At 42.4% G+C, this 123,123-nt stretch overlaps 2 protein-coding genes and 2 long non-coding RNA genes across 20 annotated transcripts; 3 read left to right on the top strand and 1 right to left on the bottom strand.

The window, feature by feature from the left end:
• Window positions 1-10,270: 10,270 nt before the first annotated feature.
• On the bottom strand, window positions 10,271-27,315 carry LINS1 (lines homolog 1). 11 transcript variants are annotated; one of them, XM_037394918.1, is made up of 8 exons: window positions 27,231-27,315; window positions 24,248-26,798; window positions 22,593-23,131; window positions 22,410-22,499; window positions 21,027-21,168; window positions 20,167-20,757; window positions 16,728-16,908; window positions 10,271-15,595 (listed from the first exon to the last, which is right to left on the bottom strand). In XM_037394918.1, exons 3-8 carry the CDS (start codon window positions 23,004-23,006, stop codon window positions 14,698-14,700), a joined length of 2,316 nt encoding a protein of 771 aa, XP_037250815.1. In that variant the 5' UTR covers window positions 23,007-23,131; window positions 24,248-26,798; window positions 27,231-27,315; the 3' UTR covers window positions 10,271-14,697. The 11 variants fall into 11 exon arrangements, with proteins under 11 accessions (XP_037250815.1, XP_037250822.1, XP_037250821.1 ...); XM_037394925.1 differs by having other exon boundaries at window positions 24,248-24,424; XM_037394924.1 differs by lacking the exon at window positions 27,231-27,315 and adding an exon at window positions 27,127-27,179 and having other exon boundaries at window positions 24,248-24,424.
• A 219-nt stretch (window positions 27,316-27,534) lies between these two features.
• ASB7 (ankyrin repeat and SOCS box containing 7) lies at window positions 27,535-58,184 on the top strand. Of its 4 annotated transcripts, none has more exons than XM_037395157.1 (7): window positions 27,535-27,666; window positions 28,526-28,622; window positions 34,174-34,272; window positions 37,384-37,644; window positions 44,713-45,318; window positions 53,584-53,683; window positions 55,500-55,646. In XM_037395157.1, exons 4-7 carry the CDS (start codon window positions 37,434-37,436, stop codon window positions 55,534-55,536), a joined length of 954 nt encoding a protein of 317 aa, XP_037251054.1. In that variant the 5' UTR covers window positions 27,535-27,666; window positions 28,526-28,622; window positions 34,174-34,272; window positions 37,384-37,433; the 3' UTR covers window positions 55,537-55,646. The 4 variants fall into 4 exon arrangements, with proteins under 4 accessions (XP_037251054.1, XP_037251053.1, XP_037251051.1 ...); XM_037395154.1 differs by lacking the exon at window positions 53,584-53,683 and adding an exon at window positions 33,081-33,296 and having other exon boundaries at window positions 27,541-27,666; window positions 55,500-58,184; XM_037395153.1 differs by lacking the exon at window positions 53,584-53,683 and having other exon boundaries at window positions 27,541-27,666; window positions 55,500-58,184.
• A 42,004-nt stretch (window positions 58,185-100,188) lies between these two features.
• On the top strand, window positions 100,189-110,719 carry LOC119151752. Of its 4 annotated transcripts, XR_005105535.1 has the most exons (5): window positions 100,189-100,407; window positions 103,088-103,157; window positions 103,325-103,390; window positions 105,103-105,159; window positions 106,871-110,719. It is a non-coding gene; the product is annotated as an uncharacterized LOC119151752 (long non-coding RNA). The 4 variants fall into 4 exon arrangements; XR_005105536.1 differs by lacking the exons at window positions 105,103-105,159; window positions 106,871-110,719 and adding an exon at window positions 104,304-104,996; XR_005105534.1 differs by lacking the exons at window positions 105,103-105,159; window positions 106,871-110,719 and adding an exon at window positions 104,130-104,996.
• A 4,610-nt stretch (window positions 110,720-115,329) lies between these two features.
• Window positions 115,330-117,165, top strand: LOC119151440. Its single transcript, XR_005105420.1, has 2 exons — window positions 115,330-116,015; window positions 116,159-117,165. It is a non-coding gene; the product is annotated as an uncharacterized LOC119151440 (long non-coding RNA).
• The last annotated feature ends 5,958 nt before the right edge of the window (window positions 117,166-123,123 follow it).

Genomic DNA, 123,123 nt, shown 5'->3' with positions numbered 1-123,123 from the left:
AATTAAAATTAGTATTGGAACTCAATTACACTTTTAAAGATACATGCATTATCCCATCCCCTCTGTCAAAAAGGTTATTTCAATGCTCCTACAGCATCACCAATACTAATAATCCAGCTCTATGGTTTACTCACCATATCTACAGCAACCACAGTCCTGAATGCTTACCCTCATTATCAGCCTTCTCCACATGATGACTTGACCACTTCATTCTAAATTATTTACTTTGAATCCTTTTGACCCTGAACAATGGTTGTGCAAATTGTGAAAGAAGAGGCCAGAGGATGGAGAAAAGGAGACAGACAGAAAGCACAAAGGTCATTTGTCTCCAGCAAGCTTTGTCTGTTAGAAAAAAAACATACCTGCCATTTGCCAATCTCTCCTCCTTCCGATTACCAGCTGCCTGGGACAACTGTGGCAGAGCAACTTCTCAGAACCCTTCATCCCGCATCTGTGTCAATTCACCAGGCAGAGATTGAATGGCCAGAGAGCAAACTCTGCTTTCAGATCACATCAGGTTAAAGGCACATTGCCAGTGCCATAGGGGGGAAAATGTTCCTATTATTGTTTGCATACCACTTTTTCTGGAGAAAGGGGTTTGCTCCCACTAGGGCTATTGTTCCGGCATATTACATGTAGACCAACCTTGAGTGCTTGCACATATTTTAACTGATGTTTTCTATACTGTTTAGTTTGGGGTTTAACACAAAGATTTTTGGCAGCTTGTTAAATCCTAAGAGGTTAGGAAGGCCAGTAACCCTTCAGCCATACATCTTACACTGGGAACACCTCTTCCAAGTGTCCATAGTGTGAGTGGAGAAAGGGAAGGCATCCACCACATGTTCTCTTGTGGAGGGGACTAACAAATAGGTAGAAGTCTTTCAGCTGTCCCTTCTGCCACCCAGGGACTATGAGCAGTGATGGTGAGGTAGACAGGCATTTCCTCATACAGTGCCTGAAATCTGGGCGGGAAACAGGAGAGCCAGCTTCTTATCACTTGGGTGAGTGGAGTATTTTGCAACAGGCTCATTTTATGCTGCAGAGAACTTCACCTCTGAGAAGTGCTATGACTGCAGTCCTTGGGACCCAGGTTCATTTCCCTAGTACATCAGCTTAAAACTAGAGGACACTTAGTTTTGTCAGGAGTTCGTTACCATACAAAGGGACATGTTCCAGTATAACCACAAGTGGTGGCAACCAGTTCCAGTGCTGGGATCAGGCTGTAGATACTGGATTTCAAAGGCGGCTGATCTTTTTAGTTTGCATGAACTGTCACAAGTTGTTATTCTCCCCTCACACACACTGTTTCCAAAGAATTGGCAGTGGATGCAAAGGCCCAGCTTGTCCTGATTTGGGACCAGCTCTAACAAGAAACTTGAAAGTCTACCCAGCCTGAACCTCCTATTGCTACGAGTGCTGAGCTCAGAACTTTTTCCTTCTTACAGCTTGTAACAGCACTAAGCAAGGAGGAGTGAGAAATGCCAACAGTTGAGTGACCCACATTCTGCCCAACCTAGAGGGGAAAAAAGCCCTGCTTCTTCCCAGATTCCTATCCATACACCAGCATCACCAATATTATTTTCATTGACAAAACTGGAATCATTGCCCTTGCTCTAGAAGGGCCTAAAAGTCAGTCTAACAATAAAATAAAGATATCTTAGAAAATGGGAAAGTTACCCTGCTTCTTGAAAATTAAATACTCCAAGTAAAGAAATCTAATCAATTGCTAAGGAAGGATCTCCTCTGTAGCCTAATCTAGTTTTATACGGGCTAGTGCAAAACAGGAAAATCAGGAATGATTACCTCAGGTACTGCATCCTTTATAATTAAAGGTAACCCTACACAGCTGGGAAGTACCAGTGTGAAGTTTCTTTCAAAGCCCTGCTCCTTGAATCCTTGATTCATTAGATAAATAAAATAAAAATCACATTTTTAATACTGTTAAGCCAAAAAGGCCAAATTTTGGTTTGACAAAAGCTACGTGGCTACATTTTGAAAAACAAATTCAGGAGCTGCTTTGAAGTGGAATTTCTGGCTGCTGCAGTCTGGGGAATGAATAAAACAACAGAGCCAAAGCTTTGATTGTGCTCTCTGCACAAAAGCTCTTGCTTGCAAAAATCACATTTCCAAAATAAGAACTAAGAGAAGGTGATATCCAGGTTTGAAGGATGTGTTAGGAGTATTTCCTATCCTTATGTACTGAATAAATTAGAAAATCCAGTGGATCACTAACACAAACATGTAAGTGAAAGAAGCCTTAATTTCTCTAAGCATCTTATTAGACTGTCTACTCAGTGTGACTTCAGAGGTGTAACATGGGAAGAATGAAATCAGCAAAGAGCAAGAATAAGTTAATTCTCCCATTTCTCTCACCATTTGGTAGAACTGGTAAAACTGGTGCAATGACTATTGAGAAGAATCAAGGTATCAAGAGAGATAGCAAAGCTGTTCCAGGCTGTTCATCAACATTAAACCACAGTGGTTTAAAAGACTAAAGGAAGAACAGATCCACCACCACCAGGTTTTGTTCTTGTTTTTGCTTAAGACTAAGCAACACATGCAACAGTTAACACACAAGTTTCAGCAGCAGATTTGTGTTCTGCTAAGAACAGATAGCACATCGTTTAAAGAATCCAAACTGCAATCACCACCACGAAACAGGTAAAAAAATACAGGACCTACACTTTTAGCGACAAAGTTATGCAGTCTTTTTCCTACTGAGGATAGCAGAAGCACTAGGTAAGAGATACCGTTAAAAAAAAATATAATATCCCAATACTACAGAAAAGTGAGTTTAATAAAATCCCCCAAAGCCCACATGTACAAACCCTAACTTGTTAATGGGTTAGTATTCGTGCAAGTGTTGACAGTTGATACTGTGCCATACAGACTTCCAAATGTATAACAGCTGCTTTATACATCTTCTGGACATACTCGCAACTTGCAAGTTTGAGAAATCACAGGGTGTTACACCAGATTACCTTCTCCGCTGATAATTTTTAATGCTAAAAATTTTTTTAATCCTTAAGGCAGTAAGGGCAACCCTGACCACTGTTTTCTTGCACACAAACTCATTCATTCAGGCATCAGTTGTTTGTTGCAGGTATCTGCAGTTGGAGACATTGCTTGTTCCTACTTCTTGGCACTGCTTTCTCCATTTAATCAAGCAGTGTTTCACGCCCAATTGGTATGAAGGATTTAAACTATGTTTTGTGGGGGAAAGAACTGGATGAAGGACATTGGATTGATGCTGCCATCTCTTTGTATCTTGTCTTTACTCATCTTGTTTGTGAGAACATGATTCCAGCTAAATTCCACATAACCTAAGCCACAGTGTGAATGACATCTTACCAAGCCTACACATATAACCAGTGGCAGCACAGAATAAAAGAGCTGTTGGACTTAAGAGGCTCTTATGATGAAACACTGAAATACTCCACACACATAAAAAAGCTGAATTAAGATTGCTATGAGACCTTTAACTTCAAATTTACTCCCTAGCTTGTACAAATCTCAACTATAAACAGTTTAAGTGCGTAGTTATAGGGCAATTAGAGTATTTTACTTCTTTTACTATTCTATCACATTACCTTGTAACTCGGTTACGATATTGTACCAGGCTAAAATAGCACTTTGAATAAAACTCAATTAAGGTAGCAAGTGAGTTTTATAGTTTTCCCCTGTTCTCAGGGAGGGGAGAGGCAGCGAAGAACCAGACCCGTTTGAAATAATTCATTTTCTGGGTGAAAGTTACTATGCTCTCTCTACTTAAAGGTAAATTATTTTTGAGCAGCTAAAATAGTTTTGGCTGATCGCAGGGAGCTGAGGAAAGTGAAATACCATTCTCACACTGTACAGTTACAGTGCAAACTGTCTGCTGTTAAGCTGTAAAACCCCATAATGTTGATAAAGTTGAATAAAGACCTATGAAATAACTCAAATATCTGCAATAATTTTGAGGTAAAAAAAAATGGTTCTTTGAAAAAAAAAAAAAAAAAGCAAGCCCTAATCAAACTATGTTAATTCATAAAAAGTGTGAACAGACCTAGAGGGCCAACACCAGTTGCTTCAAGAACCTCCTAGTAACGCTTGTCAGAATGTAAGGAAGACTCTTTTAAAGTATGACGCTTTTCTTCAAATTATTACTATTGGGAAAACCTGAAGTCCAAAATAAAATGCTAAGCTACATAATGGAGATTTTACCAGAGTTGTGAGTCTTCTTGGTCGCTTATTTACGATAAGAGTTAAGGGCAGAGAAGGATAGAGCAGCATACAAGTATGCAGCAGCCAGGATAAGCACATTATTAGAAGTACAACAGTGCCACAAGACGCATGAAGACAGCAAAATAGGAAGGAACTAGAGAGGCCTTGAAGGTGCACAAGCAAAAGGTTGCTGGCTTCTCCACCTGCACAGCAGATGACTCAAGGTTTCAAACTAGCTCTTGGGAGGTAGCGAAAGGGACAGGGCTGGTGCATTTGCGCTCTGGAAAACTGTCCTATTTGCAGCTTCTGAAACAGTCTTTAGCTACCATGCACACAGTGGCTCAAGCTTGTACACTGACTTTTTAATGAGCTCTACTCCACCCTGAACCAGCAATTAAACCAAGTCTGTTGCGCTCCACTGCTCTCAGTTCTCCTCCTGTTGGTTAGCCCCTCCTTTGCAGTTTGCCCAGACACTCTCCACCCACAAAGCCAACTAGAGGAGGAGCTGGAACCTAACTGGTATTTCATCATTTCAGCCACTGTTTGGCATCCTTTTCATGTCCTGACAGATGTGAGAGAGGTATCTTCAGCTAAATGTGTACCAGCACAGCCTCAGCAGCAGCACCCCAGCTGAAGATCTGACCCAAGCTAGGAAGCTGGCTAAAAATAGGTATACATTACAAAAAGTAAGAGGGAAAAAATGAATGGAGTTCCTCCACCTGACTGTTACAGCATTACTATGAAAGAACCCTTTCTGGCAGCTTGTTTGAATGTGTTATTTATAGCACTAGAGTCTTCAACAGGTAAGTCTTATATAAAAAAAAACTCTGTGAAACTGAATCTTACAGAAAATTTTTTTCTTAGGATTTTACAAAGCAGATCTAGAACTAGCTTTTTTCAAGCATTTTAAATTTGAAGGGTTTTTTAATGCAATCATGTTTACATTATTAGCTAACATGATTTTTCCTGTTAATAAATTTTCCTCCCTTCCAGTTCAGAACGAAGTGCTGTTACAAGCACCTAACAGAATAATGATACAAGAAGCAGAGAAGCAAAACTACTACTGTAACCTGTACTACTTTTCTCGAAAATAAAAAGCAGTTGGAAGTTGGAAATAGGTTGGAATACCTAGTGGCAACATATAAAATTTCATTAACACCTATTCCACACTTTATCCAAAGATTATCATAAGAGTTATTCTAGTCTTCCCTTATGAAACGCACAATGTTAGAGAGCAGCACATACTAATGATTCAGACCATAATCTGAAGTAGGGGCGGCAGGGGGGATAACAAACCCAAACCCCAGAACAGAAATAAAGGAAAGAAAAAGAAATTCCTACCTTTACGATGTTGCAGTCAAAGAGAACATAAGCACATTAGCAGGGAAGAGGCATTACGCTCACTACTTTGACAAAGGTAAACACGCCCTATCTACAGAACTCTTTCAAATTCTTCAGAGACCCACCCAGCAAAGCTGCACTTCAAGATTTCTGACTGAAGGCAATCCTGATGTCATATGTATCTACCTGGTGAAACTCAGCAGTAGTAATGCCGCGTGCCTTCCCTTGTGCTTGTTTCAACATAGTAGATGAAGAAATGTTTGAAGTCACGTGGGAACTTGTTGCACGATGAGAATTTGTCTCAGCTTACAGTGCTCTACACACACGGGAAGATGCTGCACCTGCTGATTGTACAGAAAAGGAAACGCCAAATGCATCACTTCACATTGACATTTTTAGATGTATTATCAGATGAAGTATGGGTTTTCAAATAAAGTTGAGAAAGGTTCCTGCTCCTATTGACCAGCCTCAATCAATTACATTCATGTTTTACAGAAAGTGTGCCAGTTCCTCAGAAGATATAAAGTGGAATTTTTGAAATTCCTAAAGTAGACAGAAATACACACTGAGTGACTGTTTGGTTACAGATACTATACAAACATATACATTTTACTTAAGCCTGTGTGACTTTTTTTTTTTTAAATTTAATTCTGTGACTAAGGAATAAGGCTGAAAGTCATTCCTCAGCAGCTCTCACCAGTTTCGAATAATAAGTAACAGCTTTTAGAAGTGTTGGCATTACTTAGCATTCTGGTGGGCAGGACACCTTAATATTGTTTGAAAGGAAGGAGAGAACCTCACTGACAAGTCAGGAGCAGAGAACCTCTTATTAAGTCCTTTCCTCCTGCTTGCAGTCAGCAAACAGCAACCCATGAAATGGGAACAGACATGTCAGCGTTGAACCGAAGTTTCACCTTGCCCAGCACAGTCTCTGAAGGAAGCTAATAGCAGATTGCTACGGAAGAGTACAAGAATAGAATAAACACAAAATAGTAACTGATGATACCCTCCCAGCCTTCAGTAGTTCAGGGCTCAAACTTCCTAAACCACAGATGGTATCTATGTAAATAACGCTGGAGAGTTTCCCCCATCCCTGGCCTTAATTTCTTAATTTCTACAACTCCTTCTGATCTTATTGAAATTTTCATTATAATCCACGAGATGATGATAAAAGATGTGACCCAGGCAATATTTGGATCCTGTTCATTTATTTCCCCCACAGAGAAAAGTTTGGGTTTGTTCTTATACCTTTTTTTCCCCCTTTTTTTCTTTTTGAGGTATTGTATTTTGCAACTATTGCAAGTCTTCAGCCCTTCCATAAAACTGGGAACAGTATTCAATAAACTGATGCATCAGAGGAATATTAAACATGAAGGATTATTTCAGAAAGGTAGTGTTATGGCTTTGCTGTTGCTTTAAATTATCTCCATATTTTCCCACATCTGAACCACTAGTATGAAACAAGCAGAACATTTAGGAACACTTTGCCAATTAGGAAAGCCTAGAGCAAGCTGATTCATATATCGCTTGGCTAATACTGTGCCAGTAATGTAATAGGTAATTGGCAGAAACACCTCTTTCTTATGCCTCAATCCATGATTTCTTCACTGTTACACCAAACTGCAAAAAACACCTTTGTGTGACTGGAGCAAACGTAAGGCTGCTACAAATAATAAAATGGGAAAATATGGTTTTACATACTTTTTGAGGAGCAGTTGTTTGGTAGTACTCACCACCTACACAGGACTATTACAAGATTAAAGATACTGCATGGTAAATAATGACCTAACCATACCCTCTTGATCAAAGCTACCCACTGACCTTTCAATTATTGCTGCACTTTCATAGTATTTATCCTTCAGGTATCTTAAATTTGAATGCTGCAAGAAAACCAAACAAAAAAACCATCTTAGTCTTTATATCTGAGAAAAAAAAATAATAAAAAAAAATCTGTCACTACTCCTTACTTGCAACATAACACCTACTCAATCAGAGGACAATTAAATATAACCAGATAATGGAGACATGTATTCAAACCAAATAATTATTTCATGTATCACTGGAAATTATGTGTAAGTTTCCAGTAAAAAAAAAAACCAGAACAAAACAAGAAAAAAAAAAAGCCACCCACAAAATTCACTTCCATTTTCCAGCTAGTTAAATAAATACATTACATTACAGTGAATCCACACATTGGATGTGAGTTTTCACCTGATCTTCTAAAACTGTTACATAAGAAAGATTATAGTATTAGTTAACTTTCTCAGTAGAGAAAACCCTCTTGGCAAATCTTTGAGACTATTAAATCTTAAACTTGCAGACTCAGAGGTGTTGTGTATGATGGCAACTGCAGGGGGAAGAAGAAAAAAGAAAAAAGCGCCTATAGGTTTCTTTTGTTTTCCTTTATACAAAAATATTAAAATTCATCTAGGAAGCCAACAGATAAATGTTCTAAATATATCGCCTATTATTACCCACTCATTTTTGCTAACTGATTATCTCAATGACAGACAGTTAATCAAATCTCAGTCATATGTATACACAGAGAAAAGACAGGAATCAATTGGATCTAATAACACTAATTTGGTCTCCGAATTCTCTTTCACCACCAGTGAAACCCATCTGCCTGCCATCTGGCGTTCCTTCAAGATTAAGGTAAAAACCCTTGGTATTCTTATACTTTCTGCTCCCCAAGAATAAACAAATAGCTGAAATTAATCATTCCAAGTCACACGTTCAAGGACATCAATATCATAACTCATAATCTTGCAATCTGTAGTTTAAAAGAGAAGCTCCTCTTCTTCACATGAATTCTTATCATCCTCTAATATACCAACCTTCCCCTAAATAAAAAGGGTGAAGAAGTCCATTTACAACCTGTCAAAAAGCTTTCTCCTCAAGACCTGGGAAGTATGGACCTGACCATACCAGGAAGTATGACCTGATTTGTACTTGATACAGGGAGAGAGGTTTAATTTCTAATTAATTCTAATTACCTAATAATGCCATCTGTCATAACTGAAGACTGAGTACCTTAATGCTTGCTCTGTTCAAAATCAGGTAATACTTATTGTACATGAATGCCATTGCAGGACTAAATCAGGAATACACTCATTTTGAACACGTAGGCTGAAATCTTCAGAACACTTGTAACTTTTTAAATCATTGTTTCAGAACCTGGCTCCTGTGAATTTTAATAAGAATTAGAAAACCCAATACTCTGAGAATCTGGACCTTAATAACAAGAAGGAAGATGACAACTGAATAAAAATGGGATGTGAAGTGGTAATACTGGAAGGATAAACAGTGGAGACAAGTGAAGGAACACTAATACATTCTACTGCTGACCCAAGACGCCATCACTTCACTAAAATGCAGAGAACAGGATTATTAATAGGCTTCAAATACACCTTAGGAAAAAGGCTCCAGGAAAAGACACTGACATTACCTGGGGACTGCTTTCTAACCAATTTCTTTCACACACACTTAACAATTGAGGTATGTAAATGCTACAATTATGCTATCTCAAGTTGTTAAACTCTTGGCTGTATTTCATTTCAATACTGAACAGTGTATCAATAAGCCTCCAGGACAGCAATTAAGGATGCTCTCATATCCAGAGGCAGAGATGTATGTGTGGTTTACTGAAGAATTTATCCGGTTACAGTTTGGTCGGCATTCTTTACATAAAATCCTAGTCTGTTTGGCTTTAAATTATCCTTGATGAGATATTTTTCTTTTCCCTTGATTTAACATCAACTTGTGCATACTTGCAAAATTCACCTTTCTAATAACACTAAGGCAATTCAAATATAACTGCATAACTACATAAGGTACTTTCACTAAGTATGTTCTAACATCGCTTGAAAAGGTAAATTAGCAAAAAGAATAACTTCAGTTACTCACGTTTATAGTAAGCAATGTGTTGAAACTTGTGTGCTACTCACAAAAATCTTAGCAAAACCAACTGTATCTAAGGATTGACGTCTACAGTTCACCCTTTCCATTCCAAATACAGCACTTGCTAATTCACTCAAATAATATTCCTGTGTGCTATTACCACCTTAAGATGCAAGAGACCAACACAAAATCTTCTGCCAACACTAGATATTTAACAATTAGTCCATCCAATTCATTTAGAGCTTTTTAATTCATTTCCAACAGTCCAAATGATACAGGATTAAAAAAAGATGCCTTGTTGATCCTTGAAGCTGGAAGCACTGGTTTAACAACTGTCTGAAAACACACCTCAACAATTTGTAACACACGTACATAAGACAACACTGCAAATGTTGTTTGATTATGTTACTAGAACACTCTTAGAGCATCAATCTTGATCTACCCACAAAGAACACAAGTGCGCTTGGTGAAACTTGAAGGCAATCCTTTTGATGCTTCACAGCCAGCAATCCCCCACTGTGCATCAGCTCATAACTGAAAATGACAGAAAACACTGGCATCATACCAGTCAGTATTTTTATATTAGGCAAAGAAACACTCCTTAGAGGGACCAGTATTCTGCAGATGATGACCAAGTATCAGATTCTCTCTTGAGGAGATAATTAATTAAAAAAAAAAAAGGTTGATTTTTATATTTGCAGCATAATGGATTTTTGCCTAATTCTCACAGCAGCTGCAGTGGTGTCAGCAGAAAGAGAACACCACTTCATACAAGTTTTTCTTGAAGAATATAAATACTATGAAGGAAGCCAAGTACTGGAGGTAGGTTTCCACAAAGCATTTATTTATGTTTCAGTTAAATCCCTACATGAAATAGCTATAAGTCTGTAGTAACAAAATTACTCTAAGAGCTGACAAACTCTAGAAGGTTACATTTGAAGATAAAGCTAGCAAGCAAAAGATGAACATAATGACTGTAGAAATAAGCACACAGGATTTTGAAATTTGACAACAAATCCTTTTACATAAACAATACATGCTGTTTTGCAAAACAGGCTCCAAAATCTTATCCGTTGTTTTCTACTTAACTATTACCTCCTTCAAAGTAGCTATGGACATTTGGAAACTCTTAGAAGCTCCACAGAAAATCCTTCAGGTTTCAACACTAGCAGCAGGATCAGACGGGGCAGATCCTGTGACAACTACAATTAGCAGCTAGAACTCCAAACGTAGTTTCAGGATATGTAATACAAACCTTCCCTACAACCTTTTAAGGAGGCCAACATTCAGCAGTGCAACTTCTTTTGAGGTTGTGTGCTACTTTTTTGAACATTTCACAATTTTTTCAAATCTTCCCCCTGAAAGGGCACTGCTGACTGCAAAATTCATGTTTTGCAGCCCAGGCAAGTAGGAACCAGAAATAACTAAGGATATTGTAATTCTCCACGCAAGCTTTTTACTACAAAATACATGGTATTCCTTCCTTCCTTGCTGTATGTAAACCAGCAGCAAGCCAGCTTGTCTGTCTATTGAAGTGTCTCTGACAGTTACCAGCAATAAACTCATTTGCACAACATTTCAAAAGACAATGACTTGGAAAAGCTTAAACCCCTGAGACTTTTCTCAACCAAGTTCAGGTCCTTGCCTGCCTGAGAAAGTGATAGTAAAAAAGTCTGTCTATCATCGATCATCCACTCGGACTTGTACAATTGGCTTCTAACAAGATTTCAGAGTGAACCAGGTAGCTTAAGAGTGTTGTACAAAAAACAACAATAATTTACAAACTCATTTAGACAACTCTAAGAGAAAAACACACAGAAGTAAAATTATAATGACCGCAGCATTTTCACTCCTTCTGACTGTGAGAGGCTGTGATAATACTTGATACTGACTTCAGACACCATCTCAGATTGACTGGAAGAAGTACAAACAACGCCTATCCTGCAATGATAAACCAGGGAACAACCAAGGCTCCTTATTCCCAGCTTTATACGAGTATTTTAAATACAAAAATCCTCAAGGTTGGTTTTTATTCTTGTATTACAGGATTAAAACTCACATTACAAGTCTTAAAACTAGAATGGAAAGCAGTCATAAAAATATTGTAGAAAATCCAGTTTGAAGAACCACAAGCATGGAACCACCTGGATTCAGCTGTAATTGCAATCAAGCTCCACAAATACTCAAGTTTAAAAACATTCTTTATAAAAAGCACATCCTGTAAGCAAATTCTAGTGGTAACTGCTTACTTCATTAAAGCATAATTTATTCTATTGATGTTGAAGGTAAACTCCTCCAAACAACTGCACAGACATAAATGGAGACTGTGGACATCTCAGATAGAAAACTGTCTCCAAACAGGTCACCTGATTTGTTCTGTGTCTCGCTTTGAAACAATACAAGAAAAGTTGTTAGATATCAATATCCAAAGCTAAGGCACATCAACCTCCTAGTAATAACAGACCTACTTCCAAAGTTCTAATTTAACATTGGTGATAGGTTCTGCAGCTGAGTTAATTTGCTCTAGCAAATGAAACAACAGCTCTGCCTAAAAATTTGAGATAGTAAAAATTCAAGCCAATAAAAAAACCCAAACCAAACAACCCCCAACCACCCCACCTTATATACACACAATGGATTAAAATACAAATTCTTTTGCACGGTGTTTTCTTTTTGCTAGACTTTTTGAATACAGCCATAGTACTACTAGCTACTCATTTCATCACTCACACTCATTTTGTGTGCGATAAAAAAAAAAGTTGACTTCTATCAGTTTTACTCTATCTCAGGTCCTACAGTTCATAAATGGTAAAATATCAACACATTAAGGTATCTTGTTGCCAGATACAAACCACATTTACCCATTTTTACCACTAAAACATTCTGAGAATTAAAACAATGGCTTTCTGAGAAGTGAAACATGTGGGAATGATCACTACTAATAACCAGCCGGGCACACAATCAACTTCATGCCTGTAAGAATTAAATACAGTTGGATTGTAATTGGATTTGCTGTATTCAAAAATCAAAAATTAGGGCTCCTACACTTCTTGCTAAATTCTACACACCAAGATTGCTAAACTTTTACTTCAAAGAAGTTTTTATAGTTGTAGTAATCACTGACAGTCAAGAAGACTAGCACTTCACAAAACCAAAATTATCTCCCCATTCTACCTTTCCCACCCTCCTTATCTTAACAGTGTCTGAGAAATACTGCTGCAATTTAGATAGTTCCAGCTGGCAAATTATGGACCAAAAAATGCTGAACAATACCATGTTCAGTGAAAACAGTGAAGTTTCTCAGTTATAATAAACCAGTCAGAAAAGGCTAGACTAGAAAAGAAGTAAGGATTGCTGAAAGGATTTCACTGAAACGCAAGTACCTACCTACGTTTAAAATGGCGATCTTGAGAAACTCCTGCTCAACTGCCTTGCCAAAGGCACTTCCCTTGTTTGAACTGAAAAGTTCTCAAGTTGTTTGGAGCTGTATCTTTGAACATGCCTAGAGGCATGAGCAACTCTGCCCCTAGAGCACAACGAAGTTCAAACAGTAAAGAGAAACCAGGCATTCTTCTGCCCTGGACAACTCGGAGGTTAGTTTTTGACTAGAGGAGCTATAAGCATGCGTAGAAGTTCCATTCATTGACATTCTTACCTACTCCTAAGCACAAAAGTTATCTTGGGAAGAAACCAAAGCACAATGAACACACAGATTATTCAGGTCCCCTACATGCCAGTGAAGGGGATCACTCTTTCCTATATAACTGCCAAGTGATTACAGCTGTCAGCCTGAAAGAATAAAATTGAGGTTCAAACCTTCCTGCTTCAGCATTCATACTATTTAAGCACCTCTGGAAAGCACTATAATTTCCAGCTAAACTATCCCATATGATTCATCTAGTTTTCTTCCTCTCCCAACAGTGCTGATTCACCAGTTCAGAGCTCAAGACTAATCTAGAAGATGGCCACAGAGATCTGGGGGTCAGAGTCACCTCCTCCAGAGACTGTTGGTCTTAACTCAGCAACTGTATTAATTAACATTAAATAGCTATTTAAAAGGAAGACAGAGCTTACTTGGTTCTCAGAATAGAGCACTTACCATCAAGAGAATCCTAAAAAGAAAACTGCTTCTCACAGATCTGATGAGGTCTGATATTTTTACAGCAATCCCCATCATCAGTACTTCCCCATCACCTAACCCTTGTACAATCGTTACAAGCTGCACATTAAGCGTACCAGCTTTAGATGGCTTCCTGCTAAGTGCACACACTGGTTTGGATCCTGTTCTAAACTAACTCTCCCCAAGCAGTCTTACACACTTACCTTTTAGGTTAATCAAATAAAACATTTAAGTATAAGAAATTAAATATCCACCTTGCTGCAGACACTTAATTTCTAGTTATCTGTTTCTGATTTAACACATGTATTAATATAAAATATGTAATGGATGTGAAGAACTGTTGTAATTTCACTTCTGTATTACCTAAGCTTGATTCTAGATATAATGCTTCACTAAAATGTTATATAAATAGGCAATATATGTACTAGTCCCACATCTCCCTTTCCTTTTAATTAAAAGGAATAGACCATAAAATACTATGAAAAAGTAAATTAAATTTTCAGTGAAATAACACTGCTGTTTAAGTCAGGCAAACAGTAAAAGCTGAAAAACCTACATCCTAGGCATCAGTTAAGCAGCCAAGAAAAGTGTGGCATGGCTTATTGTGTTTGTGATAGCACATCTGAATGTCCACATAGAGGAAAGCACTAATGCAGGACACAGTACTAAAACTCCAACTAAAGTATTTTATTTAGTTCAACCTCTAAGCAGTCAAGTGTTGCACTAACACTGCAATGTCGTCCATAAACCACTACCAATCCGGCAATGACTTCATATATAGAATGACAGTAAGTAGAATTGATGATACTTTTAAGTATTGTTGATAAGCTTCCACATTAGTAATTTATTATCAAATTTTGAATACCTAACAATTAATCCTTATATACTGTACACTGACATACATACCATGAATAAGTCTAGGAGCCTAAGGTAATGCATTGTTTCACTGAATACAATTGCAGATTTTTAAGGTGTCAACCAAAACCATGCTTATCCTGTTCGAGGTTAAATACACTGAGAGGTGCAACAGGCATGAGCTTTAGAAGTCATTAATCTCAAAGAAATATTCCCTAGTATGCTAGTTAAAAAAAATAAAATAAAAAAATCAATCACTAGAACACTTCTTTGGATTATTACGGATTCATGTTATTACTGATCTTCTCAATGTGGCTAAGTAGTTTCAACAATGCAGATGGATTATACGGGAAAAGATCTCTTCTCTGCAACTTGGAAATAGCTTTTTGCAGTTCTTCCAAACATTTTGTTGATTTGTAAAGCATTATTCTTTGGGAAATGATGTTATCTGAAGACGCCATACAAGTCAGACAGGATGAGGTATTAGAATCCTTTTGTTTCAGAGGCAACACTTCAGGCTCCAGTGTATTCCATTTATCATCTGTGTAGCTACAACCAGTTTCCCTTATCCTTGTCTCACCCTCATTATTTGAAGGCACCTGCTTTGTGTTTACCAAGCACTCTTTTCCATCTGATTCTAATGCAGAGTCTTCTGAGCTGTCATAATTAACAAGACTTTGAAGAGAACCCAGCAGAGATGTACTATCAGTGCATATCAATGAGTTAGACTGCTTAGACTCTGCAATTTCATTATCACTTTGCTCTGTTGTAAACACCAAGTAATTGTGAGAAGAAGCCAAAGATAGCAGAGTCTGTGGTTCTGGTCCACAACAAGGATTTTGCAAACTCTCATCAGTCACACAGCTTTGTTTTTCTTCATGGGGTGGCCTGACAGAAAAAATTGATTGAACAGTTCTGTGTTTGCTGTCAAAATGGTTACAGACATCTACAAACTGATGCCAGTCTTTTCTAAGAAGCTTTAAGTATCTTACCAAGTACTCCAGAAAGCAAGTTTCTGATGAAATCAAAAAATCTAGTAGTACTGTGGAATCAAATGCAATTTTTTCCAGAAAAGATAAAAAGATACAGTGAGGATTACATCCACTTGCATGTATAAGGAAGTTCCAGGTTTCCTCCTCTTTTTGGCTTAAGTTAGCAGCAGCATCGTGCCGTAATCTGAAAAGTAAGTCATGAAATGGATTAAATTCAACTGAAGTTTACTTTTTTGAAAAAAAGCCAGGTATGTCCAGAAAATGGTATTCTATATCTTTTTTGATTTTGTCAAAAAACAAAAACCGAACGAGAAGGTTTTATATTAGAATGAAGAAGAAGGTAGGCAGGTGGGGCGAGGAGATCAGGCAGTTTAGGAAGCCAAAGCACATAAAGCAGGCCTTCTTAAACAGCACTCTTCCACAGGAAACATGACAGAATAAACAAAGTTACTTACAATATGAGAATTGTTGTTTTAATACTTTCATAAACCTGAACACAGATTAACTTTCAGGATGCTAAGCACATCGGAAAAGAGTGCCCTACTTTTATTTAGGTGTCTAGGAATTGTGTGTATCTAAGATACTACTTGCTGTATCTTCACATTTGAAGCTTGAGGGACCTTTTATAAATTAGGATAATGTCTCATATGGTAATTTAAACAACAGTGAAGCAGTGAATGTCCAGAACAAATTGCTGAAGAACACATTTCAGTCATTAACAATAACAGTTTTTAATCAACTAGCTAGAATTAACACGGGTCCAATCAGAGGGCTACTTTGCCAAAAGTGCCTGATTTCTTGAAGTTTAATTATAGTAACGTAGGATGGTTTGGGTTGGAAGGGACCTTGAAGACCATCTCATTCCAAACCCCCTGCCATGGGCAGGGACACCTTCCACCAAACCAGGTTGCTCAAAGCCCCATTGAGCCTGGCTTTGAACACATCCAGGGATGAGAATATGTCCCGTTCACGTCAGACTCTCAGTGTTGAAAGAAAAGAGTTTTGCCTTTTCTCTGCATCTAACCACTGTTTTAGATTGTGAAGTCAATTATTCTGAGTTACAGGATACGATAAAATATTTAATAGGAAACTGTTGCGTAACTCCCTCATTTCAATCCAAAAAACGTAATCAAATTATCAGCAAAGTGAACTGCTCTTACACCATACACTATTACATTGTCCTGAGGTTGTTTTTTTATTATTATTACAGCTATCTTTCTTTATACAGAAGTAATCACTGGAAGTGTTAAATATACCACAATAACCTCACTAAATTACAATTCTTCATAGGTCTGTCAAATAAATTGTACACTAACCTATCAATTTTTAAATAAATAAGTAATAAAGCTTTAGCAGCTTCCCACATATCATCATCTTGCTCTATGAAAATCAAGGAGAGCCATTCACAGTGATGTACAAATGGGTGAGACTGTGCAGAAGACTTCACATGACTCCTCCAGAATATCAACAGCTGGGACATGAAACTATGGAAGTCTCCTGTGTGTGGGGGGGAAAAAAAAAAGTAACCATGAATGTGCTATACATTTTTTGTTACTGAACAACATACACTTTTTATTTTTTAAATTAACAAGACATAACAGATAATAAATGCATTTATCATTCCTTAGCTCAACTGATTTACACAGCATCAAGTTTTAGAGGTTAGTTCTTGCTTCTTGGTATCAAAGAAATAAAGAAACATTTTGCAGAAAACCAAAAGCAGTTAAGTTATCTAACCCTAAATTCAATGTGAATGGCTACTCTAATAAACTCTAGATATATCAATGTTTAGATGCCAATGTTAACATAAGTAACCTGCGGAAAGTTAATTTACTCATTAGATACTGCCTGCCCCCCCCCAAGGAAGATGCAACTTAAGGACATCATTTATTCATCTAACAGCATTATTTATTTTCTTGGAGTTCAAGAAAGAATAATCAGAGGTCACCTAGAAAGTTTAGGGTACAATAGAGTGAATCCTCTCACACCTAAATTTGCAGACTACTGAAAAAGATTATACCTCCAAAAATCCAGGTGTATCAGGAAACCTACAAAAATGTAACTACACCTACACAGCTGGGATTTATACTTTCCTTTAGCTCCCCAATTACATAGCTTCACTGGTACCTCACAAACTGAAAAAAGGTAAATCGTAATCAAGTCAATACCACAGATGTAATGATCCTGTATGAGCACTCTGCTGAGATTTCATCTCAGATAGTTCTTCCCATATGAAACAGTAATACAATTGTCATGTTTCAATAGGACTGAAGCAACCCCCCTGCAGTGTGGTTCACTGTAAAAATTAACTGCAGTAAAAGAAATTACTCATGGATTATTTCAGTTTTCAAGTACATACAGGCTTAGGATAAAGGTACCTTCATGAGATGGTCTAGAATCCTTGCTGTAAGGATTAATGTAAGCAACTTTTTTCCTGCAGATCTTCATTTTTCCCCTCCCTCTAAACATGGCACTCTTGGATACAAAAAGCACCTCCAACTTTATGCCAGTTTACTGCAGCAGCTTACTCGTAAAATGTATTCATATGACAGACTAAGTCAAGAAACCTCTTCAATACTAATGGCATACTAGGTAGCATGGTGCTAAGTAGCAGTTTTTCATGTAACACAGCACACGCTCAATGTTTAAAAAACAGAAAAAAACCATAGCGAGGTATACCTTTACCCCAAAGGTACTCCTTAAGTAAGAACCCTAATGCTGCTGGAAGTACAGTATGGCTTGAAGAGCACAGTTGCATCATTTATACTGACAGCGATTACTGCTTTTGAAAAAAGTTTCCTGCAACGTGGGAATCAGTTTTACTTACCACATCATTATGTGGTTTTCCTTAATATTTAACTTTAAAATTTGCTTTTCCTCTTAGCAAATAACAGGAAAGCAAATTATCTTTGTTATTAATAGTTACTATTCAGGCTGAAATTCTTCCCTATAAATCAAAGCTATCTGGAAATTACTCTCAAAATTGAAATGAATTAAAGTTAAGCCACTGTAATTCATGGTAATAAAAAAAAAAAAAAAATGATAAGATCAAGCAGCTTCCCGGAAGGGAAGTTAGCATATTAAAGCATTCTGGTGCTTATTTTAACCACTTAATTTAATGCCACTAAAATAGAAGCACCATTCCTTTCAACTTGAAATTCCTCTTGACAGTTGGGCTATTTGAATCTAATTAAAGAACTCATTTTTGTGTTATGAATCTGGAAAAGAAAGGAGATGATTTTTCTGTGAGAAAGAGTTTTCATAGAGACATCTAAAACAGATTTAATCTACTTTTTTTCTATTCACTTGTTCTTAGACAATCTCAGTCTCTATACATTTTTCAGGAGGTGGATTGGCGAGTAAAATATTCTCTACAAATATTTTAAAAACTCTAAGAATGCAACTGGCATTCACAAATACAACATATTCCAAAATCTGGAAAAAGTGTCAGAAGCTGTCTTACAGAAGTCCATCACTCTTTTACACAGTCAGATGAATTAAAAATTTATTTTATGCTTGCTACATACCATAGGGATACAAAAGGTAAGATAACACATCTAGAACTTGTATTAAAATGCCTCAGTATGTTTGAAATGCTGTAAAATTTCATCCTTGTTTAAAAAGAAATAGGAATTATTTGTTACTTTTTGCCACATCACCAATTGGCTGACAATAAGGAACACCCATTCTCACATGTATCTGACTAGAAACACTGCTTCAGAACTGCTTTTCCATTTTTGCCATAAAGCCTGTAATCCAGGGACAGCAAGCTGCTTTGATCATAGCATTTGCACATTCACATGGCTTAGCATCAGATGTGCATCACGTGCCCCTCAGAGGTAAAAAGGCAATTGGGAAGACGGGATTCCAGGAGTGTCTCAAGCAAAAAACCTCACCCCACCACTTCATTGCAGCACAAAGACAACTACTAACTAGCTACCAGCGTGACACAGTAACGCATCTTCCCCCGTCAGGAACACAAGTTACACAGCATTCCCCTGCCATCCCACTGCCTGCCCTGTGGCATAGCCCTAGCACAAGGGACAGATCTGCTCTTCCTCCAACTTAATTGATCTGCTCAGTAGAACAAACACACTCAAGTAAGCAGGTATGAAAAGTATGCTTCACACCTACTAACTCAAAGGACTAGACCTAGAAGTCTGGGTGAAGAACACAACCACTATACTCTGCCAAGTCTCATAATTTTAATGTCTCTTCCTTTATAGCTTCATTATTTTTACCTTTTGTACCACTGCTAGTTTTGCCCTATTCCATTATTTGTCTGACAGTAATGTCTAGTAGCTTCAATCAAAACAATGGTACTTAAAGTTCTGCCTCCACATTTGAAAACAGGAGTGCATCACCTGCAGTTCCTTTTAGTTCCCCACCCTGAACAGAGTAGATGCTCATACTGTGGGCTCTCCTTTTCCAACTGGAGAAGAGCCTGTGTTCCCAAGCTGCCTCAACTATTTCAAATATTAACACATGCTCTTAACAGGAAAAGTTTTCAATCCCAAATGCAGCTGTTTCAAGTCCCCCACATCGCAGGGCTAAGGATAGGATAAAATGCATAGGGACAACTAATTAGGCAGGACACAGTGATAACAGGTTTCCTGGGTGGGTCTTCTCTTTCCTCCCTCCCACCACCACTAATTCAGCTGAATTCTATTTACTGTCTTAATGAGCTGTGACTACAAAACCTGAAAGCTTTAAAAACTCTTGCTGCTTAATGAAAAAGCTAAAAAAGACGATTACCTTTGATTTCAGCTTCTGTAGCAGAGTTCTGAAACTTGAATTCCAGTGCTTTAAGCACAACCAGACTTAAGGCTCTAAGAACAGTCTGGTCATAACCACCTTGGTTATCATCTCCAGGAACAGCTTCACTGCCTCCAAAGTAGTTGGCCTTTTCACGGAGCGGGACTTGATTAAGCCAAGTCAAATTCACAGTCTGCAGAACAGCAGTACTCAGTGCAAGCATATCCTCACATAAAGATGGGTTTTCTAAAAACAGTGATCTACTTACAGCATCTTCTCTAGAGTCAGAAAGGACACATTTTTTAAGGAGCATAATTAACTTCTTCTTGATTAAGTAGTGAACCGATGAGCTGATGAGGTTCAGGACATAAGAAACTTTCAAAAACAACACTCTCTGGCATCTGAGCAGTAGTTCTAATTGAATTCTAGAAGCCAAAAGTGCTTCAAGCAGATCTATAAAACTGATCAAATTGTTTGCAGCTTTAGAATAAGGTGAAGTATAGTGATGACTGTCAAAATGATGGAACAGAATGGAGTCATAAAATCCTTCAAGCACAGCATCAAGAGGAGCCAACAACTTCTTCAAAATACCTACAGCAAGAAGAAGGTGGTTACGGAGCTGGAGGGTAACATAGCTAAATTATCAAATAAACATAAAAAAGGTGATCGACTATTCTCAGTTTTTAAGCATGTTTAAACCACTCCATTTTTAATAGTACTTCCTTTATAGTTACTCTCTTTATAACAAAGAAAACAGGTGTTCTTTAGTCAAGTTACTTTAGATGAGATTACAAGGAACATTCCCCCCCCTAGTGGGCACTCGCGTATCGATAACACCATAAAACAAATCACTACCATACCTGCACCGGATAAAACTTCATCTTTCAGTATGTCCTTGATAATAGCTGTAAGAGTCCACAGACATTCCGCCAGCTGCGTATTCACAGGGAATCCTGAAAGAGTCTTCAAACTAAAGGTGAGCCAGGTGACATTGACCATATTCTATGAAAATTTGTTGGGGAAAGAGTATGCTTTACAATTGCTGTGCAAATTAAATCATAATACAATGACTTTAAGTTGTACATTAAAAGGATTCAAATGTAGGCATAGACAAAACAGTGGTAGAAACAATATATCTGTCCCGTGCCTTTTAAGTACATAGGTCTCTATTTACAAACATGAAGTCACATATGCATGCAATAGAAATTACCTGTATTTTCCAGAGAACCTCCTAACATCATATGACCGACCCAAAATCAGATAACACTGTAGACAGCCCACATCTGAATTCATAATTCCCATACAGCTTTGCCAGAAACATTACAAACATTTCTGAGAGAATTCTATGTTCAGAGATGGAAGCTACAGTACACATTAACCAAATACGCAGCAAGTAAAAAAACTCTCAAGTAATGGGAATATTCAAACAAGAAAATACAGAAAGGCTTTTGATTAACTTTCAATATGTTATTACCTATTCTTACCGGCTGCATCACCTGACTGATATCAACTAACTGTAAAAATATTGGTAGTTGGATTACTGGGTTTTTTGAAATAGCTGTATTGCAACCTTAAAGAGAATTATTTCTTGTCATCTACACACATTTTACCCTAAAATAGTTCCAAAAAATTTCCAGATTTTTAAATAGAAAGACATTCCTCCTCACATTATAAACTTCTGTTATACACTTGATCTTCCTTTCTACATTCCATGCCCCTCCTAACGCACCTGAAGTACTCAGAATACTCCCTACATCTCCTTCCCATCCATCACTTACGACCCAAAAACCCTGAAGACACACTTGATGGAAGAACTATCCCATAGTATTATCTTGTATGAACTTCACATTGTTCCCGATACTGGAGCTAAACACCCTTCAACCAAAGTGTGTGGCATTTGGAGGGGACCATCGGCAGAGTGCAGACGTGCCTTTCAGAAAGCTGGAGCAGAGCTGACATGCAGGTAACAGACTGAGGAAAGGAGCAGTTCTGATGCTGCTCTGTGGGTCTGCTTATGAAAGGAGCCTCTTTGGAAGTACTTTTAGGTTTTACAGTAGTCATACAGTGACTGCTTTTGTGCTATATAAACACTATAAAAACTTGGCTCTAGAGTTCAATGGAACAACTTCAAGGCACATACTCACTAAGCCACTCTTAAGCTGTAAAAAGTTATGCCATACTCACCTCTATTCACTAAGCCATTCTTTTAAGCTGTAAAAAGTAAAAAGTTATGCCATACTCACCTCTTCCTTCAGCTGGAAATACACAAGAGAGGCTAAACTTTCTGAAGCCATGTGAGATAACAGCTGATCAGAACTATCGAGCAGACAAATCTGCAGATGTAAAAAGAAAAAGTACCCAACGCATGTTCCTTTTTTTTTTTTCTCCTTTTCCCAAAATGTTTTCAGAAGTTTATAAAAGCTTACCAATTTTGAGTCAATTTTTGACTCATTCAGAAGGACAAAGATTTCACAGTACTTCTGTCTTGTATTGAATTCAATTTCCTGGGACTCTGCTTTAGCAACCATCATCTTGATCAAGGTCAACTGAAGGAGCATCACTTCTCGTGGACAGAATGAGGAGCTCATGTTTGCAAAGCTATTTGATGTATCATCTGTTGTAGGAACAACTGCATCTGACATATCAGTGTCCTGATGGATCCTAATACCACCATTAGTAGATGGCAGATGCATCCGATTACACGATTCATCTCCTTCTAGTGACTGCTCCACACACAGATTAAGTAAAGAGGTATAGTGATGGCTTTCCTTTGCTAGTGGAACACCAGCCAGTACGTCCTTATACAACTGCTGCAGAAGACAGATCTTCATTACGAACATTCAATATTCCAGAAAATGCTGTATGTCTTCACTGATTATTCATGGTCAATGCAAATCAGCTTCCAAGTTATTTTTATCCAATAAGAGAAACAGAAGCACCATTAGGCATTTCTCTTCTAAGTTACCTAGAAATAAATACTTTGCTATTACTTAACAGATAACTAGAAAGAAACAAAAGAACAACACACATTTTTAGAGTTAATATACCATTATTAAACTTATTTTGAAAATACAAATTCATTGTTTAAAAACAGCAAGAGTGATAGCTGCACAAAACTGTCCCAATGAGACATTAAAATGTATGCTGTGAAGAAGTTTACAGATCCAGTATTATTCTGCTGACACCAACATTAATTTGCTGGAACTAACAAAACCAAAAATGACTGTTACTAGGGTCTACTGCTGAAAAATATAAAGTCTTTCTCTAAACTGCTAAAACTACTAAATCCTCATTTCTTTTGGGACAGATTCCTCCAAAAACAGGCACAAAGTTTCAACAGCAAATTTTCAACTGAACTGGCAATGTTTATTGCTACGCCAAGGCTGGACGTGGCAGCACCTCTCAAAAAAACCCCAAAAATGTAAACCAAAGGACAAGTCTTGTCTTCTGCTTCACACAGCCTACAAGCTGAATCGCATGAATATACAGAAGGGGACAACTGGGCTCTTAATTTGCTAAGGAGGACCAAAGAATTCCTTTGCATCTACAAATGCAGAACTCTAATTCTGAGCACCTACATCTTGAAACCCAAAAGGGTTTTCAGATAATGCAAAGGATCAGCAATGTCACAGGCCTGGTCTCAAAGGGCCCAGTGACTGAAAAGTCTAAAATTAAAAAATACTTAAAAAACAAAGCATAAAACCTATTAAGAGCCAATAAAGATACTTAGCCATATTCAGGAAAGGTATAAAAAACCCCATCTTTATCACCATGTCCATAGAACGTATCTTTTAATCACAACACTGGAACATTCACTATAGCTTCAGAAGAAGAGCTATAGAACTCAAATCTCTCTTTAAAGTGTGAGCACCTAAGCACCCACAGTTTTCTAACCATTTTGTAAAAGGCTAGACAGGTATTGTATCTCCCCAGAAAACAAAAAGGATATACTTAAGAACAGGGTTTCTTTTTCATCTATATTAATAGCGATTCTAGTCTGTAATACTTATGTTTTTAAGCCAGTTTTAACATGTCATCTAACCAGAGCTCTTTCAATAAAAAAACCCCTCAAACTCATTACCTTGATGTACTGCGAAGTTAGTAGTGGGAGTTTTGTTGTTTATAGGAATTTTCTTTTTGCATGCTTTTTGGATCCCTTTCTTTAAGTCTGGCATAATCATCCAGGTAGACTTCCAGGTAGATTCCTGAAGCTATCTGTCCACAGTTGGCTTTTATTTAGATGTTACATTTCCTCTTCCTTAACAACGGAAGAAAACTGCTCAGTATGGTAAGAAAACAGCTGAACTGGTAAGAAACTTTAAAGATCTTCCCATCTATGAATCCGTTACACTTGCACTTATCATCAGACCAAGTATTTTAAATTATTATTGCTTTTTAGCAGAATATTAGAAAACAATGAAACTACAAAATTCAGTATATAAGACTTTTTTTAGTTTATAATCTTCGCAATTTTTAAAAACACTATCAAACATTGATAATTACACCTTCTTTTTTACAATTTGATTTTTTAACTGCAACTGAAGTATGCATTGACAAAACGGCTTCCCAAAGGTACAAAGGATTAGGGGTACACCAAGATATGGTACACACACTCCTCACTTCTTCCACCATCAGGAATTATTTCCTTCAGAAAAGAATCTAAAATTAGAGAGTAAGAAGTTGCCTGCGGGGAGTGATCTACAATTCATTCCAGTGTGGTACTTTTAAAGACACATTCAGCAATGGCTGACCTGACTACTACAAAACATGACAGTATGTTCCACACCTGTCACCTGATAGAACTAGGAACCCTTCCCCCATCCTTCCCGTATTCCACATTTTAGATGTCAAGAATATATCTGATACTGTATAGACAATAAACGTCTTCTTCATTTGCAAAATCTATCTGGAATTCTATTTGAGGTAGAAATTTATGACCCGAAGCCTTGTAAAATTTCTTCAGAAATCACTCTGAATATTTTATATAGCTATTGTTCCTATCTTTGAGTTTTATTTCCTCCTCAATGAATACCTAATAAAGTAAAATTATCTCAATACATTTACTTCTGTGTTCAAGATCTACTTGAATTATCATCCTACATGGTAAATGAAAAGCTCTCTCATGCACAAATGCATACAATACAGCAAGGCTGTTAAGGCAGAAGAGATTTAGAACTCCTCTAGGACACCCACTATGAGATTTTACCTTCACCACACGATACTAGTGGTGCTTTCCCTGATCCTACCATAATACATGTATATTATACCATTAATTTGCAGAACACTTTACAAAAACATCTTATAAAAGATATGTCTCACTCACACATGTCAACAGTTCATTAATAGAAGTCATTAAAAGGAAATTAAATGTGAGGGGGCTTACTTTGAAGAAATTTACTTCAGAGGGGGGAAACGTCAAGGCAATGACCAGAGTTGTTTCAGACACAGTAAGACAGCACAGTGAAAAGCTCAAAGCTGAAGCGTAATGAAAAGCAATCACATTCATACACAAGAAGTGACAAACTCCATCCCTCACTTGTATTATTTATTTATTAAAGTCTAAAATTCCATTAAGGTAATGCCTGACAGTGCCAGACTCCTGCATAAACAATAGGAAACAGTTCTAAAATCCTTATAGATAAGACTGAAGACAGAAAGGAACACTATACAGAAAGAAAACCAAATGAATACTTTGTTATACATTATTTTCATGACCACTTAGGCTTTAAAATCAAAATCAAAGTCACGTGGAGCTGCAAACAGAATGACAGGAGACCTGACAGAAAAGGAAACGAAGAACTGGAGATGAAAACTCAGATGGCACCTGAAGCCTGTAAGGTTTAGGGACCATCATAAACCAAGCAAGTCACATTTAAGCTGTTGCAAATGCCTCCAGAATATCCTAAATCAGACTTATAAAATATGTATATTTCTACAAGGTGGGATAATTAGCACAAAATTGTAGAAAGCATTGATTTGAGTGGACTAACATTGTTGATATTGTTTTTTTTTACTAACACAAATGGCTTACGATGACACACAATTATTCAGAGACATTAGCAAAGAGGCATGACTAGAGAAAGCTATTACCTAGTCCCCATCTTAGTCTTTCCCTGTTATCTATGTCATTAAATGCTAACCGCATGAGTAGCAACTGAGAGAAAACAATAAAAAAACCCGTATTTTCATTTAAAAAATGAATCAGATAAAGCATAACAAAACTACAGTCCATGACTTTTGGGTGTGAGTCTGAAGGTTCTCGATCTCCTCACAATGCAATGGCTGAATCATTTAAGAAAGTAAGCATACATTAGACTACTTGTACCTGCCGTAACTCTGTAGGCTCATCTCTCAATAACGAATACGCTTCCACTCAGTGCTGAAACACTGTAAACGCCTCTAAAATAATGTCATTTCCTTCCAGAGGTTGCAAACAACCTGGGCTGCGAGCTGTCCATCCCCCGTTAACCGTGACACCTAAGCGTGCCAGATGCCCCTTCCGCGCTCCCGCAGGCACCTGTAGCCACCGGAGAGGGGACGAGGCGGCCCGATCCGGCCTCGCAGGCCCCTACTGTGCCTCACACCAGCGCTTCAGAAGCGCCAGCCCCGGGTTACTGGCGGGCAGGCCAGGGCTGCCGGGGAAGGGAGATGAGAGCATGGATGTGTAACAACTGCCCCGAAACGGCCGCCCTCCCGGCCTGCAGGCCCGCTCCTCGCTCCCCTCCTCCTGAGGGCCCCGGCAGCCGCCGCAGCCCGCTCCCGCCGGCCCCAGCCTCCCGCGCCGCCGCTCCCCTCAGCTCCCCTCAGCCGGCGCGGCCCCGCATTCCTTCACCCGGCCTCAAGCCCCCTCAACACGCCTAGCCAAACCGGCCCCCCCAGCCCGCCCGCCATGACCCGGCTCCTTCCCCCCGAGGCGTGCGACCACCCCCCGGCCCGGCCCCGCCCCTCGCCCCCCCCCACCTGGAAGCTCGCGGCCCCGCTTAGTCACCCCGAGCCGCCGCGCACACGGGCCCCGCCCCGCCTCGCCGCTAGGCAACCGCTGCTAGGCAACAGCCGCCACTCACCCGCCCCCGGCAGACAGGGCGCCGTAAGGCCCAGCTCTCCTCCGTCAAAACGCCGGAACGGCCGCAACCGCCCCCTCTCCCCTCCCCGCCGCTGTCGCAAAGCCCTCCCCCTCCCTCTCGCCTTTACGGCAAGGGGGACGAGCCATGGGCGGAGCCGCCGTCAGCCCGGCTCCCAATCAAGCGTGGCGGCGACGCGCGGCTGGGGGCGGGTCCAGCGCGGCGGCAGCTGATTGGCGGCGGCGGAGGTCAGTCCCTGCCCGCTGACCCCGCAGCGAGCCGAGGGGGGCGGCTCGGTGCAAAGTGTCCCCACACGGCTCGGCCCCCTCCCGCGGCCGGCCCCGCCGCTGCCCCCGCCTCACCGCCGCCAGCGCGGGGGCGGCTGCGCACGGCCGGGCCTGCCCCCCCCCCCACGCCCCCCTCCCCCGGCGGCAGACAGGTAACGGCAGCGGGCGGCAGAGCCCCGGTTGCCCCCAGACTCCCACACCGGGTGGGGGCGGGAAGGGAAGGGGTGGGGGGGCGCGACCCCATGGCCCTCCGCGGGGCCTCCCCTCGCCGCCGCCGGGCAGCCCCTCCGGCGGGACTGGCCGCCGGCCTGCTCCGCCCCGCTGCCCCTCAGCGGGCTGTGAGGGGGCTCCCCCCCCAGCCACCTCTCCTCGTCCCCGGGAGGGGCTGCTCAGCCCCCCCGCCGCCCTTGCCCGCCCCGTTCGCGGCGCGGAGGCTGGCGGCTGCGGGCCACCCCGCCTGGCTCCCGGCCCGTGCTGCCGGGGCTGCCTGCGGCGGGGGCTCCCGGGGTGGTGGGCGGCCACGGGCCCCACCGGAGCGCGTCCCCCGCTTCCCCGGCGGCGGCCCGGCTTGCCTTCCTCGCCACCGGGCCTTGGGGCTCCGCGCCAGGGCTGGGTCAGCCCCTTATTTTTATTTATTTGTGTGCGTGTGTGCGCTTGACGGTTCCTGAAGCGTGAACTCCTGCGAGGGAGTGTTTTTATTCCCCGGCAGCTCGGCTTTCTGGGGTGCTTGCCATCCCTTTCCCCAGTACTTGCCTTCCACCCCCATTCCTGGGGGCAGCCGGCCTGGCAGGGCAGCGGTCCAGCCGGCACTATCCCTCCAGCCCTTTGGCACCCTGAGGGAGTGCCCTTCTTTCCAAGCTCAGGTCCCAACACAAGTAAATAACCCTGTCCTTCCTAATTTTCGAAGGCTTTTCCTATTTTGACCCGCTATCGCTTTGGTATTAATCGCTTTAACCTCCATTTCTCTCTTTGGTGTCATTGTGTGGCTCAAGTTCTACTTTTATTTTCCAGGTTTAAGCTGCCTTAAAGGAGAATTAAAAATTGTGACTCCAAAGAGCAATGTAAGACAGAAGAGAGAAAACAGCACTCAAAACAAAACCCCGGAAAGGTGATAATTCATGTAGACTCTCAGATTCATCTTAGACACATGCTTTGGCTGGGGTTGGGGCCTCTTGTTGTGTTTTGGACGGGTGCAGATAGGTAGTGTTAGATTTCTTTGTTCTCTTAAAACCTGCTTGCTATTGACCTTTAAAAGTTTGAAAGCTCCGAAGCCCATTTGAAGTACAGTTCCTCTTTCTTTTTGTAACACTTTGTCATATTCTAAATTTAATCTGCAAACATTACTTCGGTTGTCAATTGCTACTTAATGGGTTTTTGTGTCTCCTGATCTCAGGAATGTCACTTAAAATTACCTCACTCTGGTTCCTTAACAGGGTCACAAAACTGAAACCCTTTTCGCAAACTTATAGGTGCAACACTGGATTTGTTTCTGCTCAGATTCTAAAATCTTGAGTGGAATAGGTCATGGTGATTGCATTATGTTGGTTTAGTCGTACTTGACTTTTGCATGGGTCATTTTTTTGTAACGGAGCTGCAAAAAATGAAAGTAATTTAATTGGATGGTGTTTGTTTACAAGTACTTATTTTTGGGGTTGAGATCATAGAAGGAGATAATGCTGTTAGGTGCTTGAGGGGAAAAAGTGAAAGGAGTCATCAAAAACTGAATCCTGCTGGTAGGAGGATGGCTAGGTTTCAGGGGGAGAGCAGTTTGTCGGAAGAATTGCTTTTTTTACGTGGTAAGATGAAGAGATGGGTTCTAGAAGGAGAGGGAGTGGGGGGGTGAATGATGTCACTCAGCCTTTTTCTGCATCCTACTGTTAGCGTGCTCCAAATAATGGAGTTTCTGCGTGTTCTTTTAATGCAGCTGTCTTGAATCCATTCTAATCTGTTTCAAATGTAGATGAGCCTGTGATATTTTGGCAAATAATATCCTCTATATAGGTCTCTCTGGTCTTTATTGTGATTTCAGAGATGCCATTGACTGTACCAGAATGTTTTTCATTGTCAGCAACGAATTATTTTTTAGCATTAGTTGCAGGGGAAAGAGCAGTACCTGTTGCCAACAATCTTGGTCAAGGGTGATCCATCTATATTTTTCTAATATAGGTGTCCTTAGCATACAACGAAAAAGAGCTGCTACATGTCAAAGATTAAATAGAAAATCTTCCCATGACACAAGTGCAATGAGTTCTGAGATACAGTTTTGAAAGTACAGGGAAGAAATAGTCCATGGTTTTTTGATAGTGTGCTGCAAAACCGTGAGTAATAGTGGAACGTGTGGACGTGCCCGGTGTGATTGCAGGAGGGATTTTTATGCTAATAGGTGAGACAGATGTGCATTAGTGCAAACTTAACAGTGCAGTTATGGCACACCTGTTTCATCTGAAGTTGGTTTATTATAACACCTTCTTTACAACCCATCCGGTGCATCTAATGTCAGGGCTTGTGTTAATGTAGATACTCCAACAGGACACCTCTTGGTGTGGATAAGTCAGAAGATCTTTGGATTTATTCATGCAAGGAAATTAAGTTCTCATTTGATTTGTGAACCTCATTCCTAATGTGAAATGCCAGTGCAGCAAAGTTTGATTCAGACACAGAGACTGGAATTGAGTTCACAGGAAGCGGGGAATTAGCTGCTGGCAGAAATTTGCACATGGTCAAAACAAGGAACAGAGATCAATGATATGCTGAAGTCCTGTTCTTGATCTCTGGAAGCAGTGCAGCGTATTGCAAGTACACCTAGACCCTTAGATAAAGTTGCACATCCATATTTTCTTTTTTGTCTTCAGGCTGTATACTCATTTTTTTTGTTTTGTCTTACTGTGAATTCGCAGCCCTTAAAGGAAATGTGCCGTCTGTGAGGCTGTTTTCCATTGTTCCAGCATTTGCTTACAGAATGATACTCTCGCAGTGAAAAACTTGCTTTATTCGCTGAAGTCATCCAATGAATTTTGTCCACTTGGATTCTTTTATGCTATATTAAAAAGAAATACAGAGCAAATACAAGTCTTCCAGAGACTGTTGAATGAAGTAAACTCTATAAGCAGCACTCATTTTGTTCATCTGCTGTGCTATGAGTATTAGGGCTGAAGCGGCTGTTCTAATGTGGTTGGAACTAGCCATCGTTTTCTGCTTTTGTCATTCTATGACATACTGGTGTTTGGATTCTTTAATGATAGTAAGTCATGTTAAAATATGTAACACTTGCAACAAATCATTACTTCTAAGGTTAAGCTTTCTTCTGACTCTTACTGGTTAAACCTTAGTAACAGCACCACTGTAAGTTAGAAGAGGGTTTGTATTTTATGCTTGGTACAAGAGGACCTCCAAGCATGCCGCAGAGCACAAGCTCCCTGCGGTTTGTCAGCGCACATCTTGGAGGAGGGTTGCGGCTGTGCGAACCCTATGCAGCATTCTCTACTGGGAAATATCCGTAAGGCCTTGCTTTAGCGCTAGCATTGAGGTCCTTGATCTGGAAGGATTTGCAGTATTTTCTTCACCGGGCTCTGCCTGTGGTTAAGGTTGCCAGTGAGGATGGTAAGCAGCTGATGAGTTACCAGTGTTTTCTGAAGGTGAGGTCTCTTATTTTGCTCTTTAGTTTGCAGAACTGAAGTTACTTGAGCTGGGTGATTTCACTAATTCTCCATCAGGCCCAAAACTCGGACCTCGCAGCCTCTCTGTGAAGTGGATAATACTTGGTAAAATGATAGCTCTGTACTTCAGTTTCAGCCACCTGCAGAATGTAACAACACAACAGCTGCTTATTAGTATATAACACCACCAGTCAGCATCATACAATGTACCTGAAGCTGATGGACTTTAACTCCTTTAGTTACTTCAGTATGTCCAAGCTACGAGATGGCTTTATAGAAAGCTCTGATGAGAAGTGTGTAACTTGTAGTGACCGCTTATGAAGAGTGAAGACTTCTTTCCTTTGAAGTAGCGGTTCCTCTGTGATGTTTTGGATTCATGCACTGTTAACTCATTGCTTTCGGGCCCAGCAATTAGCATGTGTTGCTTGGTGATTTTCATCTCAGCTACTTGGATACCTTGCTTGACGTCTTTCTGGAATGTAGCATTCCAGAAAATATGTTCAGGATTATAAGGCTCTGTGAAATTTTAATATTTCACATGTTATTTACAGACTTTACGATTGTCATATGAGAACACAAATGATAACATGATTGCTTGCCTTACTGTCTTGTCTGAAGAGCTCCTGAAATAGGAAACTAAGCGACATATGAAGATCATAGTCACAGTTTCTTTGTCAAACACATATTGACCATTTTTAAAATGCCATTTGAATGAGAACACATTTAGCTTGTTTGAGTTTTGAAATGGGTGGGAGAAGTGGGTTGTGAGAATAATGAATGCTTATGTGATTATCCTTTTCTACAGGGTTTCTTTTTTCTTGTTTATTTGCTTTAAATGTCTTGGAATACTTCAACCACAGACATCTAGGACCTACACTGATCAGGTCTATACTAGATATTAAATGTCATGTGTAATGGTACGCTTTCCTTTTTGTATAGAGTTAGGCTAACATCAATAAATATGGTCCTTATTGTGCTCTTGGATGTATAGACTTGGGGCTTAGGAATCGGGTCTATCTATTACTTCATCTCAATAAGCAAAATACTGTATTATAAGGTCTTGCTCTTAGTACCAACCTTGAACTTTCTTTAATGTGAGTATATACGTATGTCGGAATTAATTTTCCACATGATGTTTGCAGTGACTTTAGTGAAGTGACACACTGATGTAGAAAAGTCTGAGATCTCTTTGACAACATGAGACATTATCAATAGATAATGTTTGCTATTTTTTTAGTGTGCTACTTTACTATAATTATTATTATTTTAAGCAAACTTTAAGTCATTGAGTAAGTGAGCTTTACTTTCACTAAATAAGACTTCTTTTTATTAAAGTTGCAGATCTTACTCTTGCCATATGCAGCTAATTTTCCTTTGGGGGGAAAAAGCTTGTTACTTTTTTAGTGGAGCAATCTGTTACCTTGTCTGTAGTCTGTGAAGTCAGTGCATTTCTAATTTGCATCAGCTAATAAAAAATGTGTGGGTTTTAAAGTGAAAATCATGCAAAAATTAAAGAAAAAAAAAAAGGTGAACCAGCGACTGATCGTCTATGCAAAAAAACAAGGCTAGAAATGTGATCAAATTAGGTCATGGCAGTGCAGTTTTGTGCAGGGCTGTGAGCATATCTGCAGACCTTGTATGTTTTATCTTGGGAAGCAAAGCTCTTGGAAAATGTGCATAAGAGGGATGAAGAGAGCTTTTTTCATCCTCCTCTTCTGAGCTATCGTTGGGAAAGCAACATTTTATATTGCATAAAGTGACGGAAATTTTAACTTAAGCTAAAAGCTGCACAGTTCATAGAATTGTTCTGGTGCAACTCATTTGCAGAAGAAACAGGTCACAGTTGGTTTTGTGTGATCTGCTATACAATGAAGTATTTAATGTTTTTATTACTTATTATATTATTGCAGTGCTCACACGTGATAAGGGGTCCTGTCATGAGAAGCTTGCAGCCAAAGTGAACAAAAGGTCAGATAGAGGTGTACAAAGGATTGATGAAATAACATGGATGCTCTCAACGGCTCTCAACAGTGCTGTGAGAAATGGTCTGTCATTGGGACTGATCCTGTTAACTGCAGATGACAAGGAAGGAGGATAAGGAGGGCAAGTCTGGAGGAGGAAACTGGGTAGGGATTGTAACTGGCATTCAGTAAACTTCGATATTAAAAAAGAGAGTTTTTATATGTGCAGAAAAGGCTGAAGATTTTTGAGGTGGTGGTAGTATTGGTTGTATTGTGAAGGTATCTGTATCTGATTGTGAAACGCAGCATGTGTTAGCCTGAATCTGTCATGTGAAGGAGAGATGACTATCTGGTGGTGCTAGAAGTCCAGTTGAAGGACATAGAAGTCAATGCTCTATGTTGTCAGGTTTTATCCTTTAGATAGGGAAGCGCAGATGGGATGGAGATGTAAAAATAAAAACAACCAAACAAAACCCACCAAAACAAAACACAAAGCCAACAAAAAACCCCCCAAAATGACCAAAGCCAAACCCACCACCAACAACAACAAATCAGGAAAAAAAACCCCAAAACCCAACCAAACAACTAAAACCCACAAAAATGAGTTGGGAGGAACTAAATGGATCCTGAAGGTTTTTCCTGGTATCTCACTCCCACAGAGTGATGTTGAGCAGTCAGGCAGAAATAGCTACTGTGTAACCTTTGCATCCATTCTTGTTCCATGGCAGGAGTAGATAAATGTAATCCTTAGAGAAAAGCTTAGACCATTTCTTCAGGGTTTACTCCAGAGAGGAAGCACATCTCTTGTTTCTCTCGTCTTCCATAAAATACCCTCTGTAGCCTTTTCCTGATCTGGCAGAAGCAAACTCTCCCCACCTCAGCCTCTGGAGGACTGTTGGATTAATGAAAGAAAACACACTTCAGGGCCTTTTCTGGCATAACTGCATTAAAATGTAGCGTTCTAGCACAGGTACAAAGTAAAAGTAAGCAAACACCTTGCTTTTACTCTTTGCAACTAATAAGGAATATCATTTTTTTTAAGGGGTAGCAGGTTGTTTGACACATATGGGCACACAAGATTATGAATAGTGAAGACAATGAAGAGTGGGACATCCATCAAAGAGTAACAACCTCTCATAAGGTAATTCAGGAACACATTGAACTTATCCTGTTGTACTTGCAAAATCAATTAAGTAGTTGTTGTTATCCTCCATTTTCATGGCACTATACAATCATTATAACCAAGAATGTATAGATGTATTCCCCTGCCCCCTGCTTCGTTTCATCTTTTTACTTGCATGGAGAAAGCCAATATGTAGCAATCCAAATGCATACTGTGTTCTGAATGAGATTGATTAGAGTTGCAAAACATTAAATATTAAATGCAAAATGGCTAACGACTTCCAGTAGTCCTCCTTTCCTTCTCCAAAGATTGATGCTGTAAATGGGGATTTGCAAACAGGAGTTTTAAATGATCTATGGAGCAGAAGTGAAAATATTTTCAGAGCTGGTGTGTACCTAGAACTATCCTGAAACCTTTAATGTTACAGTTAAGTATTATTGTAATATGAATTTCATTGCTTGCCATAGGGGTGAGATAGAAGAGTAGATATTTACAGAAACTGCACAAGTGATAAAAGGAGCCTGACTTTGTCTTCTGCTTTGTATGTTTTAGTATTTATGTACTTTAGTACTGGCTTATTTGAATAAGCTTTGCTAGTCACATGCAACATATGGGGCCAGTGCCAACTTTTTATAATGCTGCATTACAAATATACCCACCAGCTGAGAAGTGTGATATAAAGAGCTTTGCTTTTTCTTAACCAACTGTCTTCATAGATAGTTGCAGGGGGAATGCTGCTGGTCCCTTAAATCGAGAAATCCCTTTTTGCTTCATCTATTTAGACATCCTATCTCTTTCTGCAGATTTTGAGCAACTAGTTTGACCTTAATTTTCAGGATCACATGAGATCTTGCAAGTATTAGTCCTTTACAAGAAGGGACTGTAAAAATGGCAGTAGAAAGTTTCTTAACTTTTGATCAGATATGCTCAGTTTGAGGAAAAAGTTTTCATGTCTTGGTTTTTTACACATTTGGAAAGTAGGGCTAAAGAGACAAACTGATTTTTTTTTTTTTGTAAGGTTCTCCCCCTGAACTCATACTTTTTATCAGTTCAATTCTACAGCTTTTACTTGTAAATCCAAAGAAAGTTCTTGTAGTTGGAATTCCATTAATAGTCCTGTTAGTGGTGTGATCCAGAATGAAGTCAAGCTCACTGTCTTATAGGTGAGCATGTTCTGAAGTGCTAATTGGAATTTAGAAAAGAGCTTACCAAAAGCTCATTAGAGTCCACAGAAATACTTCCATTGTCATCAGATTAACCGAGTTTGATTTTTGGAATATGCTGCAAAAGCTGAACTATTGAGTTAGCAGTTGCCAGTTTGTAAATCGCCTTTTCTTCCAGGGTCGTACTATAAACCAAAACAAAGCCTGTACCCAAGTCATGTATAAACTATTGAGCTAAAAAGTCATTTTTGGTAACCCTATGTTGAAATAGTGATTGTTGCCATACATGGTAAATTGAGGCATTTACAAATGTCAGACAGGCATTTGCTGTGTGTTAATTTCCATATTTGCAATGTAAGTAGGGTCATTGTAGCCACCTGTTAATTATGACTTTATATCTCTCCAAGAAGCAGATAAATAACTTTTTTTGCAATGGGTGCAACTAGGTTATAGAAGAGTAAATAGATAGGTATGCCTTTATCTGGAAAGATGGCAGTGATTGATGTTTTCACTTTTCTCTTGTCTGTGTGTATATCTGGATCACAGGAAAACAAGTACCCAGCGGGATATGGGGAGTTGATTGCGGTGTCTTTTGAATGACCTATGAATCATAAGGATCTGGAAATTCTTATGATATTTACGTAAAAGAAGGTTTAGGTGATGATGTGGGGTTGACATCCTAATAAAACAGGGTTGCTGTAAATTAAGTTTTGCTTAAAATTAATTTTTGTCTTTAGAACTTTTCCTTGCATTTTAATCTTGATTAACTTTACAGGAGTTAAAATACATTTTTCTTTCTCTTTTTTTTATCTTCTAGTTAATATCCATTGCAACAGTTTTTGACTATTTTCTGAGACTCCTATTGTTCATCATTACCCTTCTCATGTCCTTCTTTTATTCTCTTTCTTTTGATATTCCTTTCCATTGTAGGAATATCTGTTAATGGGATATGATACACAATGTATGTGAAAATGTAAACACTTAACAGACTTTTTATACTGTGGAAGAATCCCTAAATACCTGTGGGTTTTGTGTTGTTTTTTTTTTTCTTGTCCCCAGCTGGGTAGCAAGTAGAACTACAGATGAATACTTTTCAAACAGAGCATGGCATAGAGCACTTCTTTCTATCCCAGTGTATGCTTTTTTGGTCTAGCGCTCTCACATGCTGTATCAAGGCAATTATAAATCTAATTGTTCTGGTATATGTTTTCATAGCGTTTGACATAGCTATATTAACTGTACTTACGTGTTTTCAGGTCTTTTATATTATCATCTTTGTGTTTAATTTTTGGAATGTAGAGGTTCTTTGCAGCCTGCATGTACTAATGAAGTCCACAAGCCAAAATACAGACAGTTGACTCATTTTAAAAAAAAGAAGGGGGGGGAGAGAAAGGAAAAAGAAAATTTAATTTTCAGTTTAACCATTAGTCTTACTAATATTCACGTACCGTAGGGCACAAGAAAAGATTATATTGGTAAGATGACAGTGTTTTCACTGAAGCTTAGAGGTGATACGTTTCTAGAAAAAAACCCAAAAGAATAAAAACATAGTTCACTTGCTCTAGCAATGTTGTTTCATGCAACAGCTTACAACATCTATTTAAACAGTATCTTTGGAGTTAGTGGTATGAACAGTGTTGTGATTCCAGAGATGTTGGGTTCCAGAGATATTTCGTTTTGCTTATTGGTCAGGTGCTTTGACTGTGGGCTGTTGTTTGCTGTAATTTCTGAGGAAGATGTTTGCTATTTATAATGTGGAAATGCCCTTTCCTCTTGCAGATCAATGATGTGAACCATATCGTATGATTTTGCTAGCAACAGTGAGATTGGGTTTTATCCTCTGTATAAGACAACTTTGCTCTGCATATAGCGAATAAATCTTAGCTTTTCGTTAGTGCTGATCTTTTTTCCAGATATCTCTTTCCTGTCCCAATCCTAATTTATTCAAGCTTTATATTGATTCAAGGTGACTAGTGTGACCTCATGACGCTTCTGTAAAAGCCAGATTCAGCTAGGATGTTACACCATCACTGTCGGAGAAACCCTGAACTACAGGAAGAGTTGCAGATTCAGGCTGCAGTTGCTGCTGGCGATGTTCACACCGTACGCAAGATGCTGGAGCAAGGATATTCTCCAAATGGTCGAGATGCCAATGGCTGGACCTTGCTTCATTTCTCTGCAGCAAGAGGGAAAGAGAGATGTGTCCGTGTTTTTCTTGAACATGGAGGTGAGTTGCCTAGAGAGAAAAATCTTGATACCCATCTTGGCTTTCTATCCCAATTTCCATTGTAGGGCTTTCCAGCACTCATTAGGTATCAGACTACTTCTGGGTTTCTTTTTTCTTTTCTTTTTTATTATTTTTTTACTCTTTAGAGTAGCACTTCATCTCTATTTACTTCTGATGTATACTCTGTGAATGAGGTAACAGATTAGCTTTATACCTTAATACTGTACTACTTTTTTTCTTTTTTTTTTTTCCTTTTTTTCCCCCCCCTCAGAATTGTCTAGGAATTGTCAAAAGAGAATGAATAAGCATTATGAAAACAGGGCAGAAGGACTCTTTATAAAATTCAATGCACTCACTGTAGACTTTTCTCCTCTCTTAAGGGGTATTATTAGAGGAAGGCAGGTCCTTGAACTGTAATCTTGGGGAAGTTTGTTTCATAATTCTCAAGCAAGTTAACAAGTTGCGTTAAAGGCTAAGTTTCTGTATAGGCTTTAATAGAGTCCACTGAACTTTGTGATAACATTACTCTTTGTGCAAAGACTTCGGTGTCAGCTAGTTCAGTGCTGAGTTTACACCTCTCCTGCATCGGTCCGTAGTGAAGCTTTATTTCAAGAGCTGATTGAGTTTTGTTGGTTTGTGATGTATTTGCTTGAGTGATGAAGATTACCCCTCAAATGGTGCAGTCAGGATTTCTTTTTGCTGTATCTTCTTTCAAGGACACCTAAAGGTTTAGAAATGGGTAGTTTTACAATGGAAAGACAAAATAAAAATTCTAGATGTTCTCCGCATTCTGATTAGTGCCCTTAAAGAACAGCATCCTCTATTCTAGTGCTGTTCTTATCAAATGAATGAACTAATGTTTTCAGCCGAAACCAGGACACCTAAGGAAAGTGAAATTATCTTTTTGATGCTTTAGATATCTGAGGCTGTATGGATCCCTTATGTGTGTCACAGTATTAGTCAGATATATGGATCACCCATATAATTTGATGGCATTAATAGGCTGTGGTATTTGTACAATTAGTGACATAGTTCTTAAGCGCAGTAGTGAAATACACCATTGATTTACCTACTACAGATTCTAACCATACAGCATACAGTTAGAATTTAGCAATTACAAAAAAAAAAATCTAACCATACAATATTAGCAAGCCCTCATGTCCTTATTGAAAGGGGGGGGGGGGGGGGAGGGGAGCTAGTAAACTGCACTAACAAATAACTTACATTACATTTGAGAAGTAGAATTTTATGTGGGTAATCTCAAGCCTTCAGTTTGGTAATTCAAAAATTTGAGGTCTCAAAATGCATTGGTTTTATCTCTGTAAACTTGAAGATGATCTGAAAAAACCCCACCAACAAACCCTTCTGTATTCCTGAGTATTTTTGTTGTATAGGTTTTGATATTAGCTGCTGATGCAGTGTTTTGGTTTTATTTTTGTTATTTCCTATATGATGTACCAGCTGAATCTGGTGCCTCATGAAAACTGCCTGTAATGAAACACCCTTGTTCTGGAAGCAGTATAGTGTTTAATCACCAGGACTAGAAAGTTGAGTAACAAATAGTGTGAGGGTTAGTCATCTATGGCAGCTTTCCTGTAGCTGAGCCTCACTTCAGAAAATTGGTGCTGTTTTGTGCCTTGCCTTGTTTTACCTCCAAACAGAGGCATAAAAGATAATGAGTATTTAAGACATAATAATGTCACAAATGAGCTATTAAGGAGTGAATGAGCTGACGCTTAAAAGCAGAGTTAATCATGCCTGCATCATTAGTGAGAGGTTTGTGTCTACCTTTCCTCATATAGTCTCCACCTTTCTCAAGAAGTGGATTATTTTGATGTTGGCGCTTAATCCCTGTGGACCAAAATGATATTGGGGTGAAGGAAAAAGTAATTTTCTGGTGCGAATCTTATGGTAAACAGGGTATTGAACTGACCATGTATGTTAGTAATAAAGAAGATAGTGAGAGGGAGCAGATGGAGTTCTGGAGGAAAGCGGGAACTGAGAGTGGGAAAGAAGGGGAAACTGGTGATAGTTGTCTAGAGGGATGATGAAGCTGAGCAGAACTGGAAGTATTTTCTTAGCACAGGAATGAGAAAACAACGCTGGGCTGTTGCTGAGGGTAGTGCTGAGCCTCAGATCTGCGATGCTGAGAGACTGCTGATGTAGTCTTGCATGATAGTGGGATGGAGATGGGAGTTTGGCTAATAAAGGCTGAGAAGGAATCTGGTCACTGACCTGGAAATAAAAGGTAGCTTCTTATGGGAGTCATGACCTGGCCACCTCCTGCTTTTCTGTTTTTTCTTCTCTTCCGTCATTGCTCACCAGCAAAGAAAAGAGCCAGAGGACAGCATTGTGCATGCAGATTGGCTGATTTCAGTGGAGGTGGTGGAAGAGGAGGAAGCTTTTTATTATCTGCTGAGCAAGGAGACACAGATAGATGGGGAAAATGCATAAAACCCAGTCCAGACTAAAGGATGAAACCAGCAGAAATACCAACTAGATACAGAGGTAATAGGTCAGATGATAAATACACTTTAGCAAGTGATGAAATGAGGAAAGTTAAGCAGGATCATGAATTAGTTTTCATGAAAAATAGTGAATTTGAGTTTCTTAGTGTATTTGCCTCACTTTAATAAAGGGCAGATTTTTGAAGCCAGCTCTTTCCGTAGAAACAATCTAGACTCACAAAGCTGGACAGGAAAGCAACACAAAAATAAGGAGTGTAGTTCTCAGTAATCCTGGATTTTTGCACGACAAACCCTTTTTCCCCCTTTAGTGTACTTCTTTTTTTAAAATTTATTTTCAAAATTACATATTGAGACAGACAATCCAACCCTGGACAAGAACTATTTTATTAATCCCCAACTGCCACTGTTAACGTTACAACGAACTAAAGTCTCGAAAGTGTGTAGTTGTTAGCTGCCCCTTGGTGATATCTTCTCAATAATAATTGAGCAGGACAGTTTCTGTTTACTCGTATTGAAGTAAAGAAATGATTCACTAAAGCTCCTAGAAATTGAAGGGTAACAGAAAGAAGTAGCCAAACAGATATATTTTTTATTTTTAGTCTTGACTGCAAGGTATCTATATTTTAGTACGGTCATGCAGAATCTGGGAGAAACTATAGAGAATGCCAAATGTTCATACCCCTCAGCTAGCTCATACAGTGTTTCTGTGTCTGAACAGTAATGCTTTCCTGGAGGTCTTTTGTATCAATGTTGTCCTAGAAAACTTAAAAGAGAAGCTCTATGTAGCCCTGTTTCTAAACTGTGTGGTCAGAATGAAACCCTAGTTGGGGGAATTAAGCTTGAAATAACAGAAGTCCTTTTTGAAGCCAGAAGCATTGCTTTCCTGGCTTCCCAAACTAGGTTGTGATGCTGATCTAATGAAGGTATCAAGAAAGAAGGGAAACTGTCCCACTGAGCTGTAAATTGAAACTCTAAAATATTTGACTCTTAGGAATCTATATAGCCTTTAGATTACAGTATTAGAAAATAATTTCATTAACAGTAGAGTTTAAATGACTAGCTTAGGTGCCCAACTTTTAACATGAAATAGACTAAAACAAATATTCAGTGTTGCAAATTTTCAATCTCAAGTGAGCTTGATTGCAGTAATTTGGTACCCTTGATAAGTAGTTCAAGGTTTATACTGTTGTATTATGCCTTATATTTAAGAACATTAGAAGTGACCAAATGCAGCTGCTCATGTTTCGAAGTTCTGCACTCCCCAAATCAATGGGAAGCCTGAAAAGAAATATTCGTTTGACAATCAGGATGGAGGCAAAATAAAGAAATGCTGGCAAGTGCTGGCTTCATCCCTTCCTAGTTAAATATGCTTGTACCAGGTACTTTTCTGTTTTTGAAGGTAAACTGAGAATCATTCCCAATTCATTTCTAACTTTTGTGTTGCAGGGGAGAGTTACTTTACAGCATGATACCAATACTGAAGCCTTTTAAAAAAACAAACAAAAACCCCTCACGGTAGTCCGTGTTCTTAAGACAACATCAGCTTTGTAGTGCTACTTTTCCTAACAGGTAGTGAACGGATGGAAATTGTACGCAACATAATGCAGGTCCAACTTCTGCTAAAAGCCCTTGTGAAGTTGAGAAGATTTCCAGGAGATGGCAGCAAAACATTGACTGAATAGCAACCGACGTTTTGCTCTTGTTAAAATAGTTTCCTTAATCAAGGGCAATGCTGGTACTATTAGCTCACTAGAAGGCCATCATCTTAACGAGAATTACAATATTTTTGCCATGAGATTTCGTTACCGCGTTTACTTTTGGAAGGTTAGTTGTTTGTGTTGCTTGGTTATCCAGTTGAGAGGCTTTTTTTCTATTCTTATTGAGACGCTTCTCTTATATGACTTAGTAATTTTTTTGGTTCATTTTAGCAGTCGCAAGCAATGAAATTTTGGGAGTAAGGAGGGCATGGAAAGGTACTTAAAATTGTAGGCAAAGGACACCCTTATGTTGCAAGTAAATTGTTGGGTTTGCATTGCAGCAATTCATGTAAAAATATGTATATGTGCACACACAGAAGTTGGGGCATATCTGATTGAATTTGGACTTTGCATAAATAAATTAAACAGGCTAGCAGCAGTATCCTGCACTTCAGATGGGGGTAGAAATGATTGACTTGCATGCCCTGTGCAGCATGGAAGAGAGAAGGCATAACTTGAATTTTTTTTTTTTTTTTTTACCTTTTCTTTTTTTGGTGGAAAATGGCAGTGATTGCTGCTTTCTTCTTTCCATTATGCCCATCTTTCTCCCCTAATCATGCCTCCCAGAATGTATCGTCCCTCTACATCTTAATTCTCATGCTTATGCTGCTCACTCTATTTATCACCAGCCAGGAGATAATCTAGAATAGACAGAGCAGTGCAAAGAAAGAGACCCTGGGAGCAGCAACCATCACTTTGAAATAGTATCTTTGTCTTTAATGACTTTGTGGGTTGTACTGATTCTTTGCTGTATTTTGGACATGATCACAGTGCAGGTTAGGAACCACCTACTCAGTCACTGACTTCATTTTTCTGTCAACCTGTGGGTGCTTCATCAATTACTTTAACTCAGGTTAGTATAACTTTACCGAGCACTGAAACTTCTGCTTTTCACAGAAGACTAGGAAGGCTGTCTCTACTAAGGGACTAAATTTTCCTTAATCTTTCGCTCATTATTTCTGCGTTCCTATTCTATACACTAGAGGCAGTTCTCACATTTTATTTTGCTGCGTTGTCAGGCTGCATTAGTTTGTATGGTGGATTTGTTTGTTTTGCTTTCTTCCCCTCAGTCTTCACTTTACATTTTAAAAAAAATCCTTGAAGTTGCTGGATCACCTTTGCAGCTGTATTCTATACTTCTGCATTCTTTCTTGCCGGTCCTTTTGTTTTGGTATGACATCTATTAGTGTGTTAGCTAAATATGGTCACAGTAGGTCCATACTGGGAAGTTTATTCCTGTTTTGTGTTAGCACCTTTGTGCGTTCAGGCTAAACTAGCTTAAAATTTGTATTGCATTGTGAACTTAACTTGCAGCAGGTCTAAATTTTGAGATGCAAAATGGCATTTTCCACCCTCTCCCTCTGTCATATTTGAGTGTGATGGCAACCGTGCAGAAAACTCTGACCTCTCCATGTGGTGCAGGAGAGCAAGTGCTCCTCTTGAGCGATGTGTGTGAGCATTGGGTGTTCATAGCCTTCAGCCAAGCTTGTTTTAAACATGAGTGGTCACAATGTCCTGCTCTTCCACACCCACCCCCTTCTAGACCACTGCTACTTTCCTTGTAAATGTGGTATGGAAGATGAGGAAATTACAAAGAATTCAATGTGCCAGGATACAAGGACAGGGCTGTCAAGGTTATGGAAGGTGGGAAGACACCCGTATGCTTGTCTGCTCTTAGCGATGATGTGCTTTGTGCGCAAATGTTGTATGATTACAGAGCAGACAACACCACGAGCAACTGTGAAGGGCAGACCTCAGCCGTTGTTTCCATAGATAGACGGGAGTATTGAAAACACGTCAGCTTAAGGCTAGTATCTTGTGTGCAGATAGTATCTCTGTTTACCAGTGAAGAGACTTAGGTTAGGAAGGTGCTTTAAGCTTCCAAACTTTAGTTTGTACCTCTTGGCATCCGATGGGCAGCACCTACAGATGGTAGAAGGAGAAACCTCGCAGCCCAGCTTGTTCTCTAGCTGAGAAGTGGTAATGAGACAGGCACTTTTCCTTTAGCAATTAAATTGGTACATGGGAGTAGTCACTGGTGTTACAAGTTTGGGTGTCCTGAGGAAATTAAGTAAATTGATTTGCTTATTTTAATTTTTAATCAGATTGAATTTTTGTGCTGTGTTGGGGAGGAAAAAAAAATGGCTGTGTAATCGCTTGTATTCTGCACTAACATTTTTCCTGACTCCTTCCATAAGTGGATGCTTACATTCTTGTAAAACCTTAAATTTTTGTAAAACTATAAACTCAGAACAGATTCATCATCTATAAAAACAGACTTTATCAAGATAATCTAAAATAACATATATCCTACATGCTTTGGAAATCCTGCAGACCACAGAGAAACATTTTACCTAATACAGTATTACACCCTAAAAACAATACAATGCTGCCAGACCACAAAACATCCGCAATTTGGGACAGCAGATGTTTCTACACATGCTTCTTTTTAAGACCAAGAAGTGCAACACAAGGGAAAATAAAAAAGTTGAACATTGAGAAAGAAATGTAATATTGTAGAGCTGGAGGAATACTGGGTGGACAGAGAGATTTGAGTAATTAGCCTAAGAGTGCGAGGAAGATGTGGAAAACTATCTGTCAAATGGAAACATATGTATGTGAAAGAAAAGGTCTTTTTTTGTGTAACACTTTCTTAAATATAATTTAACTTTTTCTTAAAAATAGTGTGTTCATGAAAGCAAGAATTAGTTTGAAGTACAAAAAATCCTGTCACGCTATGCCTGAAAAGACTAACGTTCAACCATTTGATTATTTTTTTTTACAGCCAGCGCTGGATTACTGTAATGCCCTCTAATTATTTTTTAATTTTATTTTAACTTCAGCTGATCCCACAGTTAAGGACTTAATTGGAGGCTTCACTGCTCTGCATTATGCAGCCATGCATGGCCGAGCGAGGATTGCACGCTTGATGTTGGAATCTGAATATAGAAGTGACATTATTAATGCAAAGAGCAACGATGGTTGGACTCCCCTCCATGTAGCAGCCCACTATGGCAGAGACTCATTTGTCAGACTCCTGTTGGAGTTCAAGGCTGAGGTTGATCCGCTCAGTGATAAAGGTACTACACCACTTCAGCTGGCCATTATCCGAGAGAGGTCAAGCTGTGTGAAAATCCTTCTGGATCACAATGCCAACATCGACATTCAAAATGGTTTCCTGTTACGATACGCTGTGATCAAAAGCAATCACTCTTACTGCCGAATGTTTCTTCAGAGAGGGGCGGATACAAACTTGGGTCGCTTGGAAGATGGACAGACACCCTTACACTTGTCTGCTCTTAGAGATGATGTGCTTTGTGCACAAATGTTGTATAATTACGGAGCAGACACTAACACAAGGAACTATGAAGGACAGACCCCACTGGCTGTTTCAATAAGTATTTCTGGAAGTAGCCGACCGTGTCTGGATTTCTTACAAGAAGTGACAAGTATGTATGTAAGAGAAGTTAATCACAGGACACAATGTCCTCTAAAAGCCTTCTTTGAATTTAGCCCCAGAAAAAAAATGCTTCCTCTCTGCCCCTTGATGCTATTTAAATGCACTAGAAAATTTCTGGGAAGGTGAAGGGATTGTGATACTGGGAATCTCTTGCTCGGCAAAGGTGCTAATGTTAAGTATATTTTGTTTAAATTAGTTTTGTTTAAATATCTGCGGGAGGCATTCCTTTTTTAAAAAAAATGAACTGTGCAATCTCATTTTATTAATGGCCTTAGCACATACAATGTTTGGGGTTTTGTTTTGTTGTTTGTTTAGGGTTTGTTAGTGTCTTTTGCTTTCTTTTTTAATTGCCGTGCAAATACTCTGCAGTTGCAGGCTTTTTCATCTGGCACCATGACTAGGGCAGAAAAGAGCTTTTTCTGCTTTGTGTTCTCCCACATTCTCTCTCCTCCTCTCCCCAACACCAGACAACAAAATAGCTTAGATCATTCGTGCAACTTGAAGGGGTTTCATGTGCTGTGTAACTTTGATTTGATTTTGTTGATGTCTTTGAAATATGAAAGAGATTTTAACTTGTCATGACTTCCAGTATTTAAAATGAGTATTAGGCTCCTAATATTCTGGTCACTTTTGATTATCAGTTTTTGGTGTACTAGATCTGATGAGGATTTTCTCTTCCTCTCTCATCAATATGGAATGCTATAATAGTGTTTCATGACTGTAGTGTTGCCCAAAGCATTTATTCATTGCTGATAAGCAATGAGCAGGGGTTTGCTAATTCAAACACGTTAAGGTGGCCTGATAATTTATCATCCAACTAGGATGATCTTTGCACTACAGAGGATGGAGTATTTCATATATTGGGGTTTTTTTCCCCCTACAGTTCCTTTTATTGTTTTTTTGGTGATGTGGTAGTTCTTTATGAGACTTAAGCAACCATATACTCTGCAAAGAAATTGAAATTTAGTGTGGGGGTGAATCAGCTGAGATCTGTTGTCAGTAGCTGATACAAATAAGCATTTGGGATTTCATTTTTGTCTTAATGATTTGTGGTATTTTTGCTCATGTCTGAAATCCAAAGAGAATTTTTGGAAAGGTGGAAGTTGATAATAAGAAATACAAGTAACTAAAGGATTTTGCTTTAATTTGGTTGCCCCTTCTCATTCAAATGCATTTCCTTCTGGTTTCCTTTTTGGGAGCCTCTCACTATATAGTAGCACCAGCAGGGTTATTAGTAGATGATAAATATCCAGACTTGCAATTTTTCACAGTCTTGGGACGTACCTGGAAACACAAAGGTTTAAACTGCTTCAGTGTTGCCTCGGTGTCTGAAGACTAATTCAGGAAGTTGGAAACTGGTACTGTAACTTTTAGTTTGCAAATTCCATACCTTAAAGGTTTAACATTAAGTAAGAAGTAAATTCTGCTACAAGAAAGTAGCTTAATTTTATGGCCGATGTAACAGTGCTGGACCTAATCCAGTTTTGTGCTGATGGAGGGAGATACTGGGAAAGCAGGGAGGGGTGGTGCTGACAAAACCACTTCAGCTTTGTGTTTCTGAGCAAAATTACTGTGACTGTATGTTTACAAACAGCTATAAACAGACTCTCCCCAAACACAGTCTTCCACGGTTTTCGTGAATAATCACTTTAATAACATAGTGCAGGGCAGATGAAATGGATAAAAAACAAGCTGGGATTTTAGTAGTGGAGTTCCCAATTAGATCGGGCTGTGTACAGGGAATTGCTGAGATGTCACGCTGTAGCACTTCGGGGAAGAATCTCGCTTCTGAGTCTGTTGCAATGTGTATTTACTAGAAGAAAAATTTACTAAATTTTTAGACTTCTAGCGGTTGTCCTGAAATTATCTCTTGTAGTTGCTAACAGTGCCTTAGTCCTAAGGCTTAACGGGAATTTCTGGTTTGTTTATTTGAACATTACATTAAGTGCTGAATATAGAAATCTGTAGCTGTAAGTTTTAGATATGCATCTGCAGCTTTGAAGAGTATATTTGATAGTGAAACAGGAACTAGTTTTTACTTTTGAAGTAGATTTTAAATTTTTGCAGTAAATTTTTAAGCTTGAAGATTAATGTATGTGAACTATGAAAGTTACCAAAGAGATCGGTGTCTTCAAGTGAAAGCAATTGCATGCTTCATATAAATGGGATACTATTTAGCAGTCTGCATGTAAAATGTAAGTAGCAATTTTTTTTATACTCAGAAAACATATTTGTACAGTTTCAGTTCCTTAGAAGACAACGTATGTGACTTTCTTTTTGTTTTGGTGGATATTATAATCAGTATTAATTGCAGCCTTTAGCCCAGGTCCCTGGTTGTGAATGATAGGCAAGAAACCAAGCTCTCAGAAATACTTGGTATTGGCCGTGAGAGTCTGCAGGAAGATATTTGAGTTTGGGTTTTGACCTTGGATGTCTGCTATTCTTCCTGGTTACAGGTAGAGAGATTCCTTTGCTCCGAAAATAATTCCAAGAGGAAGGAAGTTATTCTGTGGTTGTGTCTCGGTCTTTAAGCACAAAGCTGGAAGTCAGGAGCAACAAAGTCTTTCATCATGAGTCTGCCGTTGGCTTGGTGTTTAGATGGTCACTCATTCCCTCCCCTGCCACCCCCCCCCCCCTTTTTTCAATATAAAAGTGATTAAAGCCTCCCTGTGAAAAAAACAATATTGAAGATGATCATTGCTCAATGATTTTATTAATTGCCTTCCTTTTCATAGTCCTTGAGATCATTGATAAAGAGTTGTTTCGGAGCACTTCAGTATAATCCTTCAGGTTTTTGAGATCCGAACCTGCCTCTTCAGGAGTGTCAGTGGGTTAATCTTGGAATACACTAATGCAGAATTCAGAGATGCATGTATGTAATGTATCTGAAGATAGACATATAGACATACTGGGATTTTTTGATAGTGTCTATGTCTACAGAATTAACATGTGCAATTACAGTCCTGGATGGAATGATTTATGATCTGTGTTGAAGCTGAAGTTGGATGGGATTTAACAATATTAAACTTACAAAGAGAATGCTGCAGGTAGGAAAAAATGCAAGTATTGGAAAAATACTTCAAGGTTTAAATAAACTTTAAGATACTAGAAATTCAAAAAAAGCTTGAACCCTTTCCTCTCCCCGTAGCTGTCACTTAATTTAATCGCTGTTCAGATAACATAGCACAAAGCGTCTATGACTGGCTATGCAAATGGCTTGTCTGTGTCGGGGCAAATAGCTGAGTAAGTGGATGTGGCCATAGTGTAACATGGCAAGTATGGTTAACAGGTATCAAAGAACTAATTTCAGGTCTGGAACAAGATCTAAAGGTCACCGAATGAATTAAACTACAAATATTCCATCTGCATTCCTTCTTTTCATTTTCAAAAGGGCAGATATTTGGTTTTGACTAGAGAGTATAGGTTTTTGGTTAGATTCATATAGCACTGTAAATGTGCAGAAAAACTTAAGACAATAAGTCCCATTAAGGAAATCCTTATACATTCTCTGTCTCTATCCCTTTGCTAAATAAAAGTAACATTTCACTGGGATTTTTTATTATTATTTACTGGAAGAACTTTTTGAAAAGAGTCTCTGTATAGTTTAAACTTTTTCTTAATACAGAAGTGCCATAGTGAATTAAGTGGACTTCCACATATTTTATTATGTGGATAATTGCAAAGGAAATGGTTATCTTCATGTTTGTTATAACACAGCAGAACTTTCCTGGAGTTGCCTGCTTTGACTGCTTGCTTCCTTGGGTGCTGCTGGCAATCTTGCACTAATGAATGTGTTCTGCTTTCTCATCAAGAGTTACGCAGGGAACTAGGGTAAGAGGGTTATTTTATGGTTTCCAGTTTAGCTGGATCAGTGATAAACAAATATAATCTGAATTACGATTACTTTCTGCAGACTGCAGGTACCTGTTTGTTAAAGACAGTATAGTTTTTGATATCATTATAAAGACATAGCCAATTATTTTTTTTTGTCTAGAAAGAGGGAAGGTACCTTTCAAATAATTGTTTAACTCTCAACTCAGAATTGCCTAGTGTGATACTGAAAAATGTAGCTACTGACTCAGTGTAGTTGATGGTTTATATTGAGCAGTTGAATAATTTTTGTATAGCTATATACAGTTGTATACTTTGGAAGAGTTTTTTGAAGAGGCCTATGTAAAAAGCAGTATTTTTAAATACATATTTTTATATGTGGTATGTAAGGTGCAGCCATCCCCCACTCCCATTTGCACACCTATGTTGTACTCTGTTATAATGTAAAAATAGTGTAAAAATGCATCTTAAGCCTGTCTTTATGTTCAGAACACTTACTGTCTCCTAAAAATAGATAAATATTATGGTATTGAAATTCTTAGTTGAATTTCCATAGCAATTTCAGTAAGACTGCATTCATAGAAATGTTACAAAATATTTTTTTAAAAATATCTTATGCAAGCATATTTGAATTTTAATTTCATTGCAAAATACACCTGTTATATTTAACATTGAGCTTTACTGGCACTCTGCTTTTCTATATATAAATTTTCAGTCCAAAGTACACTCCTCCTTGGTACATATTTTCTGTGCCAGATATACTGAAATTTAATAAACATCTAAAACCCATTGTGGAGAATTATTTTTCAAAGAGCAATGAGAACATACTTCAAGCTCAAGTATTCTAACAGAGGTATACTGAACACAAAATTAAACTAGAACTTTTAAATTAACTTGTATGATATCCAGTTAAAAATAATTTTAAACTGGTTTTTGTCCTGTTGAGCTAGATACTGGTTCAAGGAGTTTGTTCACTTTCTCAGTGAACGCTCTGTAATTTTCTTTCTCTCTAAATTCATGTCTTATATTAATATATCAGACCTATAGATTCTTGCAACTAGCTTTTTCTGGCATTTTGAATGCTGGAAAACCAGATATCCTCTCTAGTTATTCTGCTGCTGTTTTTTTACAGAGTGCAAGACCACGCATTTACTAAACTGTTAGACCTACTGCTATTGCAATGAACAGCTGAATTCCCGTTCAGCTCAGCAACAGCCATTTACTAGGTAATGGCATCCTTTCAGCATGACCCTGTTTGTGCATCCTCATCAGTGAGTTTCTCGGCTGGTGGATGTGAGTTTTCAGTTGATAAGTTCAGTGTTTAATTTTCCGCACACACACACCCTGAAGCCAACAAAATTGTGATTAAATTTTGTTGCTGGTAGTAGCTGAGTTCCTTCACAATTGTGAAATAAGGGATGGATTTAATAGTTAGCTCTGGATATAAATACTTATTCTGATACTCTAGAGGAACTGAGTTGCTGCCAACCATGTATCAGCCTGGTTTCAACTTTTTTTTAATTAATGTTTTACAAAACTCTTAATTTTTAAGTTTCCTTTGTCACTAAAAAGAAACTACCGAATGGTTTCTTGCTACTGTTTTCAGCCTTTCACAATTCCCAGGGGAGGCAGAGGCTCAGTTTGAGAAGTAACACTGTAAGCTCTTTTTCTAGAGAAATGCATTAATATTGCAGCGAAAACTGTGGGCAGCTTCTGAAATGTAACTGATGTTGTTTTTTTTGGTTTTTAACTTCTTCAGAAACTATGTATGCACTTCAAACCAATGACACTGATTGTTTGCTTTTAAAGTTTTTTGGTTTGGTTAATTTTTTTTTAGTAGGCAGCACAATACATCAGAGAGAAAGTTCTTGTAGCAAACAAGCATATTCATTTCAGTTACTCCTAAGTTTTCTCTTGGGTAACAGAACAGGTCAGTTCATGATTTTTGCTTTGCACGGGGGCCCGTGTACCTTCAGAGGAGGAAACTGGTAGGGATTCCCCCTTCTCACCATTACAACACTTTTGTTTGAAACTGGGTGAATGTCTCTAAAAATCAGTGTTGTCAGAGGTACTAGGTCTAATGCTACACCTAAATGATCCTTACAAATACACCTATTCGGTGAATTAGCGTTTTATTTCTTGGGGAGCATGGGCTGCATAGGAAAAATGAACAGGCGGAGGTCTAAATGTGTAAGTTGTGGAGCAGCTGTAATGCTGATCTACAGTCTTTTGTATAGGTAATAAACCCTAAATGCAAGTTTTGTCTGTTTCTAGGATAGGAAACTCCCAGATAGAATAGCAGAAATATCTCGAAACTGCAAAAAGGAAAGGAATGGGCTATTGAGTGGAAATTCATGATTAATTGGAATTCCTTGCTGTGAAAACATGCTCTTTTTAGCCCCCCTTGCTTTACTGAAGAAGGTCAATCTATTAATAATAATTTAAAAGGTGTATTTCATTATTTAAGTAAAATAATGATTAATTATTCGAGGAGGAGGCGGAAGCTCAGGAACTTTCTTTGTTAGCAGTTGAAGAACTGAGTTAGATGTTTAGATTTTATATGCACTGAAGTCTGCTGCCTCTAGAAAGAAACAAAAATCAAAAAAGCAATTCCTCAATTTTATAACCCTGTGTTTTACATTTCTTCTGTTTGGAAGTAACTTTTCTGTCATGCTTAGGAAACTATACAGAAGTGCTTTGGTGGGGATTTCTGCTTTCTGTGACAGCACGTAGCACAAGCTGTTCAAGACAAAAGATGAGCTACACATCTCTTTTTTTTTTTTTTTTTCTCTCCTGTAATTAATACTTCTAATTTATTTGATTATCACTATAAGGTGTGCAAAACAAGCCGACTGAAGTATCTAACTTGTTCTGGTGAACACATTAGCAAACCTTCAGCTCTACAACAGCGGCAGGTGTTTGCTGCCTTGACGGTAATTGAGGTTGTGTAGCAGCCTGACAATAACCCGGCTGCTCCAGCATAGCAGCACTGCTATCGGCAAGGTGTCCCTCTGCGGCTGGGTCAGGGATGTGTTGGGTTTTTTAATGTTGATCAGTAGTTTTATGTCACTGTTTTGCATGAGAATGGTAATTAGGTCAATCTTACCTTTTCTGTTTGTGGGGTTTTTTTGTTTCTTAATTTTTTAATTCCCTTCCTTTCTTGCTTATTTGCCTAAATAACTTTCCAAACTTGTGATGCAGGATATAACCAAAGCTGCTACTTCCAAATCGTTTTTAAGCAGAACTTTATTCATCACTGAACTTGCCTTACTACTTTGAATTACTGATAACATTTTTCATTTGCCAAACCAAGGTTCACTGACATTGGTCTGTAATCCTTTATTTTTTTTCTCTTTCATTCAGATGCAACCAAGAATGAGTAAGTGTTCTAGACACCGTTTCTAATAAATCACAAATGCATTAATAACCCTGGAATTTGCGAGGCGTGACCTAAGACACTAACAGCCACTAGATGTAGCAACTGGTGCTTAACACTGGAAATGTCCATTGTTAACACATTCTCAGGAAATATTTTTAGGCTTATCAGGGGAAAATGTCATATATTTGATTATCGGGTCTTTCTGAATTAACTGATGACCAATTTCTTCTGGGTATTTTAAGTTGTCTGTTCCATTTTGTTCTCAAAAAACCCATAGGATGTTAATTAAAAGGCATTCATTTCTGAAACCAGAAATCAGTGTCTCATAGCTGTATTATTGTGTACTCTACTACAGAAAATACACATCTCTATTGCCCTCTAACTCTGTTATTTGCAGGTAACAAGGTGCATCCTTTCTGAACCTTACTTACATTCACATTTAAAGCATTAGAACTATTTCTTTATCACCGTAAAGATTCCTCTGCTTGGTTTCTTACCAAAAGTAACTTTTTTTCCCCAGAAGCTTGAGCATTCAGCTGTTAGAGTTGTATAAATTCATTCCTTCAGGTTGAAAAAAAAATAATAAAATGCTAAGAAGAAACCACCAGTGGACAAAGTAACTAATGATCTGTATTCTAAGCATGGCTGAAGGATATAGTTAAAAATAAATTGACGTTTAGGTACTGTGGTGGTAAGTATAATAAAAGTATTTTAAACTTCTGTGAAGGAAACTCAAAGTTTCATGTTCTTTAATTTCAAATCTAATTTCTTTAAAAACAGACCGAGACTATTTTCATGCATTACTTCTGCTAGCTTACCTCGGATAATTTTGGTGCTTAAGATAAATCCCAGTGTATACCTGTCTGTCAGCCCATTTCTATAGAAAAGCCCACGCAGGGGGAAAAAAGGAGGAACTTGCTGTAAAGGGTAACTGAAACCATGTACAGAATGCCCAAAGTAGAAAACAGGAAATAGTTTCATAATCTCTTTACTCTGTGCTTACCAGGAAAGTCTAATAAACTCATACTGTCAATGTCTATTTAGCTGATAGAAGGTTTGTTGCTGAACTAGCAGGAGGGTGGAAGAAGGGACGGGCTCTGGGGCCAGCTTGGGCGAGAAAAACTCTCCTGTCTCCCATGAACAGGTTTGTGCCCGGTGAGCTGACAGCATCCTACTGTCCACTGTAAAGCCCGCCCACGTTGAGCCCCCTATGGAAGCCATTTCCTCATTCAAAAATGTCCTGCTGAATTGGTGGCAGCTCTGGAAATGTCAGGCAGCTAATTGGAAATTTAAAGTCGCTTTTGTTGTTTTGAACTGCTTTTTAAAGAAACGATTGAGTCAAGCAGTCAGCTCAATAAAATTGCCATGCCTTTCTTTGCAAAAACAAGCACCGTCTTTTACCATTAAAGATTATACAGATAATAATGACTGCAGTAAGTTGCTCTGTTGGCAACAGATTATCTTGATGCCAGCATAAGCACCTACATTGTTCGTGGTGCCGAGTATTTTGACTTGGACAGCCATTGGGTGCCATAACAGTGGAAGCCTCTTTTCTTTTTCTCTCTCTCTCTCCTTTTTTTTTTTTTTTTTGGCCATGACACAGCTGAGTCAATGATCAAGATACTGACTAGCCCAGCTTCAGTGTGTTATTGGGATAATTTTTAAAAAAGGTGTAACTGAATGAGGAAAAAGCACAAAGGCAGGCAGCTGCTTTGGTCCGAGATTTGGAGTGGTTCCCATGGTGGGAGATTATTAAATAGAATCTTCAGCTTTGGAAAGAGGTACTGAGCGTGAGTGGAGGATGGAGATTAATATAAAGGTATGTAAAATCATGACTGACATGAGAACAATTACTTGGATTGGTTTATTTTTTTGTGACTTAAAGAATGGTAAGCACCCAACAAAGCAATCAGGAAGCAGATCTAAAATAAATAAAAGTACTTTGTAGTTTTCCAGCCAACGCCTAATTATATTGTGAAACTTGTTGCCACAGGATGTTTTGGGTTCTGAAAATATGAATGGGTTCAAAAAACATTAGACAGATTTACAAAGGGCAAGCCATTCGCAGCTATTAAAGACATAGATCTGTGTGTGATCAGGGTATATCGGGACAGGATTTCTCAATGTCTGTTGTTCTGCTCTTTTTCTCTTTCTTTCTTCCTTGGGATCCTCTGCTGGGTATGTTCAGAGGCAAGGCTAGGTTAACCTTTCTTGCGTTATGTTGCGTGGGGGACCGTTTTTCAAGGTGGTTGAATAGTTTCCTGTTAAAAATGAAATGGAACCGATTACTTCGGAAAAAATCCTTGCTAGAAATTCTGTAGTTTGTGTGATATCAGTAAAACTTTTCCTCTGTGGACAGTGGTTAACTTGTATTTTCATCTCTTTCTGTTTGACAAGGTGGTGTCTGCATCCAAAGCATCTAAAGGCCTCATCTTTTCATTAGAAAAGAAAAAGCAACCTCTAACTCTGCCACGTGATCCTTGTATTACTCTTATAAAGCTTCACTCTCTAAGGAAACGCCTAGTCCTGTTACAGTTGAACATAAGTTTTTGTCTTAATGTTTGAAGAAAAGCAAGACTGAGGGTTTTTTTCCCCCAGCTGTTACAAGGATAGGAAGAAAAAAAAAAAAAAACCCACAAAAAGTTAAATGGAGGAGTTATGCTGTTCTACAATGCTTAAGCATGTGTTGCCACCTCATGGGAATCCTCACATGGATAATGTCACTTTACACTGGCATCAGCAAAATTATGTGCATGGAAAAATATTTTTAGGATTCATCCCTTGAATTCATTGAATTGTTCATTAGAAAAATACTGACTTCCCTTTTTCTGTTGTACTGTTCCCTTCCCTCTGCCTCTTAGAAAATAGTAAACACCTGTGATTTTACTGAGTAAATGATCTCTTAATGTATGTTTAAAATGTGATCATTTTACTTTTATGTGTTCCTTTTGTCTTTTCAGGACAGCCCAGAAACTTGCAAGATCTATGCCGAATTAAAATCCGTCAATGTATAGGCCTTCAAAACCTAAAACTACTTGATGAACTACCCATTGCCAAGGTCATGAAAGACTACTTAAAACACAAATTTGATGATATCTGATATCCATGAAGAGAAGAACTCTGAGCAAGATTAGTTATATTCCAGATACTGAAGAGGCTTGTTGCCTTGCACAAAGTATATCCTATGCAAATTCTGATTTTTCTGTGAAGTCAGAAGGCAGGTATACACTTCCTTGGGTTTTTTATACCACACGCTAGAAGGTCTTAATTTTTGGTTTCTTGGTCCAAGTTTATAAGGTCCAAGCTTTCTATACAATATTACATTTTAAAAATTGCTGTTGGCTTTTTGTTTGTTTGTTTTCACATTAAGTGTGCAGACTTGCAGTGAAGATGGAAGGTAGCCTCTCGAGGGAAGTGGTTGGTTTGAATTGGCATGCTGAGCGATTATTCAAGAAAATAAAATTTGGAAATCAAGGCACTGGTCCTGCAAAAGGATACTGATAGAAAGACCTCTAGAGCCCTGTTATCTGCTGGGACTCTTGTCTCTGCCAGGGTCTATGTTTTTGCAGGATAAAGGGAAGAGTTGATAATCAATGTGTGGTAGGGTACTGTACGAGTATGATTTGGAAATTAAAGAAAAATGCAGTTACCCTATTCAATTTGAGGGTCTATGCGTTGGCTCTTTTCATATTATTCTTCTAAGTGTTATAGTTGGGATGCCCATAAAATTCAGGCCCTCTTCTTTCCTGACATTCCCTGTTATAATGGGTGGCTGTTTGTAAGTCTATTTTTAACAGTGGCAGTACACTACAAAGAGGCATAGCCGCTGAATTTTTTTACATTAACTAAAGAGTAAACAAATCTGGAGGTGTTTGGTTTTTTTTTTTTTAAGCCAATGTATTCTGTTTCTCATACAGTGCCTCCTGTGCAATAATCTTTCTAATGTATTTTACCTTCATGTGTGATTCCCCTACGCACACTATTCCTCATTTAGTCTCGGTGCATTATTTGTGAGAATAGGAACTGCTGCCCTGCTGTAGTGTTGACATGACATTACAAAGTGATGCAGCAGTTGCTGTTCGTTATTACTCCCTGAATTTCATGAATGTATAACCTGCTTTTTTTCACTTTCAGTTAAAATTTTATGTACGGGTTCTCAGCCAAATCATGTCCACTTAAAAATAAGAAAAGGAATTGGTCAAACCCTTTTGTTTAAAAAGCAGTGATGGTTTTTTTTGTTCTTGTTGTTGATTGCTCTGAAATTCAGTTTCAGGTTAGAGAGTGGGAAGTGCACATAAGTTATTAAGATGCATTTTATATGTGCACTAACAAGAAAAGCCGCATTCATATTGGAAGTTTAAATTTTGCAATTAATCTGAAAGCAGCAACTAAAAGAAATTTGGCTACTGGATGTGTTTTTCATACTAGATATCCAAAAGATTTGTGAAAGAGTTTTGTTTCTTATCATAAAAAGAAAAAGTTCTTGCTATCAAAAAAAAAATTGGGCCAAAATGTGCAGTTGTTTCACTCTCTTTATTTTCAAGAGATTACAGAGTCGTCATAAGGTTCTTGCCAGCGTGCTCTACTTTTGTTTTGCCATCCTACTGGCTCCAAAAGAGCCTCTAATATCAGGAGTGCTTTTGTACCAATTATACCAATGGAAGTGGGGAGATGAAAGGAACGGTGGTAGCTTTTAAGTTTAACACTGTCACTTTCAAAACATTTAATATTAAAAATATGAAAAGCAAGGTGAAGCCGATATATTATTTAATGTGCTAGTTCCTTTTAATATTATATTATTTAATGTGCTAGTTTCTTTTAATATCTTATAACCCTAGACTGCAGTTCCTTGAGCATGAACCTTATCACTGCTAATGGACGTTCCGCAATTATGGCAAGCAAGGAGAATTGTCTTTCTCTATTGTCCCTGGCATTGCATCAGGTTTCCAAACAGTAAGTGATTTTGGAGATTCATGGCTCAGAAGATTGGTAATGGGATGCTGAACCTTTTTATCTCCAACTTGTATGGGTTCAAGTCCAGCCTGCTTGAGCAGCGACCAAAAAGTTCGTGTCTCAGCAGCATGAGCGAGCAAGTACGTCCAGCCTTAACGCCACACAGCGCGTGTGGTGCTCAGCTCTAGGCAGCAGAGCTTTACAGAGTGCTTCCTCCAGGTTGTATGTGATGGGGGTGGCATTGTAGCAGCGACAAGCTGAGAGCGTGGGTGGGGTGTGCGTGTGAGCTCGTGTGTGTGATGGTGTCTGCCGGCTCCTATCGAAACAAAAAACCCCAGCCGTTACAATCTTTAAGCTCTCCAGTACTGAGACAGGACAGATGTTAAGCATTGACTCGCAGGTTTTAAGCATGAATCTTCAGTTTTATGATGTGAGATCAGAACCCTAAAATTGCTTTTTTTTTTTTTTTTTTTAAAAAATATTGTTCACTACATTTGTAAGTTGGTCTAAACCAATGTCCTTCTCCACTGAATTTTTACAGTAATATTTTCTAAGGTAATCTAGAGTCTATTTTAGTTGCAATCTATATTAAGGGCAAATTATTTGTTCTGTCTGTTGCTGTGACTGAAGAAAATTATGGAAGACTTTGTTGGTAACAAGAATGCTATTTAATGAAGAAATGTGTAATTCCATTATTTATTGTTTGAGGTTTGTTTTTTGGTTATTTCTTTTAAGTAACTGACATCTAAAGGGAACACACATACATTTCAGGCCAGTAAAAAGCCTTTCTTTTAAATCAGTTTTTATCCTAGCTCCTCTCCCTTCCCCAAGGTGGAGGGAAGCCCTCACCTTGTCTTACATTGCTAAGCCATCTCTTGTGGCTGGTTTCCCTGACCTTGATTCTGCAAAGCGCCACAGCACATGTGTGTGTCTGAACCTACTGATAGTCCCCTTCACTATCTTAAGCTATACATGTGCTCGAGTGCAAGTGAAGTGTGATTATTCATTAATAATCCTATCCAAATTTCAGTACTGGGAATTTGGTCTCTTTTTATTATCTGAAATACTTTGAAGAACAAACTGAACTTTGTTTTTTCATTTGGTCTAGAATGTGGAAGGAGAAGTGCATAATATACGCTTGTTGTGTAGCCTAGTTCTGTTACCTTAAAATTCACGGTTGAACACTTTTAATAAACCTTAAATTGGCAAATACACCAAAGAATCAATATGAGCAAAAGACTCTGTTCATTAACAAACTGCAAACCTCATCCTTTAAAACAAAACAAAGGTTTTGTAAATATTTATGTTTATAAATGTACAGCAGAGTAAGAGTGTTTTTTTTAGATTATTTAATTACCATATTTCTAAACTATTTACATTATAGACAATACTTGTTAGTTTGAAAAGCTCTTGAGTGGTTTTTTTGTTTGTTTTGTGTTTGGTTGGTTGGTTTTCTTTTTTAATTCACTATCACTCACGCTTGGAATAACTTTGGCTTCCTCAGGATAGTGTGGAAAATTCAGTTTTCTGGCTCTAGTTGGCAATTGTAGGAGAACGTATCCAGAGAAACTCGTCAGATAAATACCCAGAGGCAAAAGCGAATATGTAGAATGTTTACCAGGGTGGACCTGGGCTAGATGAAAAAACTGGATCCTAAGTTTCTCAGTTAAATCTGACAAGAGACCCCAGTGACATTGTGACAAGAGCAACTTGCAGCCTGCCCACAAGTCTAGCTTCCATGCAATGCTGTGTTACCAATATCATAATGTATTTTGTTCTTCCTTTGCAATGTAAGTTTTTGCTTTGGGTCAATTCGAATTTTAAAAAAAGAAAAAAGTTAAACCTGGTTAAACCATTTTTTGTTTATGTTCTGTTTATTTCTAATTAATGTTTTAACAACGTAATACCACTTTACACATTATCTCTCAATGTTTGGCTGTCTCATCTACTCCTTTTCCCGTCTCCAGTGCATGTGACTCTGGTAATGCATTTGGTACTCACATTTGGCCCCACAGACAGGAGTTCAGATGTCTCATGAATATTAATGTGATTCTTACCAGTAAGTATGAGCATAAAACTCACTTTAGAGCTGGGCTTCAGAAGGGAGAACAAACTGGTCTTTGGCTATGAGTAGCTGGGTTTTCCCTGCTCAGATTCCAGTGCAGCCACTTCAGATTTTCTGGAAGTTTCGCCTTTCCTCCTCAAGTTCATGTACTAAGATACAAAAATGGGCCAAATAGAGGTCACGTTGTGCAGCTGAATCTCTTTGGTGTCCATTTACTACTAGTAAAAAAAGTTGAGTGAGGGAGATGTATATGAATTATCCTGGCACACAAATGGGAACTGGAAGCATTTGGCTTCAGTCATGACAGTAATGCAACATCCAAAAGTTGCAGTAAGGTTTTGGACCCTAAAAATCTGGGGGGGAAGGAGACTAGATTTAAAGGCCTTACTGCTAAAGGGTAGTAGGAAAAGAAAAGAGATTGTTTTCCATTGCTCAGTAGCAAGCTATACAAACATCACGGGGAGTGTGTACACTGTACAAGCAACGGTTGTGTTGAGAACTGTTGATGGTGGTTACTAACAGACTGGCCAGGCTTTGACTGGTGTATTTACTGAATGCTGTGTTAAAGACTTTGTTCCCATTTATGTATCGTATTTCCTGTTTGAGTGTTCACTTGTTAAGTTTAAAACTATTACTGACTAATGTTACTACTTAAAAAAAACATGATTTACAAGCTGTCGGCAAATGAAGTGTTTAGAATATACAATCTTTCCATATATTGGTATAAGTGTACGATAAGGAAGTATAGTTATTTCATATAGCAAAACACTTTTTTTTTTTTTTTTTTACTGTAGTGTATAACAAAACTTTTGTACCTTTGAAAGCAAAAGTAATGGAGCTGATAAAAACAAGCAAAGAACATGCGCTGCCATGTCTTTCTGCAAACAGCCTGGACTGAAGCATTTAAATTCTCTTTGCTCTGGTCTCTCCCTTCTGCTTTGGTTGGGGCTACCACCACCTCAGAGGCTTTATACTGTTCTTTGAAACTGAAATAGTATTGAAAAGCTAAAGTTTGCTCTTTTGCTATATCATGGGTGTGTTGAATCTCTCCTGTATGGTTCTACTTCTTGACTTAGGTTATTAGCCAAAGTAAAGCTCAACATGTGATTTAATCCCATGACAATAAGAAACAAACCAGATATATACATTGCTTTATGAAACCATGCTACCGGGAGTTCCTTAGCCAGCGCATTCCCCAGGCATCCACAACGTGCAGCTGGAACAGCAAAAAAGTTGGGATTGAAAGCTGCGATGACTTTTATTGGGAAATCTCCAGCTGTCTAGTGAAGAAGTTGGAACTCCAGCTGTTTCCTCCACATCTGGGATCTCTAGTGCTGCTGACTGCTGTTGTGAGGTCCTAGGTAAGTTTTCAGTGCTGTTAAGGCTCGTCTTCACATTTGCAAGAATGATGTTTGACACATCTACAGAGGGTGCTTGTAAAGGGTCTGAAAGCATTTCTATGCCTTCTCTAAACTTGCCAGGTTTTTCTGTAGAGTGGAGTTTGTGTAGTCTTACAGCAAGTGTGTTTGAGAGTGGTGGGTGCTACAGAAAGTGAGTATTTCCCAGACTTTGACTTGATCTGCCACAGTGTTTTGCAGACCCCTCAGCATCCGTGAAATACTCCTAAAAGGTCTGGGAAAGGTGAATGAAAAGCAAGCTTGCAGGCAGTAGGTTATGTAAGGGTAAATGCTTTTAAAAGAATATGTAAGACTGTAAACAACTGAGATATAGCAAAGGGCATTTAGTCTTTGTTAAAGACCACAAAATTGGCCATAACTCTTCTGTTCTGACTTGCAAAAATAGTTTATTTGCAGTCTTGGTGCTCTCCAGATGTAATAGAAGATAGTCTGTTCTGTCACAAGTCACTAAGAGTTAATGGAAGTATTGTATTAAATTCTGTCCTTATTTCTGACTTACACCATTGTAACTCCACTGAAGGTGGTGGTTACTCAGCGTTAATCTAGTGTGAAAGAACAAATTGATTTGGATGGCCAGCTTGCAGTCCTGCTCCTTGCTTTATGGCCTAATGAGGAGAATATTTTTGGAAAGTATTTGCAAAACACTCTGTGAAGGAGTGCCGATAGAGATTCTGTAGTTGGGGCCAAATTTACAAGCAATCAGTTGACAATTCCTCCCACCCCTCCAAAAAAATACAGCCTGTTTTGATAATTATTGAAATGCTCTGATATCTAGTGCTGAGTTGGTGAGAGTCATTTCAGTTTGATTGTCCATTTTGTGTCTTGAGAAACTTCACGTATCTTGCTCTGTAATACAGCAGATTAAAGTAGATCTGCAATGAAATGTACACTCCTTTTATTTTAAAGCCACTGCAGATTACATTTTATACGCATAAAGTGTAACAGCAGGTTCCTTGGTTCTTTGGATGCATGCTTGCTTGGAGCCAGCAGCCTGCATTCACCATGAGTTTAAAATACTGGGTTGCAAACTGGAGTAGCATCTTGTTGGCTGGAACAGCGAGAGCTGCCCTTCTCACTGGCGTGTGTAAGCCTAAAGCCAGGCTGCGCGTACTTACATGTCTATGTCCTGTTCGGCTGCGATTCTGTGTGATTTTTAGGTTCTTGTCTGTTACTACCTGACTTACAGTATCTGCATGGGATAATAGAAATTTAGATTCAGCTTCATCTAGTGTTTAGTTTTTAAACCTCAAGAGTGCCCAGCTGCAGGACATGGGTTATTGGAATGTGCCTTCCAAGCTATGCCTGTCTCAAGCAGCTTGACTTGGAGATCTGTCCCTTGGCTATCTGGATATTGCTCGTCTCGTAAAGGGTTTCAATAGTATAGCTGTGAGGAAGCAAAACTAAATAATTTTTAGAGAGCGATCAGCCTGAAAATAAAGTGACTAGGATGTTTGGTTGGAGGATGAAGTTGAGATGTGGGATTGTGTGTGTGAGAGAGAGCAGAAAATGTGGCTTTTGATCTTACAGAAATGTTTGGTATGTGGGTTGTTAGGCTCAGAAGTTTGACTGTCCTTAATATAAAATAATCTGCATGAGTATTTGAGTCTGTTCCTTTTCTACTTTGTGTGAGCTGTTTAGTGGTTAGTGAGCCAGAAAAAAAAAAAAAATCACTGTGTTTTCTGATGGTTCAGGCACCCTCCTGATGAGTCGAAGACTTGAATTAAAGTTCCCACTCTGAACCAGGCAAAACAATTAAGGATGGGGATTTGCATTCGCATTCCCACCTTTTAGTGCTGTGATTACAGGGGTTTTGAGTTGTGCCACAGAGAGAGAACTTAACAAAACTGTTACACAAGCCCTGAGTCTGACCCTGAAAAGTCATTCAAAGCAGGTACCCGGCTGGAGGAGCTTGCCTGTATGTTTCTTGCATGCACAAGCAAACAACTGATGCCTGTGTTGTGTTTTTTGTTTTGGTTTTTTGTCCCTACTTACCTGTAATCTACCTGGAAAAAATAATTCAGACCTCTTCTGGTTTCCTGAGCACCTTATCTTGAGCTCTGGTGGTGTTTGTATTTATGGGCACCTGCCTGCTTCCAGCTCTAGTCTTTGATACCAGTGCTGACCTTCTCTTCCTCTCCGCAACCTGCCCTCCACGCCAGCTCTCAGGCTGAGTCTGAAGAGAGTGAATCCATACTTGTTGAAGTTGAGTGTGTAAGTAGGGTGGGCAGCTGAGCGGGCATCCAGAAGTGTGGACCCAAGACTGTGAGGTTAGAAAAAGAGGGTGCTGTGAAAGCAGATACAAAGCAAACGTTAACTGAGATGTATAGAGCGGGATTGAGAAGGGGAGGTAGGGTGTTGTCTGAAATACATCTACTCTTGTCATTTCAAAATGGGTGGCAGCTTCCCCCTCCTGGTCTTTCATCAGAAGAATGTGCCATTGCCACAGCTTCAGGATATTGTGGATGTAGCGTGTCAGGCTTAATGCTGTCCCCTCTGTCCTTTGCGTGTCTCAGGGGCATTAGTTTCCTACAGTGTCAGCCTCTTCTGCACTGTTGCCTCACTGTACAATGGCAGAGTAGCTTGGAAAGGAAAGACTGTGAGGAAGAGGAGATGGGGATGATAATTAAGGTGGCAGTGATAATTTTAATGTGTGCCTCGAGCGGTGGCTGGGGGGAAGGATCACACCTTTGTTGCAGTGTAACTGAGTTTGCTACTGATCTGTTGTTAATTTAAGTGAAAAATCTAATGTGGTGCTAGTTTTTGTGATACTGCTCAGGACTTCTGTATACTTTGGTTTTATTTCAATCTGCTTGCTTGGCTAAAGAATCAATACTTTCCTTTTTTTAAAAAACCAAAATATCTTACTTTGCATTTTCATTGACTTCGGTTTCAGTGCTTCATCCCGGATCACTGATTTATCTTGTGGTGGTGTTTTAAGACTCAAAAATGCTTAGCAAAGTTCTTTCTCATCGCAACCAGTTACTATTATAATGGATCAAACTGACTGAGGGCACACCAAAACCTTATATCTGCGTTATTAGTGCTATATCCCCTAACTCTGCTTTTAATTTGCTCATGTCCAAGTGAATTAAATTAAGTGGCTTTCTTTAAGAGTATCATCGGTTATCAGCCAATATTAGAAAACACTTTAAACAATTCCAAATAAGACTTCTTTGAAAGATGATCCAGATAAGGGCATTTTCAATCTTATCTGCTAAATAGCTTCAGATAACCTCTGTTGCTAATTGAGTCTTGTGGTTTGTGTTTTCTTCTTCCCAAGCTTGGGTACAACACTGATTGCTTTTCCCTTCGAGACATTTTGCCAAAGTTTTGGAAATCTACCTTGCTGAACTTGAATTGCTTCTGCAATACATTGGCCTGCCTTCTGTTTGGGGAAGAGAACTGCTTTTAATGAGAGCAGACCCCTTGTTTTAAAGGGCGTTTTTAATGGCCCCTACATTTTTGCCCAGATGTTCAACATCTTATCTAGTACTTTGTTAATTTGTAGTTATCTTGTCAATAAAGTGGCTTTTTATCAGATACATGTAGTATAACAGTTATTATACTGGTATATACAGCTGAACTTGCTGGCTCAGGGTATTTCCTGTGCTTCATAAATACTTATATAATCTGTTGTGCAGGCTCAGCTGTTCTTAATTCTAATGTGATTCATATTGTGCTTAGAAATCTGACATTCCTAGCTTGTCAGAAGTATTAATATACGTTAGGGCTGTATCTATTGAAAATTGACATGGGCTTTTGCTGTGCTTTAACTTTCACTTCTTTACATTGCAACATTGCATATTAGCAACACAGCATTGTTTGCGTTTGAATTTCCCTCTCGCCTTCAGTCCTGAGAAACCAGAAATAATTAATTAGGTCTTTCTCTTGGCTTGCATAGTTTTCACTTGTACTGAACTATGCCATGCAAAACCGTATCCCTTTCGTTGTCCTTGTTATGAGCAACATCTGGACTGTGTAATACTTTGCGCTACAAAGACGCTTTGCCTGTGGCTCGGAATTGGAGACCATGCCTCGCCAGCAAGGAGGAACAGCTCTTTCCTCTAGCAGAAGTGCCATGCTTAACCTCCCCAGGCCTTTCTGCTGTGCATAGAGCTGTTGTGCAGATAAGAACGCTGCTCTACAGCCCCAAAAGTAGTACGACTGTCACTCTTAATAGACAGCCAAAAGTATTACAGGAATGTTGAGCTCCATGTGGACAGGTCCCATTTCTTCTATGTGTCATGGGAGACCAGAAGGGAAATGCAGACTTCCATCTACTTCAGCCCAGTAATGTATCCTGATAACTGGATGAAAGTTTATCTTTAGGGAAGAGGTTTGAATGCACCTTTAAGGTCCATATGACAGCAAAGAGAAGCCTTTACTGTTCGGCCGCTTCTGTGTTTAATTACCCTACCGCAGAGGAGCTGAAGCTTTTGCTTCCAGGTTGAGTCTTTTCTGATTTCAGCTGGGAAGTAATAAATGTTGCTGTCTCTCTGTACAGTCTTTCGTCTTGCTGATGATATCATTTTCTTGTATAATGATGGGGGTAGTAAATGATCACTATTCAGGCTTCCTCTTTAAAATCAGACTTGAAGAGTTTGTGTGTCTCACTCGCTGCATTGGTTTTTTTCTGCTGTCATCTCTTATGCTATGCTTTTTATTGAATATTTGCATGGTATAGACCCACCAGTTCTTTACTGAAGCTGTTTGGTTCTGATGAGACACTGTAAAACCAAACCTGCTTTGGAGGATTCTCTTGTTTGTGAAGTAACGGGCAGCAATGCCATTTGAGTGCCCAGAGAAGAACACTAAAAATGTATGGACTTTGATTTGGTTTGGTGGTTGGTTTTTCCCCTCTAGCCTATCTACTGGGTCAAGAGAACTTCCAGGTGCTCCAAGCAAAAGTGCCCCTGTAGGCAGAAACCTTGGAGGTTGCTCCGATAGCTAAGCTATAAATTTTTTTCTTCTGTAAAAGCCGTACTCAGAGCTGGTGGTGGAAGAAACACTCTCGTGGAAGTATAAAGCTGTACTGGGCTTGATTTGAGATAGCATTTAAGTGCTGTCTGTTTCTGTCCATGCAGAAGAAAACACACAGCTCGGTTTTGAAGCCTCATCTCTCGTTTCCTGTCCTCGTTCACACCCTCTCCCATCCCTTTTTCCCAAATATATTATAGCATTAGCAAAGTCAACTGTTCTGCAACAAAAAGTCTAGTCTGAATTGAAATCCTAAACACCTGTTTTGTATCCTGTTAAGAGACTCACATTTTTCTTGTGGAGCGTAAGTGAAGTCCGGACACAGGTCCACAGCTTGCTATTGATCTCTGTGCAGGGCAAGCTCTTCCAAAGGCGGGGATGAGCTGCCACTCCATGACGTTCCCTTGACTCACCTGTCTCACTAGCACATGCCGCAGCATAGGTACACCATGGTTTTTAAGTAGCACTTACTCTCAGAGTAGCTAGTCACAGCTGCCTTTTATTCCTGTGGTGCACAGATGGGAGGTTACAGTACAGTTCTTCCCCCAGAATGATTTATTGCTATTGTGACCTTGACTTCTGCTCTTACAGAGGTTCATGGCCATAAAAATCACTTTGTTCAAGAGCAGTGGCTGTAACAAATAAGCTTAGCTAAACCATCACTTTTTCACTTTTACTGATTTCACTCTTTTGCCTTATGACAGAGGTTAATACAGAGAATTAGATTTCAGTGACACTGTTTAAACCTCTTTATCCTTGTCTAATTAAACTGAATACTTTAAAGATGATTCATATTGCTTGACACCCTTGCATCTAAATAATCTTTCTTTTAGACGGAGAGTAAAGGAAATGTGCAGGCTAGAAATTTGAGTCAGTGTTCCTTTCGGTTACTGAGAAAAGGCTTTGGGAGTTGGGTTTTTTTAGGATTTTTCTAAGCTTTCAGTAGAAAGCACTATAGTTTTCCAGTATCTGCTGTGATGATAGTGAGCTCCCAGATAGGTGGAGTCCCACAGAATGTTTCTTAAAGGGAAGAGTTCAAGAGCCATCAGGATAACCCCTGTTTGCATGCCGGGCAGCAGCATCACCTGCTGCAGAGGGGCACCGATCAGTTTTGGAGGTTGCGATTTCACCTGAGCTGCATGCCTCTGGGTGAGCCAGGACTGGCTACAACCACAACCTTCCCTCAGCCCCACCACCCATCTCCCCATGCATCCAGCTTTCTGGTCTTGGGAGCTACGGTATACCCCACTGAAGTAGTTTATGGGAGTGGGGAGCAGGACTCTTTGCCCCCGCTGTAGGACAGCTGTGGTCTTGTGGCAGATTCTTTCAGGTTTTGTCAGCTCAGGCAAGAAGGACACACAGAAATGGAAGTTTTCTGCCTCCTAATGAATACTTACTTCTTCCTAAGCTACCAGGAATGATGTGGTTTTGCATAACGCTTTGCGGACTGTCCCTTCCAGGAGGCATGGTGTGCGTAATAAAGGCAGGGTCAAAAGATACTATGGTTTCCCTTCCTCCTCGTTGCAGGACTTAATGATATAAAAAGCACAGTATTTCACTGTTTGTTGCTCTTTCTGCTTGTGGGCTTTTCACAATACTGTGGTCAGGAAGATGACAAGATAAAGGATGACTAGTGTGGATCTGCTCTCTCTTTTAGAATAGGAATAACCCCCTTTTCTGATTATATTTCCTCTCTCCTCCCTTGGAAAAGATGACTCAGAAATCCATCACAAAGGAAATAAGTTCATTTGAATTTCTATTGAACCTTGAAAAGCTGCTTTTATGAAGTCCTATTTGGAGGCTTTCAACAGTGGGCCTTTGACAAGAGCAGAAGGCAAAACTGAAACTCTGGCTCCGAACACTCGGGTGGCAGTGGCTTGCCCTTGGCTCTTGCGCTGTAGCGCAGATGGAAAATGAGACTGTTACTCATTCTTGGAGGGAATGGTGTATGGTCAGAGTCTGTAATAGCCATAGTTGTAAGAATCTCTACCATACAAGGAAAAATTAGTGTTAGCTGATCGAAGGGGGGGAAAAAAAAAAAAAGGCCAGCAGAAACCTGCTTTATTCTGTTTGGAGGGGAGAAAAGAAGGAACTGGCTGAATGCAATGACTTATTTCCCTGTGCCTTTACAAAATTTCTGATGTTCTTCTAAATAAGAATTTGTACATTCAGCCAACATTTTTGATAGCATGTTGAATGGTGGTCATGTGTACTTAGAAGAAAGGTTTTCATTTTTTTTTCCTTCGAGACAGCAAAACTTAAAAGAACAAGTCTGACAGATACAGAGCTGAAAATGTGCCTGTTCATTTCCCGTGAATGTGACAGGAAAATGTGTCCCGTGCTGCATGTGTTCCAGGAGCAAAATTGTTGTTCTCTGTTCTTGGCATGATGTGAAGAAGGTGTGTGGTGCTGAAAATGGGCAGCAGCAGTTTTACAGCTGTGTTGGGAAGGCAGAATAGGTGCATCTGCACCTGTTGGTGAATAAAACTTTTTGATTGCACCGCTGAGCTTTTTGTGCCAGAAGAAGCTATAGTTGTCAAAAGTTAACATTTAAGTTAGTTAACTGACTTAAGTCAGATTTGCAAGCATTGTTCCGAATTCAGTGTAAATAATAGATATGTGGTCTTGCTCCAGAGAGGCTGCATGATCTATGCTCGGTTATGAGAACTTTTTCTTACTGTGCCAGCAAAGAGAAGTTCTAGAGCAAAGATACTGGTTCCTTCAGCTGAAAAAAAATAATTATTTGTTTTCCTTAATGTATCCAACCAGATTATTATTTTTTTGTTTGAAGTTGCTCAGTAAGATACACAAAGAGCACCCATGGGTGTGTGCAGAGGGAAGCTGCTTCGCGGTGCAGGGCGTGCACGGGCACAGCCTTGGAGCCCCCCTTTCTTCTTCACCCTTCACCATCCAAAAGCAAACACTTCCTCTGAAGACTAGTAATGGAATGCTGTTTCTGCCTTTCTCCTCTTCTGTAGGGTAACTGGAGGCCTCCAAATGGTTAAAAAATAGTGGTGTATCAAACGGAGTCCTGCTTGTTAAGCAGTCATTAAGACAGATTAGATTAGGAGCAGGCTCAGCTGCGCTTGCTCTTGGAGGAGTGATTGGATGCAGAAGAAAACAACTGGCACGTGGTTGTTTGAGTGGGGCAGGATACAATTTTTAAATAAATCACCTTTCCGTGGTTAACTGTGATACTGAGCCACTTATTTCGGTGTCGGTGTTTGTGTGCTGCTGTCGCACAGGGCAGGCAGCCCGGCTCTTTATGGATGTCCCAGGTTACTCCAACTTGGTTCTCCCTAACTTACTCTGCTGAGCTGTAGCTGATACGAACTATTTTTCTTTGGGTAATACAACTTGAGATGATGTGACAAATGTTTTCTCTTTCGATTGATTGTGATGTTGGGAAAGAGAAGTTTTAAAGAGCAACCTAATGTGTCTATAAAAGAGGTCTACCTGGTTTTGGACATGCGTTATAGAGGTCTGAGACCCAACGTTTAACAGCGAGGTAATTCTCTGAAGTTTGGAAAAATCTCTCTGCATTCAGGCTGTCAGGCTACTTTGGTTAATCAAGTTTCTGTACGCTGGACTAACTGTATATTTTTTAAAAACATATTTAGTAGTAGAGAAATAATGTCATATATGATAGGTCTGCTTTATATGACACTTGGCTATGTGTTTCTGGTATTTAAACAGTTCTCAAAGTAACAGTTGGCGATAGGAAGGCAAATAATGGGAGGAATACCAGGCCATGACTTGAGAGATACTTTTTTCTTACATCAACATTTGAGTTTATTTCTCAAGGGTTGAAATCAGACATGTCACTTCTGTACTTGTCCCTAATTAAATACCAGTCTGCATCCATGAAACTCAGCACTCGGGCTCTGTAGCTTATCTAGCCCCAACCCTGACATTTCTACTATTGAAAATATTTTTTTCATTAAAAACACAAGGAGTGGGGGAGATTTTGCAGATGATCCTTAGACAGGGTCACTTTCGGCATTTTTTGAGCGAGTTGGTTTTGCAGCTTTTGTTCTGCTAAGCGAAACAGGGAGCCCAGTCGGAGGCCTGGGAATCGGCGCTGGGCTGCTGCTGGCGGCTGCTGGCACAGTCCTCGCCCAGGCAGGGGACGGGGCACGGTGTCATTTGGCCCTGCCACAGCCGTGCCCTTCTCATGGCTCCCCCACAAAGGCTGACCCTCAGTTCCCTAGACTGAACAGAAGAGATGTGTAATGGCCATTAGGGTCAGGGAGGACGAGAAACAAATGGGTTCAGAGTATTTTGCTCTAGCTTGCTAGTTTGAGCATGGGGATGAAAATGTGCGTGCTTAGTAAGAGTCTTTAGAGATATATAATCTCTATAATGAAGCCTGCTCTTAATTAGCAGTCCATTTTAATTCAAACAGAATTAATTCTGATTTCTGCCTGCCGGCTCCTGTAACTCAGGGCCATGTATTTACAACAGGTTAAGGGTTTTCCCCTCAGAGCACCATTTCTTATTGAGTGTTTCTAGCACATTTTTTTTTTTTTTCTGAATATAGGCACAGTGGTTACCGGATTGTTCCCTGCTTAAATTCACGCCAGGCAGTTATTTGCATCCCCTCCTTTTGTAATAACAGAATTAAAAGGTGAGTTTAAAAGGCTTGCGAGCAGCAAATGAAGCAATAAGCAAGCAAGTAGCGTATGTATGCACATACTGTCAGAGTTTTGTCATGTTCCGGGATGTCGGCTACCTCTGTGCTTCCAAACCTTCATCCCATTTGGTGCCCTGTACTCGGGCTTTATGCCAAAGCCTGGTGGAGCCAGCGGGTCTTCCACTGGTGGGCTTCTGACTTGGGTCAGAGATAGGAGAGGAGCAAGACGTTACCAGCCACCCTGACTTCACCAGGAGCTTCCCTGCATTAGGAAGGCTTTTTCTGTGTGGTGAATGAAACCAGCTCGTGAGAGCCAAAGAATAGCCCAGCTTTGGAAACTCTTGCCTTGCCGTCTGTGTCGGCCACTTTCTTGATCTAGTGAGCTCAAGAGCTGCAGATGTTGAGCCTGCAAGAAGGAGCCAGCCGCTCTACCTAGAACTGGAAGAGATTAGCAGCTTTTGTAGCTTCTGGCACAAGGAGAGGACAGGAAGCACGCTGACCAGCGTGTCAAAGCTCAGTTTCCTCCTGGAGAGTATATAAATCTGTTAGGTTCACAGTGAAGTTATCCCTTGAGTGTGCAGAGTAGGTGATTTCCATCCTCCCCCCCCCACCCCTCGTGCCTGCAGCATGTGGTGTGAGCTGTGAGAGGCCTAGGTGATCTCTGCTCCTCAGCTGAGACAGGCTGGAGACCTTCCAAACCACGTCCCATCAGTGCCGTTACCTTTTTATTGCTAGGAATCACAAGGTGCTGTGGTGCTGGGGGGGATGAGTGAAATCTGTGTTGGTTTTATGTGGCTTTTGAGTTGTTTGAATGGCTCTAATAAGCTGCTTTGCATTATAGGATAGGCAGATCAGTATCTCAAGAGATCGCTTTAGGTTTGGCTCTTTTTCCTTGAGCTTGATAAGCAGGAAGGATATTCCCTAATGGGAGGAGAGGGAGAGAAGGAGCAAGGAGACATGTGGCATGTGCAACCTGGAAAACTTGTCTATGAGCTTGACTTGACTGCATCTAGGGAAGGAAGCTGATGCTAATGGCTCTGCATGAGATAACAAATTACACTCGAGCATGTGTTTTCTGTGTTCGTTACAATATGTCACGGGGGGTGGAGAAACAGGATGTAAAGTGTGCGCTTATTTCTGGAGCCTCGGGAGAGCTACCCAGATGTTGAAAAGGAGCAAGGAAGAGTTGGAGATAAAGGAGAAAGACCTCCAGGGTGGGACTGTAAAAGCTGATCCAGAATAGGAGTCATTCTGTTTTGCTCAGTCACACCAGCTGGCTTCAAGTGGCAGGGGAGCTTTCCAGATAAGCTGTGGACAGTAGGAGCATAAATAAGGAATCTGTTCCAAAAGGGTGAAACAAATAACTGAAGGATGCAATACACCCATCATTATTTATTTAAACAAGCTCTCCTTAAAACTGCTGCTGGGTAGATTGTCCTAACATGAGCCGTAGGTGTGGTGTGAAATATGGTGATAGTCTGGTATGTGTTGATAGTTGTTGTGCAGTCGTCTTCAAGAGGACGTGTAAGGCAACGCGGGTGTAATTGCATTGCCATGTGTAGCTGTGCGCCGGAGATGGTTCTGCTCCGTGTGGTTAGCTGTCAGGGGCTGCGTTAGTGACTGATGTAACTCGGTACGCTTGATCGCTGTGTGCTTGCAGCATATGGTTTGCAATGAATTGTCCCATTCCAGTCCTTCCCCGAGGCTTTCCCAAGCCTTTCCTCCTGTCCTGCCTAGCCTCTTGGGAAGTATGGCAGCGGGGTAGGTGCAGCAGCCTTGCTGACCCAATTCGGTTGTCTGGTTACGCTTCCTCTTTTCTCGTTGCTCCAGTAATATTTTGCTGTGTTTTAATTTAATCTGTGATCCTGCTAAAACCAGAGTTTAGGAACTCTTCTGTTGCCTGAATATGCAGTGCTTTTTTGTCTGAATCAAAGGGTATGCTTTTCTCTACACGCATGCAGGTTTTTTAGGGGGGAAAAAAACCCATAAATTAAAAAAAAAAAAGTGTACAGGCTTGTAGAGGAATGAAGCTGGGTTAATTAATATTGCTAACATACACTGTGGGCTGGCTTCAGGGGCAGTGGGTTGGCTGATGCAGATAAGGTGCAGCTGTGGCTGGTTCTGTTAAGTGGTTGAGAGCCAATGAAGAGAGAGCAGTCAAGGAAGAGAGGGGAGGTGGAAGCAGAGAGAAGAGAGAGCACGCGTGCCCTGGATGAGGAGAGACTAGGAGAAGGCAGCAGAGGGACTGGTATGAAGAGCATGTTGGTATGAGATGGTAAAAGACCTTGTTGCAGCTTGATAGTTTGGAGAGTGCTGTGACACAGGCTTCCCCATTATTCTCTATCACTTGCAAGAATCCAGGTGATGCTGCTATTACTGGGGAAGGAAAGTCCAGAACATTTGGTTTGCTTGTGGGTGATACCGCGCTTTAGTTGTCTTGAGTTTAGTGTGCATAAGCTCTCGTTTAGTTACTTATTCCCAAAAGCCATAACCCTGTGACATAAGACGTTAGAAACCTATTTCCTGCTCTCGCTGACCTGTTCCCGTGGCCTTGCCTTTCTCGCAACTGGGTTTTCAGAAGTGAGTTGTGCCTTTGAAAAGCCTTTCTTGGCAGAAACTTCTCGAATGCATTAGCACTGCAAAGAGTTTGCAAGGTGGAAAATGCCTGTGATTTTTTTTATCAGCTACTCACTGTCCAGGTCATGGTGGGGTGAAAAAGGGAGTTTTGCAAAATGCAGTCACTAGGAGATGTCCAAGTGTGTTACAGGCTTTTCATTGCATCTCCCAGCTCTTGGTGTAGAAGCACCAAACCATGTTTGGTGCAGTACAGAGTCACGATCTTCTGAGCATTTAGGCAAGGCAACATGTGTAGGGAAAGAGATTCTGCCTATGAGTTTGACTTAAGTATTTTTGAGGGGAAGAAACAGCCCCCGAATGATTGCTTTTCTCCCCAGCCCTTGCCTGGAGTTAGCACAGCAGAACAATGACTGTGACTAGCAGCTGTTCATGCAATAAGCTCATGTTGCAATTAATCTATTGAAATTCTGATGTGGATAATTTGCTCAATCAATCAAGCACATTGGAGGACCGCAACCATTCCAGAGTCCCTGAGGAGGTCGATGCTCACCCTCCCTCTGCTCCAAGGAAAGCAAAGATAATCTGAAGGGGTACGTTTTGATGGCTTCAGCCAAATACTTGAAAATGGCAGAATTTTATGCGAACTGTCGTAACTTCTGGTATCTGCTGATGTTGGAGTCAGTTGGGTGGATGGGAGAGTAAATCAGCAGAGAGCTGTGAAGCCTGGGATGACGGGCAGTGCAGCGCAGCTGACAGATAATGGGATGATATCATCCGTTTCCTGGAAAAAGAGATGTTTCTAGCCAAAGCATTCCAGACCCCGAGTGCTTAAGTGAGCTGGAGAATTCCTGGAATATTTTAAACAGATATTTCAGTAGTCCAGGTGTAATGTGATTAATGATGAGTAATAGCAAGATATGACTCAAGATCGAGATTTCTGGTAACTTTTCTGTAGGCGACAGAATTACAGGCAAGGAAAGAGAGGGGAACTGAGAGCTGTGGTCAGTGTGGGAAAAATTTAATACGGGGTTGTGAAGTGGTTTAACCTTTGTTGCTTTGGAACTGGAGAGCATTGGCCGACTCTGTTACCGTCAAGTACAAGAATGTTTATGTGTAGGGGGCTTTCCCATCTGTAGGAAGACTCATGAATTGGAAGTATTGAAACACCTGAAAACGCTGTAAGGGAGGGGAAAGATTAGGAAAAGGCGGACAACTGGTTTGGAGGAAGGCACTGCTGCTGAGCTTTTGGGAGTTTTGCATAGGGGGGAAGATGATTTCTGGTTACTCATTTCAGTTGCCTTCTGTGGAGTTTGATGTCTACATTCAGCCGTTACACGTGGACAGAGCCCTCATGAGAGAGTGCTGGAAGATAGTAAGAGATTTTCTGGATGTTGTAGACAACTCAAAAGACCAAGAGACATTTGACCTGCCAGTTGCTTGATTTCAAGCTTAAAATGAAGGAAAAACTGGACAGGGAACGTGTACATTTACTTCACTGTTGATAAATGTAAGGAAAACGCCCAGCAAGGTTTGGTGCCTTGGGGTGGGTGGCTGGAGGAACTGCTCTAGCACTGAGATGAGGATTCTCATGAGCAGACACACCTGGATCCCTCTTGCAGGGGCAGATACTCCCGTAAGGGCCAGCTGTTTTCACCTCCTCTACTGAAAGAAACTAGGCAAAAAATACTAAGACTATAGAGGCAAAAAGAATACACAATGTCAACACAAATGAAGTGAGCTACAGCTGAACCTTAGTCACACCTCCAACAACTTTGCATCACAATCCTCGGAACCATAAAAAGAAACCAGGGCTGTACATGCTTCATCCAGCTGCTGAAATGGAGATGCTGGTATGTTCAGAACCCGCCTGCCTGGGCTGCTAATAGGTGATTGTGCTTAGGAGGATCTTTAAAAGATAAACGCGCCCCCAGTGAAATGTCTCATCCTAATAGTATTCTGTGTTAGCATATCTGGCAAATGTGAGCTCATCTTTTCTCATGCTTGTAAGATCAGTTGGCCAACAGCAAGTATCTAATTATCTTGATATTGCCTGGCTTGACTTCATGTTTACAGATTGTCTCCTATGAGGAGACATGGTGGGTGGGTGGGTGGGGGTCAGGGAGGGTAGAGAGATTGTTGGGACTAAGTACAAGTCATAGTCTGTTTACTGGGGAGTTGATGCCTTTGTGAAAGCGAAGCCCCGTGGTCCATATTGTGCTTTGGGGTCTCCTAAATGCCAAGGGGAGTTAGTCCCGAAGGATGGGGGGCTGCACGCAGTCCCAGCGGTGTATTTAGTAGTGGGATCCCAGCCATGTCTGGGGATGGCAGGGACATGCAGCAGGCTCTGCTCCTGGATGTGTGGGGGGGACTGTCTTAAGTGTTGCAGGTGTAAAGAAAACAGATCCTTCTAAAACTTTCCAAGTTTTGTTCTGAACCAGCCCCTGTTTGTCAGTCTGAGTAGCCGCCTGGCACACAGCACCTCCTGGCCCTCTCCTTCCTCCTGGCGTTGTCTTTGTTAGCACTGGAGTAGCTGTATGGTCATGTGGTATCTCAGAGTAGGTGGTTTTCCTTGACCAGAACCCAGAAATATTAAATGATGGGATGTTCTCCTTGCACAAGGTGTGGAAGCAGGAGTGCAGGGGTGAGCAGAGCCACGCTGAGAAGGGGTAAGGGGATGTGGCAAAAGCCAAAGTAAGTAATGCTCGTATTGTCCTAAAATGGGTAGCAGGTGGGAAACAATACCTGGAATCATACACTGAATGTGTAAATATATTTCTGGAACCTGTAGACGAACGGGCTGTGCGGTGTGGTGGCTCCATTAGGGAGCAGGTGCTGGCAGGGGGTGTCCCCGGCAGGGCTGGTGTCTGCCGGGGTCCCAGGTGTAGCGTGGATGGGCTGCGATTCTTGTGAGTCTTTTGAAATCAGTCTGTTGCAAAACTCTGGAACTGTAATCCCTCATGTCAGGCAATGGCTTAATACAGTTTAATGACCTCGTAATGAGAAAAAAATGTCTAAATCACTTTTTTTTTTTTAAACTACTTTGAAAAGCAGTGGAGGTCTGTACATGGCACTTAAATTCCAGGAGAGCACCTTTGGAACAATCCCTGTTGCTTTCTAAAATACTGCTAAGTAGAAAGTCAAGAACCAGATGACCTGATTATGCAGCTAATAGTTTTTAAAATAAAGTTGTTCTGAGTTCTTACACATTACTGAAAAAAAATAAAACATGTCAGAGGGTTGAGTGAGTTGGTCTGTGCAGATTTCACACTGTGCGAGGAAGTGTAAGAGCAAAATACTGGCAGAAAAGCTCCATCTTGTGAAGATGCTCCTTGATTAGTAAATTGGTTAGTAAACCAAAGTGGGTTTAGAAGAGGCGGCAGCCCCTTCTGGGCTGATTGGGACAACCTGAAGGCTGAATCTCCCGAGAGCTTTGAAAAAATCAACAGCAGTTTTTATTTTTTCCCATTGGAAGGGGAGGGGGGGTGTGTGTGGTTGTAGGAGTAAGAGGGCCCTGAGCACCATTGAGCTTTCCGGTCCCAAGCAGCATCTGCAGTCAGCTGGGATCAGGCACAGGGCACGTGGACATCTTGCTCTCTTCCCCAAGCTCCTCCCTTAATAGTTTTTCTTCACTCCTGGTAGACACATCTCATTCTGCCAGTAGCTAGTGGTTGTTACTTAAAAGTACAAGAGGGAATGCATCAGCGTCTCTGATCCCTTCCCCTCGCTTGCTGATCTGTAGTATCTCCGTCCCCAGGCTTCTACATTGTCTGCTGTTACCTCCTCTGCTCTGTATAATCTGGGATCTGAAACATTCCCATGACAGTGAGCTCCGCAGTCGAATGACTGTGGTGCAGGAAAACATACTTTCCTTTTCTGACCATTTCATTGGGTTTCCCCTGATTTTTTCATGTTATGAGAAGTGAACTGTCTTTTTCATCTTTCCCATTCAATTCATGTGTTGAGCTGCCTTTGTGCTTCACCTCCAGTTCCAGTTGTCATTCACATACTCCTCTCTTTGCATACAGCCTGGGGTTTTTTTATCACTTTTCTGCTTTTACCACAACCTCCTGAGATGCAGGGAAGGGCAGTTCCAGAGCTGAACACCACGCGCGGGGCATGGCTGAGCTGTGGCTTGGCAAAGCAGAACAACATCCCTTATTTTGCTGGATTCTCTGTTACGTCTGCATTTGTGACAGCTGCTGAACGTTGTGCTGATGTTTTAAAGTATTATTCATGGTAACGGCGAGACTTCTTTTCCTAGTGGCAATAGTTGACGCTGTCTGTGTGGCATCAGTCATGGTTTTCACCATGTGCGTTACATCGCGTTGCCACTGTGGTACGAAGGCTGATGAAATTCACGGTATCGTTTTGCAACGCTTCACAGTAGGTTCAAGTTGGGAATATCCTGAATGATTTTGCACTATTGCTGAGATGAATTGCCTTTGTGTTTGCTTTTATGAGCCAGTTTAGACCATTCACAATACCTCATCCTCAATGACTGGGCATGGGAAAGGCCCAGGCTCGAGCTCTTCTCACAATTCGGTTAAGAGCACATTACTATACTGCTAAAGGAATGGGCTGCCAAATTAATAGCAACCCAAGTGGAGCAGCGACTTCCAGCCTGTGACCAAGCGATGGGATAGAGGAGGCAGTTTAGGCCAGAAGCAAGTGGCAGAGCTCTCGGGAAAGGGAGAGAAGCAGGGCTCGCTGGAGGGGGCTTCAGCAGCTATTTTGGGAGCTGGCTGCCGTTCAGGTATGCAGTGAACAGCATGCTTGGATGGCAGGTACAAATGAAATACAGGCATTTTCCCTGCATCCATGAGCAGCTACTGGGGACAAGCTCTTCTGGTGATGAATAAGCCTGGCTCTTCGTGTTTGTTTTTTCCTCCATCGGATATAGTCAGCCACTAAAGTTGCTAAGTTAAGATACTTTTTGGAATCCAGGGGCTCCATCTGCTCCTTCAAGCACTATTGCCTCTGTTCCGTGGGGTGGTTTTGTTTTGATTCAGTTAAAAGTTTAATGGGAAGGGTTTGGGTAACTTCATCCCTAACCCCTCACAGTTCAGCAGGCTGTATAGGAGGGCAGGACCTCGTCTAAACTTCTGCGAAGGAAATTCATGCAGACTGAAACAGTTCACCATAAACAAACTGAATGTACGTTGGGATGGAAATTCGTCTTTTGGGATGTACACATACTTTTCTTGTTTATATGTGACAAGAAGTGAAGCTTGGAATGTAAGTGCCTGGATGTCCAGTCCACTTTCTGGATGGCCACTTGAGCTGACAGTGTAGTGGCAAGCAAGAGTGTGTGTAGCTTAAAGAAACCTTAAAAACAAAGTGAAGGAACAACTGATCAATCTTCATCTAGGATAAACATTTTCGTGGGAATATTTGTGTGATTTAAGAAGTCTGAAAGTCCCAACTAAGAGAAGGAAGAAGTTTCACACACACAAAAAAGGGTATTCATCAGATCCCTATTCCAGCTCCTAGTAGTAAGAATAACACCAGTATCTGGTAGCTTCAGTGTAGAAGAATTTTAGACTTTATATTGGAAAGGAAACAGACAGAGTGTTGGACACCTTGAATTTTCCTGTAGATCATGTAGGATGTTCCTTTTGCACGTGAGCTCGCAAGGTCTTGCCATGCGCCTGCAGGAGGGACGCTCTTACCCAGGCAGAGCTGAATGAGCTGCTTAAATTTTCTGAATTGGTGACGTAAGTTCCTAAGCTTTGGTCTCGTTAGTTGACAGATGCTTTTGCTCTTTGATTAACAATAAGATCCATTTATTATCTTTATACAGTCGTGTAGGATGGGCAGTATAGCCTACACTGACATTAAACCAGGGATAGTTTTTGCCAAACGCAGATACCAGACTGATTTCATTTGTATCTGTTGGGGATGGCACTATTGCTACTGTGGTGCAAAGGAAATGAAATACATTCACAAAACTGCAACCTCTTTAAATGTTTGGTTTGAAAATACAACACAGGATGCAGTTTTTACCCAGGGCAGCTGTGTTTGGCTTTGTTTTCAAGTGCGTGCAGCTATACAGGCAGCTGTTAATGTAGCCATAGCGAGCATTCTTCATAGGAAGCAGGAGTTTGGTATTAATGTTCCTTTTACTGTCAGAGGCATTATTTTCACATTTTACAAGGCATAATCTGTGCCTTATTAAGAGGGATTTAAAAAGCATTATTCCAGGAAGTTAGATTACCAAATTTCTTCCTTTCCCCACGGGACATTCCGCACTGCTGCGGTTACAAGCCACCTCTTCACGTACTGTTTGTAAACACGGCAGGCTTCCCCGCTTCCCCCGCTAACGCATGTTTTCTCCCCAAAACGGACTGTCTGAAACAAGCTTTTGCAGAGAGCACCGCTCCGGGTGCCTGTGGTTTTTCCTTACCCTGATCTTGTGCCATCTGAAGCATGATTCTGCTGTTACATTTCTCTACCTAAAAGTGCTGTCAGACTTCTGTCCTCACCTGAAGTTTCAGTTTTGACTTGTGGGATTTCATCCTTGCTGTTACTCTGTGCATCTTCTCCCTGTTTGCTATGAAGTGTTTTATTCCTGTATTGCACTGCTCAGGACTAATACCAGCCTTAGCGTGGCCATAGGTCGCGGAATGAGGGCATTGCTTCTGCCAGCGCAGTGGTTGTGTCCTTTTAATAGCTATATCACAAAAAAATACTTCCCCTTATCATACCCCTCTAAGAAAAGCAAGTATATAGTGTATGTATATACTTACCACTTACAGTGAAAAAGATGCAGCAGTAAAGGCCTATTGTCATGATCTTTCTGCTGATCTTCAGCATCTTAAGGCGGTTTTGTGAAATGTGCCGCCTTTGCCATCGCTGCAAACACTTACCTCTGAAGTGTAAAGTGATAAAAAAAGTCTACAGTGTTTGTAAGAGTGGGAAAATACTGAAACTACTGCTTTTATTGTCAGTCTTACACTCAGATTTCTACCCCAAAATGGCTTTATTTGCCAGTTTAGCTGATGCTGTCCCTGGAAGTGCTTAAAAAACACATAGAGGTGGCACTTGGGGACATGGTTTAGTGGTGGGCTTGGCAGTGCTGGCTGAACGGTTGGACTCCGTGATCTTACAGGTCTCTTCCAACCTAAACAATCGTATGACTCTGTGGCATATTTCCATTTTTCATGCATATTTTCCCTAACTCAAGCTGTCACCTAGCAATTACTTTTTGTCATGGGATAAGTTTTAAACGAGTATTTATTATGGTGGGGTTTTTTGCCTATTTATGGAAAGAGCTGAGTGTGCCTTTGTTTACCCCATTTCTATATGCATTAGAAACTAGGTTTTACCTGGCTTCTCCGTCCTGAAGTCTGGGCAGTTATGACAGTGACACCATGAGAGCCAAGAAAATAAAAATCAGAAAGTTTTGCATCATGCAGTCTGTTACCAGAGTCAGTCTGCACAGGCGCTCACGGACAGGTCTCCTGTACCCGTGCTGCTGGGGGTGAGCCAGCAGGTCCGTACCGAAGGCAGAGCTGTGCTGGCATCTCTGTGCTGGTACCGCTGTACGTGATAGCATCCACTTGCTCCTGGAGGTGAAATCTATATGCTGTAATTTGTATGTGGATGGAGGGAGCTCTGCCCCGTTCTGCTCCCTTTCCTCAGGTGTTTGTGTAGTTACGTAGTGTGTCAGCGGCTGGAAAACAAAATTCTGGTCTAAGGCATTTTTAGTCTTGTTAGGCTGATGTTCAGCAGTTTTTCCCAGCAATCTCCTTCCTGTCTTACTGCAGGATTTTTGACTCTCTGCAGAGCAAGCATGTTCCTGAATGGATTTTTTTAAAAAAACTTTAAAGCCGTGATTTCACTTGACCTTTGAATCCCATGCATCATGTTGCCAGGGTCAGCTCAGCAACACCACTGGCCAGGCTCGCCAAAGTGCTCTCTGCTCTTAATGCAGGTGCGTGAATGGTAGAGGCTCCCTTAACAACAGTCTTTTTTGCTGTTGTGTTCAGTAGTGCCATGGCTTCCCCTACCCCTTACCTTTCTGACTTGCTTCACTTAAAAACACTAAAGCTCGTTAATGAGCTCCGACTTGGGATGAGGGGTTCTTCTCTTATTGCTAGTGCCTTTATAAAGTTAGGTGGAGACTTCCTACACAGCAAGGTGTTCTGGCATGTCTCAGCTAGACTTCCCTTTGCGTCCTCCAAGGTTGCTGAAGCTCACGGAAGCAGAGTTAAATCATGCAGTTGGTTACTTAAATGATGTCTGTTATGTACTCTGCTGTGTGACAGAGGAAAAAAATCATATCGTTGTGCCCTCTAGATATTACAACTTAATTCAGCCCAAGGATGGTCTGTTTGGAAAGCAGACAGCTCCCTTTCTAATATCATCGGTGGGTGCTCTTTCAATATCCCGTATAATTTAGGACTGAAAGCACCTGTCTTCTCTGCCAGATGTACAAGGTACTGAGGCATGACTGGCTGAAACCCGGGCACTGGAATGCCCTCCTGCAGAGTTATTTCTTTAGCCATAATCCACAATCACTATTTATCTGCCATCAGACTTCATACTGCATTTCCAGGAGACTGCAAAGCGTTAGGAAAACGTGCTCTTGAACCAGTGATGGTAGCAATGTAACGGTGTGCCTGCAAGCAGACAGTCTCGTATCTCTGCAACAGGGCATCCAGCACTTAAAAGAGCAGAAAAAGAGCTTGATTCAAAACTGTAAGAGCTCTATTTCACCGTAAAATTCAGAGGATGAGTATGAAATGTGAGCCAATTAGTTGGGTCTCAAATACTTGAAGTATCTAGTGATTGTCTGCACCATAGTTCTTCATGATATTAGCCTGGCGAGGCCAACCTTGGTGACAGCCAAGGGGCCATACGTTTCTTGAAATAATTAAGCAAAAATATCTCACACATGGCTTGTCCCTGAGAATGTGGCCTTATCAGGTTTCAATTTTATTTTGGTTTTGTTCTGCATTATGGCTTGTTCTTCTCTGCTTGAGGTTGGTTGTGGGGGTTGTGGCAGGGGAAGCTGAAAGGGGGAGAGCGAGCAAGCAGAGTATGCTTCATTTATTTTGGAAAAATTCATATGATTTGCAGATAAACAACTACTTGGATACATTTTTTCATTACCGTTCCTGATTGTAACTCTAAATGAAGCTTATTAATAATAAAACTAATGTTGTTCACTCAAGTGGTGAGATATTTCAATGAGCAGTATTCTAGAAAGTCCTTTGTTTTTAAGAGCAAACTTACATGATGTTGATGCAGAAACTGAAAAGAATTGTTATCCACTGAAGCAGTGGGAATTGACTTTCTTGTTGCTAAATAAGCTAATAACTCTTGGTCAGTGCTAGTCAGCAGTGAGAGGGAATAGCTTTGTGTCTTCTTTCTGGTCTACAGCCACTGGGAGTGTTGATGGAAGCCATGCAACCATGAGCCAGGGCAGCAAAGCTGCTCAGGTCACCATAGGAATGCCTAGGTATTTCCAATTTAGTTTAAAGAAAACAAACCCAAAATCAATCAAAAAAACCCCCACCCCACTGTATTATTAAAATGGCTGCGTGCACTGATTGAGGGCAGCATTTCTCGTAGGACATATCGCCTCATATTAGCAAGAAGGATGGGTTAACTGGGTGAAAGAGGATCTTTTTTGAATCTTAGTTTGGAGCACAAAGAAAAATAAACAAATTTTTGTTTATTTTGAGGCTTGGGGAAATGAACTTGCTTTGTACATCTCCATTCAAACTCCTTTCTTGTTTGCATAACTTTGCGGAAGGTTGAGTTTGCAAAAAGCAGCCAGTGACTTGTGACTTCAGTCCCTCGGGTGGTATGTTGTGGGCAGTTCAAGTTGATAAAAAGGCCAGATGCTGCCAAGAGGCAAGGTCTCATCCCCTCTTCTTCCAAGCCATGTATTCCCACCTGTTCTCTCACGCCAGTACCCAGAAGGTCAGTGTGCCAACCTATGGTTGTCAGTAGGCTGGTAGGCACTATGCTTGACTTTTATATTATTTATTTTTTTTTCCACTAACAATGCAAGGGCTGGTGCTGGCTGAAAGCCAGGAGGGAGGCCGTGAGGCCAGGAGGCGACAGATCAGCCTGAGTTGTCAGCAGGCAGCACTTGGATGAGCTTAAAATGAATGTGGGGCTCCAGCTGTAGTGCCGATGAAAGTCAGCTTCAGCAACAGCCAGCCTACTGGACCATGTCCTAGTGGAAAATAAAAGTGAAATTCTTCTCTGGCTGTTTGGAGATCTGTTCTGCTCAGTAGCAGAACCAGCAGTGCTGGGGTCTGGTGATGACACCTTTTGAAGGAGGCTCAGAGCTCCAGCTCCTTGGAAGGATGCCTCTTTGGCCACAGCTGAGTGTGTGCGGATAGCCACTGCAATGCTCTGGATAACCACTGGTAGATAACCCTGGCAATGCTCTGAGGTCTCTGTGGGAGCATCAGAGCCTCACTGTGGTGTGAGGGTATGTTCAAAGGCACAGAAGTCTCCAGAAGAAGCTGTAGAAATGCTTTAGCTTGCTATTCCAGCATCAGGAAAGAAGTAATGAGGCTGGAAAATTAATCCTTATTTACTCTTCTAATGTTACTTGAAAGACGGTGGTTCTTTTGATACCTTGAACATATGAAGTAATTGGCTGCATCATTTCATAGTAGCTGTTGAAACCTCTCGGTAGCTTCTTAGTAGCTGGAGAAGGTCATGGGACACTCGCCACTTGGCATGCAGTTCATGGGTTTTATTGTTCTGGGGAAAAAGAGAGGAACTCTTGCAGGGAAATCTGGTAGAACAGATGTAATAACAGATCCAGAAGCACTCACTGGGTACAAATGCTAAGCTCTGCTTTCTTCTTCAAAACAAAGTAAACACGAACATGTCTTCACTTTCTCTCTTACAACTTAGTCCTTTTTTTGCTTTTTTTTTCCGTTTTATTTTGTGTTTTGAATTCTAAATCGCTATGTCTAGAGGTATGGAATGATTGCCTTGGAGATTTTGGGACCTTACGCTAACGATCTGTTGACCCATTGTATATGGAATGTAGTAATACATGACCTATGTGTGCGTAGGCTTTGCGCTGTTGAACCCATCATCTCGTTGCTGTTTGGATAACCTTGCATCCTTCCTAAAGGGAACAGAGATCCAAGGAAGCTGGGCTGCTTAGTTTGGCGTTGTTCAGTTCATGTGTCTTGGCTCCGAAGGCTGGAGTTGGTATCTTCCAGTGTTAGATCCAATTCTTGTGTTGCGGTGAGTTCATGTATGTTTTTGGCAATTACTTCGAACAGCTTTCAGCACAGCTGTGCTGGAGGTATGGCCAGTATCTCCGTGCTCCACTGGAAGCCCCTGGTATACAGAAGCTTGGTCACTCATTCACTGTTGCCCTTTTGCCGCAGTCACTTGCCCCAGGACACTTGCGGAATGACCCTGTCATTGATCTGATTTCCTTGGGGTGGCAAGGTGGCAACAAGAAGCTGGGCTGAAACAGAAGACAGCATGTTGCTGTTCCAGTGCAGAGCAGAGGAAACTATTGGAGTTTTCCTTTAAAATGAAATCAGTTAACAATGGGCTAGTTTCTATCCATCGGTTCTCCCAATATGTTTGGACCCGCTAACCCAGTTCACCAAAGAAAGGAGTGGAGGTCCCAAAGTTACTATATCCTCAGCAGACTTCAGTAGAATTGATGGGTGAGTGAATAACGGGGGCCCAGCTGTAGTGTTCCCATCACGGATGAGGTTGGTGGAGCTTGAGTGGTCATAGGTGGTCACCTCAACCATCAGGAGCTGATCAGGATGCTGGAGGTGGTCGGTTCCCCACAGCTGTAGGCAAGCCACGGTGACCTAGCTGTGTGGTCCAAGAACACCGGAGGCAGCAGGAGTAGGAATATGATGGATGAGGAGTAAAAACTGGGGACACAGGACACAAACCTGCACTTGAATCAGTTTCCATCATCGCTGCAGTACAGGGAACTTGGATTCTTAGATGCTGATTAGGATGAAATTGGTCCCATCTAAGCCTGTATAAAATGGTTGAGTATTCTCAATTTTCTCCCCTTTTTTTGCCTTTTGTTTTGGTGTTTTGTTGGGGGTTTTTTTGAGGGATGGGGAGTGGGATTAGGTTCATGTACTGTTAAAGGCTCAAGTACTGGGGGATGCTGCTCAGAATGAAGTGCTCAGAAGGATAACCATTTTCAGTAAGTGGACTTAGTCAAGCATAGATAATGGAGAGTTAGATCATCTTTGAAAATCATGATGTGTGTCACATAAAAGGGTTGGAGACTTACTGTTATAAGTTTATTTAAGTGAAGAGAGATTTGGCTGCTTATTGATTTGAATCCTTCTAGGGACTACTGGCATGGAAAATTAAGAGGGATTTTGCTGGGGAGGTGCCTGGAGGCATCACCTCTGTCTTGGTCATATTTATGCTCACAAAAAGAACCAGAAGCAGGATTGTTTAGCCTCTCCAACTTCTCCAAGATATTGAATAGAGGCTTGTGTTTCACTGAAAGAAAGCAGGATGTCATCTGCTAAAAAAGCAATTTTATATTCTTTATCATAGGTTGTGATGCCCTGAATCTAATTTAAGGCTTTGAAGTATTCTGAACCTACTTGCATTATCGCCAAATCCCCTCCAGTTAACATGTTGAGGGCAAGGCACATATCTTAAAAGAAACAGCCATGCAAGGAGCCTTCCCCGTGATAGCTGAGACTTTCGTGCAGACATTGCAAAGCGTAATCTAAAACTTCCTTGGCTGCAATTAAGTAAATCTTGTGTCCTACAGCAGTGAGATAATATCTCCACAGAAATGCTTTTTAAAAGTTTCCTGTTTCTATTGTGCTCTCAATCCCCATGGGATAATATTCTCATTCACTGAGTCCTGGGCCCTTAAAAAAAAAAAAAAAAAATAATTAAAACAGGTGTGAGTCAATGGGATTCCCCAACTTTTGTTTGGTTTTTGCTTAAGGAGCTTTGCAACACACCCAGTTTATTTGAGCAGTCTGGGGAGATGCCGGTGTTGCAATTTTGATGCACGCAGTTGGGTGAGCCTGGAGACGTGAGAGTCTGGCGAGGGAAAATGTGGATTCTCAGGATGCATATCAGACTTTTATTCCATACTTTGTCTACATTGGCAAAGGTTTTCCCTCTCTGTCCCATCACGCTGTTCGTGTTCTGGCTCTTGCTGAGGAAGCGCTGTCTCACGACGAGCGTGCCGGTGCTTCACGCGTGTGGATTCAGCCCCAGCCCCGCTCTGATTCAGTGTGTCCTCAGCAAACGGCTTCACATGCCTCAGTTTCCCCACCTGTAATGAACACCAACCAAAACCTAATGTTGCGTTTCCTAAATCTTTTTAACCTGCTTTTGTCAGCTATCCAGCTTGGGAGCCCTAGCTCACCCTTCAGGAGGCGTTTTGAGCTTCTCCAGTGAAAGCTGCTGGACAAGTTAAACCTTCATGCCACTGTCTGCTCGCCACTGATGTCTGGTTCTCCAGTTGAACCAAATCCACAACTGAGTGGTTTGACTCTGTCTCCTTGATCTGCTGGAGACACAGCTCTGAAGTGCATTTTGGAAGGAGACCACTGTGTTTCTAAGGGCATTCTTGGTCTGCTGCTCCCTCCTAGGGAACAGCAGAAGGAGGAGAAAATGGTCCATAAAATTTCCATTACTCTGCAAAGCAGAAACATCTGTTGGAGACTGCAAGTGAGGTTGGAAGTGGTATTTACCAGCAAGAAGCTGGCATCTAGTCTGTTCAGACCCTCTGCAAAATAACTCTTGCTTCCTCCCATGGAAAATAACGTGGAAGAATCTCTGAGTCAGGATCTGCCCCAGGCAGCAAACTCTGCACTTAGCCAGCCTGTGGTGCGTGCACGTACGTACGCCGTGCGTATGCCTGTGCTCTGGACGAGGTGCATCGCATGGAATCGCAGTTCAGCAACGAACTGTTTCTAATAAGTCTTAAAGTCAGCTGTTCTGCATCACGCATTTTGGGTTTAGAAACTCAGCTCTTTAAAGCGGAGTTTCAGAAAAAAAGCTGGAGAAGGGTGGTTTGGGGTTTTGGTGGGGTTTTTTCAAGGAGGGAAATGGAAGAAGTGGCAGAGTTCCCAAGATATCCAGAGACCTATGGTCCCTTCTTTCCCAGGAAAATCATGTGTTAGGGAAAGGGGAATGGCCTGCTTTCTAAACCAGTGCCTTGGGTCTATGTGAAGCTTGCTTACTCCACATGTAACCCGTGCCTGCCTCTTTCATGGTAATTTTGGTGCTTGGACAGGCACCTTCTCTGTGATTGCAGAGCTGCCCCATGAGAAGCTGCTAGCAGGAGTTAGAGGCCTTCAGTGCAGCCAGTTCCCTTCTCCTGTTATTCCAGAGGATGGAAACCTCCTGCTGCCCCAGCTGCTATGAGCTCCCTAGCATTGGACTGGGTCCTGTCACATCAACCCTGAAATATGGAGAAGTGAATTCCACCTGGATTAGTCAAATGTCCGCCTACATTTTAAAGGAATGAGAGGTATGTGTCTGCCTGAGGTGGATACCCGTTTCTGCTCGGTTTGGTCCTTCACCAGACCCTAGGCAGGACCAGGTGTGCTCCGGGTGCCAACCAGAGCAGGTTCTCCCAGGAACGGGGCGCAGAATTCAGAGGCTGGAAGCTGCTGCGGACAACCTCCTCCCCGTAGCATCATCTCCTGCAAGGTGGGGGTTTTGCATCCCTAATTGAGGGCAAATTCATCATATAAACTATGGCAGGAAGGCAGTGAACGTCTTTGGCTTTTGTTGCAGGATGCTTTGCCAGCTGCTTCTTCCAGTCTGTTTTATTGTGGAGCATCTCATTAAAAAGCAAGGGGATTTAAATGGTGGTTTGAAAACCAAAGAGGCGAGAAAGGCTCTTCTGTGTCGTTGTGGTGCAGTACTTCATAGTCACAAGGCACTTCATTTGTTCAAACCCTTGCCTTGCTCCAAAAGATCCAATGAGTAAATGAGCCGGTGCATGCTGAGCAGAGGCGGGTCCTAGGCTGTGAGATGGGCTGCTTTTTGGAGTTAAATTAACTGTGAGCTCTGTGGTTGTACTGAGCCAGCTACCTGTAATACTGGGTGATTTAACAGGTTGTTTCCTTGGCTTTGTAAATGATTTTGAGACCTGATTCTGTGCGTGCTACTGCTTCCCACGCCATGCAGTGCTGTCTGAAGAGTGGTCTTGAGTTGCCCACCCCAGCACAGGAGGGCACAGGGATGCTGAAGGTGCCAGGGAATGAGCCCACATCTATGACAAGATCTTGATCCCCCACATCTGGGGCTGGTGCAATGCTTTTCATCTGATTTTCTCCCTTCCACCTGTGCTGCGCAGCTGGAGAGTGGCTCGAGGGTGTGGTGGGTGAGGGGGTTATGTGCATCTCTCTCAGGCATCCAGACCAAGTGCTGTCAGATGCAACATCCCAGGCTAAACAGTTAGTTTGACTATATATGGCATCTCTTTCTGTCCTTTTGCCAGGTTTTCTTCTGAGAATAATGTATGTACGTTGCAATGTTAGCTAACGATGCCAAGGACTGCTGGAGGAACTCTTGCAAATGACCTGGGTTTTTTTGTGAGATAATCTGTGGGTTATTAAAAAGACATATATTTAAAAATCCTAAAGTCAACAGATTTGCATGAAAAATTGTCTGCCTTGTCTGGCTTACTTGACACTTTGGCTGTCTCAGAACAGATGGGACAGTCTCCAGCTGTGGGAAAGGAAATACATTTAATGTTCATATTGTGGTCATTGAAATGTGAGGGGCACCAACAGGCTCATAAGGAACCATTGAGAAAATCCCCAAAGCCTATCAAAGCCTAGGTTGCATAATTTTGACATAACAGTGCTGCTCAGAGTAGCTGTGCTAAATCTAATAGCTGTCTAGGCTGTTCTGTCCTGTCATGAAAGATTAGATTTGATTAAGACCAGTATGTTTCAAGAAATCATTTGTCCCTGCAGATCCACGCAGGATGTTCTTGTGGGCTTAAAGAACCTCTGAGGAAGCAGAGAGCTGGCCATTTCTGGAGGGGAAAAAGACCTGAGAGACATAGGCTGGATTGAAAAAAGACCCTCAACCATCCCTAACTTTCGTTAATGTTCCTGGTAAAGGAGATTTCCTCCCCTGGTAGGATCAATACTTATTGCCCTGGTAGGCAGAGGCTGCGTTGGGTAGCTTTGGCCATGTGCTGCTTCCTTGAAAGAGTAGAACTGACCCCAAAATAATTCCTTCTGTGCAAGCAAGCCTAGAGGGGAATTAAAAACTGGCAACAGCTTCATCTGTGCCACTCCTCTTGGGGCAGTTTTGGCAGTGACAGGGACAGCCAGGACTACAGAGTCCCTTATTGCCATGTGTTGGAGCGCTCCTGGAGCTCTGTGAGCTCCGTGCCGAGGGCTGAGCTGGCCCCGCAGTGCGGAGGGCAGCTGCCCTGCTGCAGCCTTCTTCCAGCCGAGTACGGGCCCCTGCAGTATTTCATCGCTTCCCTCTTCTTAGGATTTTTTTTTTCTTCTTTTTGCTTAGAGATGAGCCTGGATTTACCCTTTCCTGACTCTGGATAAAATTGATCTATGGACCATCTTAGCTGCGTGTAGCAGGCAGAACAAAAGCTCTGACCTGAAAATCTTGAGCGTTCAGATCCACCTCCAAACTCCACAGCTTGAGCCCATCTCCACTTTTAATTATACCAGACCATTCCCATGTGTCTTCGTAAAGAACGCATCCCCTTGTATCTGTATCTGCTTTAAAATTATATCAATTGCTGTTTTTCTAAATCCCTCTATCAAAGAAATCCTCTCCCCTCCCTACTAAATCTCTTGCACTTGGAACTTCAGGGAACAGAGCAGATGCAGTTTGATGCCCTCATCCAAACTAATGATTTGTTTCTGGCCGAGAACATGTTACCATCAAGGGGTTTTAATATTCTGCAGAATTTAGTGGAGGCCAATAGAGTAGGAAGGGGTTAGATGCTATGCCTTTGCCAAGATGTTTATGCAGCAGGAATGTTATTTATGTAAATCTGGAAGCACTCTTGAAGCGATAGCCTTGCTCTTGCATCTCAGACTTTTTTCATTAAGTCGTTGATCTTCCTTCAAAAAAAAAAAACAACTTTTTTTTTTTAAATAAAAAATCCCTCTGAAAATCTAAAACTCGAGCATGAAAAGTGCTTGGGAAAAAATATTTACTGCACAACTGCTCCAAACTACCCACATTATACAGACCACGGCAATTTCTTGAAGAATGCTGGGGTAACAACTGCCTGATTCAGGGTTTCACACATCCTCTCCCCCTCTTCTCCAGCTGCCCCCTTTCTCCTTGTAAATGAAGTTATTGCATGCTCCGGCATCTGACTGTCCTCTTTAGGGTAAGACTGTTTCACCTAAACAGGCCATGCACAGACACTAAATTAAAAAGTAAAGCTTGGAGGAAGTCCTGATGGCCAAAGTGTCTGCCCTAGGGACAAGCACCGCTCCTCACCCTCGGGCTGTTCCTGTCCCAGTGGTGCAAAGCCCTGCGGAGACTGTGTTTCTGGCATGAAGCAACGAAACTCTGGCAAAATTCAGCTTGTGTTCCTGAGGTTTTTTTGGAAGGATTTGCTCTCCTTGTAAAGTTTTTAACATGTTTTGTAAATTCCCTCCCTGTAAATAGCATAATAAATAAGTGCCGCTCGCAACTCTCTGTCTGTTAAAACCCAACACCTAATGAAACAGTCTGGCAGGATGGACTGAAGGGCACAAGGTGGACATCTAAGATGTTTTTTTTTTGTTGTAGGGGAAATCAGGTGCAAGCCCAAATGTCAGAGGAGGGCCACGCTGGCCATGGTGTGGCCCACTGGGTGCTCACTGCATATATCCTATATATCCGTGTGACATGCAGCTTGTGGGGTGACAATAGCAGTGCAAAGTCGTGAATGAGGGGCTGGCAAGTGGAGAGATCCCGGGTGAATGTATTGCTCAGAGGCCAGGGTGTGAAGGGAGTTTCACAAATTCAGCATTACCTGCCTTCCCTGGAGGGACACGGGTAACAAACCTGCAGGGGCACTTCTCCAGAGCCCTTTTACCTGCCCTGAAGAGCTTTAAAAATATCTCCAAAAGGGTTGACAGCAATTCTGGATCACTGTCTGGGTACACCGTGAAAAATCACCAAAGCTGGTGATGCTGTGACCTGCTCGCTTCGCCCTCAGGTGCCCAATGAAGCTCCTACTGCAGACGCTCCCTGGGCAGGATTATTCTGCACACCATGGAAATCAAGAGCTGTGGTGAAGTGGCTGCTGTGTTTCAGGTATTTGAATGTGATGATTCCCACATAGAAACACACGTCCAAAATCATTAACTTGTGTTGTGCAGCCCATGTCGTCGCTGGAGCAGCTAGGGCACTGCTGATGCTGCGTATTAATATAATACATGCAGTGAAACAGCAAGTTTGGTAAGCAACACGCTCCTGCAAACCAGTAACATGAACCAGTCGTGACTGGAATGAGCAAAGGCTGAAACACCCTGGGAAATAACACTGATCAATAACGTTGCCAACTGCTAGGGTGAATGGGGAGTTCAGCCCATACAACTGATTCCTAGTTTAATGCCATACTCTTTCCTTGGCGTGTAACTCCTGTGACTTGGTGCAGATAATTGACCTCACTTATCTTTTGGGGATTTGCATTATCTGTGCTAGCAGCAGGATTTGACCGTATCTGATCCTCTCAGAACCCCAGCCAATCCAGTGGCAAAATATAAACATCTGCCTGGAAACTAATTTTGAAGGGCATATATGGTAATGATGCTGATTCAAAGACAGAAGACATGCACCTACAGATAGCACGGCTGGCATCCCAGGCCAGTGCCTTCTGCCTGTTGCTCGTGGATTCTTCCAAGTATAGCACATTTATGTAACTCACAGTATCAGCAAAGGTAGTGAAACGGACGGTGACACCAAGGCAAATATTAATGCTTTGTAACAGGGCGACCCAGGCACGTTCTGAGTGGTGAGAGAAAAGGAATGAAGCTGTCTTACAGTCAGCACCTGGCCACAGGGAGGCCACCATCATCCCAGTTTGTCCAAAGCTGAAAAGGAACAGGGCAACATCCTGAAATCCCTCCTTAATTAACCCTCTATGTTTTTGCATCCCAAGGATGGAAGCTGGCAGATTACACCAGATGTGCATCTGCCTTTAGGCTCCAGCCGGAGAGCTAAAATTAGCTTTTAGAAAAGAATGTGAAAAGCAACCAAGATGCATTTTTTTTTTATTGCACATTTTTGTTTGTCATGTATTTTGTTGGTGTGTTGTTTTTTCTTCTAATAGTAGGTATGTGACTAATTATCTACATTTTCTCTGAGCAGTTGTTACTGAGGTTTATTAACATCTGGAGTTTGACCTGGACCATCAGTGTGTGGCACTGGTAGCAAACAGGATTATGATGTGGCAAAGGGACATTCTTATGTGCATAAAGAATTCTTGGACTCCTTCCTGCTAGGGATGCTTGGATCCCTCAGAGATGGGTGTGGGGTTTATGAGGAGGGGGAGGAGGGGTTACTTGCTGGTTTTTGAATCTTGATGGGTAACACCCTACCCGTGGGGCAAATAGCAGGCAAATCAGAACCAGGAAGTGATGTGGCACATGCACAGGAAAAATGATGGGTGGGGAATGTTAACCAAACTCGAAAGGAACTTGGGATAGGTGCCAGGCCATGTTCTGGTTCAAGCCTTTTGCTTGGCTCCTAGTTTGTCTCAAGTCGGTGGCCCACTCAGTAAACCCCATACCTCTGAGAAGACTGATGCAGCAAGAGGCAGGAAGTCTCTTGTTTTTGTTTTTAGACATAATTTGGACCAGGATGTGATGGGGATTGTCCCTTAGATGATTGCTTACTCATGGCTGTTGTATTGCTCAGCACCCTTCCTACTCTCTATCGTGCAGTTCATCTTGAAAGCAGCTAACGCTGTCAGCATGGTGCTGATGGGATGGGAAAGGTTTCTAACGGATGCTTGGTTTGGTCAGTACAGTCTAACAGCAAGGGGTGACTCCAGGAGCCAGTGCTCAGCCAGCAGCTCTAACACTTCATGAGTTTTAAGGCAAATCTAGGAGTGGCTAGGCTTGGAAAATCACTGAGGTCACCAGCTGTCCTCCATGGTCATTAAACTTCATGGATAGTGGGTTCCTCTTAGAGCTTGATGTGCAATTTTCACTCCAGTATGGCTCCTTGTCTTCATAGCAGGGTGTTCTTTAGATACCTAATAGTGTCAGTCTTCTGTGCTAGTCTGGCCGCGAGCTGATGAAGATCCAAGTTTAGGGGGACAGTAGATCTTGAATGTATTTATACCTCCTTGGATGTATTTATGCCTCTGCCTATGAGCCCCGAAACCAATCGGTGCCGGATCAGAGCTTTTCCAGCTTCTTCATATGAGAAGGCCAGTTAGCCCTGCCATCGCCCTGGAATGATCAGGCCATAGCAGTGGTCAAGCCCTGCATCCTCTCCCAAGATGCTGGGCTTCAGGAGGTAGGAGGGCCTGTAAGAGGTGGAGGACAAGGATTCCCGCATTTCACGTGAGATCCTGTCCCACCGCAACAGCTGTACTGACCTACGACATCATGCGAGAGGTGCAAAGTGACCATAGTATGAGACAGGGTTTATCTTTTGAAGGTAATTATTCAGAGGAACCAAAGACTGTGGATTAAAGAATGTCCTTCAAGAAACGCTGAGTATCTGAGCCCAGGGAGTTGTTGGGTACATATGATCTGATGAAATAATTAGGAAAATATGCCTGGTTTCCTTCAATGAAACGTGCAAGCTATCTCTAAATGTTCATTCGTTGTGTAGAGATTTTACTGCATGGATCCTAATTTTTCACAGCTGTAAACAGAAGACAAAGGGTGGTGGAAAAAAAAACCCCAGTCTTAAGTAGGAAGGAAGAGGTGTGTGATCAGAAAACCTTTGGCAAGTTAAGAGGATTAAGAAAGGCCCCAATGTTCTGATTTTAAGTTTTCTGAGTTGGACTAACATCATGGATTAGATTTGGGTGGTTAAGAGGAAGAAAATACCTCATTAAAAAGAAGCAATTGGGTTTAAAGTTGTTGCAAGACAATGGCTGAAACAGCTCAACTGGAATGGTCTCGCTTGCTTGATTCTGGGGTTTTGTGTGTGTTTTAAAGCCCTCCCCCACCTCCTCACTGCCAATCTCAAAGCCTACAGGATTTGCTTTAAAATATATCGCCTTTTTTCCCCCTCTCCTCTCTTGGCATTGCTGTATTTGGGCTGTGTCGTGCTCGACGGTGAAGCTGGGCTGATGGCAGGAGCAAGGAAACCTTTCCTCTGGGGGCTGTGAATGCTGAAAAGTGGTGCTGAAAAAAATAAGAGACCGGTCTTATTTTTATCCAATTATTTCAAGTCCACCTCTTCCTTTATAAAAGCAGTGTTGGATTTTTGCACCCTTAGTCTTTGCGAGGTGGTAAACTGGTGGTAATTAAGCAGATGACCGTTGCGGTGAGATTAAATTCTGCAGCTGAGAAGGGGGCTCGGGGCTGAACTCTGGTGGCCAGCAAAATTGTGGGAAGAGCGGAGGGGATCCATGTTTTAGAGAAAGAATAGAATAAATACTGACCTGAAAGAGCAGAGGCAAGCAAAGTCAGCATGGCAAGAAGGCAGCCAGGAGGTTGTAGGGTGGTAAACAGCAAAGCGCACAAAAAAAAAAAAAAAACAAAAAACCCACCAAAAAAACCCAAACCACACAACTTAAGCTGTGTCTGTGACCCCCTTTCCTGAGAGACCACCTGAGAACCGTTTAGTGCTGGCTGAAGGCTCACGTGGCAGGGCTACCCACGATTTAAAACTCTCTGGTGGCTCGTTGGCAAGTTTCGATTTGTTCTTGGAAGCCACCAGGAGAAGAGCTGAGAGTGCCGCGGCTTGGGCAGGTGCAAGTCCCGTCAGTGTCCTCCCACGTGGAGCTCAGGCCAAGAGGGTGTCAGGAGGTACCGTGACCCTCCTCGAGAAGCTGGTTTGGGTTTGAGAGGGGCTCGGGCTCTTCCCAACGGCAGCATGTGCTGGCAGCAGCCAACCTCCGCCGACAGGCCGGGACCCTGCTCACTTGGACCACCGCGCCGTTACCTCGACCTTCTCTTGGCCTGCCCTCCAACCAGGCAGGCCTTCTTCATTTTCATGCTGAAAGCAGAGCGGTTCCTCTGAGAACAGCTCTCGCAGTTGTAACATCTTGCCAATGGAAAAAGTGACACTAAAAATAAACTTGTTTCGGAAAGAAGCAAAGGCAGCTTCCAAAAATCCCAAACTAAAAAGAAAAAGGAAAAAAAAAAAAAAACCACCAAAAAAACCCCCGCCACCACCCCAGTCTAGACAGCTGCACTAGGTGGAGGCAATAACAACCAAAAGGAATAAATTAAACTGTGGTTAAGGGGAGAATTTGTCTCCCCTGATTGCAAGACAAAAGAAACCCAATTCCTTGTTTGTAGAAAGAGATGTTTGGGAATTTCTCAGGCCAGCTGAGGGCCTATTAGAGTGATGTGAACTGGAAATGGAGTTAGAGGGCTTTGGCTGGTTGCATGACCCAACTCCGGACCACACACAATACGCGAGGCTTTGACAAGGCGGCGAGTAGTGGTAGGTGGCAAAACCATCTGTTATTCCACTGAAGAAGAAAATGGATTTCTGCTGCGTGGCCTCGGCACCATCCGTGGCGGCGACGGGAGGAGAACGAGTCCCTCTCCTGCCACATGTCTGCCTCTGGTTCTCAGAACTGCCCAGCAGCTACAGCTGTGTTGGTCATTAACGGAGACGAGTTGTGACCGTGGTTTTAAAATCCACAAAGTGGTGGATTTCCCCGTTTTGTCCTTCCAGTTGCAAACAAACTGAAGTGGGTCCTGCCCGTGCTCTGGGTGGGTTTTGCTGCTTTTAGCTTCGTGTTATTCCTGGGTGTTGTGGCTGTGCAGTTCACAAAGGGGTTTGTGCTTTTTCGGTGTCCCAAGGCTTACACGTATGTGTGTGTGCCACACAAACGTCGACTTGTGTGCCAGCTATTTGATTCAGTGTGGGCAGGATTTCATCCTGTGTCAGTGCTCACAGAGACTTCAAGGGGAAAACTTTACCATGTTTGTTTATTTTTTAACTTCTAAGGGAACAACTGAAAACTCATCTGAAGAAATAGCCGTGGTCATGTTCTCAGTCGCCTTTGTCCTCTTAATGAAATCTGTCATTGGTCTGCGTATTATCTGTCTTGTGAAAATGAAATATCTTTTCAAGAATGGACATTTAAAACATAGGAAGGAAATTAAATGTTTCTGGTTTGGGAACCGTACCTGGAGCCTGCCTGCACATCAGTTCCCATCCTGTGGCACAGGGAGCAGAGGGAGGACCTGTGGGGTATCACACGTCGTGTTTTCTGTCCTGGAAATCGGCGGCTGATGGACACAAATGAGGCCAGCTTGCCCACGTGCCATCATTAAGGGTCACTTGATATTTGATAAAAGCCTCAGTGTCCAGACCGAATTCCAGCTTGCTTATTGAGATTTTTCCTACATGAAACTCATCCCGTGATTTCAGCTGAAACCCAGATTTTTCTTTGCCTTCCCTGCAGCCGTGCACTGCAGAGGGGCTGCGTTTCGGGGGCAAACACAACATGGGTGGGTTTGCTACAACCGGTTGGTAAAGTAGCTCAAGTACACTGACATCCAGCTTGGAAAAAAGGGTTTGCAGCTGGCTTATTTATTCGCTGCTCGCAAGTTTCCTTTTTCTAGTTTAATTATTGTTTTAAAATTGGATTGTTACTATTTTTTTAAGGTAGTAGCTAGCTGTTTGCAGCCAGACACACAGAGCTGATGAAATCCCAATACCTTAGCTCAGCGGGGTTTTGATTCAATATCAAACCTGGCTCAGAATATGTGGAGTGTTGTGGTATTTTTGAAGCCCCAGTGAGGGCACTGCTGGCACAACAGGCGATGGCGGAGGCTAAACTTGGAGTTTTGTGCTCAGAGAGGTCCAGTGAAGTGTCCCCGTCCGTGGGCTCGCCTCCCGCTCGCGGTCTGCGGCGGGCTGGGTTTGTTTGCTTGGGATGTGGTAATGCCGCGTAAACGGTTTGGGTTGGGTTTGGCTTGTCGTCTTCCTGTGTCAGGCAGGTTGCACTGAGCCGTGCTGGGGGCTTAGCCAGCTTTTCAAAGGGAAGGAGCCCGGCACGAGCGCACCGGCTGTGTCAGTCCGTGTTCTTTATCTCCAGTGATGGTCTGCAAAACATGGGCTAGGGAGAGGCGAGAGGCGGGTGCTAGCTTCCAACCGAGGGACCAGCTGAGCTGTTGATGCACCCTGTTGTGCAATGCCAGGGAGCGGGCGGGGAGGGAGGTGGCGTGGGTGCTCCAGGAAAAGAAGCTTTACTTAGAATTTGCTCCTACATTGGCACAAAGCGACCCGAGATGCACAGCCACGCAAAATCCCTGCCTTGACAAGTGCTACTGCCGATAGGAAAACTTTAAGTATTTATGTTTGCCTAGAAGAAGGCACGCTGCTGAGCAGCAGATACGCTAAATAGTCAGCTCATTATTTCCAGGTGAGCTTAAGGGGGAAGCCATGAAGATCACTGCAATAATAAATCCACCCTGCGCAAACAGAAGATGAACAGGATGCTGGGAGCCGTGCAGTTTTTCCCAGCTGCTCTGCAAACATTAAACACCCCTGTGAGGTGTGGGAGCTGGACTCTGCCACAGCCGGGCTTACTGTACACACCGCAGAGCCCGGCACGGCCCAAGCAAGGCAGTGGGCAGATAATCATCAAGGTGTTGCTGTATGAACGGTTGATAAAAGGCATCGTGCTATTTCTCTCCCACCTGACCTGCTTCCTCCTCCCCAGCCCCTTTTGATGTTTGCTTTCATGGTGATTTCTTACAATGTGAAATTCATCCTGGTTTTAATGGTTTGGGGATGATGTGTTTTTTTCAGATGAACAGAACAAGGATGTAGAGCTCTGAAAGATGCCTCTGCTCTTTATCAGCGATTTCTTTCAAGTACTAAATGCTTTTTCTTTCCCTTTTTGTTCTGTAAAGGTGGATTCTTTCCCTGAGCTGTTTACTAATTAAAATTTAGTTGGTAAAGAATAAGCATATTGTCCCTGCCACGGTTTGATCTATTGTTATTAGGGCTCTGTGTTGTTACAGATGAGATCAAAGAATTTAATTTATGATGGGTGGATAGGTCAAGTTCAGTCGTCTGAAGCGAGTGCTGGGTAGAAAGCACAGTCAGACAATAACGTCTTAAGCAGTAGCCCGGATAATAAGCTCTTTCTTATAATGCAGCCCCACTTTCTCCATATTTTTTTTTTTTTTTTTTTTACTCAAAATCAAGGTGTCCTTTGGATATAAATATTTGAGGACAGTCGGATGCAGTCTGTTAAACCCTCTCTGCCTTTATTTGGTACAATATCCACAGGAGATAATACAACACCAGAGGACTCAGAGGCTTAAGATAGAGGAAAAATCACGGGACCATGGTGGCGTGTTTCAGCCAGCCCAGTTCACAGGTTTGTGTCATGTCTGCATGTAGGCTGCAACTTCCTATGATATTTTTAACATTATTTTAAAATACTCCTTGAGCTTGCAGCAAGAATCTCTAATTAAGATCTAAAGCTGATGCTGCAAAGTCTTAGTCACACCCTAATAACAAAAGGGGAAGGGGGCGGGGGGAACCAATTTATTGGGTCTGCTTATAGTCTCTGGCTGCAATATTTTTCTTGAACTCTGCTCAAAGAGGAATGGGTTGGATTATTTCCATTTCATCTTTATTTATTACACATCAGCATGCAGCACTGTTATGAAACCAAGCAAGACACCCACCTCTCCCCTATGCCTATGGAAACCATGAGGACTGGCTTGACATGCAAGATGAGTAACCTGGGAGCAGTTTCTGGACTCTATTATTAGTATGTGTCTATGAATGCATGGTTAATATAGCTGGATACGTGGTTTGTGCTTCCCTTGTATTCTGCCCAGCTGGAGCCTGGAAGTTGTCTTGGGTGGGAACCACATCTCCTGGCGCCTGTTTGGAGGGCGCTGGGCACACCAAGGGCTGGTGGAAGAGGCAGGGTAGCTCAGGGCTGGCGCTCTGCTCGTAATCAGGCAAAAGGAACTTTTCTCTCAGCTCCGTCACTGAGCTTTGCCTCTCCGTGTGTTTTTCTGTCCTAGCAAGGGCTGTGGTTGCTTTGGGCCAGGTAAACTCATCATAGGACAGCTAAGCTGTAGCCTGGGTGAAAGGGGCAAAATATCACTGCATTAAAAAAACAAACAAAAAAATCCCTTTCCATGGACTGCTTCACGGAGAAGGTAACCGCGTTAGCTCTGTGGATGGGTCTCTGTGGGCAAGTAGTCCCCAAGCCCCTATGTGACAGCTCAGTTTGCTGGCCCAGAGGGTCCATGTCTTCCTGGCTCGTGAAGCTTTGGTTTTGATCGACACTCTCATCTAAAGACCTGGGAGCCCTCTCCCGCTCTGGGCTTCTGCTCCATGTCCCTCTCTGTCTTGGCTGGCTATTTTTTGTCTAGTTGGGTGGTAGTTTCAGCTTGTCGTGCTGATGGCTCCACCTCCTCTCTGTCTGCTCCTGCTCCCAAGCTGCAGCCTCCACTCCGCAGCTGCGCATGGCACTATGGCCATGACCGGGGAACTGATTTGGGATTTAAAAACTAAAACCATGGAAGTTACTCATAAATTGGGATGTTTATGTGGAGTTATTTTGAAGCCAGAGCAGTTCCTCAGGCTGGTTCTGAGTGTGGCCATGCACAGGGCTGTGCTGGGGGGGCAGAGGGATGCTGTGCACTGGGAGAGGAGGGGATGCTTGGGGAGGGGATGCCCCGTGCCCGCATCTCAGGGGGGTTCCCACCCATGACGTGACCTCGGGAGACTGGCTGCAAACCACGTGTGGTACAGAAACAGCTTTCTCTGGTGGCCGTGTCGGAGGACTCGCAGGATTGGCAGCAGTATTTCAGCTGTGTCAACACAAGCACAGTATTTTCAGTTCCTGATAACATCCTCAGTTCCTGATTCACCCTTTCTAGGGACTTTTTTTTTTTTTTTTTTTTAAAACATTGGGAGGTCAAACTCTGTAAGGTGTAACTGCAGCTGGTACAAACCCGTGCTGCTGCTTTCGTTTAGGAAATGCTTGGTCAGGGCTGTTCTCCAGTTGCTTTCTATTTTCTCGTTCATCCGTACCTGCAGACTGATAATCCACAGCCGTAACAGCGCAACATGGGAACAGATGATGCTCTTAGGGCACTTTTTTAACCCAACGCGAAGCTGTGAGTATGCGATACCTCGGCATGTCCTTGTAAATCTTGCAACCCGGGAGTTAGATCCAAGAAGCTCATACACTCCGGATAAGCCTCAGGGATGCTCACACACGTTGTGTTGCTCATCCAAGCCCAAGCCCCAAAACTTTTAAAATTTTCTCATTACAGCTCTGTCTGCCAGTCAGCTTGGAAGCTTTAAAAGGGGAACTGGTGGGTGGTACAGTGTCTGTCTTAGTGTCTTCATTGCATTTACTGTCTCTTCATTTTCTGGAATAAAAGCTTAAGATTTTATTTCTCATGACTTTACAATGTATCATCTTGGAAATCAATCTTCCCCTTTAGTTTACTTAATAATACTGTCAAAAGTCATCAGCTAGAAAGCATTCGGTGGCGATTACAAGAAATCTTTTCAAACCCCACTCCCCTCTATGATGAGAGAGACAGACACAAAGAAAATCTTTTACAACTTATTTTTTCTGTCTTAGTAAAATAAAAGCAGCCCCCTGAGAGGCATTAGTAACTGTTGAGAACCAATATTTAGAAGTAGTAATTTATCTTTGTGTTTATAGAAACCACAATTAAATATTTTTAAAATCTCCAGAAAATTATAATTAGGGATCTGTAGCCAAATTTTTGGGGAGGGAGGAGAAAAAAAATATGTAAAAAGGCTTTTAACGTCTAGGGATTTGTGTTGTTTGTTTCTGTTGACTAATATATACAGTAAACTGCCTGAGTCCTGAAGTGACTCATGGGCTGTGCAGATGGTGAGCTTTCCTCCGGGCTCGCTGAGTTAATTGAGTAGGAAGAGATGCTGCGTAACCGCCTCCTCCGGTCCCATGTCCTTGTCCCCTGCTGCAAAACAAGAGGGTGTGTGAAAACCCCTCCTGGAGACCCAGCTGCAGGAATATTGGGTTTTCCAGGCAATTACATTGTTGGGAAGCTTGTGCTCTGACCCGATGTGAATGAAACGAGATTAGTTGGGGTCTTCTGGAGGCTGCCAAGGTGAAAGCCAAGTGGAGGATGCAGGCGCGTGGGAGCAGAGCAGCTCCTGGAGGGCAGCGTGGCTTCCTTAGCGTTGAGTTTCTGAGGGCTGGTTCCTACCTGGGAGGGGTCTTGATGCGAGCAGTGCTCTGTCTTCCTTTCTCACTGCCGTAGCTAAGCGTTTGCCGCTTTCATGAAGATTTTGAGGGGAAAAAAGTAAAAATAATAAAAAAAAAGAAACCCAGACACACCACCACCCCACCCCCCCAAAAAAAAAAACTAACCAAGAAAACTACCCATGCACAAAAAAACCCCAAACCCAACCTACAACCAAAACCCCCTTACCCTGGGTGACCCCCTTTGTTGCCTGCCCCTGCTGCTCTCGCTGTTGTGCGTGGACCATGTCCAGGGAAGGGCAACGGAGCTGGGAAGGGGCTGGAGCACGAGGCTGATGGGAAGCAGCTGGGGGCACCAGGGGGGTTTAGGAGGCTCCAGGGAGACCTTCTCGCTCCCTACAACTACCCGAAAGGAGGGTGTAGGCAGGTGGGGGTCGATCTCTTCTCCCAGGTAACAGGCGACAGGAGACGATACTGCCACAAGGGGAGGTTTAGACTGGATATTAGGAAAAACTTTTTCGCCAGAAGGGTGGTCAAGCACTGGAACAGGCTGCCCAGGGACGTGGTGGAGTCGTCATCCCTGGGGGCATTTAAGAGACACGTAGAAGTGGCATTTGGGGACATGGTTTAGTGGTGGGCTTGGCAGTGCTGGGTTAAACAGTTGGACTTGATGATCTTAAAGGTCGTTTCCAACCTAAATGACTCTGTGATTCTTGTGCGCAAGAGAAGGGGAGCTGTGCTTTGTCTCGGTAATGAACTCTGACTGTCCAGGAAAGCATTTATTTTTGCAAAATTAAAAAAAGGGTGGGGGAGAGGGGGAGTCAATGGGTCTGTTTATAGCTATATAAAAAAGGCAGAAAAGTTAATGCTAGCATATGTTGCTTCATGTTCCCAGAGCAAAAACATTTGCAGGATAGTAGTCCAGAGCGCAGGTGGTAAGCGATCAGTACCTTTATTTATTTATTTTTAAGGGATGGCAGGACAGCTCACGCAAGGGAGGAGGTGAATGTATACAGCCCCTATCGACACATTATATTAATGCGTGGATACTGTAGGCATTGCATTACATAGACTTTATGGGTCTGTACCCAAGTACGAGGAGCTCTAAAGCTAAATCATCCATTTAGCAAGTCTAAGTTCTCCTCTGCTTGTCCTTCTACCTGCTACGGGCATCAACAGGCTGGGCTGGGGAGTGTGCCCACCCAGCCCCCCGTGCAGAGGTCCTCCCAGGAGCCTGGGACAGGGTTTCTCCATCTGCCCTCCCCCTACCACAAGGTTTTGTTCAGCAAAAGGTGTGTCCCCCCAGCGTGGTGGCTTGGTGCTAAAGGAATGTGAGAACAGGGGGTGCAGTGGGGCAGTCGGTGGAGGACTGTGCGGGGGCCCCTCTCTGAGTCACGGTCACGGCCGTGTCTGCGTGGCCGTGGAGGGTGGGTGCTGTGATGGGCAGGGCAACAAATGGGCAGTAGCCCTTGGGACTGCTGGGTTTGGTTTAGGAGATCCTGGCTAAATGGCACAAATACACCACTTCTGTGTCACAGCTCCTGGTCTATAAAATGCTGAAAATACTTTCTTTTTTCCCCTTGTTGATGCAGGTTTTCGGGGCGAGGGACTGACACCTGGCACGAGCTTTTAAACCGTGTAGCCCAAAAGGTACAGGCTCTAGTAGGTCACTAACCACGTGCTACCATGATGATGGCACCCAGACATGACACCTCTCTTTACAGATCTGCACAGACTGGATATTTTTCTTCAGGGATGCACATTCCTAGAGATAAATCTCTTTCCTTAATCTCAAATATTTGGTTGGTGATTACTTGTGTATCTTGCAGATTTCACTGGAAGTGTCCTTTGGTGGTTTTGTGACAGAAGATGAACTTTTTATCTTTTCTGTTGCTGTAAGTGATCAAATAGAGACAAAACCCCATTTCCTGCCTTGCTGTGTCTTCTGAGGGGGAGGTGGGGGGCTGCTGGTGAGAGATCATCCCCCTTCAGAGGACGGTGACCTGGACTGTGAGGCCACCATCCAAACACAGGTAACTGGCCAGATAACTGGCAAGGCTCCAGGACCTCATATATCCTCCCTGCCTTCAGGATCCAGGTGTTGCAAGTTACAGAGCTGATTCTCCTGACATCAAGTAGGGTTTCCTCAATTTGTCAGACCAACAGAAGGGTTGACCACAAAGATCCAGGGCTTGGAGGTGTTGTGATGATTTGATTTGCAGGGCATGTAGCACTGATGTTATCTTCCATGGTGAGGGAAGGTCCTAAGTGCTTGTTGTATCAGGCCCATAGTTTGCTTTCCCATTCAGACCAGGGCCAGGTACTCCAGTATAAGTTGGGAACTTTGGAACTGGGACTCATAGGCTCTCTGCTTCCCATCCCCCCCATAAGACTGTCCAGGAGATGGTCTGGTGTGACAGCAGGCAGGACTCAGATTGGTGTGACAGGCTGGGCTCTGCTGGGACCCTGCCTGTTTTCCCTGGGACTGTTGTCCATATTGACATTTTCATGGAGCACTTTGATCACTGACAAATTGTTTTCTGCCAGAAATGTTCCACCAGAGAGTTTGCAAACCGACCTTAAGAGTAGGTTAACTAATAATTAATGATGCTTTTTCTACATGCATTCCCACAGGACCCATTGCTGGTGGCTTGATTGAAAACATGAATGAGTTAAGCTTTACTCCATCTCTGCAAGTCAGAGAAATATGTCATTATTTTTTTTCGATAACACAAGCAGTCGTTCAGCGTGCTAGACTGGATGCAGCACAGCGCGAGTCAGGAGTTTTGCTGATTTTCCCGTTAACAGAGCTGAACCTTATCCCGGTGTAAATAGCAGGACCCTCCTGTGCCAGGTACGAGGTCAGCCCCCATCCACCCCACGTCATGTCGCACCCGTGAAGAGGCCACCTGAAGACCAGCTGAGCCAGTCTGTCTTGGACTGGGTGTAGTAAAGAGGGTTGGGGAAAACCACGCCAAAATTTGAAGGCTTTCCTGATGTCTTTATTAGCAATATCTGTTTTAAAATCGAGTGAGCTCTGGCTGGGGTCTCTATCTGTTCCAGCTGTAGCGTTATGGCACGAGGACAGAGGCACTCTCCTGAGTGTGAAATACTGCGAGGAGTGAGTTCATTTTGAACGCGAGGGTGGCCTGGCAGCGGGCAATACCATGGAGAGAAGCAGTTAGACCAGGAAGGAGTCTGAGCATTTCAAGTTCTCTGGTTTTGAGAGCATTTCCTAGGTTTTTTAATTCATCGGTTTGCTTGTTTTTGTAACGGGAACGATGGCTTGCGCTGGCGGAGGGCGCTGGGGGAAGATCAGTCATTGCTGTTGTTGAGGCTTCACCGATAACCTCTGCCTGGGGCTGGATGAAGCTGCAAACGCTGAACGCTGCCTGGTCTTCTGCGATGGGAAAGCGCTTTTTTTTTCCCTCTCTGGTTTATGTATTTTCTTAATGCGTGTTGATGCTGTGTGTTATTAAAATCGATTACCTCCTTCACTTATTTCCTTTCTTCTGGACTCAATTACTTTCCATCTCTCTTTTTTCTTTTTTGCAAAGTGGGTTGAAGCTGATACGGAAGAAATAATATCCAATCTCTATTTCTTAAGGTACAGGACCAGTCCGTCAGGCTGTTGGCACAAAACAACAATTGTTTTATTGTTGGGGTAAGTAAATAAGAACAAGAAGTCTTAAGTATTGGCATATGTTGATACTTGGCCAAAAAGGTCTCTAAACAATACATTTTCTATTCATTCCAGAAACCTCATACTCCGTTATTTTTCATTTAATGCTGTTGGCAAATACCCATGTCACCATCTAATTTTGACTGTAGTTCAACTTTTTTAGTGCAAAGCTAATCCTCATTATAGTTGTAAACATGTGTTTCATTTGGCCTCGTGCTCATGTGCTAAAGTGACAAAAGCAATCTAGGGTTTCTATCAGAAATGGAGATGTATAGGTAAGCATTTTGTTCGGTCTACTTCATCTTTTATACAGTGAAAATCAGCCCAGTTGCTTAATAGGGAAGAATGTTTTTATAAGCCTCTCTGTGCTCTCGTGCTTGGCCTGTTTCCTGCTCTGCATCTTTTTTTGGAAAGATGGGACACACCAAGGAGGAAAAGAACAAGTGAAACTGTGAACGATCATGAGAGCCATTAGGGTCTTGTGTGGCGGCTCTGTGTGTGTCTTCTACATCTTCATGTGCTCTTCAGGCACCAACTATTTTTTTTTACTTTTTATTTCAATATGCCTCAGTTTTCATGGAGATTTAAAAGTTCAGTCCTTAATGAGGCTTTACTCAAAGTGAATCTTCTTTAAAATGAGACTTCATGTAAGGGATCACAAAGCAGCATCCCTGAAGTTACAATTCACTTTCAGGCAATTTTATTTTGCACGGTTTATAGTTTTTAAAGGCAAAATTCAGCCTGACTTCCCTGCCTCTAGTGGAGCAAGTGACAAACTGTTTATCAAAATAATCAGATTCCCAGAAGCCTGGCGGTGACTACACCTGAGGTTTAAGTGTTGTCGGCAGTCACCAAACTCCTTAAACGCAGCACCGCAAAAAAAACCCCAAAGCCCTGAGCCTTCCGAGGACAACAAGGCACCGCTTCTCTGAGTCAAGTGGGACCGGACCTGGTGACTATGGTTTCTTTCATAAGGACAGGATAGAATACAATAGCACAGAATAAGATCTTTCCAGTTGGAAGGGGCCCCCAACAATCATCTAATCCAACTGCATCAATGTCCAACAACAAAAATTATCCCATTGCAGTGAAGCTCCTGACTGAAGTATAGATTCCTGTTGGCTCTTTTCTAATTACTGCTAAGTTACGATGTCACCTAGGAATAGGTCAGAGGGAGAAGGCTGGAGGCACATGGTGAAGGAGGAGCTTTGGTCCTGGCTATGGTCTGCAGTGTGATGGGGGTCAGCACTGGTGGTTGCAAACTATTGCCGTCCTGCAGTGGGGATGGTGAAATAGGAAGTCTCCTGAGAAATTCCCCAGCAGACACAGTCCATCTGCTTGGACTGGGGTGGGTACCACAACTTCAGCAGCTGGCAACTTGGTCAAGTTTGCCTGTGCCAAAAGAAAAACAGTTTGCCGCAAAACATTCCTCTATGTTCAAATACACGCTTTGGCCACAAACATTTCTCTGTGTTTGCATATACCACTGAGTCGCAAATTGTCTTCTTGTATTTAAATAGGTCCCAAATTCAATCCATACATTTCCAGCCATTATCACCCCATTATCCTTTCTCTTTCTTGCTATTTTTCTCACCAAGCAGTGGTAAACCCCAGGCCCTTTCTCAAACATGTGGTTGATATAAGAGGAAAGTTCTTTTCAAATATTAGAATGGTTTTAAATATTGTTTTATAGCAATTGTGGTCATCTGCAAGAAATCAGTTTTCAAAGAAGTGTTTGATGGACTGACAACCACTTGAGCCTGGGATGAGATTCAATGGTCCAGTACAAACTGGGTTAGGACTCACTGTTCCGGAGAGCACCGGAGTTTAGATGAGACTGATGGAGCTGAATTTTGAAACTACCCATTTGCCTTTTGAAATTTGTTGGGATCCAGGCTGGCAACAGCAAAATAACGTTTTACACCATGAAGTGGTCACCCTAATTTGACAACGATGGAAAACTGCGGCTGTCCAATAGCTGTTGGAGCGCCTGAAGCATCCGTCCTACGGCACTTGTCACCACGTTTAGCACAACCGTGTTGGTAACCAGGGCAAAGAACTGGACGAGTCTTGTGGTGACCGAGGCTGGAGGAGACCTGGTTTGTGTCAGGTAGGCTTGGAGGTGCAGCACACGGAGATTTCACCCTGATGGTGCCGTGGGAGAAGTTCAGGGCTCTGACATCTCTGATGTCTGCAGCAGACACGTGACCGTGAAATCGGATCCTAGAGGAAAAAAATCTCTTTTCTGCCTTTTAGCAGTTCCCTAGAACCCTCATCATTTAGGTGAGGGGTTTTGGGGGACATCGCTCTTGAGCCTAGGTGCCTGCTCTGTGAGGATCAGAGCTAGCTGAGACCTTAAGAGTACGGAGGAAGGTGGCATGCTGTGCACAGAGGGCAGCGGTAAGGAGAAATGAGAAATGTGTCGGACAAGTCACCCCATCTTTCACTGGCCCAAGGGACAAATGCAGTCATGACCTCCCATCCTCTCGATTAAAGCTCTGCAGTTTTTACTGCTTCCACCCAGTATATCTATTTTTGTTATATAGCTTCCCCTAACAACATTTATCACCCTCCAATGCACGCAGGTTTGTTTCCTACATGCTTCAATTTATGCTTTTTGCCATTAACTGCATGTTGTTTTGTCTGTCGATTTAGAGGACTTTCAATGTGAAGTTTCAGTGTGTTAATATGGAAGAAACTCAAAAAAACCTCTTTCTTGGCTAGAATTCATCGGGTTCTCAGCAGAATGGTTGTGTTTCGAGTTGCTATATTCACTGTGCTGCATGGCTGATGTACCCACAGGATGAGCTACCTGCTGAATTTTCCATCGTTTATATGGGTTTTACTGGACACCCAGGTTCAGAAGCAGCAATGACTTGGGGTTGCTTTGGTTTTTCTAGTTTTCTTTTTTATTTGTTTGGGTGCTGGAAAGGAGCAGTCAAGGCTTTAGTGATCAGGAGCCGACACTGGCGCTGCTTTAAAAATCATTCATGCTTTTCAGGTGCCCAGCTTCCAAACTACTTAGGGCACAAGGGGAAATGTAAACATTGTTCTGTTATTCAACCTACTACACAAGAGCATTGAGCCTGACAAGGCTGCAGGTACCCCCGTGTCCCGTCCTTACCTAGATCAGACGCTGATATCCCTCCCCAGTGACACACAATCTGGCAGGCTGCTTTTCACTGTAACAATTGGCCACTGTAAATGTTGGTTATGCTTCTTCATGCCTGCCCTGCCAGAGCTACTTCCAGGAGCTTTTCGCTGCATTTCTCAGGATTCAAGCTTGTAGCAGATCTTTCTTAAATGCCGTTTGAGGGCATGTTGCATTTAATTGATCTGTATAAGGAGGGAGGTGATTTTAGATATTCTTGTGAACCTCATATCAAAAGGCTATCCAGACTTTTTTTTTTTTTTTTTTTGCTCTCTAAGATAGATATACGTGGTATTAAAAATTGTGAGACTTCGTGGTAGAGCAAAGGTCATGATGGATGAAGCTGTTTGTAGAGCCCAAAGCTGGCTGCAGAGCGTGAGATGGATTTCAGGTTGTGCTGTTAATAGGCTTTATGCTGGACACGGAGCAGGTAACGGGGCTAACGAAGCTGAAAGTGCTTGTCGCAGAAACGAACACAGGGAGGGCCTCAGCAGGAGAGAGCGGTGATGAGCTCAAAGGTCGTTATCGAGAGCAAAACTTGGTGTCTTTGCTGGTGCACTGGTCTTGGAGGGAAAGCAGAGGAGGAGCCATCCCCTCTGGCCCGCCACTGGTACACCCTGCTCTGCCTTTGATGAACATGTTCCATATTTATACCCAGGCCAGCAGAGATTGCAGGGCCAGGTCTGGCAAATACTAACGGTCTGACTTTGCAACAGCGTAAGAGCTTTCAAAATGCTAATTTAAAGTATAAGACATATATAAGAATTATAAGCAGTAATAAATGTGTTCCAACCCAGGCAGGAGAGAATTACTTCTTCTGATCAGCTGGCAGAGCTGGATTTAGAACAGGACTCTGGGCTTTGGTGTAGTTTGAATTAAGCTGGATTTCTGCATTTTATTATTTTTATAGTCTCTTCCCGTCCGACAGAGATCTCTATTTCTTTGCTAACGTAAAGCGTATGACTCTGTGTTGCGTACACTGTGCATAGCTCAGGCAAGAAGGCGGCAGCAGCCCACTCCTCTGCCAGGGAATCATTGTGCGTGATGGTTCAAGGCTCCCCAGGCTGGTGGATGCTCCCAGGATGGTCCTCCCCAGCATGCCGGCATCCGAGGGGAGACAGCCTCTTCCCAAAAACCTACCCTCTCTTGCTGTGCTGAGAGACCTTCTCTGCTGGCCCTGGAAGCAGTAGGGAAGTGCTCCCATCTAGAGCAGTTTGCTTCTCTTTGCTTACCTTTGGCCTCTGGGTCAGGAAACCTTAATAATTTCCTTTTTATTAATTTAATCCATAGTTCCTAGTAATTACCATAAATTAAGCCTGCTGGGGGGGAAAACACAGCCAATAAAGTACAGAAACTGCTAGCTTTATTTGGGTAACGTCAGTACCTGGAGGATTGTTTCCTGTAGGTCAGTCCCTTGGTTGCTGTGATTAACTTCGGATCAGACCAGACCGAAAGGCAGAGAGTTTCCCATCCACCTTTTAAACGAGGCTCAGCCGTGCCAGGAATTCTGCTAATGCACAGGGTCCTATTAAACGCTTAACCTTGGTGTGAAGTGAACTTATTCCTGCCCCCGTGCAGGTACCGAATGTTTCCTGAGGACTGTTTCTGTCTGGTTGGAGTGGACTCGTCTGGAGGCACCGGTTTGTTCTTCTCGATGGCGTTCACCCCGGTGAGCTGACAGCAGCGGGCACGGTTCTCCTTTTAACCCCCTGGAGCTCAGCATATGGATGCAAATCGTGCGTTATCTCCCGAGAACAACAAAAAATAATAACCTGGATATGCAGCGGGAAAATATATAGCGGTGTTTTGCAAAGACCCTTCTTTGGTCCTCCTTAGCAGCACCTTTGGAAATGGGGCACTTGGAGCGTGATGAAGAAAGTGGGAATTATAACAAGCCCTTGGGATGAGAGGCTGACTCCGGGAGCCCGCGGAGGCCCCACTAGTAAAGGGTTGCTGGTTTCCTTTTCTAACTGGGCTGAAGCCAGGCATTCCTGAGTGGCACCGGTCCTCCCAGCGCTGGAAAGGAAACGTTCCCGTTTGTTAGCTGTGGAAGTGCACGCCTAAGCCAAAGGTTACCAGGCTGAGGTGATATTTTTGCATTCCTACAATGTCTTAGCTTTTTTAAATTAAATTCTTGCAACATGAGGATTTAATCCCTTCTGGTATATACGGCGTGTGTGTGTGTATGTGTATGCATGCATATATATATATAATTTTTTTTTCCTACAAGAATTTCATCAGGCAAGTTATTTGTGTTTTTGAAAATTGGCTCAGATACAGGGTCAGTAACTTTCCACCCAGAGCCCATGGAAAGGTTTGGGGTTTGAGGCTGAATAGAGGGTCAAGTTTTAGGGCTGTGCTTGAATCGAAACTGGATCTGGGGTTGAGAGCCACGAGCGATGAAATCTGTTGAATTGTTCTTGATTTTTATTTTTTTTTTATTAAAAATAATGGAAATAAGCAGTTTTCCTGTGCCCAAGTCTTCTAAAAGCAGAGTTCTACCACATCGAAAATGGTACAAGGAAAATTAGTGGTTTCCAATATGGAATTGAGTTTGAAACCCAATCCCAGAAGGGTAAGTTTGGAGTCATAGACTGAAAATTAAGCTCCAGCAAAACAAAAAGCATTTTGATTACAGTACTGTGATGGGAGGCGGGGGGAAGAACACAAACTGTACCCTCTTCCTGCTGGTGCGGAGTTAGAAATTGCTTCGGACCAGCTGGATGCCCCCGCCGGGGCTGTGGGGTGGTGGCTGCAGGCGAAGCCTCTGTGTCCTGGGCTCCAGCCGCAGGCATTCCAGCCCGGGGGGCTTACATGAACTCCAAGCTTTGGCTTCAGAGCACAGGCTTTTTCTGTGGTTGCCTTGAGCTTGCACGCTCTCTGTCCTGCTTCTGTCGCCGGGAGATGAAGGTAGCGTTTCTGTCTTGGTAGGGGAGAAAAGAAAAAGAAGTTAATAACTCCAGCTGTGATCGAGTGTATTTTCCCTTCTGCTGAGCTGCCTTGGCAGTCTTCAGATGATCAGGCTGTTCTAAACCCATCTGCACCAATGCCCTAGGGAAAATACCTGCAGCCTGTTCCTGTTAAGCCAAGGATCCCGCAGCTCTGGCCGTGCAAAGGGGACAGCACTGCAGCTGGATCCACACCGTAGCATAAACATGAACCAGACCCACAGCACCGGGAAATAAGTGCCCGATTGCTCTAAGCCAGGGTCAAGTTTTTAAGCATTGACTTTCTACTGAGGTGCCTTCAAAAATCTGCCTCTGTTGCACTGGGGAACCACAGTATTTCGTTTCTGTGAAGGCTTTTCTCCACCAAAGCGTGTAGCTTGAGCTCAAATCTGTGTTAATGCCAGGGGAAGTGCCCATGCGTGTATCGCTAAAAAGACCTGGACGATGCAGGTTTGGCTGTATCCTGGCTGAAGGTGTCTTGGAGTGAAGATGCTTGGCTGAAACGAGGGTCATGGTGCTCCAGGAGCTGGTTCTCTTCTGGTGGCTATGCAGCTGGGGACGTCCCGCCGTGTGGCTGTCATGGCCAGCTTGGGTTTGCTCAGTGATGGGAAGGGGTGTCTGGAGCTCTTCCCTCGCCTTGGCTCAACTGAGCCTTTGTGATGGGAGAAAATGCAGGTTTTTGCTCAATGAAGGTACATCTTTTTTGTCACCACTTCTTTTTTTGGAAGAAAAATGGTTCCTTCTGGTCTTGACATCTGCTGCTATTTAAAGGAACAACATCATCACCATCACCCATCCATTCCTCCTGGAGTCTCAAGGTATGTAAAGCGTTTTTCTTCCCAAATTTCTGATTGAAAATGGGTATTCCATGACTGTGTCCCTTGAAATGCCGTGTCGGTGGTGGGAAGCTTATTAATTAACAGTTCTGCAAGCCAGAAGCTGGCAATGCCCTGGGGGAGGGCGGCGGAAGGTTCTAGGCAGCATTGAGCCCCCCAGGGCAGGTGGGTGGTGGCCACCTGTGGGCATCCTGCAAGAGGAATCTGCCCTGCTTGCAGCTCTCCCATTGTGCTGGTATTTGCATTCTCTGGAGAATCTCTTGTGACCTCCAGCGGTTATCCTTTGGGCTCTGGTGAACAACCAAGTCAGAAGAAGAATTTCCCAGGTTAGCCCCCTCTGTGACTTGTCATTCCCTCGTCATTGTGTGCCCACGTGCACATCCCTACGGTCCTGCAACTAAGAGAGCAATGGGAAGGTGCTCCTGGAAGCTTCTCCGAGGGTCCAAGCCATGGAAAAAGCTCATAAAAACATCTCCTTGAAGCCTGACTCTTGTGAGAGGCTGTGCGTAACCTCCATCCTCACCCTTCACCAAACAGCTTGTATGGGGAGAAGGCTACAGCTACAGAAACGCCATGAGCACCCCCGAGCTTGTAGGGAGCAGGCAGCTCCTCTAAAATCTTGCTCTGTATTTAGATTTTGCAGGTTTAATGGTGATGGTAATTATTTCTTCTAATTGCAAGCCACTGCAAACGAAGCAGCACTCTGAAGCCAATAAAAGGAGACTGCTGTCTGCGCAATTAGCCTGTTGTTCTGACGTCCTCCTCGAAAGATACCTTGCATTAATTAAAAGTTGAGCTGCTCAGCTTAGTGCCAGGAGAGCTGCCCCTGCCTTCCTCCACCCTCCCGCCCTGCCCTGGGCGTGCAGCCACATGCACGCGCAGAGCAAATGCAACGACTTTGCTGATCGCCAAGTGCTTGCACCCGGAGCTGGCCAGTTCTGTCCCAGTGTTCTGGCACAGGGACCTGCACCTTCAGGGATATTCGGTTCCTTGTGCTTTCCGCATCTAAAACGTTTGTCTTGTGCTTTGCCATCCTGAGGAAGCAAATTGCTTCGAAAAGCATCAGGAAGGGTTCAAAGCCGAGGGCTAGGGATGGCAGCACTCTGGTGCTGTGCGTTTATTTTCCTCTGCAGGCTCCCAGCAAATAACCTTTCAATTGCCAGGGCAATAAAAAATGTCAGGGGTGATTAAAGATGTGGCAGGTGGTGCATGTATCTCCATGCAGTGAAGTCCCTCAGATTTTCCTCGGTCCCACTGGGACAGACTCTCCGAATACTCATTATTGGTCTCCAGTGCTCCCCACAGTTGCTGCCTGAGCAAGCTGAGGTTGTTCAGCACCCAGCAGGATTTGGTCCAAATTCAGCACATCTCCCCGAGCTTCTCATATTCATTTCAATCTGAACTGTGTCTGTCCCTGCAGTGCTGGGTGTCCTGCCTGTGGGCTGAGCCGGGGAGCCTGTGGTCCTTACGCAGTGCCTCATATATTTGTTACATCTGGTATTTTTCTATGCAAAACGTTTTTTTTAAGAAATAAGGTGGTTGTTTTTTTTTTAAACAGACTAAACTTTTACTGGGGCATCTGGGTTTGCAAATATTTGAAAAAGTTGATTATTTATTTTTTTTTTTTAATTCTGGGCAGTAAAAATAACCCAGCTTCTTGCCCACTGAAGTCCAAGAACTATTGAAAAAATGTTAAAGCAGATCATTGGGAGGTGGGGGCAGGGTGTATATAACTATTTTAATGGTACTGGATGAACAGAAGACACTTTTTCTCATTAGAACTGGTTCAGCATCCTAAATTCTAGTTACTGATTTCTTGGCTGATGTAGACCTATGCGATTTATTAAGAATTTCTCACAAAGTTTCAAGAAACCTTTGGAAGTGTGAAGCAGAAGAAGAGGAGCTTTTGTTTTCCTTCTGAGATATTAATATTCTTGCTGAAGATAAGAATTTGCTATTTTTAACCAGGAGACTTTAACCAGCCTCCCTCAGGACGCAGGTAGCTGAAGTCAGGCGCTGCAGAGAGCAGCTTGAAGGTTCCCCGGGAGAACTGAAGGGATCTGAGGAGATTTAACGTGGCCACTGCAGCTGCTTCAAGCTTTTGCCAGGTATTGCCGCCTGGGAACGGCTGTAAGGTCACAGGAGCTGGCCTGTTTGTGTGTGACTTTCTGACCTGTTGAACTGTGATTTGATTTTTTAATATTTTTTTTTCTCGTGCCTGTTACACTCAGATATAGTTTTGGCAGAAGCTGAAAGAAACCCCCTGGGGTAGAGGGCGGAATCGGACCTGCATCTCTTGCATCCCAGCTGAGTGCCCCAACAACTGCATGTGGTACAGAAGGATAACATAAATGCTTTAAAAAAAAAAAATAAAAGGAGTGGTGGGGGTGTGGGGGTGGTTTGTGATTAGGAATGGGTGGGAAAAAAAGCAGCCTTTTATTCAGCGCTGATCTTGTGCCTGCGTGCTAGAAAACCCTCTGAATGTGAAAGCTCTGGGTGCCAAGGTGGCAAACCCTCTTGGGAAACTTCAGATATAGCCAAGAGAGAATCTGGCATGCCAAAACCAGGTGGGTTTTCAGCTTATTGTGTGGCTGGACAAGCCTTGGTGCTGGCAGGAGCAAGGTGGCAGAAATAAGGATGAAGGTCTGGGGCTGGCAGAGCCCCGCAGCGGCAGCTCGTCCCTAGCCTGGCTCGTGGCCATCGTTGCAGTCACCATAGTTGGGGTTTGCTGATCCGTAAGATCCAGTGGAGCTGCAGCTTGGCCAAAGGGTCCGTCGCTCATCTGACCCAGGCTGAGATGGCTCAGGGACCTAAACAACCAGAAACTCAGCCCTGTGCGAGGAAGGGAAGGAGTTTCACCTGGTTTAGCCGGCTGAAGCGGCTCTGGGTGAGGCTGGGCTGACGGCGGTGCCGCGGGATGGTGCCGGTGGAGGATCCAGCCTGGCCCTTGGGGTCAGAGCAACCATCACCTCGGCACAGCCACAGCACCAAACCACAGCCCTGGACACCCCTGCTTTGCAATCTGGCCTCGCGCCTGGATTGTGAAAGTGCGGTAAAGGGCAGATATGTTGGTTTGGCCTTAATGTTTGTCCCAAGCATTGGGAAAAAAATTATCTGGAGAAGCACACAAAGACAAAGTCCTGAGATATTTGGTTTATTTAGTTTTAGTGAAGTGGTGCTGGGCTTGTCTCTGCCTGCTGCTGGTGCCAGGGTTTCTGAAACCCTCCCCTGGCTTTGCACATGTATCCACACACGTGTGTGGAATTAGTCACATATATGGCCTGTTCAGTGAGATTTTAAGCATCCAGTAGTAGTACAGAACAAGATGGACACTTACAGATTTTGACCGTTTGCTCTGACCGCTGGCAGCCCTGTGGGCTCAGAGTAGCTGAACAAGCTGCTTCCCCCACTGGCCTTGGTAACCCGTAGCTGCGCTGGATCACATCTCTGCAGAAGAGAAATTCACTCTGTGCTTTGAAGACAGCAAGGGCTGAGGCATCCGCCGCATTCCTTCCTGACGTGTTCCAGCGGTTGGCTGCCCTCATTCAAAACCAGATGTCTCCTCTCCGATTTGAATGCTGCTGACTTTGAATTCCTGCCATTAGACCTTCTTCCGCCTGTTCCTGAGGGAGGTGAAGAGCCCCAGGTTATCAGATATCCAGACGGCCACCGCCACCCAACGAAGCACGCACCTCAGGTGTCCTAATCCAGCTTGCTTTCCCTCAGTGTTACTAAAGCAGAGCTATCGGGGTCAGAAAGATCAACGACATCGTAAAATACTTCAAGCGTATTCCTTTGCATTGTGTCTTGGCTGTGATGGCCATTTACTGGAAGCAAGGCTTTAATGTGCGCAGCCCTGGTCTGGTTTTCCCATCGCTGACTCTTCTTTGACATACCTGCTCGGTAAAATGATGTGCTTTTGTCCTTAGTTCAATTTTCCTCCTCTTAGAAAGTGATAAATCTGTTAGAAGGTGAATTTGCTTTTTTTTCCCCTCCTTTTTTTTTTTTTATTTATTGCTTTACAGCTTGCTATAAATATTCCATAGGATCATCTTACGATGATGCTGGTTGAGGCTAAGAGGTTGATCCAGTTTCTGGCTGAGCAATGGACGTTACTTCCACAAGAAGTTCCCGGCAAGGCCTGGGGAAGGCAGCGGACAGCCTGACCACCGGTGCTGCTGAAGCTGGCATGTGAGTCCTGACAAACAAGAAACTAGGGATTTTCTTCTTATTGATAGTTTAAAAAGTCAGGCTTGGGTTTTTTCTCTGCTCAATGTACCGAACAATTCAGTTTTTCTCTGTGGTGCTGTCATTCCACCTCCTTCCTCTATAGATTTTGCTCTTAATGTTAATTTGTTTGCAGCCCTACCTTTGGTAGCCAAGGGAAAAACACAGGCACAGACAGTGTGTGAGACCAGAAAATTTCCCAGAAGGGGTCTGATTCTGCAAAACCTGGGGCTTTTGCTTTCAAGATTGAATGTTGGGCTCCTCTAAATGGAGGGAGCACCTGCTCTCTCGTTTTAAGCAAGATGGGCACTTTCTGAAGCAATTTAGGAAGATTGAAAGGAAATGAGGCTGTGTTCATAGAGCCAATGGAAGTATTTGCGCTCTCTTCCACCCTCTAAGTACATCACGATAATTCAGAGAAGTAGCACGTGCTCATTTACAGAATATGTGCTACGGAAGAATTATCACTCGTCAGAGGAGATATGTGCCTAATGCAAAAAAGAGCCCAAGATTGCAAAGGTGCTCGGTGCAGCCTGTAGCTGAAGCATGTTGTGATACCCCTGGGTAAAGATCAAACTGAAAAGGACTTGCCGACATCTGATTCTCCTCAATTTTAGTTGGATCCAAGTCTAGCAAAAGGGCATTTTTATGTCTGGTCACAGTCCAAAAAGATATAGCAAAATCACCTGGAGTTACAAATGTGTTGCAGAACCTGTCCCTAATCACATTAAGAGCTCTAAACTGTAAGGCTCAATTGTTTGCCAAATGAAATATTCTCCTCCGGTATTTGCAGAAAGAAATTACAGTCTGTGAGTAATGTTTTTCATTTGGTATTGAAGTACAGTTTCTGTTTTATGGACCCAATCCTGAGCTTGGGGAAAGGGCTGTTAAAAAGGCTTTGTTTTGTTGGGGAATAAGGGCAAGGTTACTCCGTATTCACACCCACCTTGGGACTGGCACCCTGAGACCTAGGGGCTGACCCCCCCCTTGTCCCCATGGGGCTGGCGCTGCCTGCCTGGTGTGAAGCCGTGGTGTTGGTGACACCCAACAGTGGCAGGTCTCAGAAGATATATTTTGGGCTCTCGGTTTCCAGGTGGGCTTTTGAGCCCTTGAGGTTCACGATGCCGAGCTTTCTTCTGCAGCTGTGACAGAGGTGGTGGTGCTTGCTGGATTTGAGGTAGTGCTTAAAAAGAGGGGAAGGCCGTGTAGCCACAGGACTCTGGTCTCCAGAGGTTAAATGACAGCCCCTAAGGCTGTGAGGCTCACTGCAGAGATGCCTGGCAGCTGCCCCAGGCGTGCTGGCATCCCTCTGGCTGCTTCCATGAGTCACGGTGACCACTGGACTCTTGGCTTCAAGCTCCAAGCGCAGCTAGCCCTTTCCTTTGGCCCACTCTGACACGAGCAGCTGTTGGCCTCCAGCCATGGACTCTGGTCTGCAAGTCACCCATGGTTTGCACGTGAACTGGGCTCAGTATCTCCCAATAAACCGATGAAGTGGGTGACACGGAGCTCTTGCAGCGGGTGGGGAGGAGGGGAGAGTGAAACCCAAGGAAAACGTTCAAAGCACCAACTCACCTGCCGAGAGGGGAAACAAAGCGAGATGGTTTGGAGCACTCCAGTCTCGCCGCCATCGCGGATGTACCTTGTGCAGACTTGTACCTACGAGCCTAGAGCCGGGAGCGCTGAGCCAGCGCCGGGGCAGCGGGGAGATCTGCTGGCTTAAACCAGCCCTGCTGCTGCTGAATGAGCTGCCCGTCACGCCGCACTTCATTCCCTTCGCGCTGAAACGCTTGCCGAGAGTTGCCCCGTGTCCCAGGGGAAGGAGAACCCAAACTGGCTTTATACCACCTCATATTTTAAGCTAGGGGCAGGAGGGGTGGGGAAAGCACGGTAATCCCTTGGGAAAAGCCGAGCAGTCCCTCCCGGGCTGCCCGGCGCGCCGCAGCCTGCCCCTGGTGTGCCCCCTCCTCGTCCCGGCGGAGGAAGCCGGGTCAGCAGCCGTGCCCTGGGGATTTTGGCCTGACTTCTCGCACTGTCTTAATATGCCCCAGCTGGCAGCAATAATTGGAGAGTTATTAAATAACTGTCTGCAGTGACATACAATCTGCAGAGCACTGTACCAATTATTTTTCATTTGCTTCCCTCTATCTCAACGTGTCTCTATCTACCCATCCCGCCCTGCCCGCGGTTCCCATGAACAATTTACTGTAGTGATTGCAGGGTAGCGAGATCTTCTGCAACAAAGAAACTACTTTATTTTCTGCCATGGTTAATGCCCCAGTTTAATGAGTCCTTCATATCATTCTCACCACCCTAAATTAAAGGGTAGGCTATGCAATTAAACTGTTTAGGTTTCAGAATGCCCCTCTCAGAGTTATCTGCAAAATGGCTTGAAATGCAGCTGCTACTAATATTGCTCGTATTAAAACTGGCAAAGGAAAAACCGCTTTCATCTCCTTACTTTTAGTGGTGTGCCTTTACTTTCAATTAAATTAATTATTTGCACCATCTTGTTCCTGATCATTGTCCCACAAGATTTTGCTAGCCAGGAAATATTTTATGCAATACATAACTGTAGATGCTTAGACTTTAATGTTTGTCTTTCAGGAGTGGGGAAAGAGGTGGGATTTGCAGCTCTTAGTCTAATTGACACCAGTATTAATCCAGAGTAAAGTCATAGTTTGCAGTGGATTTACTCCAGATTTAAGCTTTGTTAGATCAGAATTTGCTCCCTTTTTATCTTTTTATTTTTTTAAATAGAAGCTTAATGAAGAAAAGAAGTTCCCCAAAACCCTTCTCCCCAAAGCTCTTCTTTCCATCTGGAGCCTGTTGCTGTATTACTAAGGGTCAGACAATGACCTGCATTAATAGAGCATCCTTGAGGACCCCCAGATTCTTTCCATCAGGAGCTGCTTCACCCATCCCTGATATCCAGCCCACTCGAGATGAAAAGTAGCTGCTTTTTAAGGAGAAGAAAGAGGTTTGTCACTGCTTGGTTTGGGAGCAGAGCAGGGACGCCGCCAGCACCCAGCAGCGCTGAGCAAACCAGGGGGTGACACCCACAAAGCCCTCCCAAAGCCCACCTCATGCTCTGTGGGATTTACCAGGGTAGGGAAGGTTTGGGTCCATGGAGAGACACAAGAAAAACGCTGAAAAACTAGCTGAGGGACCGGAGGGGGTGACTGCCTGTTTATTTTTAGGCAAAATGTATTTACTCTCTGGATTTAGCTGAGTCAGTGGAGGTGCAGATCCCAGCCTTGCAGCCCTTGCAGGAGCCGCGGTTTTCTGCACCCAGAGTGCAGCACTGAAAGCAGCAGGTCAGATGCATCGGATGGGAGATTCCCAGCATCGGTGTAAGCAGACGAGTCCAGCCCGGCAGCCTCATCTTCTGAAGCACTCACACAGGTAAGTGCTGTCGTGTGAGCAGGATTGCCTCTTGCAGAAAGTACCGTAGACTACAGGAGTCCCAATTTCTTTTTTCCTTTTGTCCCCAAAATGTCAAAACAGAGGCATAAGTGGCAGAAGAAATAGCTCTTTTCTGCCATTTAGCTGCGAAAGGCTCTGCAGCAATCCAAGGTATTATATTTGGGAGGCATCTGCAGTGAAGTTTCTTCCTGCCCCAAACCTGTCAAGTTCCAATATTCATTTTAATGATCTCATTTTATAAATAATGGAAAGAAAAACAATACATTCAATAGAAATGAGATTAGAAAATGGGAGGGGAGTGAATTACAAATGCAAGAGTCTGTAGTTATTCCAAGGGAGATAAATCTCACTTTAAGTGGTCTCCAGTGAAACAGTGTCTTGCTAAGAATAAGGAAAAAAAAAATGTTTTTGTTGATAAATAAAAGTGTGAGGCAGTGGCAGGCAGCGTTTTCTAACACCAGCTGGTTATCATGGTATCTTGGGACTAACGATACCTGGGGTTTATTCTTGGCCTTGCCAGTGTCCCTCTGCAGTAAATCATTTAACACACTGTGCTGAAGTTGCAGCACAATCTGGAAAATCAAACTCCAGTGAACAAATGTACAAATGACATCAGCGTGTAACTCTCGGTAAAGTTGTCACTGCCAGGCTTCTACTGCCCTGATAGGATCAGGAGGTCTGGAGTACGTAATGAATTGGAAGGTGCAAATTAATGTCATTTCACTGGGAGAAATACTTGAATTTGGCGCTGGATCTCGTGGCGATGAACCTCTTGTATGTCTCCCAACACAGATGTGATGCCAATGATGGCTTGAAAAGGCGCTTTTTTTTTTTTTTTTTTCAGTCTTATGTTGTGCATTTGGTCAGATTTTCTCTCTGCACGAATAGCAGGCAGCAGAAAAGGTGTTTGCTTTGCAGAACTCTCCCTGAGTCCCTTCTCCACCTGGTCCTCAAGCTGCAGTGAGGAAGGGCTTGGGTCAGGGATGGATAATAGCGACTGAACAGCAAATAGCCAGCAGCGTGGTAATGCCACCACGTTTGTTCTCACCTAATCGAAAACAGATTGGCCTTTTCCACCCCGCACCTGATGACTGGGAGGGAAGCACTGGCATGAGCCGTAATGGGATGGGGTGAGGTATCTCTAGAAAGGATGTAAACCCGCGAGCTGGCACGCGCTGCGCCAGGGTATGGAGAGCTGCGCGAAACGCCGCCGTGATCAACGGCCACATGGGCTGGAGCTGGAGAATGGCCGACCCTCCTAGCTGGGGAGCTAATGATTCCCTTCAGGATTGCATCATTAGATTCAAACTGAGTCATTATGAGGCAATTTGGGAAAACAAGTTAGAATTCATTACTGAGGAGACACGTTGGAGCTGTTGCAAGAGCCTCCCGTCGGGTAGGAGCCTCCCGTCGGGTAGGTGCTCCGAGGCACAGCCAGCACCTCGCTCCCGGGGCCGTGAGCAGCTCTGCCTCCGGGGCAGGAGCCGAGATCCATGTCCAACGTGGGCTGGCAGGATTCTCCTCTTATACCACCCGCAGCTGCTTTCTGCTTGCCTCCTGCCATCTGCCTTCCCCAAGACACCCATTACCAGGATAAACAAAGCCCAGAGCAGGCAGAGACACTGAAATCATGAAATCTGCACCTGTGCAATCCTGGGCCAGAGCCTCAGCATCCATCAGCAGGTTTGGCTTCCTCCCCTCTGGTGGTCTAGCTGCTCATGGCCCCTTTGCTCTGGCTGACCGATCAGATGTTTGCCCTCCCTGCTCACTGCCTGGTGCCTCTGCCAGTGGGCACAGATTTGCACAGTTCTTCGCAGGGTGAGTCTCTTCTGCCGTCAGGAAGCATCTTCGGCGGGCATAGCGGAGGGGCTGGAAACAGGGCTACCTGCAAACTGCCAGACAGTTTGTAGCCGGTTTAGCATTTCTCTTGGAAACCCAACAAAACCCCATGGCTGTTATCATCGGCATTTGGGCTACAGCTCATTCTGCAAAGCCGCCGCTGAGCCACAGGAGGATTTCTACCGCAAGGTCACCAAGTGTTGGCTTCAAAATGCTGGGTGAGGACAGCGACGTCCTTGATGAGGGCAGAGAATGTGGAGCGAAGGACGAGGAAAGGTTTGACAGAACAGCTAGAGAAAAGGAGCTTGGGGATCAATCCAAGGCTCGGTTGTGCTTTGGCATGAAGACCGACACTGACACGCCTACCTGATCGTCAGTGAGCAGACATCAACTACTCAGGAAGTTTAAACACATACCAGGAGCGCATCTTAACATCAGCTTCATGACTAAGAAAACAAAGGCATGGATGCAGACCAGGGGTGGAAGGATACAGCCCCATTACTTGCCTCTACTGAAAAGTTTTATCCCGAAATCACTGCTGTGAGAGACTGAGCTGTGGCCACTGAAGGTGAGCTGGGGTCTGTTAATAGATTTGTAAAGTTGTCAGGCCTGGCTGTTACTGGAAAAGCAGATACTCATGTCTTTGCACGTACAATAAGCGAATTATTTGCCTAGTGAGGGGGAAAAGTAATGGAGAAATACAGTGAATAATGGAAACTCCTCAAGAATTAAGTATGGTGAAACAGAGACCCCAGTGAGGTGAGCCAGCCGATGGGTAGCAAAGGCAACAGAGGACAGACCCACTGAGCATCTCCCATCAGTCATTTTCTAGGGAGCTCCACGCCACAGCTGTGTGAAGAGATGATGGACGGCTGATCCCAGGTAAAATCTCCACCACCTCAGCATGACTCACCAGGAATGAGGAGATTTAAAGGAACAGAGCAAGGTACAGGGTGTAGAAGAGGATTTCAAACACAGGGCTCAGGGCATCGCAGCCCTGGCTGCTACTACCCCACGCGGTACTTACTATAGAACTGGTAACAGAAAAGGCTTTGCACGTCCTCACAGCTGCATCTGCTCACGATGCCAAAGCCACACAGCACAGGTGACAAGCTCACCAGAGAGTCTGGGGCACTGGAGTGGCAGTCCACCCTCCGCCCAGTGGCTGCAGGCTTGGGACTGGCTGTACGGGGTTGCCCCTTCGAAACTAGTGCAACAAAATCAGGTCACCTTTGTGAATTACAGGTTGCACCTCAAAGGGTGGGTTGTTTTTTTTTTTCCTCAAACTTCTAGCAAAAAGCAGCAGCTCCCGATAGGGTCAGTTGTTTGTATGAAGGAGAAACAGCAAAAACTTGGTGGATTGGGGTATAAAAGGTTTCCTTTGCTTCCTCAGCAAACAATGTCTTACCGCAAATGACTGCATACCCCCAGCCCTGTTCTGTCCTGGGCAATGCTTAAACTGTCAATAATCATAAGGCTGCTGTCACAGTGCTGCTCAATGGGGTTGACAGATTATATC

The sequence above is a fragment of the Falco rusticolus genome, chromosome 7 (genome assembly GCF_015220075.1).
Source record: "Falco rusticolus isolate bFalRus1 chromosome 7, bFalRus1.pri, whole genome shotgun sequence".
Classification (NCBI taxonomy): domain Eukaryota; kingdom Metazoa; phylum Chordata; class Aves; order Falconiformes; family Falconidae; genus Falco; species Falco rusticolus.
The sequence above is the reverse complement of the archived record's forward strand: the minus strand, read 5'-3'. Positions and strand labels throughout refer to the sequence as shown.

Bases quoted from the DNA above. Each gene is read 5' to 3' on its own strand.
- ASB7 (XM_037395156.1), top strand. From the start codon at position 37,434: ATGTTACACCATCACTGTCGGAGAAACCCTGAACTACAGGAAGAGTTG. The intron at 37,645-44,712 runs GTGAGTTGCCTA...TTTTAACTTCAG, and splicing joins TGTTTTTCTTGAACATGGAG to CTGATCCCACAGTTAAGGAC. The intron at 45,319-55,499 runs GTATGTATGTAA...TTGTCTTTTCAG, and splicing joins TTTCTTACAAGAAGTGACAA to GACAGCCCAGAAACTTGCAA.
- LINS1 (XM_037394918.1), bottom strand. From the start codon at position 23,006: ATGTTCGTAATGAAGATCTGTCTTCTGCAGCAGTTGTATAAGGACGTA. The intron at 21,169-22,409 runs GTGAGTATGGCA...AAATTTTCATAG, and splicing joins ATTTCCAGCTGAAGGAAGAG to AATATGGTCAATGTCACCTG. The intron at 15,596-16,727 runs GTTAGTGTACAA...CTTACTTTTCAG, and splicing joins ATTTATTTAAAAATTGATAG to ATTACGGCACGATGCTGCTG.